The sequence below is a fragment of the Cupressus sempervirens genome, chromosome 10 (genome assembly GCF_028749045.1).
Source record: "Cupressus sempervirens isolate cs-2001-9-10 chromosome 10, ASM2874904v1, whole genome shotgun sequence".
NCBI lineage: Eukaryota > Viridiplantae > Streptophyta > Pinopsida > Cupressales > Cupressaceae > Cupressus > Cupressus sempervirens.
Window position 1 is genome coordinate 279,176,321 of NC_143127.1, and position 144,179 is coordinate 279,320,499.

Sequence of the window (144,179 nt, forward strand, 5' to 3'; positions counted from 1 at the left end):
CTCTATCAATATATAGTACACTATAAAATGATCTAATAACTTTAAGATGGTATTTATTAACAAATGAACAACATATTGCAAGTTCTCTTCTCTCCAACAATTATTTTATAAGATTTTATTGCACATTTTAGTAGACTTTACCTAGCAAATACCCCTATAGTTTTACTTTGAGATTGGCAAGGAGTTGCTAAAAAGAAAAAAGATGTAGAAAGGACTAAAGAAGATGTAAATTGAGAAAGGACTAAAGAAGCATGTAAATTGAATGATTTCTTGTCAAAGGAAGCATAGCAGTAATTCATCTTTTAACTTTTCCAAGTCAATTAATCAATTACATTTCAAAATTTAAATTAATAAGAAGAAACCAAATCAACCCCAGTAAGTCATGAAATTCAGCACTTTCACTTGGTGGGAGGCCAATCTAGAGTGACAAAATCATAAGTTTTTTAAATTATTGTCATATCTTTTATTTCTTATACATTGTATGGTATATAAAGACACAAAATCAGTAGCAATATGGAAGCAATAATCTCCCAAAACTTACTCTATGCAACCATATTCACCTATAAACAATGTCAAACTGCATGAAATAGACTTTTTGATACCAAACAACAACAACAAAATGGTAAGACATTCAGTTTTGAAATCTAATATTATTATCCAGCTACTAGCATAGCATGCCAAACATGAATTACACTTTATAATCCTCTAAACTTATAATTAACATAATCTTCCTTTGCCTTTGCATCCATCTCTAAGAACCAAATAGAACTTGTAGGTTCATGCATAAAAGTGTCATATGCCACAGGCATAGCCTCCTGGCTAAGTCTGGGGATGGCTCTCAAGGTAGCTAACATATGTGCACTATCTTTCTTAGTATCCTCTATATCAACCTTGATAGTTTATTGATTCACTCTTGTATCCAAAGAAGCGGCCATGCTTGCCTTCCTCCTCTTTGCCCTCCTTGTCATTGGTGTTGAAGGATTGTTTCTAGTGGACATAATGGATTGATTTGACTAAAGGAGATATTCATCTAAACAAGTAGTAAGGTTCACAGGCATATTCAAACCATCATCATCATCATCATCATCATCATCCATATCAAAAACCTCATCAAAAAAGTTACCATCTTCAACATCTTGTGTTGTTCTAGCTAAATTTCCTTCTGCGATGTCATTCCCCACAATGACTGCTAGATCATTAAAATAGTTGAATGGTTGCCTCCTATACACTTTTGTAGTTCTAAATTCTTTTCTCTACACATTTCCAAAATTAAATAATTAGATTTTTTTTGACATTAGTATTGAAAAAAACTTTGAGGAGTATGAAACCTTCAGAAGTTCATCCCTTACATTGTTCTTAGCATCCACACATTGAGTTATCTTGTTCTAAGAAAATCCACTTGTATTTTGCAACTCTTTCATTATTATATACCCTTTCTTCCACATTTTCAAGTTGTTTTTGTAATTTTCCTTTCCAAGGTTCAATTTCAACTCTTGGTTAAATCTCGTCTTGATAGTTGTCCATGCTTCTCTACAAAAACTTCCTTCGTCTTTCCTTCTTAGATTGACTGGCTCAAGGAGAAAATCTAGGATTTTTTTCTTCATTTCTCTAGTCCATACCAATTTTGGATTTCTAGAAGAAGTATAAGTAGGGGTAGCAATGGGGGTAGTAATGGGGGGCATATGAACCTCCTCATGTGTGCTTGTCAAAATATTTGTGAAAGACATATTTCTACAACAAGAAATTTTTACATTGCTGGACAATTTCCAATAAATAAAGGTACACAGTAAATATTGTCAATGGGAACTAAAAATATTGTACCATACTACATAGGTGAGAGATGAAACATACAAAACATGAAATATGGAACCATAGTACATCTTTGAGGAATACATCAAGAAAAATCACATGGTTTCAGTATTTCACAACCCAGTGAAGAAATTATATAACACAATAATTTGATAGAAATGGAATTGCTTAGATTTCCATGAATATTTACATTCAATGAATGCCAAAAACTACCCCATAACAAAGTGGTAAAATAACTAAAACAACTTACTTTGCTACTGAGCTACTGATGGGGAGGATCTTGAACAAGGTTCTAGCCTCAACTACAAGAACTCACTTTAGGCTTTCTCCTAGCCTCTTAGGGTATTTATCCTATACCCTACTCCAAGGGAATCTTCTCTCTATTCCCTTATTACACTAATCCTCACCAATCAACTCAAAACTCTATTTCACCATGGGGTCTCCCTAGTGCTCTCATTGCACCATTCTTGACAATTGGCTTCCAGGAGTGCATTCTTGGCTATATTGAATTCCAAGGCTTGTATTAGGTCTCATTCAATATTTTTTAGGATCACTAAGTGAATTGGAGTATTGGGTTTCCAATTGATTTGAAGATTGCATAGTTAAGAGGGCTACCAAGACTAATAACAAAATTAGGCCTCCAAAACTGATTTTTGGCTTATATCTCCTCAAACCCTTAAGAAGTGCTCAAAAAAATTTATGATTTGGATACCCTTTTGGCTCCCCTTGAAGATTTTTCAGGTCTGAAACACCCAGGTCATCTGTACAAGGGATTTCCAAAAATATGTCTATTTACAAGGGTTTCTTGTTTGTATGAACAGGAATATAGAGAGTTCTTCCTTCCACCACTCAAATGGACTCTAAATGACTGAAATCCTGGAATTAACTTCCTTCACTCACCACTCTTTCCTTCCATGAATTTTTATTGCACCCAACACCCCATTCTATGCCCCTTTCAAACACTTATTTGCTGATTTCATTGCCTAGCCGGGTATGCAAACTCGCCTAGGGCCTCTTGGAAAAAACAACAAACCTCTGCAAAACAAGACAAAAATACATATTTACATTGTTTATACAGTCTAGTACTTTATTCCAAAAGGCCATCATGGTTCCACCATTGGAATTCAAGTTATAGAGATTTCTTTGCTGATTGCTGTGTACAGACCAGCGAACTGGCAACTTTAAAAAGATTTTTCAAACTAGTAATGAAACTGATAAAAAAAACTCCTAATCTTTACCAAAGCATCTACATTCCATACACTATAAAATCACATGAAAACAGCAACCCTATCAATCCATTAAAGGTGTAGATGAAGGGTGAAATCAGAAAACTGTCATCAAAATGCTCAGTTTTCTCTTCATTCCAATGCCAAAATTCGTACAAAAGCATATGCCAACCCTCAAACTAACTTGGATTGGTCTTAAATACCTCTTACCCATGTGAATCAACAGATCCCATAGGTTTCCAACTGATTCTTGAAGCCCTTATAAAGTTTTAGCACTTTTTGTCAATGTTGTCAAGCAACTTTGCAAAGTTGCAAAGTTGCCAAGTGCAACTTTTGCACTATTGTGCATTTAATGGCTCCATGACCTCAAACATGGTTAAATGAACCTATTTCCATGTAATTACAACTTTTAACATATTTTCCATGTTTCCCATCCTCCTGGGGTCTTGGTCAGTGTTTGACCATTCTAGGCTCTAACAAGCAATTTAAGCAATTTTGCCAACATAGAAGCAACTTGCAAACTCAAACACAACAAAAACATATTTAAAAACACAACTCACACACTTGGGCCTTTATCCCATAGCCCTTATTCATGTGGTCTAGCCAAGACCACTACAAGCCAAAAATGATTTAGGAAACTTGGCATATTTCCTAGGTGCTCCTGCACCATTCTCCCCCTATGACAAAAAAAAAACTTAAGGTGGGTCAGTATTCAAGAGATCTTGACTGATACCTCTCTTTTTGAATTCATGTTCAGCTACCCATGTCGCTTCAGATTCAGGCTGGTTCTTCCATTTTACTAAATGCTCCATATAGATTACATGCCTAGTCTTCTTCTTTACTCTTGAATCTAGAACTTTTTCAGCTTGAGGCTTGGTTTGGAGAGGAATACTGATTTCTGGAATATTCTTATCTACCTCTATGATGTGTTCCTCTTCCATGACATTAGGACCCTTGTATTTAACCAAATCTTGAATGTTGAAGATGGGAGAGATGGCTAGATTGTTTGGCAACTCAATCTTGTAGGCATTTGGGCCATACTTAGCTAGAACCTTACAAGGCCCTATCCTCCTCATTTGAAGCTTGCTTGGAACACCTTTTTGAAGTCTAGCCTTGTTCAAGTGTACCATCACCAAATCTCCTACTTCAAATTGTAAATCTCTCCTCCTTTCATCTACTTTAGTCTTTAACCTTTGAGTAGCCTCTATCAAGGACTTCTTGACCTGCTCATGTACCTCTCTCATGGACTGGGCAAAATCATCTGCATGTCCACTAATCTCTTCTTGATTCTTTAATTCTCGTAGCTCACAAACTCCTCTTGGGTGATAACCATAAAAAACTTGAAAAGGGCTCTTGCCGGTAGTTCTATTTGTGCTATCATTGTAGGAAAACTCAGCTTGTGGTAGGACTTGATCCCACAATTGGCCATACTCCTTTGTTAAACACCTTAGAAGGTTTCCAAGCACCCTATTAATTACCTCAATTTGACCATCAGTTTGGGGATGGTAAGCTGAACTATGTGCCAAGTTAGTACCTAGCCTTCTCCACAAGGTCTTCCAAAAGTGCCCCATGAATTTAACATCTCTATCTGAAACTATACTGATTGGTAAGCCATGAATCCTTACAACTTCTTTGAAAAATAAGTGAGCAATATAGCTAGCATCATGAGTAGTCTTACAAGGAATAAAGTGACTCATTTTGCTAAATCTGTCCACAACTACAAACACACTATCCAAACCTGATGTTGTTCTTGGTAAGCCCACTATGAAGTCCATGCTGATGCATTCCCATGGCCTATTTGGAATGGGTAAGGGCTGGTACAATCCTGCATTTGTAGAAGTTCCCTTGGCCTTTTGACAAATCATGCATTGTTCAACATACTTCCGGATATCTCTTTGCATCCTAGGCCAATAGTAGAATCTTTCCACCAACTCCAATGTTTTGTTCAAACCAAAGTGTCCACTAAGGCTTCCATTATGCTTCTCTTGGATCAGATTTTCTCTCATTGATCCTCTAGGCACACATAATTGATTTCCCCTAAACAACAACCCATTTTGCAAAGTGTAATCAGCAAACTTGCTATGAAAATGATTGTTAAACTCTACACATACCTTGTAGGCCTCTGAGAAGTCTTCATCATCAGCATATAGGTCTTTGAAACCTTCAACTCCAATACTCTCTAACTGTATTTCTTGGATAGTAAGCAGCCTTCTACTTAATGCATCAGCTACTTTATTTATCTGCCCTTTCTTGTGCTTGATGGTGAATGTGTAGGATTGTAGGAACTCCATCCATTTGATGTGTCTTAGGCTCAACTTCTCTTGAGTGTTGATGTAACTCAATGCTTGGTTATCAATGTATACAATAAACTCTTTAGGTAAAAGGTAGTGCCTCCACTTCCTAAGTGCTTGCACCAATGCATACAATTCTAAGTCATAGGATGAGTACCTAGATTTGGATTCATTTAGCCTTTCACTAAAGAATGCTACTGGCCTTCCTTCTTGGCTTAATACAGCCCCAACAGAAATATTACTTGCATCACATTCTACAATAAACAACTTGTCAAAACTAGGTAAAACTAAAATGGGTTTAGTAGCTACCTCTTTCTTCAACCTTTCAAACCCTTCATTGGCTTCTTTGGTCCACAAGAACTTAGTTTTTAGTCCTCCCTTGATGGTGTCTAATACTGGTGCACATATCTCACTAAAACCCCTTATAAACTTCCTGTAGAATTGTGCCAAACCATGGAAACTTCTTACTGCAGCCCCTATTTTAGGTGTAGGCCAGTTTAGAATGGTTTCTATTTTACTTTCATCCATCTTCAAGTTACCTTGTGAAACTACAAAACCAAGGTAAACCAACTCTTGTTTCAAGAACTCACTTTTCTCAAGATTAATGGTCAATTTTTCTTCTTGTAACTTCTTTAAAACAATTGCCAAATGCTTCATGTGTTCTTCTTTAGTCTTGCTGAAAATGAGAATATCATCAAGATAAACCACTACAAAAATGCCTATGTAGTCCTTCAACACTTCATTCATTAGCCTCATGAATGTACTAGGTGCATTAGAGAGGCCAAATGGCATTACTAGCCATTCATAAAGTCCTTCCGTAGTTTTGAAGGCTGTTTTCCATTCATCACCCTCCTCATTCTGATTTGATGATAGCCACTCTTGAGATCTATCTTGGAGAAATACTTAGCACCCCCCAAACAATCCATTAGATCTTCTATTCTAGGAATAGGAAACCTATATCTAATTGTTATCCTATTTATGGCTCTAGAATCAGTGCACATTCTCCACTTACCTCCTTTCTTTGGTGCCAAAACAATCGGTACAACACATGGGCTAATACTCTTCCGAATGAGACCTTGGTCAAGTAGCTCTTGTACTTGTCTTGCAATTTCTTTATTCTGATCTGGAGTCATCTTGTAAGCAGCCTTGTTGGGCAATGAGGATCCAGGAACAAAGTCTATTTGATGACTAATAGATCTTTGTGGAGGGAGTGTGGCAAGTTCTCCATCACTTATGATGTCTTTGAACTGATCCAATAGTTCTTTTACCTCTCTTGGCAATGGTGTTTGTTTGACATCATCTTTCTCCTTTGGTTTCACAACTATGGCAAACCCAACTTCATTGTTCTCCTTGAAATCATGTAAGAATTCTTTTCCACTCATGAGTAGAACCGCTGATCTGTTGCTGCATCTATGCCTTCCTCAACAAGTGATTGGATTTTGTATGTCACTCCTCCTTTCTTGAATGTATACAAGTTCTTCTTCCCATGATAGACAACATCCCTATCATATTGCCATGGTCTACCCAAGAGTAGATGACAAGCATCCATGGGCAACACATCACAAAGAATTTTGTCTTGATATCCTCCAATTGAAAAATCCACCCAAACTTGTTCATTTACCAACACATTCTGCCCTTTATTCAGCCATGTGACTCTATATGGATGATCATGAGGAATCTTTGTTAGCTTGAGCTTTTGGACAGCCTCTTCAAAGATGATATTATCAGTTGATCCTGAGTCAACAATAACTTTGCAAACCTTACCAAGTATCTTGCATTTTATTCTAAAAAGTGCCCTTCTTTGTTTAGGCTCTTCTTTGCTAGGCTCCTTGATCAAAACTCTTCTAAACATCAGATTTTCTCCCTTCTCAGAATCAAGATTCACTTCTGAAGTTATATTGTTGCTGCATTCTTCTTGAACATATGTTATCTTCTTATCCCCTTGGGAAGATGATGCCTTCTCAGGACATCTATAGGCTGGATGACCAAGTTGTCCACAATGGTAACATTTCATGTTTGCAAAATGTGAACCCCTGCTGAAATTGTTTGATCTGCCTCTAGCTCCACCACCAAATCCTCTTCCTCTAGTGAAATTACCTCTTCCACTTGTTTCCCCACTTTGCTCAATCAACTTGGAGTCTCCTGTGGCCTTGGGTTCATTGCTTCTTCCCCCATAACCACCTCTATGTCCTCTAGAGTCTCTCCCTCTTCCTCTACCCCTAGAGTTAGAGTCTTGTTTCCTTCTATTCTTATCTTCCACTTTGAGTGCCAATTGAAAACACTTATGAACAGTAGTAGGAGTCCAAAGGCTGATCTCCTCTTGAATACTCCATTTCAAACCACCTAAATATCTAGCCACCTTGATGCTCTCCTCCTCTTGGACCTTGGATCTCAAGAAAAGTTTTTGAAACTCTTCAGTATAGGAGGCCACATCCAAATCTTTTTGCTTCAAGCTTTGTCTCTTCTTGTGTAGCTGGATTTCATAGTCTTCAGGCAAATAGTTATCTCTGATTTTTGCCACCATAGCTTTCCAATTAGAGATAGGTTTCTTGCCTTCTCTTTCCCTCTCTTCTTGAATGAACTTCCACCATGTTAGGGCTGGTCCCCTTAATCTTGCTTTGGCAACCTTCACCTTTTGTGCCTCTGATACGCCTTCACATTCAAAATGGTTCTCCATCCCTTCAATCCATTCCATGACCAACTCTGAATTCATCTTACCAGTAAATAGGGGTATCCCCTCAAGAGATTTTCCACCCAATGCCTTGATGGCTTTAAGGAAAGGTTCCTCTTGTAATGGAGGATCAGGTTCAGGTACATAGTCCTCTTCATTCTCTTCCTTTCCCTTTTCTTCATTAATTTCCAACTTTTCTTTCATTTTTCCAGCTGTCTCTACCACTTCATCAAGCTTATCTTTCATAGCTTCTAAGGCTTCCTCAAGGAGCCTATTTTTCTCCCTTTGTTCTGTCACTTCCTTTGCCAACTCAGCATTTGTTACCATGGTTGTTTCTCCCATTGACTCACTTCCAAAATAAGACATACACAATGTCTTGTCCCAAACCTTTCAAGGCTCTGATACCAATTTGATGGGGAGAATCTTGAACAAGGTTCTAGCCTCAACTACTAGAACTCACTTTAGGCTTTCTCCTAGCCTCTTAGGGTATTTATCCTATACCCTACTCCAAGGGAATCTTCTCTCTATTCCCTTATTACACTAATCCTCACCAATCAACTCAAAACTCTATTTCACCATGGGGTCTCCCTAGTGCTCTCATTGCACCGTTCTTGACAACTGGCTTCCAGGAGTGCATTCTTGGCTATATTGAATTCCAAGGCTTGTATTAGGTCTCATTCAATAGTTTTTAGGATCACTAAGTGAATTGGAGTATTGGGTTTCCAATTGATTTGAAGATTGCATAGTTAAGAGGGCTACCAAGACTAATAACAAATTAGGCCTCCAAAATTGATTTTTGGCTTATATCTCCTCAAACCCTTAAGAAGTGCTAAAAAAAATTTATGATTTGGATACCCTTTTGGCTCCCCTTGAAGATTTTTCAGGTCTACAACACCCAGGTCATCCGTACAAGGGATTTCCAAAAATATGTCTATTTACAAGGGTTTCTTGTTTGTATGAACAGGAATATAGAGAGTTCTTCCTTCCACCACTCAAATGGACTCTAAATGACTGAACTCCTGGAATTAACTTCCTTCACTCACCACTCTTTCCTTCCATGAATTTTTATTGCACCCAACACCCCATTCTATGCCCCTTTCAAACACTTATTTGCTGATTTCATTGCCTAGTCGGGTATGCAAACTCGCCTAGGGCCTCTTGGAAAAAACAACAAACCTCTGCAAAACAAGACAAAAATACATATTTACATTCTTTATAAAGTCTAGTACTTTATTCCAAAAGGCCATCATGGTTCCACCATTGGAATTCAAGTTATAGAGATTTCTTTGCTGATTGCTGTGTACAGACCAGCGAACTGGCAACTTTAAAAAGATTTTTCAAACTAGTAATGAAACTGATCAAAAAAACTCCTAATCTTTACCAAAGCATATACATTCCATACACTATAAAATCACATGAAAACAGCAACCCTATCAATCCATTAAAGGTGTGGATGAAGGGTGAAATCAGAAAACTGTCATCAAAATGCTCAGTTTTCTCTTCATTCCAATGCCAAAATTCGTACAAAAGCATATGCCAACCCTCAAACTAACTTGGATTGGTCTTAAATACCTCTTACCCATGTGAATCAACAGATCCCATAGGTTTCCAACTGATTCTTGAAGCCCTTATAAAGTTTTAGCACTTTTTGTCAATGTTGTCAAGCAACTTTGCAAAGTTGCAAAGTTGCCAAGTGCAACTTTTGCACTATTGTGCATTTAATGGCTCCATGACCTCAAACATGGTTAAATGAACCTATTTCCATGTAATTACAACTTTTAACATATTTTCCATGTTTCCCATCCTCTTGGGGTCTTGGTCAGTGTTTGACCATTCTAGGCTCTAACAAGCAATTTAAGCAATTTTGCCAACATAGAAGCAACTTGCAAACTCAAACACAACAAAAACCTATTTACAAACACAACTCACACACTTGGGCCTTTATCCCATAGCCCTTATTCATGTGGTCTAGCCAAGACCACTACAAGCCAAAAACGATATAGGAAACTTGGCATATTTCCTAGGTGCTCCTGCACCAGCTACCACTAACTATTCCATGGCACAGTGTACAAAAGTAAACCAATAAAACACCCAATCAAAATAATAGGCCATTGTTCAAACAAAATATTTGTATTATACTAAGGTACCTCAATGTGGGCTAGCTAGTTGCTAGTAGTTACATAAACATAACAATTTACTCACTCCCCTACCTCTAGTCTAAACTATAGTTATTCCTCACATAAAATTGCATATTTGGTGATCTTGATTTTGGGTACATGTGGCTATTGGGTGAAGTAAGAGTTCATGCTAGTCAATCGATTGAAATAAATAAGTATTTTTGCCAGATATTCTAATATGTCTGGTGTTATTTACTAGGCTGGATTTTAGTTGGCTACACTAACAAACACCCAAAATCTAGTGGGGAAGTGGGATCATCTATAGATATTGTTTCTCATTTACTCAGGTGCCAATGACAAGTACCTATATTTCTACCAAAGTTTTGTCTATAGCATAAGAGAGGATTTTGATGCATCTGACACTCCTGCTATTGTTCACAAGAAGAATGGAACATCAGATGCACTCATAGTTGCACCAAACTCTTTATAACTAGAAAATAACTCCAAATTGAAGCACTTCTCAATTGAGTTAATTTATAGCCTATCAATACTAAGATAATATAAAACACTTTCAATATTTCAACGATGATCATCATATCATTGAATTCATCACTAGTTAAGGGGAATTCGAATCATGTATTTGAAAAGAGATAGCAAAATATCATAAGAAGACAAGTTGCTAAATCTTAAGATAAATGAAATCTAGAAAGAATGTTTTATTGGTGAACAATTGAATTGGAGAGGAGAAAAAGGTACAATGTAAGCTCCATAAGATTATATGGATGTCATTGTGTTGACTTATGAAACCTTAAGATATATACCATATCTATTATTAATGCTAGTGTCAATTTTTTTTGGCCATTTGAAATAGATTCCTATGCTTCTAGAGCTTCACATTTTCAAGGGAATTGAGGAGTTGTTATTAGCTAGAATCATTTTCTTTATCAAGCATTCAACCTAAGAGGAAAGCTTAGCACCAGTGCACAAGAAAAATAGGGAATCAACTTACAAAAGAGAAAAAAGACATGAAAGTAATTGTTGAACTATTAGTAACAACCTTAGTATTATGAAGGGACAAGATTATTTAAAAAGGGGTAATGTTATCCATAGTTGTTGTAGCTGAAAAAGTGCCATAATAAATACAATTAAAGGCTAAATATTCATTCTTTAGAAAGAAATTTGGCAAGGGAAAACACATACATAAAAGGCTAATATAGTAATTTTAAAGCAAGGGAAAACACAAATGTAAAAGGCTAGAAACCTAGATATATCGGTGTTGGTAGGCATGAGGTTATGAGGTCCGGTCACAATAAAAAACTAATCTAACATGGTAGTTCATAAGAAAGGTTGCCCAATTCTTACAATCTAGATTTAAACAACATAATACATTTTATATCTTAAACAAATTCAAAATTGAACAAAAATAATAAAAATATCCTTGATATTCAATAGAAAGAATGATCTCAATAGAAAGTAATTGATTTAAATTATGGCCAAGAACTATTTATAAAACCACCAATTACACTAGTTTTTACAAGCACTATACTTTATGTGGTTTTAAAAATTGTTAAATTTAATCTATCACACGTAGACTCATTGATTCTCCTCCAACATCTCTCACTCCATGTTTTTAGGGTATTAAAAAATTATATAACTTTCTAGGATAAGTGTATACTTTGTTTTGCATTCAAAATTCAAAAAGTGGGAAAAATTAATGGAATGAAGCACTTAGGCTAGAAATTATGTTCACTAGAATCATGTAAGTACTATGACTTATTCATTTTATAAGTGTTACTTTGCTTGTATTTTTGCAATGGAGTTTTTCTTGGCTTTATCTAGATGGAACTATTTGTTGTAAATAATTTGTTCTTATGTAGGATTCACTAAAGAGTAGGATGTGGAAGCTCTTAAAAAGAAATATTCGAAAGTTTAAACCATGTAAACTTTGGCAAGGAAGCATCTTTGAAACTTGATTCATTTTATACTATGGAAAGGAATTATTATGAAAAATCCATCGCCTTGAAAGGGTAAACTTGCTTCTACTAGCCACCCTATTATGGCATAGGGGAGACTTGAGAGACAATATTTGACACCCCTGAAAGGGTTAACTTTCTACCACTAGCCACCCTATTATGGTGTGGGGGGAACTTGAGAGACAATATTTGGATTTCTAACTATAGGTAACCTTGAATGTATACCATAATTGTTGAATCACAACCTTGCCACATGTACACTCTACTCTAAAAGTATGCTAATACAAACCTTAGTCACATACTAATGAATGTCACATCTCACCATTGCACCACAAACATTTGAATACAACAATACGTACACTATTCTAATTTTGAGCTTTTTAAAGGTGATTTACAAAGTGACATGGACAAATATGATAGTCTATGAAGAATAATTTTAAGGCCGTTAGTGGTGAGATAAGAACCAAGACAAACAAAAACTTGCAAACTAATAAAAATACAATAGAAGTGATCTCCTAAAACATGGCAGGTTTATAATAGTGATCAAAATAAGAAAAACTAATGAAAAACACAATGGATTGAGATATAGACAAAAATTTAATAAATATGAATATAAAGATATTGAATTGAAACATTTCAGAAAGATGAGAACATATTAGAACAAAATGTAAGTGAAAGAAAAACATAAAGGAAATAAGAAGTGAAGAATTGAACAAATTATTGAAGGATTTTGGTAACCCAAATTAGACTTCAGAGAAAAACAAAAATACAATGGGATGACATGCTGGTAATAGTAACATCTAAAAGAAAGGCTCTAAGAGGAAGAAAAAGAGGGAAGTTTAAGGATGAGTAACTGGAATGCAAGGAATATTTTTTTTACAAATAGTTAGTCACTAAAATGAAAGAAAGAATAAGTAAAATGTTACAAGAGAACAAGTCAACTGAGTGACAAGCATTGCCAAAAGTATTGAGAATATAAGGCTATAATACCACTTGTGGTACATGCAACCATAACTAAAACCAACAATTTTAGAATTTTAAACAATGTTCTGTATATTCATATGCTATATATTTGTACAATGCTGAGGAAGAAATTGTCCTATAATTTTACAGTTATATAATTAAATACTATAGAAATTCCAATGATTTATTTCACTAATTTCTCTTAGAGATATTATTCTCCAGGATTCATGTTGGAGACAACTCTTTCATATTAATGATTTACAGATTTCCAAAACATAATTTATTGAAATATACCTCTTTGCTGAAATTACTCTGAAGTCATTGATGAAGTCATGCTAATTGGTATTGGAAAATAGTTCAATATGCATAATATAAAATTTAAAAATATAGTCAACAATTTACTTAATCCAAAAATAGTTGAATCATATGTCAGAATGAATGAACATTGTATATAAAGTGTCAATGCAGTATTCTAGCTAGTGTCAATGCGAGTAAAATAAACAACTAATGTCGAGATCTATAGTCCTCCAACACCATTTCTGCTAATTCATCTCAAAAAATCTCCAATCATCTCTATCTTTCTAAGTCATCCCAAAAGTCTCAAGAATTGGACATTTATCCCATCACGATCAACGTCCTCTTCAATTTCCACATTAGGTGGAACACTATCCTCTATCGTAATGAAATTGTGTAGTATACAACATGCTAATGTGATCTTTGTTTGAGTCATGATATTATAGGATGTTGTATGCCTCAAGATAGGAAAACATTGCTTCAAAACACCAAATGTGCACTCAATCACATTCCTAAGAGAGGAGTGTTGGTGGTTAAATAGCTCATGTGCATTGTTGATCAAATTTCTCTAAAAAACTATTTTAGGTGGTATTGTGTATATCGATAAGGGGCAAGAAATCTAGGAACATTTGGATAGCCAACATCAAATAGATAGAATTTTCCTATACAAAAGAGTAATAAGTATTATGATTGAAATAACATGAACACTATGGTTTACAATAATGACTATATAATCATTAAAAATATGATTTAATATACTAGGGGGGACTATTAGTGGATCTTCTCTTGATAGAGCTAAAGCAAGAACATGACTATCTATAGTAGAACCTTGCCAACTAGCAAGAACATATTGAAACTTGTAGTCAAAGGAACAAAATCCATTACATTTTGTGACAGGTTTCCTTTTCTATCATGATATTTTTCTTGGTGTTCCACGTCAATGGTAGCTGGTATATGGGTCCCATCAATTGCTCCAATACAATCCTAGAACACTAAATATTATAGTCAAATACATAACAATATACTCAAGCAACAAAGTACATGTCATTAGGAGATTTACCTTGAAGTACAGATCAAAATGGTCCTTCCCAAGAATTTCTAGAAGGGTAGTTGGAGAAGGGGGAAAAATTAATTACTATGGAGTGATATGATTGCCTTTAAGACCTTATGGAAGTAGCAACTCACAGTCTCTCCCGAGTGACCAACATTATGGCCAATCTTATGATTCCTTAAATTGTGGCCAAGGGTATGTAGGAACATGACTAGTTGTTTTTCCAATTACATGTTTACCATATCTTTAATGATCCCTCTCTCCCTTAGAATATTGGCAAGTTTGAAGAAAGCTCCTCTCGTTATGTGTACTTGGTCATGGAAATCCATCTCATTGGAATATATAATACATTTATAGAAAGGAAAAGAAACTCTTCTTCGCTTTCATCATTTTCTTATAGCATCTTCATAAGACGCTACTATGAATATTGCGTGGACTGTAAGCAAAATGGCAAGCACATGCAGGAGTGTGATCTTCCTAACAATGCTTCTATAAAATTCTATATCATTAAAAAGATCCATCGAACACCATATAAACACATATATAGTATTAACAAAGTGTAGTTCTATCTCGCAATAAAGAGAATCAATCAAGTTACAATAGCTACTTTTAGCTATACTTCACATCAAGAATTTATTTTGCTAGATTAAATTGGAAACATTTAGTCTGACTGGAAACATCATTTTGATATACATTTAATTGAAATGTCCACATCAAATTGGATTTTTCCATGAAATCATAACCCTAAAACCCCAATAATTCCATATCCTTAATGCATGAAATTAGAATCAAAGTGTAGTTAATTCATATCTCCTTATCAAATTGGACTTAGTCATGAAATATCTTAGCCTTGAAACCTAATATTTCTAGATCCTTCAAGCTTGAAATAGAAGTTTAAATAGGATTTAACTTAGATTTCCATATTAATAAAGATGAGGACAATGAATGAGAGGGCAAGGAAACTTTTGAAGAAAAGGGCATTTGACAAGAATAAAAGATGGACTCCATAACCTTTGTTGTAAGCTCCCTACACTAAAGTGAAAGCAACTTCTAAATAGAATATAGATATTCATCAAAGCATAAATGGTAGAGTAGTTTTAGTATCTTTTTACCCACGTTGAGCATTAGAGAACACAAAAGATGTGGCCTAGTGATAATGTAGATTGCACAACCTTTTTTGGCATCCTCTCCTCCTGAACTAAAAGGGGAGCTTTCAAGGAGGCTATGAACACCCATTGAAGCCTAAAACATATCAGTAGATACTTGGGATTTTTATGATATTATGATTTGGTATGTGAATGATTGATATGAGAAATATTTTTAAGCAATATAAAATGTATATGTATTTATCAGTATATACAATGTATACTGAGATATAAACTATCACTTACATATCTGACCATAGCTATCATACTTCAACACCTAGACATTTTACACAACAAGAGACTATCATTGTTTGAATAGAGTTTTAGGGGACTAGTTAAAAATATATATATAGTAGAGAACATCCTAACACCACTACCAAGAGAAATACCCACTAGTCTCTACTTTATTTGAGGCAGTCAGAATATTTTTCCACAACTCAAATTCATTCTCAACCATTGAATATTTTGCAACGACTCAAATTCATTCTCAAAGTGCACATTGGTATAAGAAAAAATTTCCTACAGGTGAGAGGATCATGGGACAACCTTCCACTTAAGTTTGGATTGTTCTATTAGAGTTCACAATGCATTTCCAATTTACCTGAAGTAACATTTTGATGATCTCTATTTTGGGCAAGTGAGACTAGCTACATGACATCTTTGATGTGATGTCATTGCTTCATCAAAGGAAGGTATCGAGAAAACAATGAAAGTTTCTTGATCCTTCATGTAGAAAAAGTTCCCTATCTCATAGCTAGTAGACAACCAACAAGGTTGAGACTATAGTCTCTTCAAATAGGAGTGGCAGATCCTTCTCACAGCCTTTGTGAAATAAAATAGCAAAAAAAAAAAAAGTTTCACGATCTTTTGAGTGGCACAAGTCCCCTATCTCATAGCTAGCAGGTGGCCAACAAGGTGGAGATTGTAGTCTCTTGAAATAGAAGTTTTAGATCCCTTGATCATGCAGTCTTTGTGAAATACAATAGTAATCTTGAATGCTCATATTGGAGTCTAGGGCTGACATGGATTAAAGGATAATTATTGAGCTAAGGGTCATATTAGTCAAGAGTATTAGTCAATATTAGTTCTAGCAGTCGAGACTAGTTAAAACCTGTTTGAGGGGGCAACCCAAATTAGAGGAAATAAATAGCAATTTTCCTTTGTGCTCATTGAGTTGATTAATAATTGAAGCAATTGTCAATGAAGAGGTTTGAAAAGACAATAGTCTTGATGAAAGTATCTAAACCCTTCTAATTTGAGATATAAGAGGGACCACCTACTCGTAGGAAAAATGCATTGAAGAGGCACAATCATAAGCATTCAGATAAGCCTTCAGTTTCAAATGTAAATATATTAACCAGTGACCTAGATATCTCTCTAAATAGTGTGGTGTGAGATATAATGTATTACATCCTAGCTGAGTCATTATTGAAAAAAAATTTATTGCTACTATTATATATGTTTGTATACACATTGGGGTTCTTGTTATAAGTCTGCATATGCATAATACAAAAGATGAAATGATAAAAGAATTCATCAAATCTTCCATTTTGTTATCTAGGGAAGATCTGTGCATATAAAATTAAAGCTTTCAAAACACAGAATCTTAAATGAAAGACAGAGTGGATTTACAACACTTTTTTTTTCAAAGCAGAGAATCTTTCCACTTTAAACATGCCAAATGTCTAGTAGTTAAAACAACACACATCAAATTGAAGTTTTTGAAAATGCAAAGGCATAGTACTCGATAGAAAAGAAAGTGATAGAACTATCAAGAGAAGAAAAATTGTTGAAATCATAGACAATAGCCAAAAAAGTTTTCACACTTCAAGAACCATTGAAGTCTAAATATTCAATGAAAAGCTAAAATACAAAGCCATGAAAATGCATTAAAGCTTTAACATAGAATTTTTAAGGTTTTCAAGAAAAATAGAAGCCTAGTATTATATACGTTACAACTTTCCAAATGTGAAAACAACATTCCAAATAGAAGAATCTAATACTCACCACCATTCAAAAGCCAAAACAAGAAAATTCACAAAATGGAGCTTGAAAAAAAAACTAAAATCGTAAAATCTTGATTACTATTTTTAGATAGGAAAACTATATATTTAAATGCAACAGTCTCCTAGAAAGATCGAAAAAAATACTAATCCATCTTTCAAAAAGTAATGATATAGTGAATGAAACCCTAAGGTACAATGAAGAAACATTACTTAAATAAACAAAAATGTTGTTTTAAACTTACAATATTGGAAAAAATGTTATTTGTGAAGAATATTGACTTCAAGACCCCCGCAATCTCCACAAGCAAGCCACCTGTATGTGAAACATCCCTAGTTTCAACACAAACTAACAAATCTGGGTTCTTTTAGGGTTCCTACATTGCAAGGTTCCTTAAACATGTAATGAGATAGAACCCTGCAACGAAAAATGAGAAATATGAAGATGTATATACCTGATTAAAAACTTGTTTGTCTGTGTCATACACTTGTTACTCCCACCTATTCATAAGTCAAACCTGCACCATCCACCTATAAAATGTATTTTAAACAACTAGCTTGAAAAATCATAGAAGCTTGAGTTTGAGAAAAATGAGTGGCACAATTTTCACGGACCCAATTTTTTTTTGTTTTTTAACAAAGTTAAAAAAGTGGAATAGGAATAAGTATTCCAATTCCACCTATTTATGTGGGATTGAGATACTCTTTTTTTTTGGCATAAATAGAATACGTATTCCTATTGTATTCCTAGTTGATGCACCCAAATAGAGAATTCATATATTTCAGGAATAGACAGATGCCTATTCCAGCCATATTTCTGTTGCCAAATGAGCCCTAAATGATTATCCATGTAATCACGCTAAGTCAATCACTAATAAGAGATCATAATTTAGTCCCAAAGAAAAGATGGTCTATCTATATCATTCTCTAACTAGTTTATAATCAAATCTAGCTTAAATTTTTGAAGGTTCATTTGATTTCTGGAAGATGATGGTAATTAGCTTTTTCAAAATCTGGATTTGAAAATTTTTGCGTTTGTTTCAAAATTGGCAAAATGGAATTAGCATATTGAACTTCCAATTTTGCCTCAAAACCAGGTTTTCCAACTTCCTACTAACAAGTAGGAATTAAAAATTAAAACCTGGTTACGTTTTTTAAGGAGTGTAAAAACAATAGATTGGACTAGTTTTTGAAATTTACCTTCAACTCCAAGCTTACATCTAAAAATGTGTCTTCACATGCATCTTCCGAATGAAACAAACGGTTTAAGTAAAATCCCAAAAATTGGAATGAAGATTTGCAAAACCTTGATTTGGCTAAACCAAGATTTGTAGAAATCCTGTTTTTTTCTAATTCCATGAACCAAATGAACCCAACGACTTCATAGTGCTAAATAAAGGATAATATGATTTTTTAATAAAAGATAAATAAAATTTGAAATTGTTAAGTTTATATGTTTGGGATTGGAACAGAAAAATGTATTTTATGATTATAAAACTTCTGTAGGGCGGGAGGAATATAAACAAAAAGTTTGAAAAGGGTGAAAATAAAAAGAAGGGTTCGTTTTGCCTTAGCTATGAAAGGACAGGCGGGACTATTGATCAAAGCAGAACAATAACATGCATTGCAACGAATTTATGAAATGTTGAGGTGGTGATTAACTACGGTGGACAACAACTGATACTTTAATTTTGTAAATGCATTTAAAATGGTCTGTCAAGATATATGTGAAGCGACCACAAGCAACATGCATTAATTTGATGCGACTCGGTGAAACTGTGGTGAAACTGTGGTGGGTTTTAACTAGTAACTATTGACAGCAGTGACATTTTGTAGAGAAATAGGAGATCATTTTCTACAGTAAGTCAGATGTGTAGGTTTTAGGTTTTGAATCAAACTTATAGATCTATAAGAAAACATTTTGCCTGACAACGAATTTGAATATTTAGTACCCATTCTATTTAGGTGATATTAATATAGGTGAAATATGAGGTCCTCATAAATGTTCATCTGTAACATATAAGCTACTCCTTTCCGCTACTAACTCGAACCATAAACCCTTAAAGCACGAATAAGGGAAACAGTACTACTTACTGTCCAATTATGAACTGACAAGTCCAACTGGCAGCAGCAAATGTGCAAGGAAACCGAGCGGGGCAGATATCACTCATTGGTAGCTGTGGCAAAGCTTGTCTGGGCAAGCTATAAGGTTGGGTATCTCTTCCGAAGCTTTTAATTGTTTCGTCCAAGCAGCGAAAGCCTCATCATCTCTTTCAAAGCTTCATATCTCCATCCACGTCAAGTATGGAAACCAACACCAAGAAAGCGTTGCAGTTGGTGTTACTACCATGGCTGGCCCAAGGTCACATGAGCCCCTTTATAAACCTGGCCAAGGCCCTAGCAAGCAACGGGGCCGTAAAAGTGTGGGTCGTCTCAACCCCGGTAAACACGTGCCGAATCAGAGCCCGTCTACATGATGACGGGGCTTCAATCGAACTGGTGGACTTGGCGCTCCCCTCCGTAGAAGGCCTCCCGCCTGGCATAGAATCCACAGCAGACGTAAAACCGGAATCAGCGCATCTCCTACACATGGCATTCGACCAGCTGAACAAGCCGTTGGAGTTTCTCCTGCGCCGCCTTTCACCGGACGTCGTTATCCACGACCTCCCGGTGCACTGGGCCGCCGCAGTGGGCGCCAAGCTGGGGATCCCCACGCTGGTGTTCGACGTGTACAGCCCAGCCGCCAGCAGCTACGTCCGCGGCCATGCAACAACCGGTCACAAAACGCCGCAAGACTTGACGCGACCGCCGCCGGGCTTCCCCGCCCCGTCCATCGCCTGGAGGCTGTTTGAGGCCACGGGCGTAGCGGGGCTGTTCGTGCCACGTGGCGGCGTCGCGGTGACGGATCTCATGGCCGCGGCATACAAAAACTCCAGCGGAATTCTCATCAAATCCTGCTTTCCACAGGAAGACAAGTACCTGAAGTATCTCAGAGAGGCCACCGGGAGACCTGTCATTTCGGTCGGCCCGCTGATGGTGACCGGCGGCGGCGGTGATGATGATGACGAGACGTTGAGGTAGCTGGACGAACAGGCGGCTGGTTCGGTTGTGTTTGCGTCGTTCGGGAGCGAGTCGTTTCTATCGGCGACGCAGGTGAGAGAGCTGGCGTTGGCGCTGGAGGACTCCCGGCTGCCGTTTCTTTGGTCGCTGCGGTCTCCCGAGGGGACTCCCTCGTCGAAGGGGTATTTGCCAAAGGGGTTTGAGGCGCGTACACGTGATCGTGGGCTTGTCGTGGAGGGGTGGGTGCCCCAGCTGAGCATCGTCTCACATGGGTCGGTTGGGTGTTACGTTACGCATGGCGGGTGGAGCTCCGTGATGGAGGCGTGGCTGTGTTCGGGGCTGCCGCTGGTAATGATACCGTTGAGGCATGACCAGGGGCTTAACTGCAGGCTGATCGAGGCGGAGCTGAGGGCGGGGGTGGAAGTGGTTAGGGATGAGGAGGGGGGATTTAGGAGAGAGGATGTCTGTGAGAGTATTGGGATTGTCATGGGGAAGAATGCTGCGGAGTTTCGAGACAGGGCTCGAGAGTTGCAGGGCGTCATTCGCCTTTCCAATGCTCGCCAGGGTGCGCTCATTGAGGATCTCGTCAAGTATCTGAGGACCCTAGTGGTGACGGATTCGACTGCTTGTTGAGAACTGATGGTTAGACTTTTTAGGTTTTAGATAAATTTCAGATTAATATGTTTTGTAATCTGAGTACCGTTTTAAATAAAAATAAAAGTAATATTCATAAATCTTCGAAATCTGATCACTATAATTGTAGTGCAGCTGGGAATAAAAAGGACTGCCGCCTACTACGTAAGGCCTCGTTTGGTTGCTGGAAGATGAGGGCTAAAATTGGGTTATTAGCGTTAAAATCAAGTTTTGCAGAAAAACATGAGCGTTTGGTTGGTTAAAATTATAACCTGGTTTTCAATTTCATCTTCCAATTTTGGTCAAAAATCGGAGGATGTTTCTTCCAATAAAAAGGTGGAATTTGAAATTAAAACCAAATTTTGAATTTTATGACAGTTTTTTTAATAATATTGTGGGGTCCACGATATATTCATCTTCCGTGTCAACCAAATGAACCATTGTCTTTCCAAACCACAAAACCAAGTTTTCAAAAACCTGGTTATAAGATACCCTGATTAATAGAATTTACGTGGAAATCTGTTTTATTTTGAGGATTATTTAGTTCTTTTGACAAGTTGATTTGCACAATGTAACATTTCCTATGACAACTTGATTTTCACACTATGATATGAACAGCCTTGTATTAATCGGCAATCAATGACTGAAACAATCCTTTAAATGTGCATGTAATGGTTGAAGACGTCACCCGTCCATATCTTCGATTGGTTTTAATATTTGTCATTCAATTGTCTTGGATATACGCGCTTTGGTTCTAGTGCGCACCTAGGCTTTAATGTTTTGTCATTCAATTAGTGGGAAAGAGGCGCTCTTCTCCATTTTAAAGAAGGTACAGTTAACCAATTTCCAATGATCTAAAATATCATAGATTGTTTTTTGATAATTTCAGCATTTGATCTGTAAGACTTAGGTATACCTATTTTGTAGTCTAAAACAATAACAAAATTAGGAAAAAATCACTTTGGTACTTTTTTGTCCATGTCTATGTTAGACACAAGAACTTATGTTTTTGTTTTCCTACCACTATTTCTTTTTGTGCACACATTAATGCAAAAGACTAAGGTTTGGAAAAAAAAAATTTAATAAATCAAATATGATAAGTTGTTTCCTAATTTCTGATTGGTCAAACCAAATTTCTTGGGCTTTATGTCCATTTTCGTAAATAATAAAATTGGCAAAAATATTAAATGCCATGTCGGTGGTCTCTGACTACAAAGTAAATGAGATGTGCAGATGGCAGCTGTCGGACAACAACAATGATATTGTGTGGGGTACGAAGTGATGACCAATATAATAAACAGAGGGCTCAAATGCGGGAAGCCCTTTCGTTTTGCCCTTGAAAATTTGTGATTCATCATTCATCCAGACCACGGTGTGAAAAGCCTTAATGTGAGTGTTAATAATGTTTGTGTGAGTTTTGGTGTTTCCTAAACGTATATATACATATGAGATATGCTAAAAATATTTTGGCTTATAATCTTTTATCCTTATTCCTTGTAAATAGTCAATTGCAAAAGAAGTGAGACAAACAAAATAAAAACATTGAATAATTCAATTAGCTTATTATTACCTTTAATAAAGTATGTTATTTAAAAATAAATAAATAAAATTCAATTATACTATTATATTATTTTTAAATCATTAAAATTTGTATTATAAATTGAAATGTAAGGGTAAAATAAATAAATTTAATATAAGTTAATAGTGTATTTCAAATTTTAAAAAATAATAATTAAATAGAAATAATCTTTTTTTTTTTTAAATTAGATAATTTGAACTATAACTATATCTCTGTAAAAATAATATTCATTTTACAAAGTCTAATTTTATATTTTCTTTAATACTATTTATTTTATTTATTAAATATTTATTATTTCATTACAACTATTTATTTTATCTATGTTCCACTATTTTGCCACAATATCATTATTATTTTACTATAAAAAATTATATAGATAAATACATTAAAATTGTTACTCGTTGAATCTATAAATTCAAACATTTATAGATCTAAAAAACAATATAAAACCTTTTTCATTAAAAAGAATATTATAAATTTTTATACTTACTAATAAATTAATTTTTAACTAAAAAATATATACTTTTACTTTAAACATTAAAATTTCAAAATTATTAGTCCTCAAATATTTGAACAAATTCTTTGCTTCTCATTTATTTCACATTTGTAATATTTTACTTCTACTTTAAACTAATTGCAAATTTAGTGTTTAACAAACATTAAAATAATTTTTCACCTTTCTCTTTTGACTATAGGTAGGGAGGGACTCGTGCTCGACCAGAGCTCTTTTTTTTAATGAAGATTAGTACTCTGGAAAAGTGGCTAGTAGTTGTACATAGTCCAATATTTCTAATTCATTAATTATTATTATATTATTGAATCTTTTTACATTTTTATATTATATATTAGAAATAAACAATTCTTATGTAAATAAATATATTAAATGATTCAAGTATGTATTTTTAAATATTGATTTAATTAAATAAAAGCAATCACTTTAGATGACATGGCCAAAGTTTAATGTCCTAAATAAAATTAAGATGACAAAAATGAAAGGAAGCAACAACAATTTTGTTATTGATTTAATTAAATATAGGCAATATGTTTAGATGGACCAAAATTTAAGAGCCTAAATTTAAGAGAGCAAAAATGAAACCAACCATCTTGTAGGCAAACTGTTTAGATGGCTTAAACCAAAATTTAACATCCTAAATATAATGAAGATATAGAAATTTAAAAAAAAATTGTGAAATCTTAATTTGAAGACTTTTTAGCATTGGCATCTTTATTCCTAGAATTTTGAAGCATTCATCAAAATGAAATCATGAATCTATTAGGAAAAGAAACATGAATACTTGTATATATATAGGTATATGGTGTTGGTCTACTTCCTACCAATAGTGGAGTTTGGAAGTTTCTTTTTCCCTCTCATAACACTTTGGAAACTTGTTAAAAATTGGGAATAGACCGTTTAAGCCTATTTGATGTGAAAATATATGTAGTTCTTATTACTTCATGTTTATAACAGAAATGTTATTTATATTTGTTATTTTTAATGAATGCACAATTTGATAAGTGCTATTCTAATTGTGGATGAGATTATTATTTTAATTAATATACAAAGTCTTCATTTATTAGGGAGTTTATGCTATTAGGTAGAGAGAGCTAATAGAATAAAAACCTCTTGAAGTTCACCAAGTTCCTCTCTTTTTTCTCTATAAATTCTGTGATTATTCAATAATGTATTGGTGAAATTTTTGGCTTTGAATTCTCACATGAAAAACATATTTTGATATAATTTAGCAATCCATATTACATCAATATGTAATTGAATCTATATCTCTGCCACCAAGGTATCATCCATGAATCTAATTTAGAAAGGAGAAAGTCCTCACCAACCTAATCTCTATTGTTCAACACAAGAATTGTTATAGAGCAGCCACAAAATCAAATCAAACTTAGATTCATATCTATCAATGTCATCAAACTTATACACCCTTCAAAAGCTCACCTTTATTCCTCAAATATAATCTTGCTAGGATTAACCATAGACACAAATAAAAATTACATGCAAATGTAACCAATATTAAAAAATAACAATTCATAGAGAAGATAACACAACCCACAGAGATTTAACATGGTTCACCCAATCCCTAGGCTACGTCCACCAAAACTAAGCCCAATAAATTATTATTATCTAGTTATTACAATCTGCAATCCCTTACAACTTAATACTTTTTCAAGAAGCTACAATCTCATCATACATTATGAAATCCCTAACCCTAAGCCATTTTTTACATGTTTTCTCTACATACAAAATTAGGGCTAGAATAAGTCTACCAATAGAAAAAATACCAATTGACACCTTTTGCAATAGTAAATTCATTTTTTGCTTCAAGGTCACTGCTCCTAAAAACCCTTGCAGGGATGTTGCCTCTCGAACCCACCCTATACTATGATAGAGAGTGCCCCTAGGGATCCCACAAGGGATGTTGCCCCTTGACCCCATCTTGCGGGTGTTTTCCCCAAACCCCCGTAGTAATAATATGGGGGTAAATTAAACTAAATAATGGGTAGAAAATTAACCATCCACTTTGATTAGGTTCCACATCACAAAAAATTTCGGTGGAGGAAAAATCTATGAGAGACTCAATGATTAGTCCAAAACAATTCCAAATTGCATCCTAGAAACTTGTGGATTCCTCAAAAAACCATTTCATATCTAGGAAAACAAGTATGCAATTTGGCATCCTAGAAATCTAATCGTCATGTAATTAGTGAGAACCCAATGAATGTGTGCATCCTCTACTATATTTGTAGATCATGTAACCCTAAGCTATTAGCAACACACACCCATTTTGGTCAAATTTACAATAATGTAGGGAAGATTCATTCCAAAGATATTGGAATGCATCTACATCATTCCACACAATATTTTGGTAGGAAAATTTTCTTCTCCAAGTATTTCTAAATTTTATTCTAGTAAATACCTTGTAGCACATTATAGGATGATAATATTCTATACTAATCAAACATAGAAACTATCAAAGCAAGACACAAAATTCCAACGCTAGACAAAGAGATAGCTAACCTACATGTGTGGAGGCAATACAACTTAATTAATGAGATTCAACCATTTGTGAATGTGTTGAGTTTGTATTTAGATGGAAACTAAGGACAAGGTACTTACCATCCTCTTCCATTCACTCACATGTCATTCAATATTAAAGGATTTTTACCATTATTAGCAATTGTACCTTAGTGGTAAATAATAGGTATTCTATGATTTGTAACAATATAAACTTTTCTATTTTTTCTATTTTCTGATTGACTTGTCCAAAATTTCCTAATGTTTTAATTGAGTTTGATTTGTAAATGTATTAATTTTAGGGGCCTAGAAAAGAACAACTAGTGCTGAATCCAATAATGACAATTTGCATTCTCACGGTGAAGAGTTGTCTTATTTTTAACTATTCTCACACATATGGAATGATTGAATAATAACCATAAATTTTAGATTTCATCTTCTATTTGTAAGTATTGTATACAACATTATGAGAGCCTCATTTTTCTAATCCGAACTTCATTATTTTAAATATATTTCTCATATTAAACAAAGCTAGAGATTAACAATGTTATTCTCCAATTGTGTAGCTACCAACATGTATCCTTAAATGACATTGGTAGTGTGTCCTTTGAAGATCAAATTAGATTATATTGGTCAAATTGTTCATGATCAAGAGTCTTGGTTCACTATGTTGTCTATTTTTGTATTGTTCCTTTGAATAAGTATAACAGTTTACTCATTTGTGCCTTGCACCTATACATATACAATTATGACCATTATTGTAGGTCCCCAAATCCTATACTATGATTATGTCTACAAGTGATGGAAAGACGTGTAAGGGTATGTGCACGAAGTTGTGGTGCCAAAAAGGCGACAACCTTTTTTTTTAATTCAATTTTCAATAGCGCATACGTGTTATGGCTTGTGTAACTCGAGCCATAGTGCGTACACACTTTTAAAAAAGAAAAATGTTATAAATGGGCTGCATACCTGCAGCCCATTCATTTTAACTCTTTTTTTTACCCTCTCCTCATAGCAGTGCGTACACGAATTGGAGAAAATCAAAGTTTTCACCACCCAACTTGCCAATATGCCTCCTCACCGATGAAATACAAGATCACAAGCATGCTATATGTGATCTAAATTTCATTTTGCATTGTTTGATATGTTTTTTTATATTTTTTTGTAGGTTTTTTATATTATTTTGTAGGGTTTTTACAATTTTTCTTTAGATTTTTTTATTTATTTAAATTTCAATTGATTTTTTATCAGGAAATGTCAATAATCAACCGGCAAATCCTCAAGAAGCTCAAAACCCTCAAGAAAATAAAAACCAAAACCCTCCCCAATAAGAACGAAAAATTTCACAACTTGAACCAATTGCAAGACCTCCGTCAGGCACACAAGAAAATATAATAAATGAAATAGAAAGAGGCAAAAAAGAATTAGAAGGACTCATTGGTTGGTTGAAAGAATCTGGACAAACCAATCCAATAAGGGCTCAATTGGCGTCATCCCTCGAATCCATTAAGACCTAGATAGCTTTAGTTAGTGGTCTGTTAGATGTTTGGTGGGTTAAGAGGGATGAACAAAAAAAAATTTATGCAAATAAATTGTCATATCAAGATGTTAAAAAAAAAGAAATACCAAAAGGTAGAATATGTGCATTATTTAGAAAACCCAGTGAACAAAATATTGTTAGAGAGGGTACTAAATGGTTCCCCATCCATTGGTGCATACACGATGCTATTAGAAATAATTTTTGGTATAGATGGTGGATGGTTTTTGATGCCCCTCCTTGCAACAATCACGAGGTCCCCATGTATTTTTTAAAGAAATTGTATTGTGAGTTTGTCCTTGGGGAGATCCCCAATTATTTTGATATATTAGACTCCTAGGGTAGATGTGGGGGGTCATCATTTGAGAGGCCAGGGGCACGTCATGACCCTAATGTAGTTAGGGCACTTGTGGTCAAGCCACAGGGTGAGCATGTGACTATTCCTTCAGTTGTGAAGGAACATGTAGAGGCTAGCGCTCTAGGGACCATTAATGCTTTGATGCAAACCCTCATCCATTGCATGAGTCCATTAGTTGAGGGGGAGCCTTCAATGCACCACAGTCACATGTGCACATCATGCAGATCCTTATGCACATTTGGCACTCATGCTAGAGATGATGCGGATAATGGGCTCGTCACTGATCAGTTCCTGAATGACACATTTGGCATTGACACATGGGTAAATTACAATTATAATTTACTAATTTGATCACATTTCATATGTATAGTGAATGATTAATTAATTAGCATCTATTGACATTGTTCAAAATTTAGGGTCAGAGTGTTGGCGGGCCTAGTAGCGATCCCTCGGCCCCATTTTTTTCCTTGTCCACGAGTCTAGAGGTATGTATTGATTTAATCATTTAAATTAATACATACATATATTAAGTAATCATATTAAGGATTGAAAAAAAAATTTATGCATGTGCATCAATTCTCTATAGGACCATCGACATTTACTACGGACTTGGAGCATAGACATCATATGAGCTTCATAGAGGTACATTTGTTTCATGTTAATTTAATTCATTTGATTATATTTGTTGCATGTTTCATGTTACATGTGATGTGTATTGTATGACAAGTAGCTCATGACATGGGACACTCCTCCTCATCTTCGATAGTCCGTCGATCGTGGAGTGGCTACAGCTATGGCTAGTTCACAACCATTGACTGAGGTATGAAAGAATTTTCTTTGTTTTAGTTGTTTATAATAGTTAGTATTGAAATTTCTAATGTTATTTATAAGTGATTATATTGATTCAATTGTTGTAGGGTCTTGTCACACCTGATCATCCACGAGTGTTTGAGGTGGACTCGTAGAGTGACTATATGATGGTGGCAAGAAAATAATTAATTTTGTGTGTACATATATTTGATTTCAATGTATAATAATTATTCATTCATTTATACTTTGTTTGTATCAGCTCGAGTTAGAGAAGAGCCTCAAAAAGAGGACAAGAGAGCGTGTGAGGAGGACCCCATCATCGCCACCGTCTCCTTCCACATGATGATTGAAGGCCTCTAGAGATTTGTTTCCTTCCACTCATGGGTAGGAGAAGATATAGTTGATAGACATGTACATGTATAGGCATCAATGGACATATATGTTGGATTTTATTTCAGTGGACATATTCGATATACATTTGATGTATATATGACATTTTATATTTGATGTATGACATTTATTTGATTCATGACATTATTAGACTTATAAAATTATTGGTTAATATATGATATGTTTGTTCATGTATGATGTTAAATTAGATATGTTCATGTATGACATTAAATTAGATATGTTCATGTATGACATTAAATTAGATATGTTTATGTATGACATTAAATTCAATACCTAATCAATTCGAAACTTTGGTAGAATATTGATTAAAAATAAATTTTATCACTGTTTAAGCATAAGTTTATCATTTCCAATATGTCATCATCATATGATTTATGATCTTGTTCATGTTTAAAGTTTTCCTTCTCTATCATTTTTTTATCAAGTTTAATTCAATACCTAATTAGTTTGAATTTTTGATACAATATTGATCAGCAATAAACTTTATCAGTGTTAAAATAGCTATTTTATCCCCTTACTTATGTATGAACTTGGTGTGGGGCCTTGTGTTATCTCCTATCTTAGGGGAGTGGGGTAGTAAGGTTCCATGGTTGGGTTGAAAGTCTTTTATCCATTGATTATTTTTCTAGAGTTTTTCAAGAGACTTGGATGATCTTTCTTCACACATTTCAATTTTGCATCTTTTTTTGTGTGTCACTAGATGTTGCAACATCATATTTTTGTATCATGATTATGATATAATACTTATGTATCCATTTTGTATAGAGATCATGTTGGAGGAGAAAAATGTTAGAAGTATATGAAAACATGATATATAATTATTACTTGCTCCTTGTAATATGTATATGTACACATGCTTAGTTGCAATAAAGAAGAATGGGTATATCAAGATGATTGTCCTTGGTATGCTTATGTCATTTTTATGCTATCTAATTGTAATAATGGATTCAATTATTTATAATGAAATTTTTTTCATATATTTATGATGGTTTTTACTTATGGGAACTTATGTATGTTTTTCTAGTAGTGATGTTTGGGAACCTATAAGAACTTGGTTGTTGAGTTAATATAGAATATTCATATATTTAATCAATGAGATATATCAAAATATTTAATGTTAGAAGAATTGAAAATGAAATGTATGTGCTTCAATTTTGTGTTAAAAATAGAATAAAATTTATTCCACTTTTACCTTTATTAGTTATGTGATCTCTTAGGTTCCCTGTCGAGGGGATACAAGGAAGAATTACTCTCTAGATTTCTTAGATTACTAGATGGATTTCTTGTAATATTATGGTTATTGAAATTGAGACTTGTGATTACTTTGATTCTCTAGCTGTAGATAGGCCATAAAAATTAGAAGCAAGTTAAATTTACTACTAGTCAATTTTACTTTTTAAATAACTTATATGTGTGTGTGTGCGTGCGTGTGTGTGTGTGTGTGTGTGTGTGTGTGGTGCAAGGTACTCAATGCACTCAAGGTCTTCATGAAGCATTTTCATGGGCTCTACATCATACCACCTTTCTAGGTAAAGGTGGATTTGGTGTTTAAATAGTCCCTAGAAGAGATCCTAAGCCCTGCACCTGATGCAGAGCCTCCCACTATTCCCCCAGGAATCACAACTCAACTCTGAGATTCCTTTGCACTCTTGGAATCTACCCAAGGAATCTAACTCTACTAGGGTTAAATAAGAGTTATCTAACTTGTTAATACCTTTCCACAACCATATCTATGAGGTTATAACTCATTTCTTCAGTTTGTCTTCAAAACACCCACGTTGCTACCTATGCACCTAGTGTACCCTGCTGCCTCCAACATACCAAAACCCATCCTAGGCTTCACATCATGACCCCAAAACCTTGGTTCATTTCAACACATCCTATATAACATGTTCCAACTCTTTTCAACCTCTCAACAACTCATCTCTTACACTTTCCCAATTTTGCCTATTCTAGGCTTAACTCAACTAGCCCTTGCCAGACAGTAATTCTTAGTTTTCTCCAAACTTTTTCATTGACCTTCCCAAACCCTTTAGTGTTCTATATAACCTTTATCTCCTTATAAAACATACCAAAATTTCAACTATAGTTGTTTTGGAAAGTATCTCTCAAATCTTGCTATCTCAGTTACACAACTAGGCTTAATTAGTTGCCATTTACAAAGTAAATCATATCCCCTTATTTTTTGGAACCTTAAAAACCTCAAAAAGTCTTGTAATATCACTCAAATGGAAGGATTTCAAATTTTTTTTGATCACTCTAGCATTTATGCATCCCCTTTCACCAAACCCTCACTTTTAGGGCCTTTACCCTAGGGCTTTCCCAAAAACTCATCTCCCAATCTTTCTAGATCTTGTAAATGGATCAAACATACTTAAAATCATCCCAATAGATGATATCAAACATAAAACTTATCCTTTTTTGGAGAAAACTCTTACTTCTCTACTTGGGGCAGTCACCAATGCCCATGCTCTTCACTGCCCAACCAGTCTTTAGTTCTTTCTCTCTGTCAAAACTCTTACCCTACAGACAAAATCATCATATATACATTAATTAAAATTATAGCATCCTCTCCCACAAGTTACATCTACATCACAGATAGTGGGAGGGGTAAATCCATTAATATAACCTCAAAACAGTAAAGGATTGTCATGTGATAGAGATAGACAGTGATGTAGAGCCAGAATAGGATTGTCAAGGTTTAGTTATGATTTAGAGCCTAATAGGATTCTCAAGGTTTCATTAATTCCATATGTTAGATCCGCCATCCTAGAATACCAATTGTAATGGGCACTCACATGTATATGTTCACCTCATAAATCAATCAATCTATCACCATGGAGACTGGATGTCTATGTATATGTCAGGATAGGTCAAATGGTCTAGCAAATTGTGTTATTGATAAGTAGGCTTAGATCTTTTTTCACAAGTTAATTTGTGATAGTACTAATGGAATTTAAGTGTGAAATTTTTTAGTCAATCTCATTATCCCATGTTTCATGAGTAGTGGGACACAAGAACCCATCTCTCATGAGAGTAAATAGAACACTTAGCACTCATTGGATCTAGGTGATTCTCATAGAGTTGAGGTACATAGACTTCCTAAGATGTCACCCACCATAGTACTACTCTTGCTTGAGCACACTTAACTATAAAGTTTCCTCTATGGTTAAACCCACTCTTCCTACAACACAATTTGCAAAAACTTCACCAAGTGTTGTGCCTAATGAACCATTCATTAGAATTCCCCTTAAGCTCATTGATTGATAAGTAGGAGACATTTCTACAAGAAGTTAAATTGTGATGTTGCTATCAAAATTCAATTGAGTAGTATTTGAGACAAATTCGTTGACCCATGTTTCATGAGTAGTGGTTTATATGAACTGATCTCTCATGATAATGAATAGAACACTTAGCACTCATTGAATCTAATTGATGCTTAGAGAGGTGAAGTAAAAATACTTCTTAGGAAGTCACCCATCCTAGTACTACTCCAACTCAAGTGCACTTAACTAAAAATTTTCCCCCATGGGCATATGCACCGAGTTCTAGTGCCAAAAAGGTGACAAGTGGTTTTTTTTTCCTATTTTAAATAGCGCGTGTGCACTATAGCGCGCACACACTATGGCTTGGGTAACCCGACCCATAGTGCGTACATGCTATAGTGCGTATGCGCTATTACCAAAAAAAAAAGTATATATGATGGGCTGTAGATCCACAACCCATCATTTTCATCAGTATTTTGTTCTACTCCTACAACGAGCAGTGCGTACGCAAGTTGAAAACTTAACATTTTCACCACCATTTGCCAAAATGCCTCCTCATCAATGAAATCCAAGACCACAAGCACACCCACGATGATGCCATAAGTGATATAAACCTAACTTTGCATTGTTTGATATGTTTTTCATATTGTTTTGTAGGTTTTTTATATTGTTTTGTAGGGTTTTTACAAATTTCATTTAGATTTGTTTATTTATTTGGATTTCAATTGATTTTTTATCAAGAAATGTTCATAATCAACTGAAAAATCCACAAGAACGTCAAAACCCTCAAGAACCTTAAAACCAAAAACCTCCTCAAGAAGAACAACAAATTCCACAACTTGAACCAATTGCAAGACCTCCGCCAGGCACACAAGAAAATATAATAAATGAAATAGTGAGAGGCAAAATTGAATTAGAAAGACTCATTGCTTGGTTGAAAGAATCTAGACAAACCAATCCAATGAGGGCTCAATTGGCATCATCCGTCGAATCCATTAACACCCAGATAGCCTCAATTAGTGGTCAGTTAGATATTTGGCGGGTTAAGAGGGATGAACAAAAAAGATTTTATGCAAATAAATTGTCATATGAAGATGTTAAAAAAAAAGAAATACCAAAAGGTAGTATATGTGCATTATTTAGAAAACCCGATGAGAAAAATACTATTAGAGAGGGTACTAAATGATTCCCCATCCATTGGTGCATACACGATGCTATTAGAAATAATTTTTGGGATAGATGGTGGATGGTTTTTGATGCTCCTCCTTGCAACAATCACAAGGTCCCCATGTATTTTTTGAAGAAATTTTATTGTGAGTTTGTCCTTGGGGGGATCCCCAATTATTTTGATATATTAGACTCCTAGGGTAGAGGTGGGGGGTCATCATTTGAGAGGTCGGGAGCATGTCGTGACCCTAATGTAGTTAGGGCACTTGTGGTCAAGCCATAGCATGAGCATGTGACTATTGCTTTAGTTGTGAAGGAAAATGTAGAGGCCAACACTCTAGGGACCATTAATGCTTTGATGCAAACCCTCATCCATTCCACGAGCCCATTAGTTGAGGGGGAGCCTTCTGTGCATCATGGTCACATGTGCACTTCATGCAGATCCCTATGCACATTTGGCACTCATGCTGGAGATGGTGCAGATGATGGGCTTGTCACTGATCAGTTCCTGAACGACACATTTGGCATTGACACATAGGTAAATTAAAATTATAATTTACTAATTTGGTCACATTTCATATGTATAGTGAATGATTAATTAATTAGCATCTATTGACATTTTTTCAAAATTTAGGGTTAGATTGTTGCTAGGCCTAGCAGCGATCCTCTAGGCCCATTTTTTGTCCCTTCCACAAGTCCTAAGGTATGTATCAATTTAATCATTTTAATTAATACATACATTTATTATGTAATCATATTAAGGATTGACAAAAAAAATAATGCATGTGCATCAGTTCTCCACATAACCCTCAAGCTTTACCACAGACTCGGAGCATAGACATCATACGAGCTTCACACAAGTACAGTTGTTTCATGTTAATTTAATTCATTTGATTATATTTATTTTATGGTTCATGTTAGATGTAACGTGTATTGTATGACATGCAACTCATGATTTCAGACACACCTCCTCATCTGCGAAAATTTGTTGATAGAGGAGTGGTCGTAGCTGTGGCTAGCTCACAGCCACTGACAGAGGTATGAAAGAATTTTCTTCATTTTAGTTGTTGTTTATAATAGTTAATCTCAAATTTTTTTATGTTAACCTTTGTTTATTTATTACTATAGCTTTTATGGTTTTTACACAAGCAGTATGTATGTTAGGCCTACTGATACTCTTTTAATTATGGATAGAAACCTTGTTTTTGTTTTACTAAGTGGTAAGGGGTAGTTTTGTTTAATGGTTATTTTTTGATAGTAGGTCAGTTTGTTGTTAAAGGGTCAGCCCCCTATTTTTGGCTACTTTTAATTCAAAAACTAGGAGTGAAGGTAGAAGTGGCAGTGAAAGAATTAGATAAAGAAGAACTAGGAGCACATATTGAAGTTAGAAATAGAGAAGAAGTAGGAAAATCAAATAAAGGTATGAGGACTAAGAGTAGGAGATATTGAAATAAAAAGTAAAGATAGGAATAGAAGATTAGTTTTATTCCAAGTTCATTGCAACTAGGAGTAGGACCTACAAGATGGAAGTTATATGTTTTCTATAAATAATAGTCAAGTTTAAAGATATAATTGGTGATTAGATATACTCATCTTGGTCTAGTAAAGTCATAAGTGCAGGAGAATTTGTGTTTTAAATTAATATTATTCATAGGCCAAAGTCAAATGTTGAACTTGATAATAGAACTAGGCATATCCTTATGATTCAAAGAAACTATAGTTTTTGGAATCAACACCATCAACTCTCCTTCACTATTTCTTTGGGATGAATGGAACTAGCATAACAAAATTCTACATTCTTTCATTCTCATCCTTCTCCTCCTCTCATACAAAATAAACTTGGATAAGATAACTTACTAGACTTTTGGATTCATGGCCCTTCTCTCTTCTTTTCATACTCTTATAGCTATGCTAGTGGGATAAATCATTGAGTATTTTCTTATCTTTTATTTTTGCTCTTTCTTTTCTCAAGTGACCACTTGAGCTTTTGCTATAGCTTTTTCAAAATGATGCTTGAGATTGAGACATTTTCTTGAGTGAGGTCTCTTCAACTAGTTGACTTGGAATCTTAGTAAGCTTTAGGATTTTGTTTTTCTTTTATGTATCCTTGCAAATGAATGTAATAGTTAATATTCTTGGTTTGGGAGCTTTTTTCCTTCAGCTTGGTGATATTTAATCTCCTTGTAGTTTTCCCAAAATCTTTACCTCTTTCTCTTTTTTTCTTCTACTTTATTGTGTGCATGAGGTGGACACATGCTTCCAATAAAGTGTGGACTACATGTATCATTTCAAAAAGTAAGAGCACTTATTTGGTATTAATTTTAGCCCCATTTTAATATAGATTATGGGTTCCTACATTGATTTCACACTCTCCTAACACTCATTGGACCTTCAAATTATTATTTAAGTCCTATATTGATTCATTTTCTTTAAAAACTCAAGGTACCCTTATCTATAAGTGTGCTTCTCTATTTCAACTTCAATCAAATAATTCCTTTCATTTATTGAACCTTATCTTACCATTTATGACATGTATTTTCTCTCTAAACCCAAAAATAAGTTGTTAGATCAAATTTCACACGCTCTAAATATCTTGGACCCACAATCAAAACTTGGGTTGGAATTGGTGGGTATAAGATAACTTTGGTGATATTTACTTGGGTACAATATTTTTGTTGGTGATATGTGTATTTATAAGTGATTATATTTATTGAATTGTTGTAGGGTCTCGTCACACCTGATCGTTGGCGATAAGAAAATAATTGATTTTTTGTGTACATATATTTGATTTCAACGTATAATAAATATTGATTCATATCTACTTTCTTTGTATCAATTGGAGTTGGAGAAGAGCCTCAACAAGAGGTCGAGTGAGCATGTCAGGAGGGTCCCATCATCTCCACTGTCTCCCTCAACACGACGGCAAAGGACGTCGAGAGACTCGTTTCCTTCCCCTCGTGGGAAGGAAAAGATGTAGTTGATCTAGACATGTATATATATAGGCATCAGTGGACATATTCGATACACATTTGATGTATATGACATTCTATATTTGATGTATGAAATTATTTGACTTATGACATTATTGGTTAATATATGATATGTTTGTTCATATACGACATATGATATGATATGTTTGTTCATGTTTGTTCATGTTTGTTCATGTATGACATTAAATTAGAAATGTTCGTGTATGACATTAAATTATATATGTGCATGTATGAAATTAAATTCAATACCTAATCTATTCAAAACTTTGATAGAGTATTGATTAACAATAAACTTTATCATTGTTTAAGCATAAGTTAATCATTTGCAATATGTCATCGTCATATGATTTATGATCTTGTTCATGTTTAAAGTTTTCCTTCTCTATCATTTGTTTATCAAATTTAATTCAATACCTAGTTAGTTTGAATTTTTGATACAATATTGATTGGCAATAGACTTTATCAGGCAATATTCGTGGACCTCCTAGAAATTGGTCACCTAAATGAGAACCTTGAGATTTATTAGGAACTCCATTAAAGAAATCAGTAGTTTGAAATTACTCTATCCAACAAATAGTGGTCTACAAATATTAGAGAGATAGACTTAATATTTACCAAGTGGCCATCCAATGCCAAGTGTTGTGGATGTATCTCCATTCAAAGTTCAATCACATGTTAAATAATAGACATTTTAGGAGTAAGAATAAGTTATCTAACCTTATTAACATTCTTTTGTATGAGTTCCAAGTAAGGTATCAAGAGTGCTTGAAATTCAAGACTTTGTCTTCTCATCTTGTCCATGTCTTTACTTAAATCAACCTAGATTAACTAAGGTACCTCAGTTAACTTAGAAACACTATTCTTTAAATTCTTATCAATATTTTTCAACTTTATTTAAAATATATTGTGTCAAATTTAGTACATCACATAACTATTGGAGTAGGTGGATTATCTCCTTAAGAATATTTTCTAGCTCGGTTGTAATACCACCAAGTTCAACTTGTTGAGTAGTAATGGACTCATTTAGTTTCTCCATAATCTTCTTCTCTATTCTTTTCTCTTCTAATTGTATCAAATTTTCATTAACATCAACATCAAGTGCATTTACCTATTTTACAAGTAAACTTAATTGATCAATCATTGGAGGTTTGTCATTGGCTGGTGCATCTAGAACAATTTTTAATAAGATGTCCTTTACATCTTATAATACTTGTTTGTACTTCACTTCCTATCTTTCTCTTTTGCATCTTTCCCCTTCACAATTCTCCATAATTTATCATAGCATCAGAATCCAATTTTTAATGATCATAGATTGAAAGTATGATAGCTTCATCTAATATTACCTGATCTCTTCTACTCTTTTTCATCTTTGTATTGTCTTGTAATGTGATTGATCTTGTACTTGGTGATATAATTGGTTGCACTAAAGCCATCTCCTCCTTAGATTTCTTATTTTTCTCATCAATTAAAAGTTTTTCTTACTTTACCCACTTTTTGTTGTGCAAATATTAGGCTATTTTGCTAGTGTTCCTATAAAAACATTTGAAACAACAATTTTGTTTAGTTTTGGCTATGCGTATACAACAATGTTCATTATTATTTAAGGGAATAGTGATAGTTACTAATCCATGTAACCCCAATAATGTTTCCTTTTATTCATTACAGTCCTATAATAGTTGATAATTTCTATAAGGATTTAACTAATTCTGACTTGGTTGTGCATAAGGTGCCTATTAGTAAGTCATATTTTGTGAATAAGGACTCTAAGAAGAATTTTGATCCTTTGCAAAGCTATTCTCCACATCAAACTCCCATGCCTAATTCAATTCAAGTGTCTACTTGTAAGAGATAACAAAGAAAACCTAATGCTTAAAAGATTAAGGAGAAAATTGACCTTGGTATTCAAGCTACTCGGGATAAAAATTTGATAGATAGCAAAAGGAAAAGGAGTGCAAAAGGCACTCCTTAGAAGAATGAGGGACCTTTCGTGAAATGTCAGACAAAAGATCTGCTCTCTAATCTAACTTGATGCAGGTGGTGCTGATGTAATTTTCCTTCAAAAAAAAAATTGTCTCAATAATCATATTCTTCTATAATTGTAAAGTTGACTAAGTGGAACTCATTTCATGTTCATGTTGCAGGTGCTTCAGGTGGTTCATGTATTCTTTGGAACCATAAATCTTGCACTATTATATATTTAGTCTTTTCCTAACTAGTGGCAAGTAGTTGTTACTAATTTTGGTATGTCATTCACAGTGCTCAATATATATGGCCCTACTTCTACATGTGATGATAAGACAGAACTTTTGGATTCCTATTCTTAGGCTATTTCCAGCATTGAAGATGATAAATTTATTGTGCCTGGGGATTTCAATGGCATTCTATCTCGGGATGAGAAAATTGAAGGTATATTCCATAAAATGATAAATTTTCTAATTTTGTGAATAATAATGCCCTCATTGATATCCCTCCTTCTAATGGTGCATTTACATGGACCAATAAGGGACAAGAATTTCACCAAATTACTAGAGACTTGATAGGTTTCTTATTTCTCATGATTGACTCCTTTCAAATATTAATATTAATTCAGAAATCCTCACTTTGGTTGCTTTAGATCATTTTTCCATTTCTCTATGTATTGAATCTAAGGGGAGTCCCAGTGGTAGTAAACCATTTTTTAAGTTTAAGCATATATGGTTTAGGCACTTGAATTTCTTGTCACTACTCAACCAATGTTGGGTGTCTGCTCCTTTTGTCAAGGAATCTAGAATGTATCAGCTTCACATGAAGCTTAGATATATTAAGTCAAAAAAAATTATTTGAATTTTTTTTCAAGAACAACTTTGAGGAGAAATCACTAGTGGAGAAAGAGCTAAAATAGGTTCAAGAATCTATTTTTGAAATTGAGTTTGATCAGTTGACTTATTTGAAAAAATAGAGTTGCAACTCCAATGGAAAGAACTATGTCTTCATAAAGAGATATATTAAAGAGAAAAGTCTAGGGAAATTTGGTTAAAGGATAGATATAAGACTGAATTTTTATTTCCATAATTCAGCCTATGTTAAGAAAGGTCAATAAGAAATCTTTTCTATCAAACATTGTGTCTCTGCAAGCAATTAGTTGTCAAGGACAATATCCTAAAAGAAGGGATGAGCTCTATTCAAAATTTTCTTGCTCCTCATCGTTTGCTAGACTTTGATTATACACGGGTAGAGGATATACTTTTATCACATATTCCTCATTTGATTCATGATGCAGATAATGAAAAACTTCTTCGATGCTTTACCATTGATGAAATTAAGATTGTGTTGGTCTCTCTCTCTTTTGATAAGGCCTTTCTTTTTTTAGAAAGCTTTGGATTTTATTCTCTTTGATCTTTTTCCTAGCCTTGGATGAGTCTTGAAAGAGTGGTGCAATGTTATCTCACTTTAATAACACCATCATTTCACTTATTCCTATGTCTCAAAATGCTTCTACTTTTGTTGACCTCTGTCCAATTTCATTGTGAAATATCATCTATAAAATCTTTTCCAAGGTCATTTATTTAAGGACTCAACATTTCATTCCTTTGATTGTTTCTAAATAGAAGGGGGTTTATTTTTGGAAGAGAAACTACGGATGGTACATTAGTTTTTCATGAAGTATTGCATTCCATTAAAAAAAACTTCCTTCCCTCATGTGTCATTAACCTGACTATGATGAAAGCTTATGATAGGCTTCAAAGGGATTTCTTGCACAAAGTTATGATAAAATTTGGTTTTGTTAAGAAATGATGTAAATGGAATATGTCTTTTTTAGAGGGTGCAAGATTTTTTGTAATTATCAATGGTTCAATTGGTGATCATTTTCATGCAACAAAAGACATTAAACAAGTCATTAGAGAGATGGACTTAATAGTGGTCTACAAATATTTGTTTAATAGGTTGAGGATAGGGTTTACTCAGCCACCCAGAGCTAACAGAGTAGACAGTTCGATCCCATGATGAAAGGTGAGAGAGATTTGGCAATTGGCAACTTTGTACTAGCCAACACTGTAAGTTTCAGCATCACCCGAGATGGCGTTGTAAAATGAAAAGAGAATGTGATCTTCAAAAAGTGAGAGAGCTTATTATAGGTCTCTACAACACGGTCCTGTAGGAACTAGAATCACATCCACACCTCACACGAGCTCCAAGATATGCCCCGTCAAAGATTGCAGCCCTATGGGATTTAGTTACCCTTAGGGACATTCTACTTCGACGTGCTCGAGAATGTTTGAGCACTAAAGGGGATAGGATGAGGTTGAGGATAGGGTTTACCCAACCACCTACAGCTAATGGAGTAGACAATTTGATCCCACAACGAAAGGTGAGAGAGATTTGGCAATTGGCAACTTTGTACTAGCCAACACTGTAAGTTTCAGCATCACCTGAGATGGCATTGTAAAATGAAAATAAAATGTGATCTTCAAAAAGAGAGAGGTGTTATTGTATCTGTCTGCAACACAGTCCTGTAGGAATTGGAATCCCATCCATACCTCACATGAGCTCTAAGATATGCCCCATCAAAGATCAAAGCCCTATGGGATTTAGTGACCCTTGGGGACATTCTGGTTCGGCGTGCCCAAGAATGTTAAAGCACTGAAGGGGATACGATGAGGTTGAGGATAGGGCTTAATTAGCCACCTGGAGCTAATGGAATAGACAGTTCGATCCCATGACGAAAGGTGAGAGAGATTTGGCAGTTGGCAACTTTATACTAGCCAACACTGTAAGTTTTAGCATCACCCGAGATGGTGTTGTAAAATGAAAATGAAATGTGATATCCAAACAGTGAGAGAGGTTAATTTAGGTATCTACAACATGGTCTTGTAGGAACTGGAATCACATCCATACCTCACACAAGCTCTAAGATATGCCCCATCAAAGATCGCAGCCCTGTGGCATTTAGTGACCCTTAGGGACATTCTGGTTCAACATGCCCGAGAATGTTCAAGCACTGAAGGGGATAGGATGAGGTTGAGGATAGGGTTTAGTCAACCACCTCGAGCTAACAGAGTAGACAGTTCGATCCCACGATGAAAGGTGAGAGAGATTTGGCAGTTGGTAACTTTGTACTAGCCAACACTGCAAGTTTCAGCATCACCCGAGATGGCATTGTAAAATGAAAATATAATGTGATCTCCAAAAAGAAAGAGATATTATTGTAGGCCTCTACAACACGGTCTTGTAGGAACTAGAATAGCATCCATACCTCACATGAGCTCCGAGATATGCCCTGTCAAAGATTGCATCCTTGTGGCATTTAGTGACCCTTAGGGACATTCTAGTTCGGTGTGCCTGAGAATGTTTGAGCACTAAAGTGGATAGGAGGAGATTGAGGATAGGTTTTACCTGGCCACTTGGAGCTAACAGAGTAGATAGTTCGATCCCACGATGAAAGGTGAGAGAGATTTGGCAGTTGGCAACTTTGTACTAGCCAACACTACAAGTTTCAGCATCACTCGAGATGGCATTGTAAAATGAAAATGGAATGTGATATCTAAAAAGTGAGAGAGGTTATTGTAGGTGTCTACAATACGGTCCTTTAGGAACTATAATTTCATCCATACCTCGCACAAGCTCTAAGATATGCCCTATCAAAGTTCACAGCCCTCTGGAATTTAGTGACCCTTGGGGACATTCTGGTTCGGCGTGCCCAAGAACGTTCGAGCACTGAAGCAGACAAGACAAGGTTGAGGATAGGGTTTACCCAACCACTTGGAGCTAACAGAGTAGACAGTTTGATCCCACGACCTTTTTTCCACTAAGTTGCAAATTTGAGCAACTTTTACAACTTTCAACAATGCAACTATGCACAAAAAGTGCAATTTTTACATTTTTCACTTGATTCCAATTCTCTGACTTAGAAAAGGTTTGGAAATAGTAAAACCTCAAAAGAAATAGGAATATAGACAGTTTTATGGTTATTTCCTAAAAGTTACTAAATTGTTGCAAAAGTTGCTAATGCAACTTTGCAATTTTTGCATTGACAACATTTGGGTGAATTATGTATTTTGGCCTGGAGGGTATGTAAACTGAAAGCTGTTGATGGGAACATGCTATATAAGGTAGAAAAAACCTATTAAAGCCTAAAAACATCTTAGAGTTGACTATTTGTAGGATTTTCCCATCATGACCTAGAAGGGTCACTTGGCACATTGTTACAAATTTGCTCATTTTGGGTTGTTACTTGGGTCCATCACCCTATCCTCTGCATCAGGATTGATCCTAGGTTAGGGGTGGATAGAAAAGACCTATAAAGGTATTAAATAATGTAATAAGGCTATCGAAGACTCTAAAAGATGTAAAAAGCACTAAAAGTGCAATATTTTGTAAAATTGTCAACATTGGCAATATAAGCCAAAATGGGCTTAATCAAGTCATGTAAAGGGTCCAAAGGGAGGTTTCATTTGGTTTTGAGAGTCTAAATGAGTTTAAAACCTCATTCCCACGTGTGGGAAACAAGTTTGGGTAGTCGAAATTGATTGCTCCAAAGGTGGATTTAGTGTTTTCTCTAAACAAGAGTTTCATTTTACATTGGAAGTCATCTAATATAACCAAAGTGAAGGTGTTTGAACCATTTTGGGATTCTAAAGACATTGCAAAGTAAGATTTCTAGAAAGCCCTAGGGTAAAGGGGCTAGAAAGGATGGTTTTGTAAAAGCCATTGTAAATTTGATCATGAGACCAAAAAAATAAAAGAATCCATGCATTTGAGTCATCTCTTAAGACTGTTTTGGGTCATCGGAGTTCCAAAAGTCAAGGGATTGTGAGTTGCTTTGTAAATGGCCTTAAACTAGGCCTAGTTGGCAAACTGAAATAGCTAGTTTTGAGTCTTTATAATAGTTGTTATGTACTAGGTGCATGGTGCATGGTAATCTAGCTTTCTAGTGTTGTCAGTTTTGATTGTTCTAGAAAATTAGTTTTAGTTTGGTATTGGAAATAGTTTGGAGTTGGAGGACAAATGATGGGGAGGATCTTGAACAAGGTTCTAGCCTCAACTACTAGAACTCACTCCAAGCTTTCTCCTAGCCTCTTAGGGTGTTTCTCCTATACCCTATTCCAAGGGAATCTTCTCTCTATTCCCTTATTACACTAATCCTCACCAATCAACTCAAAACTCTATTTCACCATGGGGTCTCCCTAGTGCTCTCATTGCACTGTTCTTCACAATTGGCTTCCAAGAGTGCATTCTTGGCTATATTGAATTCCAAGGCTTGTATTAGGTCTCATTCAATAGTTTTTAGGATCACTAAGTGGATTGGAGTATTGGGTTTCCAATCGATTTGTAGATTGCATAGTTAAGAGGGCTACTAGGACTAATAAAAAATTAGGCCTCCAAAACTGATTTTTGGCTTATATCTCAAACCCTTAAGAAGAACTCAAAAAAATTTATGATTTGGGTACCCTTTTGGCTCCCCTTGAAGATATTTCAGGTTTGCAACACCCAGGTCATCTGTACAAGGGACCCAGGTCATTTGTACAAGGGATTCCCAAAAATATGCCTATTTACAAGGGTTTCTTGTTTGTATGAACAGGAATATAGAGGGTTTTTCCTTCCACCACTCAAATGGACTCTAAATGACTAATCTTCTAGAATTAATTTCCTTCACTTACCACTCTTGTCTTCCATGAATTTGTATTGCACCCAACTGATAGGGAGAGAAGGGATGAATCAATCACTGATTCATGTTTCTAGTCTAACTTTGAGACTTAGGGTGTCCTCCAAGATCACCAAATGGATTTATAGGATATTTTTCAAGCAAAGATCCCCCAATCCTAAACCCTTCTCCACTAGCTTGAGAAGTTTTCACTTCTTGCTACGTGCCAGGCTACCATTCTCAATGAAGACCATTCAAAACCTTCAATCAAACTAGGTCTTCTTGAAAAATCTTACCAACCACTTGTAGTATCATGGAAGGAGTCTCACACCCTTGAAATTTACTCCTTTATCATGTCAAAATAGGTTGCTGAAGTCTTCTTCTTTACCGATTTCACCAAATTCCTCCAAAATAGAGCTACAAGGAATCAAAGGACAGCCTACTATCCTTTCTTGTTTGTTGGCCAAATGGATTGGTGGAGCACTTTCATTTCACCCAGAGAATCTCCTTTCACTCCTCTTCCAACCTCCTTCAGCACCCTGCAACAAAATTCAAAATCTTGCAATGTAAAATGCTTATTTATGCAACTCTTCCCTAACTGGGCTTGCTTTGGCTCACCTGGGGCAAGAGATTAAAAATGCTTGCCAGAATTTTGAAGGCCCTAATTTTTCCTACATATACTACATTGAGTTTACTCACTATCCCCAAAAGTCTGTAAAATTCTTACAATGGGATAGTGAGTTATCTCATTTTCTTTACAAAGTGTTGTAAACTGGACAACAAACTACCTAAAAACAAAAGATTTTTATAACTACCAAATGAAACGCTTTCAAGACAAACTTCCTAAATAAAAATTGTTTTAAATCATGCCATCTAACATTATATCAGGTAAGACACAAAAAAAAAAATGAAGGAAAACCTCAAAACTGAAAAAAAACCAATTTTTTTGCTCTCAAAATGCATGCTACAGCACTTGTTTTTTTCAAAATGACAACTTCTTCCTCACTTTAGGGTTTGGGAAGTCATTTATACTTCCTCCTAGGTCTTTTACTCCCCTCCTAATTTTTTTCATCAGCCTCTTTATGTTTTAAAGAAAAACACTCCAATTTCTAGCAAAGAGTAGCATTCTTTTCAAAAATTGTAAAATCGCAATTGAGCAACTTTTGCAATTTTTCTTGCTTACATGCCTTTTTACACTTCCAACTTGTCAAATAGGTCACCCCTTAGAAATTTTATGCTAGAGACCCTTTCCTAAGTTAGTTTCTCATCACTTAAGCTACCCATTACCCCATGGTAAGTTATACCTTGCCTTTTGGGCCATTTTGCACTCTACCTAGGACATTTTGACTTCCTACACCCCAACTACCACACTTAGGTCCAATGACCCTTATTATTATTTATAAGAGCTCTCTTGGATCATAAGACAACAAAAATAAAAGGTGAGGGACCTATGTTTCAAGGTTCCCCTACACCACCAACACCCCATTCTATGCTCCTTTCAAACACTTATTTGTTGATTTCATTGCCTAACCGGGTATGCAAACTCGCCTAGGGCCTCTTGGAAAAAAAAAACAAACCTCTGAAAAACAAGAAAAAAATACATATTTACATTTTTTATATAGTCTATTACTTGATTCCAAAAGGCCATCATGGTTCCACCATTGGAATTCAAGTTATAGAGGTTTCTTTGCTGATTGCTTTGTATAGACCAGCAAACTGGCAGCTTTAAAAAGATTTTTCAAACTAGTAAAGAAACTGATCAAAAAAACTCCTAATCTTTACCAAAGCATCTAAATTCCATACACTATCAAACCACATGAAAAAAGAAACCCTATCAATTCATTAAAGGTGTGGGTGAAGGGTGAAATCAGAAAACTGTTATCAAAATACTTAGTTTGCTCTTTATTCCAATGCCAAAATTCGTACAAAAGCATGTACCAACAATAAAAATGAATTGGATTGGTCCTAAATACCTCTTACCCATGTGAATCAATAGATCTCATAGGTTTCCAACTAATTCTTGAAGCCCTTATAAAGTTCTAGCACTTTTTGTTAATGTTGTCAAGCAACTTTGCAAACTTGCAAAGTTGCCAAGTGCAACTTTTGCACTATTGTGCATTTAATGGCTCCATGATCTCAAACATGGTTAAATGAACCCGTTTTCATGTAATTACAACTTTTAACATTTTTTCCATCTTTCTCATCCTCCTGGGGCCTTGGTCAATTTTTGACCATTCTAGGCTCTAACAAGCAATTTAAGCAATTTTGCCAACATAGAAGCAACTTGGGAACTCAAACACAACAAAACCCTATTTAAAAACACAACTCACACACTTGGGGCTTTATCACATAGCCCTTATTCATGTGGTCTAGCCAAGACCACTACAAGCCAAAAATGATTTAGGAAACTTGGCATATTTCCTAGGTGCTCCTACACCAACAAAGCTCAAAGCCAATGGGTAGAAGTCAAGAGTAGGAAGAAGAATTTCTTGACTACTAGCCCTTTTTTTAACATGGTTACTAAGAGAAAGTACAAACCTAATGTGGAAGGTAAGAATTATTGTTTGGGTAGGAAGAATAATAAAGAAATAAGAGAATTGGCAAGTAAAGTTGATATAGTAAATGGGAGACAGTTCACCATCAAGGAGAGTTGTAACAAAAGTTATAAAGGAATATCATATCATAGAATATTAGAGGATTGAATGCTCCTCATAAGAAGGATATTTTGCAGAATGTGATTTGGTAGCATAAATAGGATGTGATTTTGGTGCAAGAAACTAACATGACTAGAGATAAAGGGGAAATGCTTTCTTTCTTCAAAATGGAAATTGTTGGTTTGTAGGTGATATTTTCCTTTATAATGTGTCATGTATGTTCAAGGAAAGGTGAAGTAACCTTTTTTTGAATTTGGAAGTGGTTGGAGAAGGCACTTTGAGAAAGCCCTAGTTTTGAGGGCATAAGACTGAGGGTTTGGTAGTTAGCCTATCGAATACCCATGGCTAGGTAGATGGGTGTGAAAATATGTTGTTTTAGATCATGATAGAATATTACCATAGCCCGTATAGGGCCTTGGGTTAGAAATATTGAGAGTTTCTTTGTAAGTGAAGGGTAATTAGGCCTATTTTGTTGAATCCATAGTGTTGGATCAAATAGTTGGTCCAAAGGAACTACAAATGAGATTACTATATGTTTTCATACTCCAATAGTAGTATTTGTAACTATAATTTACTTGTATGGGGTTTCAAAGAAATTGGTGAAAATAAGGAATTACCTTATTCATAGTGATACTAAGATCAAGCCTAGATAATGTCCATGTAAGGGGTTTTGAATAAACCTATTAAAGATATGCATTTAGACTATTGGAACAACCTAATTGAGATATTTGAAGATCTTAGAAAGAGTTGGGACAAGCCAATAAATTTGGTAACCCAATTTGAACATTTGGAGGGACCCTTGTGGAGAAGGGTAGGTATTTAGTTTAATGGTTTGAATCTATTCTTGAAACAAGTCATTTGTTGAATGTTTATTACTTCTTGGGGATCTAGTTTGACTCCTTAAATAATAGGTATCAAATCTAGTAGATCTATTGAAGGGTGCAAAATTAGTTACTTCTGTTGTAGATTGTTATATTGAGAAGATGCCTCCAAAAAAAAATATAGAAGGAGATACAAGAGCTGATATAAGCTACTAAAATAATGGATAGAGAGTTGAGGAAACAAAGAGACTAAGATGCAATAAGGTAAAGAGAACTAAGACAAGTAAGCAAGTAAAATGCAACCATCTTGGAAATCTTGGAAGCTTTGGAAAGGATTCCTACGAGGGATGTGCATGAAGAACAAGAAAGTGATGCTTAAGCACTTGAGAATCCTCATGGAGAGGATGGAGGGGACTTAGATCTTGAAGAAAGAAGGATGATAAGGTTGTTGAAGATATTTCAATGTGGTAGAATAAATACAATAATTGATTTCCATGTCTATCATGGCAAGAAAGCTAGTGAAGAGGTTTTGGGGTTGATAGATTCCCAAGAGAACTACTATAATTATGGAGATATAAGTGAAGTAAAATAAGGTAAAGCTATACAAAACATAGGTAAGAGGGAAAACATTGACATGGTGGATTAGTGTAATGGAAAAGAGGTCTTGTAAGGGTGGAACAAACATAACCAAATGGTGAAGGATGTGCCTCTTCCATCAAATAATACAATCCAAAAATAGAGGATAAGGAATAAATTGAAAGAAAAGGAGATGGGTTTGATGACCTACATAGAGGAATTTCACAAGTTGAGCATAAGAGGTTTATTAGAGCATAAATATGAAAATGTTGCAAGGTATCTTAATGGGCTCATATAAAACTTGCAAAATGGGATTACCTTGATTTTTCCTAAGATGCTTAGCGATAGTTTCCAATTGGCTATAAGTGCATAAGATATGGTCAATAGGAAGAAAGAGAGAGAAGAAGGTGGTAGAGGAAATGCAAACAGAGGAAGGGGAAGAAAAACCAATAATATAGGAATAGGACAAGGAAGAAATGACAAGGGTAATGAACCTTTTTTTCTTATCAAAGAGGAGGCTATAGAGTTGGAGGAAGATTTTGTTTAGGTAGAGGAACATGGATGTTTACAGGAAGGGTAGGGAACACATCAATTAAGTGTCAATTAAATGATCAAGGTGAAAGGAAGATTAAGAAGAGGTTCAAGAAGTTAGAGCACATAGAGGTTCAGATCCTTATGTTTAACTAATTTTAGAGACTAAAGGATAAATGTTGATTTTTATAAGGGGAAAACCAAAAAAGTGAAACCAAAGCTGTTAATTTTTAGAGCACAATATAAGAGTCAAGATAAGTTGTGAATGACAAGAATTCATCTAGGTTCCAATGATATTTTAGTTTCATATGAAATGGTGAACGATTTATAGTTGGAATGGTCACCACACAATAGGCCGTATAGAGGATCACATGTAAGTAGTGATGATTTTCCTAAAAGATAGATGACTATGAGGTGACTATCCTGAATTGAATGAAATCTCTAGGAATTGATTGGAATCTAGTTCTATATGATTGTGCTCTACTTTAAACAAATGGAAGTTCTAAGCATTGTAAATATATTTCAAGTCATTAGAATGTGACTTCCTAGAAGTATGTGCTTATAACTATTTTAAACTATGTCAAACTCTTCATGAAAGCTATGACCCAAATGCATCACCATTGTGTTGAATCTTCTAATATACATCTCCATTAAAATATGTTTGCTGGTGTAAACCTGTGAGGAATAGTTGGTCCCAGTTCAGTTGTGTGTCAATATTAGGAATGTGACCAATTAATGCTACAAACCTTAGTATTGACATAATTTAACCATGTTGCGGGTTGAATTCAATTGGGTTTGGAAATAAGTTATTATTAACATGTGTATGAACTACCAGAGCAATTCTAAATATAGTAGATAATAGCCTTCCATGTTTGATATTGAGGGATAATGTATGCACATGCTATAACAAAACTAAAGGATCATATTATATGCAGATTGAAATTTCTATCATTTAAAGCATAGTAAAAAAATTATTTTAGGAATTCTATGCTCAAAACTATAGTGTACAAACAACCATTACTTCATAAATTACTTCAACTCAATCATTACATTGTACAAACAACCTCTTCATATGTCACTTGAACAAACTGATCATGTTACAATAGTATTAACCTCATGGAACACACATGGGATGAATATACATAATCAACTATTAACCCTTTCCAACACGCCAACTTTATGATAATAATGAGTCAAATTCCAACAAATTGGAATCCTTAGAGAGAACTATATCTATCACTTCCCCATTATCATTAGATCGAGACCTATTTTCCTTCTTACTTTTTGATGATTGCGATCCTCTACAATTCCAGGCATAAGATGATTAGCATACAATGGTACTTGAACAAAGAACACTAATAAATATTGAGGATGTGAATTGATAATACCATTTTGCAAATGATTTTGGCATCTCACCCTTTATCACTTGTGTGTCAACTTTATTAGCCCTCTTCTTTGGTGACGTACAAATGAAGAATTAGCACAGTAAAAAATCTAAGATAAGATTAAAAAAATGGATCCTATTAAAGAATCTAATATAAATTCAAATAATGTATCTAGATTCTAAACAAATAAAAACTAAATCTCATCACTTACACATCATAACAATACGGTCCACCTTAGTCATGTGATAGTCTTGGGGAAGAGGTTGTAACATTGTATTTGGATCCAATTGATCACTTTTTATCTCTCTCCCTCTCTCCCTATTCAATCTAATGAGCCAATTGGATCTGCTCAACATTTTAATGTCTCAAGTATCGTCATGGTCTGACTCACGAACTTTCCAAAGAATCTTCTTATGTGGTTTTCCACCATATTTTATCAAGTAGACATTTGATGCGAAAACAAGGTTTGAATAATGAAGAATCTTCCTCTTTGTTTCCCAATCCTCTAATAACCACACGTTAGGATTCTTCATAGGATATCATCTAAGCCATGTGCATGTTACAACCACTGGACCAACATGGTACTCTAAACCTTCACCATCTATAACTGAGTGATCCAATTTTTGTTTGGCTTCAATACAACGACACAAATAATAATCTGTCCCTTCTTCATTGTCTTCAGGTGCAATAACAACAAAAACATGACCTGCAGTGACAAATGTAGAAAATGCGGTCATTAATTCAAAAAATGCTTGGGTAAAAGTTATAAAGGTACATATTGAAATTACAAAGATATATACATATATATATATATATTACCAGGTTGCACTAGATCTAACAAGCTGTCAAAGTCAATAGACAAATCCATCTCTACCATTTCCAGTGCTTGTGGGAGACGATAGGTGTCAATTGGGTCCAACACCCGTATATCCCATTTGTCAACCCATTTAGTTGACTCACAGTCATCCCAATTTTCCTCTGCACATGATGGACAATAGCATGCCATTTTTCATGTGTGGATACTCCATGAACCTGCATCAGAGCTTCTAAAAGAGTGTAACTCACTAGATCCTATTAGTGTGCAACAATCCTGATATAGTGCAATGTTAGTATTCTCTATCAACCAAAAAAATCTATGAATTGTAGACTCACCTTCCTTACCTGGACCCATTGTAGCATTACACCATTGGACGATGGATTTTGCATCTATCAATATTGCTCCATCTTTGTACTTTAGTTCTTTACGAGCCAAGGCTCTTTTAATGCATGCACCTACACCATCGTGCTCTCCCTTACCATTACTAGCCTCTGTGAAATTCCACATATATTGAATTCTACACAACTTATGCATCCTGCTCAACCAATAGAACATCTATGCATTCTTGAATTGAGATGCACAATTGTTTGACCAAATAATGTGCTGACGATATGATATGCCCCTGTTAGCCAAATCTCCATAAAATAGTTGAAAACAACCATGTACGAACTCTGTAGAATTTGATCGATCATTGTTGATGTAAAAATGGTACTCCCTCAAAATCTTCCTATCATCCTCTGTACTTGTAGGTGAATGCATGAATGTTATGTGAACAAATATGGAAACCTATTGAGATGTATAATACTTTTCTTGCACCTCATTTTGTGGTTGTAGTGTGTACTCCTCTGCAGAATCTACAACTGAAACAATGGTATCAAATGGAAACATATCCTTGCACAATTTCAATTGCAAATCCAACCATCGAGCTCTATGGGTATGTCTTGCATACTCGTAAATAATCTTTTCACGAAAAATCTTCATGAACTCATACACTGGAATCTTTTCAATGACTAGATCACATCTTTTACCATGTTTCCCATCTTTTAGAGCATATTTCACTATCTTGAATTTTTCGTAATCTACTATTTCATTTTCAATTGCATGCGTACTATCCATATGTTGACAAGTTGATAAAAGTTGCAAAGAACCACAAAATAAGCACATACCATCTAAGCATGATGTCTTGTAAAATTGCTGGATGTCCCCTATTTAACATAAAATGTTGGATATGAATTCCCTTGAAGATCTTGGTGGCTCTTTTATGTCACAATCTTGCAAAACAAACTAAGAATGCAAAACTACACATATATGCCTAAAAACATCAAAATGGTTAGAAAATTCAATATGTATTCTAAAACAACAAGTTGTGCATGTGTGATTTATCTTCACATAAAAAGGTTTACCCATCTCAAAAAATCTTTGACTTATTCAAATTTGAGGATACATACCAATAAATTTTGCAAAAAATTGTGTCTGAGTTGAGTCCAAAAAATGTTTCGCATGTGGCTCGCGATTTTGGCTACCAATCCTCCTTCTTACAACATCTCTTTGATTAGGTGAAACACGTGTATTATTTTTCTAAAAATCTTCGATCAATGATTTCAAGGCTTCCCTAATTTCTTTATCCTTTCATGGTAGTCTACCACTAAATGTCCATAACTCATTTTTTGTTGGATCTTCTAATCTCTTATGCCTTAGCATGGCTCTCCTTAGGGTACCTCTACCAATTTTTAATGTTTTGCTTGTCTTTCTCATGAGTCAAGCTTTCTTCATTTGGCTACTTACTATTGTCGATGTGAGTACTCGTCTTGTGATATTACTATCTTTGGTGCATGATTTAGAACCCACTTTGTCATAAGCACTCTTTAGATTCTTTACAATATTTCTTTCATTTAAATCATCCATCGTTCTTAGCCCAAGAATCTTCATGATAGGAATAAATTTAAAATTTCTCATCATTTCAACAAATAATTGGCATTGACCTATAATATTTAATTCTTCAAAAAATAATCTCCACATACTATTAACTTTTCTTTAACAAGTACGCTTGCTAATCTTGTTAGGCATTGATTTGAAAATGTTAATATCAATATCAAACAAATATTTTGGTCTTCTAAAATGAATTCTACAAGGTGTTCTAATCTCTTCAATTCTCTCAACATTTTGAACATCAATATAAGGTTGAGTGTATTGCGTACCTTGAACCAAAGATGATGTGCCTTGGCAATAAGATGTAAAAGATTTAATATCACCTACTTGATGTGTTGATGTTGTGCTTTCAACATGACATGATGGAGTGTGTATATCGTCAGATCTACAAATCAGTGTCTCTTCTACATGAGAGGATGATATGCATTCAACATTGGAAGATGGTACTCCAACATTGGAAGATGGTGTAGTGGACGATATGACTCCAACATTGGAGGATGGTGTAGCTTCACAATTTAATTGTCTTCTTGAGCGTAACAATCTCATTCATTCTCTTTGTCTTTCTAATTCTTCCTCTTTGTTTCTTTGTACTAGTGGTTCTTGATCCTCTTCGAAAGTCAGTTCTTCATTATTGCTTTGTAATTTTCTTTGTTCACATAGTAATTTCATTTTATCTCTTCTAATTGCCAAATCTCTCTCCCTATCTTCATTTTTTTTAATCTTTGGTTTCTTCCTTGGCATGATGATGATTTCTACATGTCAAATTATTCAAACATCCGAATTACTTAAAATGTGTAAATTAAAAATTATTCAATTACATATAAAAATTATAATTATTTGAACGAATACACAATATATATCAAACGACTTGTCAAATTTCTAACCATTCTGAAATAACATTTCATTCAAATATCAATTTTCAATGAATTCACTATATATTAAATAACATGTCAAATTATAATCAAATTTGTATCTATATATTGAAAAACAATATTTAAAATTGATTGCGCTAACCTTTTCTATACAAGGAATATTCAAAAAGTCTTCAAATCACGTATCTAATGATTGAATTCGGTGTTTGCTAACTTTCAAAAGTGTTGAAATAGTATTTTCTATGTTGAAACCTGTGATTTCTGTTGGAATAACAGAGTGCATAACAGACCAAAAGCAAGAAATGGGCCCCAAGGTTGGTTTTTTACCATTTTTAGGTGATTTGAGATAGTGATTACGCACTATGTGAAATCATATCACTCCCAATCCTCCCTACTCCCCATCCTCCCTACTCTCTATCCTTCCTACTCTCTCTCCCATCCTCTCCCTCTCTTTCTTCCTACTCTCTCTCCCCTCTCCCATCCTTTACTCTCTCTCACTCTCCCTCTCCCACCACCTACTCTCTCTACCTCTCTCACCCTCTCTCCTCTCCCATCCCTGACTCTTTAGATCTCTCACACACACTCTTATCCCCCCTATCTCTCTCTCTCTCCCTCTCCTACTGCCTACTCTCTCTCCTCTCCCATCCCCTACTTTGTCTCACTTACACACATTCCCATTCCCCCTATCTCTCTCCCTCTCCCTCTCCCTCTCCCTCTCCTACTGCCTACTATCTCTCTTTCAATTTCTCTCTCTCTCTCTCTACTCTCTCTCTCTCCCATCTTGTACGAGCTCTCTCTACCACCACCTACTCACTCTCACACTCTCTCCCATTCCCTACTCTATCTCTCTTACATATACACTCCCATTCCCCCTCTCTCTCTCTCCCTCTCCCATCACCTACTTTCTCTCCCCCATCCCTTGCTCTCTCTCCTCTCCCATTCCCTACTCTCTCACACTCACACTCTCTTCCATCCCCTACTCTGTCTCTCTCACACACACACTCCCATCCCCCCCTCTCTCTCTCTCCCTCTCCCATCGCCTACTTTCTCTCCCCCATCCCTTGCTCTCTCTCTCTCCTCTCCCATCCCCTACTCTCTCACACTCACACTCTCTCCCATCCCCTACTCTGTCTCTCTCACACACACACACTCCCATCCCCCCTCTCTCTTTCCCTCTCCCACCGCCTACTTTCTCTCCCCCATCGTCATACTCTCTCTGTGCCACCCCCTACTCTCACACTCTCGCACTCTCTCCCATCCCCTACTCTCTCTCTCTCTTTCAGAGATTCACACACTCTTATCCCCCCACTCTTCTTCTCTCCCATCCCCTACTCTCTACATTTGTCACACACACTCCCATCCCCCCTATCTCTCTCCCTTTCCCTCTCCCACTCCCTCTCCTACCGCCTACCATCTCTCTCTCTCAAGTTCTCTCTCTCTCTCTCTCTCTCTCTCTCTCTCTCTCTCTCTCTCTCTCTCTCTCTCTCTCCCATCCCCTACTCTCTCTCATGCTCTCCCATCCCATAATCTCACTCTCTCTCTCTCCCATCCTGTACAAGCTCTCTTTGACACCACCTACTCTCTCTCTCACTCTCACACTCTCTCCCATCCCCTACTCTGTCTCTCTTACATGCACACTCCCATCCTCCCTCTCTCTCTCTCCTCTCCCATTCCCTACTCTCTAGATTTTTCACACACTCCCATCCCCCCTCTCTCTCCCTCTCCCACTCCCTCTTGCATCGCCTACTATCTCTCTCTCAAGTACTCTCTCTCCCTCTCTACTTTCTCTCTCCCATACCCTACTCTTACTGTCTCTCTTCCATCCCCTACTCTCTCTCACACTCTCTCCCATCCCCTACTCTCTCTCTCTCTTGCCCCCATCTCGTACAAGTTCTCTCTGCCACCTCCTACTTTCTCTCAAACTCTCACACTCTCTCTCATCCCTTACTGTATCTCTCTTATAAATAAATACACATTCTCATTCCCCCCCTCTCTCTCTCTTGCATTCCCTGTCCCACTACCTACTCTCTCCTATCCCCTACTCTATCTCTCATAAATGCTTCCATTCCACCTCTCTGTCCCTCCCACTCCCTCTCCCACCGCCTACTATCTCTCACTCTCACTCTCTCCCTCTCTCTCCCATCCCTCTGCCATTGCCTACTCTCTCTATCTCTCTCTCTCCCTTCTCTCATTCTATCTCTCTCTCTCTCTCTCTTTCACACATACACACACACCCATCCCCCCTCTCTCCTCTTCCATCCCCTACTTTTTCTCTCACTCACTCTCCCTCTCCCACTGCCTACTCTCTCTCTCTCTCTCTCTCTCTCTCTCTCTCTCTCTCTCTCTCTCTCTCTCTCTCTTTACTCTCTCTTACATTTTCACACTCTCTCATATCCCCTACTCTCTCTCTCTTTCTCTCTTACACACATTTTTATCCCCCCTTTCTCTCCCTCTTCCACTCCCTCTCCCATTACCTACTCTCTCTTTCATCCCCTACTCTCTCTCGAGATACTTTGTCTTCCCCCTCTCCCATTCCATACTCTCTCTATTTCACACCCATGCACTCCCATCCTCCTCTCTCTCACTCTTCCTCTCCCACTCCATCTCCATCGCCTACTCTCTCTCTCCCCCATCCCCTACTCTTAATCTCTCTTTCCCAACCTGTACTCTCTCTCACACTTCCTCTCTCTCCCATCCCCTACTTTCAATCTCTTTCCCCCATCCTGCACTCTCTCTCACACTTCCTCTCTCTCGCATCGTGTACTCTCTCTGCCACCCCTACTCTCTCTCCCATCCTATACTCTCTTTTCCACTCCTACTCTTTCTCACTTTCTCTCTCCCCTCTCCCATCCCCTACTTTCTCTCTATCTCTATCTCACACACACATGGCCATTCCCTTATCCCCCCCACCTAGTTCTCTTATGCAATTTAGGTCTTAATAGTGCATGCGCCCTATAGAACGCACGCGCTACTGAGAAATTATGTTTTAGATAGCGTGTGCATGCTATAGGGCACACATGCTATTGAAAGCTTATTTAAACCCAAGCCTAAGGCTTGGTTTTGCCTTGGAGAACCAACCCAAAGGTTTGGAGTTTATAAACAGGTCTGAGATGTGTTTTCCAGCAAACATACCAAAAATGATTATTTTTTCTTCTGTGCTCCCCTTCAAGATTCCTCATGGTTGGGTATCGATAAGATCAGGTTACATAGCATTATAGGTCTCTGTGTTAGCTATCTAACCATATAATTTATTTTTAATTTGAACTATTTCAAACCTTTCATCTATAATTTCTTTTGAATGTATGTTCATTTTTTTTCAAAAACCACCATGTACTAATTGGGCTATAGATTTTAGCTCATTCATTGAATTTTGCAACAACTTAGTTTTTTAGAAACTAGACTCCATTCTACACACTTTGAAAAAAAAAGTTTTGATTTTAGATTAGTTTTCAATTATTTCTAGGTGGAGCACATAGATATTTCATGTTTTTGGGATGTGTCTAGTTAAAAAATTCATTAAAAAAAATACACATTATAAAATTACTCGAAAAATCTGAGATAAACTACATAGTGTTAAGTAACTTTTGACCAAAGCGATTAAAGAATTTCAAAAAACAAATTAAAATTTTAGGGGGGGCCACACTTTGTGCTGTGTTATGTTTTTTTGGAATAAATAGTACCACTTTTTGTGGCCCCCTTTTTTGAGGACCTAAAATTAAACCATTTTGAAAAAAAATTAGTAGTTTAGAAACTAGATTCAAAGGACTACGACTTTTGTTTTTTCATATCTTAAAATTTTGAGCATAACTATCTTCAAATTATTGTTGAAGTTCAAAATTTTTAGATTTCAAGAAAAAGGTGTCCAATTATACCCCCCTTTTGGCACCACAACTTTGTGCACTTACCCCCATGGTTAAAACCACTCTTCTTACAACTCCATTTATAATAGCTTTATCGATTGTTGTACCTTATGAACCATTCATTAGTAATCCCCTTAAGCTTGCTAATTGATTAGTAACCTATATATTCCACAACATGTCAAATTGTGATATTTCTATAAAGATTCAACTATGTTGTTTTTGAGTCAAATTCATTGACCCATGTTGCATGAGTAGCAGTTTTCATGAAACCATCTCTCACGAGAATGAATAGAACACTCGGGACTCATTGGATTCCTACTTATCAATTAACACTCACCAATCCAAACAATACACTCTACCATCCCCTCAGCTCCCAGAAGTAGTAATCTGTACACCACACGCTAGTGATCATCACAACAAAAACCAAATGAATTGCAAATCCCAAATTATTCACTATTCCAAGTCTTCTACCATTCTTTATGCTCTCAAACCTTAATTCTAGGTCAGCAACAAGTTATAAACAAAACATAGTAACAATACCTGACATATTTCTCTATCACTAGCCTGCAACTAGTCTTTACTAAAACATCAGTAACTTACTCAAATCATTACATAAAGTATTGCAATTGTAGACATAAGGTCTATACTCATCTTGCAACACATATCCAAGCTCACATATCCATGAACGTTGTACACTATTTGTATTTTTCTAAACATTGACCTTAAAACTATTCATTTTGATAGGGTTTACCTGGCCACCCGAAGGTAATAGATTAGACAGTTCGATCCCACAATGAAATGTGAGAGAGATTTGGCAGTTGGCAAGTTTGTAGTGGCCAACACTACAAGTTTTAGCATCACTTGAGATGGAATCACAAAATCAAAATATAGTATGATCTCCAAAAAGTGAGAGAGGTTAGTGTAGGTCTCTGCAACACGGTCCTATAAGAATTTGAATCACATCCATACCTCGTACGGGCTCTGAGATATGCCACATAAAAGATCGCAGCTCTATGGCATTTAGTGACCCTTAGGGACATTCCAGTTTGGATTGCTTGAGAATGTTTGAGCACTAAACGGGATGACACAAGGTTGGGGATAGGGTTTACCTAGCCAGTTAGAGCTAATAGAGTAGATAGTTCAATCCCACGACAAAAGGTGATAGAGATTTGGCAGTTGGCAACTTTGTACTGGCCAACACTACAAGTTTCAACATCACCCAAGATGGCGTCAAAAAATCAAAATAGAGTATGATCTGTAAAAAGTGAGAGGTTATTGTAGGTCTCCAAAGTCCTATAGGAACTAGAATTGCATCCATACCTCGCACGAGCTCTGAGATATGCCGTGTCAAAGATCATAGCCCTATGGCATTTAGTGACCCTATGGGACATTCTGGTTCAGCATGCCCGAGAATGTTTGAGCGCTAGACAGGATGAGACAAGGTTTGGGATAGGGTTTACCCAGCCACCCAGAGCTAATGGAGTAGACAGTTCAATCCCACAATGAAAGGTGAGAGAGATTTAACAGTTGGCAACTTTGTACTGGCCAACACTACAAGTTTTAGCATCACCCAAGATGGCATCGCAAAATCAAAATAGAGTATGATCTCTAAAAAGTGAGAGAATTTAGTGTAGGTCTCTACAACATGGTCCTATAGGAACTAGAATTACATCCATACCTCACATGAGCTCTGAGATATTCCTTGTCCAAGATCACAGCTCTATGGCATTTAGTGACCCTTAGGGACGTTCCAATTTGGCATGCTCGAGAATGTTTGAGCACTGAATAGGATGAGACAAGGTTGGGGATAGGGTTTACCTAGCCACTTGGACCTAACGAAAAAGATAGTTTGGTCCCACGATGAAAGGTGACAAAGATTTGGCAGTTAGCAATTTTGTATTGGCCAACACTACAAGTTTTAGCATCACCCAAGATGGCATCGCAAGTTCAAAATGGAGTATGATCTCTACAAAGAAAGTGAGGTTATTGTAGGTCTCTATAACACGGTCCTATAGGAACTAGAATCACATCCATACCTTGCACGAGCTCTGAGATATGCCCTGTCAAAGATCACATCCCTATGGCATTTAGTGACTTTTAGGAATGTTCTGGTTCGGCGTGCCTGAGAATATTTGAGCATTGAATGGGATGAGACAAGGTTGGGGATAGGGTTTACCTAGCCATCCGAAGCTAATGGAGTAGAAAGTTTGATCTCATGATGAAAGGTGAGAGAGATTTGGCACTTGGCAACTTTGTACTAGCCAACACTACAAGTTTTAGCATCACCTGAGATGGTGTCGCAAAATCAAAATAGTGTATGATCTCCAAAAAGTGAGAGAAGTTAGTGTAGTTCTTTCCAACATGGTCTTATAGGAACTAGAATCACATCCATACCTCACATGAGCTCCGAGGTATGCCCTGTCAAAGATCGCAGCTCTATGGCATTTAGTGACCCTTACAGACGTTTCAGTTCAGCGTACCTAAGAACATTCGAGTGTTGAACGAGATGAGACAAGGTTGGAGATAGGGTTTAGCCAGCCACTCAGAGCTAATGGAGTAGATAGTTCAATCCCATGATGAAAGTTGAGAGAGATCTGGCTGTTGGCAACTTTATACTGGCCAACACTACAAGTTTCAGCATCACCCAAGATGGCATTGCAAAATCAAAATTGAGTATGATCTCTAAAAAGTGAGAGAGGTTATTGTAGTTCTCCATAGCACAGTCCTATAGGAACTAGAATCACATCCATTCCTCACACGAGCTCCAAGATATGCCCTATCAAAGATCGCAGTCCTATGGCATTTAGTGACCCTTAGGGATGTTCAGGTTTGGCGTGCCCAAGAATGTTTGAGCACTCAACAGGGTGGGATGAGATTAAGGATAGGGTTTACCCAGCCACCCAGAGCTAATGGAGTAGACAGTTGAATCCCACGATGAAAGGTGAGAGAGATTTGATATTTGGCAACTCTATACTAGCCAACACTACAAGTTTTAGCATCACCCGAGATGTCGTCGCAAAATCAAAATGTAGTACGATCTCTAAAAAGTGAGAGAGCTATTGTAGGTCTCCACAACACAGTTCTATAGGAACTAGAATCACATCCATACCTAGCACGAGCTCGCAGATATGCCCCATCAAAGATCATAGCCCTATGGCATTTAGTGACCCTTAGGGATATTCTGGTTCGGCATGCCCAAGAATGTTCAAGCGCTCAATGAGATAGGACAAGGTTGGGGATAGGGTTTACCTAGCCACCCGAAGCTAACAGAGTAGACAGTTCGATCCAACGACGAAAGGTGAGAGAGATTTGGTAGTTGGCAACTTTGTACTGGCCAACACTACAAGTTTCAGCATCACCTACGATGGCGTCACAAAATCAAAAAAAAGTATGATCTCCAAAAAGTGAGAGAGGTTAGTGTAGGTCTCTATAACATAGTCCTATAGGAACTAGAATCACATCCATACCCTGCACGAGCTCTGAGATATGCTCTGTCAAAGATCGCAGCTCTATAGCATTTAGTGACCCTTAGGGATGTTTTGGTCAGTGTGTTTGAGAACGTTCAAGCACTGAAAGAGATGAGACAAGTTTGGGGATAGATTTTACTTGGCCACCTAGAGATAATAGAGTAGACAGTTTGATCCCATGAACCTTTTTCCAATAAGTTGCAAATTTGAGCAACATTTACAACTTTCAACAATGCAACTTTGCACAAAAAGTGCAATTTTTACAATTTTCACTTGATTCCAATTCTATGACTTGGAAAAGTTTTGCAAAAGTAAAATTATTAATTTCCAAATGCTTAGCCCTTCACCAATTCCCAAACTCTAGCAAAGTTGACAGCATTTTTGCAATTTTGCTTTGACAACTTTTGCAATTTTTTGCATTTTTTGACATCTTAACTCCTAGATGCCTAAAACTTAACCTAATGACCCTAAGGACCTTTATAACCTTCTAAGAAACCCAAAAACTCCTAGGAATCCTCAATCACAAGGAAAACCTATCACAAAGACAACTAATCACTAGTTGCTCTTAAGGGCATCACAAGGCTTATTTGACACAAAACTCCAAAAATACAAACAACGACCAAGGGTGACTTCCAAATATGGAAAGGGTCTATTTAGGTCCAAACTAACATGAATCCAACATTAGATTCAAACTATGCAACTTTCATTGGCTAGTTGCTTCATAAACTCAAGACTAGGCTTGTAGCCTTGAACATGGAAAATCAAAAACATCTCCTCACAACCCAAAGAAAAGAATCACTGATTTGGATACCCTTTTTCAGTTTTATACAACATACTAAAGCGTTGGGATCTCAAGAGAAGTATGCAGCAACTAAATTTTTTAAGGCTAACTTAGGAATGTAGGCAATTAAGCATCCATTAACAAAGGAAGTACCCTACCCCTTTAGCAAAACTTCAATCTAGAAATTGGAAGATGAGGGGGATCATGTCATATGATCACATACCAATTTTCAAGCCTTGAAACCTTCTCTATAGTGAGTTATGGAAGATGTTGCTACGAATTTCTAGCATGCACATGGATCTGCGTGCCTAGGGTATCAAGTTTTTCTCTCTAGCCTCATTCTTTTGACCTAAAACCAAAAATAACATAAAATTTTTTTTCCTAACTTAGATTCCACCAAGGTTCATTAATTTCCCATGGTGGAATCTCAAGATATGAGGGAAAATAGATGAAAACCTAGTTAATGGCACAAAATGGGGACAACAGTTAGTAAAATCGGAATATCTTGAGTTGTAGAGAGAATTAGAACTTCATTCCAAGTGCAATAGAAAGAAGATTCGCAAATCTATCCAACCATACTAGATATCTATACTTATATGTGATCAACTTGACCAATGACCTAGATATCTATCTTTTGTTATGATTCAGTTCAATATTTTAGTGTTTTTTTTTATTAGTGTTGAAAATGATTATTGTTAGTGTTGATAAGTGGTTGTGATAGTTGAAGGACATCTATTTAAGGTTTCCAAAAGAGAAGAAACCCATTGTACAAATGGGTGAACAACAAGCATTGAATAAAACTCATAATTTCTGACTTTTTATCTGTTGTTTCAATATTGTATAGACTATATGGATTGGTAGGGCTAAAAGTTTTGTATATTTGGATAGAGGACTGAGTTAGTGTTCCATTGATTTTAGTTTAAAGTCTTTATCTTATCTACAACAAAAGTTACGTCATTTTTTGTAGAGGTTGGTCAAATTTACCCTAAATGTAAGGGTTTCTTCAAGATGGTCTCCTAACATACAATTCCACTGTGGGATATTAATGCCACTTTGGGTAATGCAAGTTAGGAGAGGGTACTTCAAGATGGTAGAGATTCTGAACTATAGGTATAGGTTACCTATTTTTACTAGCAAACCCTAGACTGAACATTGCTATATGTCTAGTCTAGATTTGAAGAAGAAAGAAGGTTCAGGCTTCCAACCTAATTGATTTGACCCAAGTGAAGGGTGTAGGAAGATTAATTGGATGTGAAGAAGAGTTCCAAGGGGTGGAGTTAAGTCTGTGAACCCATTTATTCATACTTCCTTTGTAACCCAGCCTAATCTAGCCAATTAGGTCTATGAGTCAAAGTGGATGTTAGTTGGTGCTAGAACAGAGTTAGAGTTTGATCTTTTGGAATCTCTAAGAGGTGATTAAAAGGTGTCTATAGAGGTGAAAAGATAGTATGTCCCTTTGCAAAGTTTGGGAGTTTAACCGAGAAAGCTAGGATTAGCCCTATTAGAAATGTCAATAACAATTATGCAAATCAGTTGTTGGGAGTTTGAGAACTTTAAAGTTGGGTGTTTTTGAGATATTAGCTCCATAGAAACCTTTTCTATTAGGAAAGTTGAGTTCTAAACCCATCTAGGGGGAGTTTTCCTTTTTAGGGCTATTAGAGAAGGGGAGTCCCTAAGAAGTTGTGATTGATCTAAGTTAATTGAGAACCCTAGTGGTGTAGGGAACCTAAGGCTCTTAGGCATGAATTCAAGGTGTTTAGTAGGTTAGAATCATTAGGAAAGAAGTTTGATCCATACTTGTAATAAAAGACTCAATTGTAAGGTACAATGGCACATTGGTGTGGTTATAAGCGAAGTGACCATTTGTAACCAAGGAGTCATAATAGGTGTGATTTTGAGTATTTTGATGTTTTAAGGATGTTTTAGGTGGATTTGAGTCATTAAGACACCTTTGGATTAAAGGTTTGTAAAAAAGTACAAAAGTGCAAGAAAGTTGCAAAATGCAAAATGTTGCTAAAGAGCAATTTTTGCAATTTTTGTTGTCAAACTAAGAAAAGGAAGTTGTACGGCCTTCCAACCATCCAAGTGGAAGTTGTAACCATTGGAAGGCACTTATTTAAGGTCTCCACACATGGGGAAGGTCATTGTATAGATAGGTGGACAACATTTGGTGAATAAAACTCATATTTTTTAATCTTTTTTGCTAGTTTTTCAATTCTGTATGGCTTGTATGGATTGGGAGTGACACAAGTTGCATAATGTTTGATAGAGGATTGAGTGAGGATTCCATTGCATCTAGTTTGAAGTGTTTATCTTATCTAGAACAAAAGTTATAGCAGATTTTGTGAAGGTTACCTGGATTTACCCTAAATCTGAGGGTTTCAGCAAGATAGCCTCCTAACTTGCAAACCCGCTGTGGGATTTCAATGGCACTTTGTGGAATGGAAATTAGGAGAGAGGTCTTTAAGATGGTAGAGTTTCAAGGTTGTAGGACTGAACATAGTCTTATGTCTAGTCTAGTTTTGAAGGAAAAAGAAGGATCAAACTCCCAAGTTGATTGATTTGACCCAAGTAAAGGGTGTAGAAGGAAAAATTAAAGGTGTAGAAGAGATCCAAGGGGTTGAACCAATCTGTGAACCCATTTATTTATGTTTTGCTTGTAACCCAACCTAAACTGGCCATTTAGGACTATGACACAAAGTGGGCATAACTTGATGTTGAGCAGAGTTTGTGATTGATCTTTTGGAATCTCTTAGGAGTGGTTAAACATTGGATGGTCCTTTGTATGGTTTGGGAGTTTGACCATTGAAACTAGGAATTGTCCTAATAAGAAGTGCTGGTAACAGTTTTTGCAATTTGATTGTTGAATGTGAGAAAGTTCAAAATTTGGGTTTTCTTATTGGTTTGAGTCTATAAAAAACCATTTCCATTAGAAAAGTTGAGTGTCAGAACCATTTAAGAAGTATTTTTCATTTTAAGCCTATTGGTGATAGGGAATCCCTAAGTGTTATGGTTGGTCCAAGTTGTTTGAGCACCCTAGGTTTGAGGGTTGGGCTTGTGAAGTGGAGTCCACTTAGAGATAGAGTCTACCTATGTTAGAGGTCCAGTGGATCAGTCATTAACCTTGGAAGAAGGCCTAGTTGTTGTTTGATGCAGAGTAAGCACAAGGAAGCACCAAACAATCAACCTTCCACCCCCCAAACCTCCAAACTCCACAAGGGTAAAGAAAAGGCTATGACTCACTTCTAGCTGGATACTACTTTGATATTACAACTTTCCAACAGGTTTACAAACCCAACTCTCCAAAGAAGACAAGAATCCAACTTCTTACTACTTCGAACAACAATGGCCTACTACCCCCCAACTTGGTAAAAGTGGGTTTATGGTGTTCCCAACCTTTCTAACACCAATGATGGCTTGAGGCAACCTTAACATGACCAAAATAAGGCAAATCACTAATTAGACCTATTGCAAACAATCTACAAAATAGAATGCAACATTTGACCTACTAGGCAATTAGGCCTCCTACTTTAGTTTTTCAGCAATAACTCAAAATGCTTCCAAAGAACTTGGACAAAAAAGTATAGTTTTAGATACCCTTTTCTAAGGATTAAAAGACTCCAAAGTTTGAAAACTTCACTCCACTCCAGCATGCCTTAACCCCAACCATGTACTCAGGCCTAATTAGCAACTTTAGGCGTGGTCTACAAGGAAATGGCCAAGAAATGGGTTCATGGAATTAATCTTCCAACTCCAGAGTGTTCTCCTAACCTAGATAAAAGTGTTATGCTAATTCACCAAGTCCTCAACTCCTTTTCTTCACATTACTCAACCAAATTGCACAAACAAGATTTAATACATGGGTAATATTAGACATAGGGCTTACTCCCATGAATCTCTATTGTAGCCTCCTATCTCAAGACCTTTAAAATATGATAATGCATTTCCCTAACTTTCTCCATACAAATTTGGAACAATTTCCAATGATGGAGTTTCAAGTTAGGACCATTTCTTTGGCGAAACCCTTGTTTTGAGGGTTTCACAGGGTAGTGACTAAGAAAAATGAATAACTTGATTATCCTAACTAATGAAAACTTAAAATCAAAACCAAAACTTCATAAATAAGTAGTGCTATCAAATTAGTACAAAATGTTTGACTTCCCAATCACTGCAGGCCATACTATATGGAAAAAACAATCAAAATAATTTAGAAATAGAAGATTTTATTGATTCTAAAGAGAAACTACATATATTTGTTCATGTTATCTCTGCCCTCGGGTGTCTAGAGCCTTTATAGGCCATTAAAAATAGGTAGAACCACCCCATGGCATTTTTAGCTGTTGGGAGTGGTTTTTTGAAAAAGTTGTCAAATTATTGCAGAAGTTGGTAATGCAACTTTTGCAATTTTTTTGCAATTTTTTCCATTTTGACAAACCTTCTTCCTAGTTCAATTCTAACCATTCCTAAATGTTATTCTAAGACTCAAAAAACCTAAAGTATCCTAACAAACATAAAATAAACCAAAATTCCACCTTTTGGACCAAATGATGCCTAGGTTCATATTAATGCCTTGGGGTCTTGTATCCATTACATGGGTGGATGGCCTTGAGGAGATTTTCTTAATCAATCCTAAGCCCTTATTACATTGAACAAAACAAACATTAGTATTAGGTGCTCTGCACCACTTTTTGGAGGTTGAAAACAAGTTAAGGTGTTGATTGGAGTTTGGAAGGCCTGTATGATAGTTCAGTTTTGGAGGACTTATTTTTGGTTCCAGAACTTGTCCTTTGAAGGTTTAACAAACTCCATAAAGGGTATCTATAATGACAATGGGTTGGGGAGGTCCTTTGGAGGGTTTTATAATTATTGCACATTTTGTCTTGGATGGGCTAGTAGCCTTAATTGCTGCATTCTCGAACAGTGCCATGAAACCCATGTTGAACATGTTGTTTGGTCTTGATTCTTGGGTCTTGCTGACATATTGAATCCCTTATTATCCTGTTCAACTTTGTTTGTAAGGATAGACCATTTTTGGAGCATTTGAGTCAAGTTTGAAGTTGCATGGATTAATGCTAAGTACTGCATTATTTGGATAGAACTATGGAACCCATGTTCAAGTTGTTGTATGGCCTTGTTCTTTTGGTTTTGTTGATATATAGAACCTCCTTTACATGCTAAAAGTCTTAATTTGTGAAGATCCACCATTTCTTGGGTATTGAATCAAGTTGCTAGGTGTCAATTTTATGGATTAGTTTTGATCCATTTGTGTTGTTGTTGTGTCAAGGTGTAGAGGTTTAGGTGTAAGACCTGTCCTATTGGGTTGATATCAACATTGTACTTAGGATTACTTAACCTCTGCAGCATTCTTAAGGACTCAAGGTTTATAGAAATGCCAATGAGTCTCAAGCCTTTACAATTGGGCTGATATCAACTTGAAACTAGTCCTAACATTCTAAAACATTATAACCTCCATCATGAGCCACGTAGGAAAGTAGCGCTATGAAGGATCACTGCAATGTCTTGTGAAATGCCTTGTATTTTCTTTGTAGAAACTATTTTTAAAGGTGATGGGTATCTTAAGAAATTTGAGAAGTTTCCTATACCTATATGCATGTTCTTCATATATTTTTGAAGTGAAGTCCAACTCCCAAAGTCTACTAATCAGTGCATGCATGTGATCTCCATGCATTCTACATTTTTAGGATAAATAAGTCAAATGCATAGTCAAGTTTAGTTTAAAACCAAAAATAGTATTTTGGAGTTTACAATACCAAAGGTTCATCATTTTAACTCCTTGCACATGTATTTGATGATATCCCTATTTGGTCCTGATCTGTTATAGTTTTTACTTCCTTAGCTCCCTTAGATTTTCTTCCACTTCCATTTGTAGGTGTGTTTACTCTTTTTTCAAGTGATCATGAGCAATTACAAGCAACATTAAGTACATAATAATAATAATAATAATGAATTATTTAATTAATGCAAGGGCGTTAAAAGAGCACATGTTTGGAGTGTAACAGAAGTAAAGGAACATACCACAGTCACATGGAAGGTGAAGAGGTGCTTAAAAGAGGGTATTCATGAGGCAATAATATATATATTTATAAGGTTATGGTGAAGTATATAAAGGTCCCACATAGCTAACTTCCCTTGATTGTTTCAACTATTTTTAATTTACTTCTTGTTGGATTACTTTTATTTTTCCATCTCTTTCTTAGAAATAATAATAATAGTTGGCATGAGTAGATTTGTAATGTGCATTATCTTTAGTGCTGAGATTGAGATCATTGTTAGAGGAATGAAGATAACTTAGAGAAAAAGAGGCATCATTTCTAGGTTCTCTTACTTGTTTTAGAATATACTAACTATGTTTCATATTGACCAACTCTAGAAAGAAACTAATTTGAAAAGAATTATTTCCTGCGACACTGCATCAATAATTTAAGAAAGGACACATGAGAGTGTCTTGTTTTCAAATTTGAACCCAAAAAACATAAGGCAATAAAAATTGTAAGAAGGAACAAAACCAAATAAATGTAATATACTTGTATGTTCTTTTTAGGGCATCTAAAGGATTGATGCCCTACTTGGTTACAAGTAAAGTACTTACCAGTGAACACACTAGGCCCTCTTCCACTAGACCTTCTTCTGCCATTGGATCTTCTGCCTCTAAATGTCCCTCTATTAGTTGACTCACTTTTAGCATTTGAACCACTAGATTCCTCTTGATTTTTATTAAAAGATAAAAGTGTGTTAGTCATAATATCATTATTGGTAACAATGTTCCAAATGCAAAGAATTATTTGTTTGAGCTTCTATCAATGATCAAGCGGCTTACTGAACATGGCTTGATGAGTCTTGGAAACTTCTCCCATTGTATCCTTGCTTTTGTCAGTTTGAACTTTTTGGTTACATGCACAAAATCATAACTTTACATCACAAAGAATTCACATTCTAACAATTTTCATGTTTTTTCATTACATTTTGATCTAAACAATAAATTTTAAACTTTCACTTATTCAAATGACTAATCTGAAAATGGGTCCTATTAAAGAATCTAATATAAATTCAAATAATGTATCTAGATTCTAAACAAATCAATACATAAAATCTATGATTTAAACTTATCTCATTACTTACACATCATAGCAATACGGTCCACCTTGGCATGTAGAAAGTCTTGGGGGAGAGGTTGAAAAATTGTATTTGGATCCAATTGATCACCCTTTCTCTCTCTCCCTCTCTCCCTATTCAATTTAATGAGCCAACTAGATCAGCTATACATTTTAATGTCTCAAGTATTGCCTCATGGTCTGACTCGCAAACTTTTCAAAGAATCTTATTATGTGGTTTTTCACCATATTTTATCAAGTGGACATTTGATGCAACAACAAGGTTTGAATAATGAAGAATCTTCCTCTCTTTTTACCAATCCTCGAATAACCACAAGTTAGAGTTCTTTATAAAATATCATCTAAGCCATGTGCCAGTTACAACCACCGCATCAACGTGGTACTCTAAACCTTCACCATCTATAACTGAGTGATCCAATTTTTGTTTGGCTTGGACACAATGACACAAATAATAATCTATCCCTTCTTCATTGTCTTCAGGTGCAATTATAGCAAAAACATGACCTACAGTGACAAATGTACAAAATGCGGTCATTAATTCAGAAAATACTTAGGTAAAAGTTATAAAGTTACATATTGAAATTAAAAAGATATGATTGGCATTGACTTGTAATATTTAATTCTTCAAAAAATAATATCCACATATGATTAACTTTTCTTTGACAAGTACACTTGCTAGTCTTGTCAGGCATTGATTTCAAAATGTTAGTATCAATATCAATCAAATATTTTGGTCTTCTAAAATGAATTCTAAAAGGTGTTATAATCTCTTCCATTCCCTCAAAATTTTGAACATCAACACAAGGTTGAGTGTATTGCATACCTTGAACCAAAGATGATGTGCCTTGGCAATAAGATGCAAGAGATGGAATATCACCTACTTGATGTGGTGATGCTGTGTCTTCAACATGACATGATGGAGTGTGTACATCATCGGATCTACAAATTAGTGTCTCTTCAACATGAAAGGATGATATGACTCCAACATTGGAAGATGGTGTAGGTTCACAATTCAATTGTCTTCTTGAGCGTAACAGTCTCATTTGTTCTCTTTGTCTTTCAAATTCTTCATGTTTGTTTCTTTGTATCGGTGGTTTTTTATCCTCTTTGAAAGTAAATTCTTCATTATTGCTTTGAAATTTTCTTTGTTCACATAGTAGTTTCATTTTATCTCTTTTAATTGCCAAATCTCTCTCCCTATCTTCATTTTTTTGGTTTTTGGTTTCTTCCTTGGCATGATAAAATTATTCAAACATCCGAATTACTTACAATGTGTAAATTACCAATTATTCAATTACATATAAAAATTATAATTATTTGAATGAATACACAATATATATCAAACAAATTGTCAAATTTCTAACCATTTCGAAATAACATTTCATTCAAACATACAAATTTTAATGAATTCACTATATATTAAAAAACATGTCAAATTATAATCAAATTTGTATCTATATCTCAACAAACAATATTTAAAATGGATTGCACTAACCTTTTCTATACAAAGAATAATAAAAAAGTCTTCAAATCATGTATCCAATGATTCAATTTGGTGTTTGCTAGCTTCAAAAAGTATTGAAATAGTGTTTTATATGTTGAAACCTATGATTTTTGTCAGAATAACAAAAAGCACAATAGACCAAATGTAGAGAATGGATGAAATGGACCCCAAAGTTTCTTTTTGACCATTTTTGGGTGTTTTCACATAGTGCGTATGCACTATAGTGTGTACGCACTATGTCAAAATACATCACTCTCTATCCTCCCTACTCCCTCTCTCCCTACTCTCTCTCTCCTCCCCCATCCCCTACTCTCTCTCTCTCTCTCCCTCTCCCATCGCCTACTCTCTCTCACTCTCCCTCTCCTACTCCCTCTCCCATCGCCTACTCTCTCTCTCTCTCTCTCTCTCTCTCAATCTCCCTCTCCCGTCGCCTACTCTCTCTCACTCTCCCTCTCCTACTCCCTCTCCCATCGCTTACTCTCTCCCATCCCCTACTCTCTCTCCCCCTCCCATCCCCTACTCTCTCTCGCCCCTCTCCCATTTCCTACTCTCTCTCTCTCTCTCTCTCTCTCTTTCTCTCTCTCTCTCTCTCTCTCCCATCCCCTACTCTGTCTCTCTTACTCTCTCACCCTCTCACCTATCCCATCCCCTACTCTTTAGATCTCTCACACACACTCCCATCCTCCCTCTCCCACTGTCTACTATCTCTCTCTCTCTCCCCCATCCCCCTAATCTCTCTCACACTCTCTCCCATCCCCTACTCTCACTCTCTCTCTCTCTCTCTCCCATCCCATTCTCTCTCTTTGCCACCTCCTACTCTCTCTCACACTCTCTCCCATCCTCTACTCTCTCTTACAAACTCCCATCCCCTGTCCTCTCTCTCCCTCTCCCACCACCTAGTCTCTCTCTCCCATCCGCTACTCTCTCTCTCCCGTCTCCCATCCCCTAAAATCTCTCTTTTATAGATACACACTCCCATCCCCCTCTCTCTCTCTCCTCCCATCCCCTATTCTCTAGATCTCTCACACACACTCCCATCCCCCCTCTCTCTCCCCCTCTCCCACTCCCTCTCCCACTGTCTTTCTATCTCTCTCTCTCAAGTTCTCTCTCTCCCACTCTACTCTCTCTCTCCCATCCCCTACTCTTACTTTCTCTCCCATCTCCAAGTCTCTCACACTCTCTCCCATCCTTTCACTCTATCTCTCCCATCCCGTACTCTCTCTCTGCCACACCCTACTCTCTCTATCACTCTCTCCCATCATTTCACTATCTCTTCCATCGCTTACTCTCTCTCTACCACCCCTATTCTCTCACTCTCTCCCATCCTTTCACTCTATCTCTCTCATCTCATACTCTCTCTGCCACCCCTACTCTCTCTCACACTCTCTCTCCCATCCCCCCCCTCTCTTCTCTCCCATCCCCTACTCTCTAGATTTGTCACACACACTCCCATTCCCCTCTCTCTATCTTCCTCTCCCTACTCTCTCTCACACTCTCTCCCTCTCTCACCACCTACTCTCTATCCTCCATCCCCTACTCTCTCTCTCTTTCACAAACACACTCTTATCCCCCCACTCTCTTCTCTCCCATCCCCTACTCTATAGATATATCACACACACTCCCATCCCCCCTATCTCTCTCCCTCTCCCTCTCCCATCCCTTTCCTACCACCTACTATCTCTCTCTCTCAAGTTCTCTCTCTCCCTCTCTACTCTCTCTCTTCCATCCCTTACTCTCACTCTCTCTCTCCCATCCCCTACTCTCTCTCACACTCTCCCATCCCCTACTCTCACTCTCTCTCTCCCATCCTATACGAGCTCTCTCTACCACCACCTACTCTCTCACACACTCTCACACTCTCTCCCATCCCCTACTTTGTCTCTCTTACACACATTCGCATTCCCCCTCTCTCTCTCCCTCTCCCACTACCTACTCTCTCTCCCCCATCCTCTACTCTCTCGCTCCCCTCTCCCATCCCCTACTCTCTCTCTTTCACATACACACACACTCCCATCCCCTACTCTCTCTCTTTCACAGACACACACTCCCATCCCCCCTCTCTCTCTCCTCTCCCATCCCCTACTCTCTAGATTTGTCACACACACTCCCATTCCTCCTCTCTCTCCCTTTCCCACTCCCTCTTACACTGCCTACTATCTCTCTCTCTCAAGTACTCTCTCTCCCTCTCTACTTTCTCTCTCCCATCCCCTACTCTAACTCCCTCTCTTCCATCCCCTACTCTCTCTCACACTCTCTCCCATCCCCTACTCGCTCTCTATCTGTCTGTCTATTTCTCTCTCTCTCTCTCTCTCTCTCTCTCTCTCCCCCATCCTGTACAAGCTCTCTCTACTACCCCCTACACTCTCTCAAACTCTCACACTCTCTCCCATCCCCTACTCTATCTCTCTTACACACATTTCCATTCTCTCTCTCTCTCACTCACACACACACACACACACACACACACACACACACACTCCCTCTCCCACCACCTACTCTCTCCCATCCCCTACTCTGTCTCTCTTGCACACTCCCATTCCCCCTCTCCCTCACTCCCACTTCCTCTCCCACTACCTACTATCTCTCTCTCTCTCTCTCTCTCTCTCTCTCTCTCTCTCTCTCTCTCTCTCTCTCTCTCTCCCTCCCTCTCTACTCTCTCTCCCATCCCCTATTCTCACTCTGTCTTTTCCATCCCTACTCTCTCTCACACTCTCACACTCTCTCCCATCCCCTACTCTCTCTATCTCTCTCTCCCCTCTCCCATTCCCTACTCTCTCTCTTTCACACACACACCCATCCCCTCTCTCTCCTCTCCCATTACCTACTTTGTCTCTCACTCACTCTCCCACCACCTACTCTCTCTCTCTCTCACTCTCACTCTCTCCATCTCTACTCTCTCTCTACTACCCCCAACTCTCTCCTATCCCCTACGCTCTCTCTCTCTCTCACACACACACATATTTCCATCACCTACTCTCTCTCCAATCCCCTACTCTCTCTCAAGCTATTGTCTCCCCCCTCTCCCATTCCCTACTCTCTCTCTTTAACACACATGCACTCCCATCCTCCTCTCTCTCACTCTCCCTCTCCCACTCTGTGTCCCAGTGCCTACTCTCTCTCCCCTATCCCTTACTCTTAATCTCTCTCTCCCACCTTGTACTCTCTCTCTGCCACCCCTACTCTCTCTCACACTTCCTCTCTCTCCCATCCCCTACTTTCAATCTCTCTCCCCCATCTCGTACACTCTCTTTGCCACCCCTACTCTCTCTCACACTTCCTCTCTCTCCCATCTCATACTCTCTCTTCCACCCCTACCCTCTCTCTCTCATCTCGTACTCTCTTTGCCACCACTACTCTTTCTCACTTCCTCTCTCCCATTGCCACCCGTACTCTTTCTCACTTCCTCTCTCTCCCATCCCCTACTTTCTCTCTCTCTCTCTCTCTCTCTCTCTCTCTCTCTCTCTCACACACACACACACATAGCCATTCCCCCCCCCCCCCATCCCTTGCTTTTTTTTGCTCTTTCTCTACATCTTCTATGCATTATTTAGGTCTCAATAGTGCATGCACACTATAGTTCGCACGTGCTATTGAGACCAAAATTTAAATACTTTGAATAACGTGTGTGTGCTATAGGGCATACATGTTATTGAAAGCTTTGCATTGAAACCGAGCCTAAGGCTTGGTTTTGCCTTGGAGATCCAACCCAAAGGTTTGGAGTTTATAAACAGGTTTGAGATGTGTTTTCTAGCAAACAATCAAAAAATGATTTATTCTTCTTGTGTGCTCTCGTTCAAGATTCCTCATGGTTGGGCATCGATAAGATCAGGTTACATGAAATTGTAGGTCTTTGTGTTAGCTATATAACCATATAATTTATTCTTACTTTGAACTATTTCAAGCCTTTCATCTATAATTTCTTTTAAATGTATGTTTATTTTTTGTCAAAAACAACCATGTACTAATTGGGCTATAGATTTTAGCTCATTCATCAAATTTTTAAATAACTTACTTTTTTAGAAACTAGACTCCATTCTACACACTTTGAAAAAAAAAAGTTTTGATTTTAGATTAGTTTTTAATTATTTCTAGGGGGAGCACACAAATATTTCACATTTTTGGGATGTGTCTAGTTAAAAAATTCATTAAAAAAAAAATACACATTATAAAATTACCCAAAAAATTTGGGATAAACTACATAGTGTTAAGTAACTTTTGACTAGAGTGACTAAAGAATTTCAAAAAAAAAGTTAAAAATTTAGGGGGGCCACACTTTGTACTGTGTTATGTTTTTTTTGGAATAAAAAGTACCACTTTTTGTGGCCCCCTTTTTTGAGGACCTAAAACTAAACGATTTTGGAAAAAAATTAGTAGATTAGAAACTAGATTCAAAGGACTACAAATTTTGTTTTTGTCATATCTTAAAATTTTGAGCATAACCATCTTCAAATTCTTGTTGAAGTTTAGAAATAGCTGATTTTAGGAAAAAGGTGTCCACTTATACCCCCCTTTTGGCACCACAACTTGGTGCGCTTACCCATAAGCAAAAACTTAGTCTAAGGTTGTGATTTTTATAAATAAAATTTATTACATAGATCAAATCTATTTTGGATAATGAAAATGAATCTAAATGTATTAACATATACATTTCTTGATAATGTTTCTCCTCATTTTAAAATCTCCACAATAAGATGTTCAAGTCTAATAAAAATGATAATAAGGAATACTAGCATACATGATAATTGGAAATAATGGCATAATCTGTAAAGGAGTCAGAGAATGCCATCTCATTTCCTATACATGTGTCTATCTAATTGATATTTTTAGGTAGACCTACAATATCTCTAGCAAGCACTCACATTCCTACTTTAGATTGCTATATCTTACAAGCTTCTAGAAGTATTACAACAGCTTGAAAGAATCATCACAAGATTAGGAAGGATTTCATGCCAATCTTATATCTCAAACTCTTGGGAATTCCAATGTATTAGTAATTCTCTTGGTAATTTCTCATGCATGGAAGTACATTTAATTGATTCAAATAAAATGAGTACCTTTATGCGCAGCAACCATTGTCATATCTTCTACCATCTTTGTATCTAGGTATCATCAATCCTACTTTTTGTTGGAGGGCTTAACTACTTGAAATTTCCTACTTACAATAACATTATTTGAAGAAGCTCTTACTCTCTTCAAGTAGAAGAGGAATATGTTCTTATATTAATAGAAAAGAAACTTTTTCTAGTAACAGTAAAATACAATTTTGTGTGGGTATTTCTTACCATGCGAGGATTGTAAATCTACTTTGTTTGGGTTCTCTAAATCTATTAAATATATAGAATTTTATCATTAGGTCTGTGTAGTTATTTAATTTTTACAAGTATAGGAAATGGTTGACAACACAAGGGAAGAGGTAATATCTAGATACTTTTGTCTTTGAACACATTTAGTTATTAAATATGTATACAATACTTATACTTAAGGATGTAGATTAGATTTTGATTATTTAATCTATATTTGATCTTTATTTAGAACCTTATTCAAATAGATCTAACTATAGAACCACACCATTTACTATAATCTTTAATTTATGGTTTACAAAAATAATTTAATTACAAGAAAATTTGTTGCATATAAAAATCATTAAAGGTGCATTACCTTGTCATTTAGTACCATCTTTAATTTTAGGTTCACAAACCATTAAATTGAAGGAAAAAATCTCTCATTTTCAAATTAAAATAGATAAAGGTACAAACTTCATATGGGAATCAAATTGAATATGGCAAATAAATTGATATTTTAAAATTTATCTCATAATATATTTTCAATTAAGGGTAAAAGTAGGTTTTGAGATGACCCAAAACCCCACGAAAGTATATTTTTATAGGGGATATAGAACCCCATCAAGACACAATCTAGCATCCTAAAAGAAACACACAATATGAAACCAACCAAATAATTAACAAGAAAAAATTGGATGCCAAGAGAAACCCAACTCTAAATGCTCTAGCACAAACTGGAACATATCTCTATAGAGTAGAGATCAAAGGGCTTTTTAGTCTCCCCAAACTATTACATAGAGAATACCTAGCTTCAATATCCATCAATCTTGTCAAATGGAGTTCCACCAAGAACATTGTAGAAGAAAACTTGATCTCCATAAAAGGGTTAGCATAAACCAAAGCCTGCATACCACAGTAATTGAAAAAATAAACAATTGCCAAAAAGGGTCCTTCAAAATTTGCAACATCCTACTAAGAAAAATGGTAAATAAAGAAAACAAGCCCAACTGAGGGCCAACTTTAAAAACCTAGGAGGTACCACTACTTTCAAAACAAGAAGCATAAGGTCCCCCTTCCTTCCACATCAACCTTGTCATATTCAAATCCACTTTAAAGGAAGTGACATTAGCAAAGAACCCATCAAAACTAAACAACCTCCAACCAAGGAACACCAAAAAAAATAGGGAGAAAGAAAAAAGGGCCAAAGCGAAGAGATTTATCTTAGAAAACCTTTGAAAAAGAAACCTCTACATCATTAGAGGGTAAAGCCCCCTCATCTAAACAACCCTGATGTAAAGAAGCTCTTGCAACACTAGGGGGTAAATCTCCCCATCTTACTGGAATGATCCCCACCAAACAAAATAGAGGCTTCCAACATCTCTCTGAACTATATGTAGAATACTCCTAAAAACCTATAATGGGACCACCAACCCAAATAAGGAATTTCCTCATATATGTGATCATTAATGAACCTACAGTGGTTGGAGGGAAAGGAGGGACTCCCCAAAACTAGTTGAGATATGAACACTCTCAAATCAAGGAAATCAACTCTTCCCATCGCCATTATATAGGAGACCACCTTTAGAGTATCAAATGATATCAAAAGAGTTTCCAACTCACATAAATAACAACTAGTTCATTAATCTCTTTTGTTGGAATCAATTATTCAATACTATATTGTCATTGATGTTTACACAAATGTCAGTGTTAATCGAGAAATATAGAGTTTTATGTATTAACATTGTATATCTTAGTATTGACCGAGTAGTTGGGTAATGAAGACATTGTAGTATTAACCAAGTAGTTAGTTAATGAAAGGTTTCCTACTTGTAGTATTGACCAAATGGTCAGGCATAGAAAAAGTTCAGTATTAACCAAGTGGTTGGGCATTAAAGAAGTCATGGTGTCAGCCGAGTGTTTAGTTCCTATGTTGACTGAGTGACAATAGATTGAATGTGTGAAATGTTTAATTAATTGAGTTTGACTATTTGAATGTTTATTGATGTTTTGAAAGGGTTTTCAAGCTAATTTCTCCTTGCTTATAATATATAAGAAAGGTCAAGTTGTTAGGATAAAATGTGTATCAAGAAAAATATAATATAGACATATATGTGAACAAAGGCAAGGCAGAGCAGGAAAGTGTACAACTTAAGCTGTAAAGAAAGATCTAATTAGGAAGGATCAAGAGGTCAAGCTAGAATAGAGATCTGAGTAGACAAAAGAAAGTTGCTTCTTTAATCAGGTTAAATTTTTGTTTCTTTCTCACCATTGTAATAGTAAATAAATCTCTTAATAGAGTTGACTTCACAGTCATTTTATAAATCCTCTAAGAAGATGACATTTCTAGATTGATGTGTTTGAAGACCTCTAACCAGCCCACTCCTAATAGGGTGAACTAAATCCTCTAACAAGGTCATACTTAATAGTCTGTTTTGTAACCTTTAACAAGGTTGGCTCCTAATAGAGCTTACTTTAGAACAATGAAACTTATTGTGACTAGTTGCAAGGTTGCTTTTACCAAATTGGGTTTCCACATTAAATCTTGGTGTCATCCATGTTCATGTTATTTACATATGCATTATATTTTTGCAACTAAGTCACTAAAAGATAAAATATATTAATACATTTTAATATTTCTTTTTTAATTGAGCATCTGTTATATTCTAGTGTTAACCGAGCTATTCAGTAATGTATGATAAGTGGAATATTGTATTGACATATAAGGGACAAGGATTTATTTTCATGGTAACTGATTCACCCCTCCCCTCTTAGTTACTCCTCTTAAATTTCTAGCAATTGGTATCGAAGCAATTAGTACTTATAGGAAAAGGTTTTACAGACCTTAGATAAAGACCATGATGTCTTATAGAACCGAGATTCCTAAACTTAACAGAGAAAACTTTTCAGCATGGTAGGAATTTATGAAGCTTCTATTAAAAATATAAGTGGAGTAACTGAGAGGGGATGGGTAAATAATTTACCACAAAAATAAATCCTAGATCCCTTAGATGTCAACACAAATCAAAGAACAAATTCTGCTAAAACTGAAAATACAATTGTGACTCGGTTAGCACTAAATCACTTGGAAAACACTAAGAATTACTATCACTTGACAATTAGTGAAATAAATGCTTCTTAAGATTTTTATTGTTATTAACCATAGTTAACTTAGTTCTGGAATCATAAAGAAAATAACATTAAAACATATGACACTAGGATTTAACGTGGAAACACAATTTGGGAAAAACCACCAACTGCAACTACTTACTATTTTTCACTCTTTTGAAGTGAGCCCTATTAAAAAGCCAACCCTATTAAAGGTTACAAAATACACTATTAGGTGTGACCCTATTAAAATATTAAATTCACCCTATTAGGAGTGGCCTTCTTAAAGGTCTTTAGAAACTGCAATCTAGAAATGCCACCTTGTTAGAGGATTTGGAAAATAATTGTTAATAGATTTGATACATTGCTATAATTATTAGAGAGTAACAATGATATAACCTAATTTCTGATGCAACTGAATCACTAATTTTAGATCTCTATTCTAGCTTGTATGTCATTATCCTCCTTGATCAGATAAAACTTTGCAGCTCAGTCAATGTAGGATACTCTGCTATCCTTCCAATTCACTTTGTTGGTTTATCCTTTTAAACCTATTCTTCTATCATTCAAACCTAAAAATTGACTTTATACTTATATTATTTACCTTGTCAAGTAGGCTTGAATACACTTTCAAATATTCAATATCCATTCCTTAAGTTAGCTAGACTTAACAATTAAATTCATCAATCTAAATATGTTGACTCAAGAAAATCCTTCTTTAGCCGACCCTACTCGATCAACACTAACTTAGAAAAGACTTTCTTCAGACTTCCTTTGTTAACTACATGAACTCTATTAACACTACATCCTGAACTAAATTCCTTTATTAACCAAATGAGCTTAGTTGACATTGACACTTTTTGTGCCAACTTCTCTTGGGTGCCTGAGAGAACTTGGCAGATACTGTCTTCCTAAAAATTTGATTCGATGTCCGAGTGAGCTCAATAGACACTATCTCTGAAATTGACTATATTTGGAATGCTTAATAGATACTGATTGGTAAAGACTTGACATTTTTTGTAACATCAACGAAGATATATAATTGAACAATTATTTTCAACAATCTCCCTCTTTGGCATTGATGACAACACATGTTATAATAAAATGAAATTTTAGAGAAAAATAAAAGTAAGGATATTATCTATAGTTTCATTATAATTCCCATCCATGAGAACTCCCTCTATCAATGTGAATTCCCTCTGTCATCAGTCTCTGATTGTAATGACTACAATATCAAACTCTCTCTCTCTCTCTCTCTCTCTCTCTCTCTCTCTCTCTCTCTCTCTCTCGCAAATTCATTCTTCCTTTTTGACAACTCTGAGATAATAAAGAATATCTCTAATATATGATAGAAAATTCTCATAAAATTTCTCTAATGAATGAAAAAAACTCTCCCTCTTTGATATCTCATGCCAAAGATAGCATTCAGTGAACTTCCATGTACCTAATGTACTGATTCATATGCAATCTACCCTTTACAATATTGCATCAACTTGACTAATCTTCAACATGCTTGGTTGATGCATCACTAAAATCTAATTAGAGAGCTTTAGATAGGGGAATGACCCCTAGCATACCTCTTAGATACAAGAATACATCCTTAGGTAATGGCTTGTTGAATATGTCTACATTCTTTTCTTTTATATTCACATATTTCAATTTGACCTCCTTATCTTGCACCAATTTTGTAAAGAAATGATACTTAATTGCAATGTTTTTGGTTTTGGTGTGCATCAAAGGATTCTTGGAAATGTTAATTGCACTGGTGTTATCACATAAAAAAACAACTAGATCCTTGACTTCTTCCTTCATACCTATCAATAATTGTTTGAACCAAATAGTATTTAAACAATTGACTATTATAGCAACATATTTTGCTTCTATTGTTGACTGACAGATATAATTCTTCTTCTTGCTTGTCCAAGATACTAGCCTCTTTTCAAGAAATAATTCTCCACCACTAGTTCTCTTTCTATCATCAATGTCTCCTGCCCAAGCAACATCAACAAATTCTTTCAATTCAAAGTTGCCTCCATTCTTATACCACAAACCATAATCTTCAACACTTTTGATACCTAATGATTGTTTTGATTACCATCATATTGCAATGTCACGTTGATCCACAAAAATATTTTTTATCATTGTCCTCCATCTTATATTGCAATGTTCTTACTCTTCTGATGTTTGGAATTACAACCTCCAAAGATTGAATGTATGTTGGGTGTTCTTCAACTATGTGGAGTAATTCTTTGAATAATAGAAATGTCTTGTTTCTAATTGTAAGGAAACTTAGGTGCGGAAACAGCTTCCTACACTAATCTCATAAGGAAAGTATGATGCAAATCCTATTAAAATCTTCTACACTTACAAATTCAATATCATGTAAGCAACAATATTGCAGCCAACCATGCATACAAAAAATAGACAGAGAAAGGAACACATAACACAAGGATTTTCTGGTGGGGAAAAACCTTTCGATAACACAACCCCACCCCTTCAAAACCTGCAAAATGTATTATCTTCAACAAAATGTTACAATACACTTACAATGCAAGCTCAACATCAACAACAAAAGACACCAGTAGCTACTCACAATACCAACAATACACCTTTTTTTTTGCATCGCATCTCTTCACAACCCTAAAAATGCTTATAACACACACTTCACTTTAGGGCTACTCCCAAAAGGTAAATTGTATTAGGGTTTTACCATTCTCCGAGAAAATAGGAACCCCAATTGGGGTAGAGTGTACAGTACTAAAATATCTTAGTTGCCACATGTCTTCACCTGTCATTGAATCTTCCTAACATAGCTCTTATGTGTCATAAGAATCCATCATAACCATTTTAGTCATGATCTCCTTACACACAATTCAAGATATTGACACATAAACATTATTTACAAGAAATACAATTTGCAAAACAAATAATAAGAATAGGAATTATACAAGGTTGAGACACCTTATTCCTAAAATTCTCCCACTTGTCGAACACCTTGTAAGAGAAACAGGAACATAATAGGAACTAACCACTATAGGCCGAAAGGCCCATAGACTCTGAACACCATCTGAACTTCTCAGTGCCCACTGGTTTCGTTAATGCATCTGCAACATTCTTCACAGTATCTACCCTTTCCAAATTTACCTTTCCATCTTCCACCATATCTCTCACAAAGTGATATTGCACATCAATGTGCTTCATTCTGGCATGGAAAGTTGGATTCTTTGTAAGGCAAATAGCACTCTAACTATCACACCAAATAGTAATATGTTCTACATCAACACCAACATCAGAACACAATCTCTTAAGCCAAATGGCTTCCTTAAAAGCATGAGTAACAACCATGTACTCAACTTCTGTAGTGGACAAAGCAACCACAAGTTGTCACTTGCTCATCCAACTGATGGCACCACCAAACATAGTGAACACATAAGCACTGGTGGATCTCTTGCGATCAATATCATCTACCCAATCTAAATCCACAAACCCATGAATACAAACTAAATGCGGAGATCCAAAAGAGTTACCATGATAACATATGGAGTAATCTAATGTACCCCTCAAATATCTAAATACTCGCTTAACTGCATCCCAATGTATCCATCCAGGATTAGCCATAAGTCGACTCAAGACTCCCACTGCTTGGGCAATGTCTGGTCTAGTATAGACCATAGCATACATAAGACTGCCAACTGCCCTAGCATAAGGTACTCTACTCATGTCCTCCACCTCACTAGGAGATTTTGGACAATCATCTACAGATAACTTTGTTCCCACAGGAATAGGAACATATAGTGGTCTACAATCTGTCATGCTGAACCCATCCAACACAGACTTCACATACTTACTCTAACTCAACCAAATTTTTCTGTTAGACATGTTTCTACTGATTTCCATACCCAAGATGTACCTAGCTGCCCCAAGATCTTTCATCTCAAACTGTGCTAACAACTGAGATTTAAAATCAGAAATCATACCCTTACCCTTCCCAAACAACAACATATCATCAACATATAATGCAACAATAAGAAGGCGATCATTTTCAATTCTAAAATAAACACAATGATCTGATTTCGATCTTACAAATCCAATTGACAACACAAAGGCATCAAACTTAAGGTACCACATCCTAGGAGATTGCTTCAAACCATATAGAGATTTCTTTAATCTACAAACTAAGGATTCTTTACCTTTAACAATGTAGTGCTCATGCTGTGACATATAATCTCTTCCTCCAAATCACCATGAAGGAAAGTTGTCTTCACATCCATCTGTTCTATCTCTAAATCATATGATGCAACAAGAGATAACAGAAATCTAATGGATGTCAACTTTGCAACAGGAGAGAATATTTCACCATAATCTATTCCCTCTACCTCTGAATACCCCTTTGCAACCAATCTAGCTTTGTACCTTTCAACACTTCCATCTGCACAGAATTTCTTCTTGAACACCCATTTACAGCCAATAGATTTTATCCCTTTAGGTAAAGGTACAAGGTCCCATGTTTTGTTTTTCTCTAAAGAAGCCATCTCATCATCCATAGCCTCAATCTAGGAACTTGCATCTTCCATGCCCAAAGCCTGTTTCACAGATCTAGGCTCATCAGTGTTAGTAATCAAAGAAAAAGCACAACTGGAATCTAACATAGAATAACCAAAACTTTTTGGTTGCTTTCTTTCTCTCGTGGATCTCCTCAAGGGCTGAGGTTGAGGTTGTTCTTCCTCTTCTTCTGAACTATCAGAGCTGCAAGAGCTCTCCTCATCATTATACCCAACATGGTCTCTTTGTTCAGTCTTCTCAGGGGTAGGAGGCAACTGAACAACATCTTTTTCCTTTTCCTTTTCATCTAGTTGTAGCACACTAGGAGAAGATGTTAGCTCTCTAAAAATAACATTTCTATTATACAACACCTTACTAGTCACAGGATCCCAAAGCTTGTATCCTTTCACACCAGCACTGTACCCAATGAAAATACATTTAACAGCTTTGTTTTCCAACTTAGATCTTTTCTCCATTAGAACATGTGCATAAGCTTCACAACCAAAAACATGAAGATGTCTAATTGAAGGCTTCTTACCAGACCACACCTCCATGGGTGTCTTACCAAGAAGGGTTGATGTAGGAGATCTGTTAACCAGATAGCAAGCAATGGCCACAGCTTCGGCCCAAAACCTTTGTTCTAAACTATCTCCACTAAGCATACTCCTAGCCTTCTCCATCAGTGTCCTATTCATTCTCTCTGCAACTCCATTTTTTTTTGGGGTATACGGAGTTGTCTTATGACTCTCGATACCTTGTTCTTTACAGAACTGTTCAAACTCTGCTGAGCAAAACTCACCACCATTGTCAGTTCTCACACACTTAATCTTCTTACTAGAATGATTCTCTACAAGGGCTTTAAATTCCTTGAATTGACTAAAGACTTGTGTCTTACTTTTAAGGAAATAAATCCATGTCCTTCTACTATAATAATCTATGAAAGATACAAAAAATACAGACTTGGAGATTGAAGGAACTTTTACAGGACCAAATACATAAGAATGAATAAGATCCAAAACATTAGAAGATTTGTGAGAACTAGAGTAAAAATGAACATGATTTTGTTTACCATATACACAGTGTTCACAGAAGTCGAACTCAAGATTGCAATCATTTAACCCTTCAACGAGATATTTATTTTTCAGGGTTCTGAGACCCTTCTCACCAATGTGGCCAAATCTCATATGCCATAACATTGTCTTTTTTGCAGGAAGCTTTCCTTCCAAAGTGTTTGCACCCTTAGGTACACTTGTTGCACTACCATCAGAACCACTAACCACAGTCTTCTTTACTGCTCATTCAGATGGTGGGGATGAAGTGATAGCTTCTCTCTTCTTTGAAACAGAAGAGCTATTAAACTGAGAAATGTATGCATCAAGCTGAAACAAAGTACCTCTCCTAGTACCCTTAGCAAGCACCATAGATCCTCTCATCATCTTACATCCATCTTTAGAAAAAACAACTTGCACACCTACATCATTCAGTATACTTACAGATAATAGGTTTCGTGCCAAACTTGGAATGTGCATAACTCCATTGATTCCCTTTACTCGTCCATCAGGAAATTTGATAGTGACCCTTCTATGTCCAACTATCTTTAGGTGAGAATCATCACCCAAGTACACCTTTCCACCATCGAACTCTTCATATCTTGAGAACCAGTTTCGATGAGAGGTCATATGAAAAGATGCACTCGAGTCAACCAACTACACATCATCAGATGCATGGGCTGCCAAAGCTACGATGAATGCATCGCCATCTTCTTGAGATTTTTCAGAACCAGAATCTAAGGCTTTCTTCTTCTTCTTAGGCTCTTTACAGTCTTTACGGAAGTGCCCAGTCTTATTACAGTTTCAACATTTTGCCTTGGACTTATTGGAAGTGTTTGACTTCCCACGGGATTTGGATCTACCCTTATTGTCAGACTTATTGTCATTTTTCTTCCCTCTTTCCATGGATCTCCCACGAACAGCAAGGGCTTCTTTTTCTGAAACGGAAGCCTTTATCCGCATCTCCTCTAATAGTAGCAAAGACACCACATCATCCATTCTGAAGGTGACTAATGTACTTCCAAGAGCCATCACAAGATGGTCCCATGAATCCGGTAAAGAACACAACAGTGTGTAGCAATGATCCTCCTCCTCTAACTTGACACCAGCTAATGTCAACTATGTAGCCAACAAATTAAATGCATTTAAAATGATCCATTAAGGATCCACCTTCCTCCATTTGCAGAGAATACAACTTCTTCCTCAGGAACAACTTGTTCACCAAAGATTTGGCCTGATACATGGCCCCAAGTCTCTCCCACAAACTATATGCAGTTTTCTCATCTAGAACATTCAGAAGGACTGCATCAGTTAAACAGAGTCTTATGAGACCCTTAGCTTTATGGTCTTTGATATCCCAATCTACTTGAGCTATAGTTGCTGGTCTTGTAGCACTTGTAGTCGCTTCCCATAGGTCACGATCTTCCAACATGTCTTCCATCTTGAGTTTCCACAACTTGAAATTAGTGCCATTAAATTTCTCCACCTCCATTCTTCCATATGATGAACTCGCCATCTCAATATGAAAATAAGATTCAAGATGCTCTGCACAAGACTCCCACTCAACTTGAGATTAGCTCAAAAAACCCTACCCAACAACTAGAATCAAAATTTGATCAAGCTCTGATACCACTTGTAAGGAAATTCAGGTGCGGAAACAGCTTCCTACACTAATCTCATAAGGAAAGTATGATGCAAATCCTATTAAAATCTTCTAAACTTAAAAATTCAATATCATGTAAACAACAATATTGAAACCAATCATGCATACATAAAATAGACAGAGAAAGGAACACATAACACAAGGATTTTCCAATGGGGAAAAACCTTTCGGTAAAACAACCCCACCCCTTCAGAACCTGCACAATGTATTATCTTCAACAAAATGTTACAATACACTTGCAGTGCAAGCTCAACATCAACAATAGAAGACACCAGTAGCTACTCGCAGTACCAACAATACACCTTTTTTTTTTGTATCACATCTCTTCACAACCCTAAAAATGCTTATAACACGCACTTCACTTTAGGGCTACTCCCAAAAGGTAAACCGTATTAGGGTTTTACCATTCTTCGAGAAAATAGGAACCCCAATTAGGGTAGAGTGTACAGTACTAAAATATCTTAGTTGCCACATGTCTTCACCTATCATTGAATCTTCCTAACATAGCTCTTACATGTCATAGGAATCTGTCATAACCATTTTAGTCATGATCTCCTTACACACAATTCAAGATGTTGACATATCAACATTATTTGCAAGAAATACAATTTACAAAACAAATAATAAGAATAGGAATTATACAAGGTTGAGACACCTTATTCCTAACACTAATGAGGATGTATCAATAATATGGAAAGACAGAGATGATAAAAAATTTAGGGATAAGAAGGCTTTACCTAATATCATCAAAGATATGAATCTTAGAAAACACTAATGAAAATGTTATGGCTATTAGTAAACTATTTATGAAGGATGATGGAAATGATTTGAAGAACTGGAATTTTCTCATATTTAAAAAATCTTTGAGAAAGGGAAGAGAAACTTATTTTTGGATTGCTCCCCATGTTGGATGGATAAAGGCTAACTTTGATGGAGTGGTGAAAGGAAATCCAAGAAATATTGGATGTGGGGAAATTCTAAGAAATGAAGGAGGTGGATCTATAGTGACTATTGCTATGTCTTTAGGCATTCAATCTAGCCATTTGGTAGAAGTGATGATCTCTTTGTAGGTGATTACCTTAGCCAAAGAAATATGATGCAACAATGTTTTGTTAGTTGGGGACTCTCTAAACATTGTCAATAATATCAATGGTATTTATAAGGCTTCCATGTCTATCAACCATATCATTGAAAAAGTTAAAATGGTATTCCTTAACTTTTTGTTAAATTTAAAATATTACATGACTACTGTGAAACAAATAAAATAGTCAGATAAAAGCACAAACTTGTGTCACCCTTTTACAAAGGAAAGTGACAAAACAAGTATAAATATTCAACTTCAATGACATAAAACTAGTATTATTAATTAGAATTTGAAAATAAAGTAAACTAATAATTTTTTTAGAAATGGATAAGCTTAGGATTATTATTTTTAATGATTATTTGGAATGAGAATTGATGATTTTTCCTACTTTTTAAGGATAATTTTTTAATTGCTAAAAAATGGTGAAAATGAGTGGTCTAATTCCCACCAAAAAACTATATGGAAATAAATCTTGTTCCATTTGCTCTGAGATTATGTTATAGATGACATATATAACTAGATCAATAAAATTTAAAAAGGATTTTAACTTATGTTTTCTCTTTTATAACAATTCAAATTTGAACTCACCCAAAATCGATAGTTTTCATCTCCCACCATATTTTTTAAAACAAATTTATTCTAACCAAAAGAAAAATTATACATTTTGGAAGACAACACTCTCCTTTGCAATGTTATTTTCTTTTTAGATTTTTTTTTATAGGATTTAGTATTTTTTTCTTTCTCAAAATCAATATCTTCTCAAGTGTTAAAATACATACTTGTAGTATTTCTTAATAACAATATACTATAGCTAAGTATTTAACACTATAAACTCTATATGAGAATATTATTAACTTTGAGCTCTATACAATGGTTTTTATGTTTTATTAAAAGAATATCACTAAAAAGACTAAGAATTATTGAAACATTTGTTTTCTAAAATAATTTAATTTCTTTAGTAATTGGACACAAAGTAGCACAAAACACGCATTTAATAGGCATCTCTAATTGGCATAATGTGAGAATATGTATAACTTAGCTAGAATTAATTTATCTAGATCATATGTTTGAACAAAATTGATTTTTAGATAGAAATAATCAAATTTAGTAATTGTGATAAGTCAGTCTGAAAGGTGACACAACTTTGTACTTTTAGCTAATAGATCTAGTTGCTAATTATAGTACTAAATGCAATCATAATGCAAAATGGGACGATACTTTTGAGATGAGAGATGAATTAATTGATTTCATTAATTATGATAAGTGCACCCTTAGATCAAGGGACATTTTGTTAAATGATCGATAAGACTTTTGGTACTATCTTTCATCATTTCTTGAGCTTCTCAAGTATGTTAGCATGGATTTTAAAATCTATTATATTACCATTGGACACTTTCTAAGTAGCCATATGGGCTCTTATTTTTAGAAATTTATACATTAATCAGTGCTTAATCGCATTCTAGGTTAGAACTACAATATTTCCTTTTGAACTTTGTCATTACTTGCTCTGATTTGTCTTTGGTAAGATGGGAGAATACTAAATAGACTATTAAAGATATTTATGCACAAACCTTAAGATAGTTGGTACCTACCTTGATAGTTGTTGAGGTGAACAAGTCATTGTAGGATAATGAGAATGAGATGACACTAAAATTCAATACTTGTTTAGTTCTAATGAAGGACATAAAATATGTAGTGAACAATGCTACAAAAACATGGAGAAATGTGTATCATCTTCACAAGCCAAGTGAGCAACCTATGGAAATAAAAGATGATGATGATGACAGTGACAAGGATGTAGAAGATGATGAAGAATCAACCCAATTTGTCATAGTTTATTATCAAGAACTCATGAAGGACCATGAAGAAGATAAAGAGGAAGAAGCTACCAAGGAAGCAAAGCAAGATGATGAGGAGACTGACCCAGTTAAGATAGTTGCAGTAGTCATTGCCTCACTTCCTCACTCTCTAGCTAAACCAATATCCACGTCAAGCTTGGAGAAAACTTCAACAAGTTTGATTGTGACAACAACAGATACATCAAATGTCCAATAACTCTTGGCTCCCTCATAGCTCAGTACATCATTGATAGAAGTGACCAACACTTCATCTACCGAGTTGTAGCCTCCCTCTTCTTCAGCTACCAAGTTAACATCATCAGTAATAGATGCAACATCTTCTACAATTTTGTGTTCTTTTAGCAGTAAGCACTACAATTTTGGATTCTACAAATTTTTCTACTCCAGTAAGTACTTCAATTTTGGACTCTTCAAGCATACCTATTAATATTCCATGAGTTGGTACAATATTAATTTTCACTGCAAGTCCTACTATTTCAAATATTGTTTCCATCTTGGATACAAAGGCATTACGTACAAGGACAGTTGAACCTAAGGGTCAACCGAGTACAAAATTTTTGAGTAAAGGAAAAGAGATAGAGGATGACATAGATTTAGATGAGGAGATAGAAATTCCCAAATGGGATATTCATAATCTTTCTACAAACCAAATGCATGAGTTTGGTGAAATCCTTCAGAAGAAGGCAAGGCATTAGAAACTAAGAGAAGAAAGAGATAGATAATACAAAATTATAGATGATGCTAAGAATATTTTGTCTGAGGCTATAGGTATTGAGGTTGACACTTCTCAACCAATTTTGTTACAATTTGTAGAGGCAATCCAAAAGTTTAATGTGGACACTAGTGGTCAAGATAAGTTAATTGAGAAAGCAGAAAAGAAGTTTGATAATAAACTACTTGAGCACATTGCTAAGCAAATTGTTATCCATCAAGTTGAGCTTTCCTCAATTTTGACCAATCTTGAAACCTCTTGCACCAATGTGACATCACTTTTTGGAAAGTTGTGTGATGTTATTGGGTTCACAAAGGAGATAAGGAGAAAACTAACAAAGATTGACGAGGATCTGAAAGCCAATGCATAATAGTTGCAACTTGACCCTAGTTCAAGCTCTGCATATCATATGAAGATCATATTTTTGTCAAACATGTAGGAAAAGTTGTTGAGAGAAGAAGCAAGGATCTGGTCTACATTGATAGATATTCAAAATATGATCCTTCCTATCATGGATTCACATTCTGATTTGCTATCTCATTTTGGTGTCTCCGTGTAGATATGTTTTGAATAAATCTTTGGCATTATTGTCAAAAAGGGGGAGAGACTATGTTTAGAGAGACACTATGTATATTGTATGGGGGAGAGTCATGCTAAGGGAGAAAATGTATATAGCAAAAGAGAAGTTGTAGATATGTTTTATAGGATATTGTATATACTTACAAAGACAAATTTTGAAAAATCTCAAAAATAGTATATCCTACCGAGTTAGTATCACATTGTGATGTATATAAGTTTTGGCTGATAAGTGTTTTCGTCACTAATGCCAAAGGGGTAGATTGTTGACATATCAGTCAAGTTTTTTATTAGTGACACACACTTATTTATATTTTGAATGGCTACTGAGCTCATTGAACAATCTACAATGTTTGCCACATAATTTAGTAGCCACTGAGCATTAAAGTTTCTACCAAGTCTTATAGACTAATTCAGTCGTTACCAAGTGAATTTAGTTAGTGTGAAGTCTAGTAGTTCAACCCAAGCACTTCAATGATTACCGAGCATTGCAGTTTCTATCGAGCTCACAATTCATGAAATGTGAAGCTAGTGTTAATCGAGCTGAATGATGATTAGTGTTTACTGAGTGTTGTCATGGTAAACAACTAATTCAACTTATGTTGAGTTACAGAGTATCTACCGAGTCACCAGTGTAGACCAAGGTCAAGACTACTTTGAAGTGATCAGTATGGACCGAGCTTCTACTTTTACCGAGTGCATGACAATGCCAAGTAAAGACATTAGAAGCCGAGTATCAAAACTTCACCAAATTAGTCTTTAGAACCTGAGTATCTGCATATGGGACGACTTTGTAATATTGGTGTTAACTTGTACAATGGATGACTTTGTAATTATGTAAAATGGATTGGTTTATATGTGTTGCCCCACTTTTCACCCTGTATCCATTTTGCAAAAGTGGAAGTTTTGTGTCCTAGTTTGGTCTAAGTATGTCTAGGTCTAGTTTTTCCCCTTAGGTGAAAAGAGTCTCCATTAGATTTTTCATCTTTCCCTTCTCCAACATTTCATGGCTGGATGGGTTTTCCTTAATAACGTGAGTTTATGGGTAGATTAGTACCTAATTCAATGGAGATTTTTGCAATTCAAAAAGTTATTTACAAAGATAGACTTGTTCGTGGCTTATTATGCTTTTCCCATGAGAAAATGAAGCTTGCAAAAAAATGGACATTGCCTTCTCCTTGGCCGACTTTCAACCCATGAAGGCAATTTCCCATAGAGGTTAATGAATGAGGTTTACAGGTCGAGGTAAGAAGGTAATGAGTTGTTATATGAAAAATACCTATTTTCATTACAGTATTTTTTCTTTTGAAGCATTTGGGATTCATTATGATGCTCAAAATCATCTTAAGTGGAAAACCCAAAAATGACTTCTCCTCAGTGGGCTTTTGACCCATGAAGTCTATTTTTTGCCAAAGGCAATTATGAAGGAAAGAAACAAGGAAGTGGGTCCCTCTTTGACTTACATAGTCCTTTCAATTTTTTCCAAACCCAAAGGAAATATTAACTCAAATGGTAAATTGTAAATAAAGCTTGGGTGGAAGAACGTAAATCGTCTTCTCCTCAACAAGTTTTTAATGCATTAGAGCAATTTTCCGCATTCATGAAGAAATCAACTTTTTAAGTAGATTGGGCTCATGAATTACACACAAGACCTCTTAAAATGATGATAGAAACAATCTAACCATAGTTGGAAAGGTATATTGAGAAAAATCCATCTGGATGGATATTTCTTTACAGAGTACTCTATTCTTAATTCTCTGAAACTGGATGAAAAATAGGAAGGTAAGTATGAAATAAAGGAAAGTTACTATTGGGCCAATAGAAATAGTGAAAAGACATTGAAACATCTATTAGAAGCTCTTGCATTTACTAATTCAATAGATTTATCTTTTAATTCATTCGTGTGGTGTGGATCCTAAAGATTAATGGATGAATTAGGATTCCTATATAAAGGAAAACATAACAATTTTTCAAACCACCATTTTTTCTTGAACTGTTATGATGTTAAATTACACAACACTTTCAAATATTTTGTGTTGCAAATTCAATTCCCTTTCCTAATATAAATTCAAATTTTCAATCTACTTCATCCTCTAATAAAATGGCAACCAGATTTGTGGGGATCGATGGACTACATAGAATCAAGTCTACATTGGAGAGTTTCACAAATACCTCACTCCACTTTTATGATATGCAAGATTTCCAAAGGAGGCTAAGGTTGGAGCCAATTCATCCTATAACAAAGAAGCTCTGAGGAAGTGGACTAGTGGAGGTAGCTAGTTTCCCAGTGATGGTCCAAGCTCTAGACCTAATCTATGAATGCATAAATCACTACAATCTAGATAACAGAAAAATTATGCTACCTAATCATATAGTTCTAATCTCCATTGATAGGAAAACTATGGTGAATTGCCTCCAAGTCCCAGAACAAGAGGAGTTTTCAGAATTGACAATAGCAAGAACAATCTTTGAGTTCTCTATGAAGAAGATGGTGTGGAGAAAAGAAATTATGCGATCTTGGTACTGATCTCTAGCCTAAGATTTTATTTGGTATTGATCTCAAGCCTAAGATTGTAGACATTTTGGTTCTCCTACACATATTGAAAGGTGAGGTAGAGGCTCTTAATTTTTTTGAACAGTATTTCCTTTTGGTACAAGTCATTTGTTTAGATACATAGTAGATTGATTTGGCCCATGAGGTAAGTGAGAATCTCTCCAGAGTTCTCAATGCCACAAAATTTTATAACACCTTTTATATGTCTTCATTTTTTATTTATATGCTAGCATCTCTATAGTTATGGCTAGGTCTTCCAAGAATATAAAATTTTCCTAATGATGTGAAATGTTATGAGTTCTATTCATGTTTGCAATTGTAGAATAGTTATGCAAAATATGTCAAAGTTAATGACACATTTACAATGAGAATTTGCAGGAAACTCCAAAGATGCTCAGAGAGGAGGTTCAGCCCAAAGGCAATGGGAGCTATTAATCAATTTGGGAACTATTTTATCTAGTTCTCATCTTTCTCATATTTGCATTTTGTAGCTTTCAATGGATTCCCCTTGAAGCTACCTAGGTATCCAAGCAACATGATTATGTTGATAGAGACCATCGGCAGGTGGTTCAGGTGAATGTACTAAGCAGAAGCTTGAAGAAGAAAGGGTATGAATTCCCTATGAAAGTTGGAGCTTACAGTTACGAGTCCTACTTTGATGCAAAGAATATGCTTAAAGCATTTGAGATGAAATACAAATTGGAGGCGTATAAGGTCGTGGGACCTATGTTTGATCTGAATGGATATGCAAGGGATGTGTTGTAGGTTGGGAGTGTGATCAAATACATTACCACTATTGAAGACTATTGGGCAGATTATAAAGATGAATTTGAAAGCCATGATCATGCTTTTGCTAGGCTCACAGTGGAGCAAATTAAGACATATGGTATCAATTTCAATGTTGAAGGATTGGAGGATGATGGACAAAATATGTAAAGTAATACATATTTGACTAAAATAAGGAGCACTCCCATCAATCTGGAGTCTTATGGGGACGTGGAGGAAGATTTAGATGTTATGATGGCCTAAATCATCAAGAAGACTGGGAAGTGGGTCGAATGGATAGCCAAAAGAAGTTAGAGTAAAAGCATGACCACTCAAGCTTCTCTGACAACTGCTACTCCCTCTTTCTCCCATAGTGCCACACCAAGCATAACACTAGCTACCTATCAAGGACTAGCTCAACCTTTGGGAGGAGGTGATCAACATCTAGATAAGAGTGTTCCAATAACTAAGACTTGTCATGATGGCTCCCTACCATTTATTGGAACCCAAACTAGTGCTGAAGAGAAGAAGGTAGAGGAGCTAAAGGATAGTGCTACCACTCTAGTTCCATCTCCTCATACCACTCTAGTTCTATCTCCTCACGCTTATTTGGTTCCATCCCCTCATGTTACTCTAGTTCCTTCTCCTCATCATAGCCTCGTTCTGCTATTAAGTGTTACACTTCTGCAACCAAGTGGCTCACCAATATAGATAGTAGATTTGGGAGATTGAAAAAGTAGTAGTAGTGAATCTATAGAGTCTGATGAGGTGGTGAAGAAAACTCAAGAGGTAGAGAAAGGCCATAGCTCTTCCAAACTCATCTCTAAGGATTTGAAGAATCCCTTCTCTTCAACTGCAATGACAGTCACTCTAGCTAAGAAGAAATTTTTTAGTATAGAATTACTTGGGATGGTCTCTAAAGTGATAGGAACTAATTCTTGGTTGGAGGATACTCTTTGAAAGAAAGAGGAAAAGGAAAGATGAAAGTGCTCCAGCCAAGGATACTGTATCCCTTGAAGTTCATTCTAGATCTGCATTAACCAAGGTAAAGAAGTAGAAAACTTTGTCTATACTTGGGCAAGATCCATAAACAGGGAACCTAACAATGGAGATAGCCAAACCCAACAAAGGAGGAAGAATTGAAGACATATATTCCAATGACTTTACTTTGCACTCGATGGACCTTGGAGAGGCCAAACATGACACAAAGGTTGGCTTGTGGAAGTCAACCAATGAAGTGATTGAGGGACAATTAGAAAGTTTGAAGTTGTCAAAGACTAGAATGAAGGTGGAGATAGAAGAATTGAATAGGTTCATCAAATAGTTGGTTACTTCATTGGAAACTATCTCCAGAGTATTAGTAACCAAGAATCCTACTGCTGCTAAGGCTCAGGCACTCATTTCTCAACTTCAGAAAGATAGGTACTTTGTTCAAATCAGTAAGGAATGGATTGGAAAGATCGAATTAGAAGGAGTTGTTATTATAGAACAAATTTCCAATGTTATCCTAAGATTGGAAATAGACAAGGATAACATCTTATCAAATAGTAATACTCTGGCTGAAGAAAGGACAAAGTGCAATGATTGTATCTCTCTTCTGAAGATGATCATCCAGATGAAGGAAAAGGAAGCTATTGAAGCAAAAATATTGACAAAGCGAAATGAACCTCTATTTGAGTGGCTTCAAAGCATGTAGTTCAAGTTAGAAATGATCCTATTGGAAAAAAAGGGACTCAAATAAATAAAGGATAAAGCAAAGAAGACCCAAGATAGAGGATTTGACCTCATGAAGGGGCTACATACTGATTCAAAAACTAATGACCAAGGAAAAGCACTCATTGGGATAGATGTAATGAAGGAGAACTTCTCCAAATTTTTGGATAGTCTATTTGGTGTGTCTTCTAGTAGTCAAAACAGAGTTGCAAAACTCCAGACCCTCAGTGAATGCATACATGTGGCTGCGAAGGTGCTACCAAATCAATTGAATGCTATGAAGGATATGACCAAGGAACATTCCAAATGGCTCTTGAGATACACCAACATACATGTGCCCAAGCACAAAGAGCTAATCCCAATCATAGTTGCTACTAAGGCATATAGAGAAAAAGAAAAACAGGGGAAGAAGTCTTGAAGTGACTCACATTTTGCCCCTTTTTCGCTTTCTTGTGTAACTGTTGTAATATGAAAAACTAGTGTCTTTCCATTTGTCATTTTTGAGGAGATGAACTGATTGAACTTCTATTGTAACAGTCATCTCAAAATTCTATATGTATGAAATTGAAAGATTAATAAAAGGTGTTAATTTTTGGTGTGAAGTACTTGATGTTGCAGAGACAATTGAATGGTATTTTGTATCAACTATTTTTTGTTCCATTTCTATTAATTGTAGTTTTATGCTTTCTCTTTTGTCTGGATTGGAACAAGGAAGGAACAAAGTTTCACTCCCCTATTTTAGAGCAGTGAATGGATATGATAGGTAGTGTCATTGCATGTTCAAAGAAAAATTCCTTAAGAAATTTTCCCTTTAACTAACTGTAGTTCAGATTGAAATTAACTAAGTTCAGTATTAGTTATTATGTTGTTAAGCTTTGTGAATTCATAAGATGTGTGGGTTCATGAACTTAATCAAATCTTTAGAAATCCTTATTTGCCTGAGCTAGATCATGTTTAGGTTTGGCTTGGTTTTACCTCTTCTTTTCTTGGGTCAACAACATACCCCATGCTAGCTTTAGGAATAAAACATAATTCATCACAAATCTATCATAGGGAGCTGTACCTATCAATTCAAAGAAAAGCCAGTCTACCCATAAGTGGCTTTTCAACTATTTGTAACTAGATATTGTTCCAAATTTTGGTATTCAAGGGTCATAATAAAAAAGAACAAAATCTATTTACCAAGAATATTTAATATATTGTATCATATTCGAGTGTGTGGAATACATGAACACAAGTGTGTAAGAATGTGAATGTGAACAAGCAATAGATAAATAGTGTATTGTAAGGCCATATCAGTAAAGGAGCAACAAAGACATATCCATCATAGAAAAGTGATTAGCACTTCAAGGAATCTCTATCAGCAATTTAGTTGTAAGTCAGAGATCTATTATTTCATCCTAACAAGTGAACCAGTCTAAATCCTTTAACAAGGTAGACTTAATAGTCTTTCTTAAATCTCTTTATCGAGTGCATACTTCATTGTGTGTTTGTAAAACCTATAACAAGGTGGACCTAGCAGTCCTAGTTGTGACTAACAGGGTAGATCATCATAAGTGGTTAATGTAAGCATTAATAGGTAAACTTTATGCTCAGTATTGAAGTTTTTTGTGCATCATCCCTCCCCCCCCCCCAATTTTAGTTTCTATTTGGAAGGTTTCTAGGTCACCAAATCAATGTGTTCAAGTGTTATGAATGTCATATGTTTTTAGTTTCTTATGCATGAAATTTGATCAGATATGATGAACTAAATGATAATTGGTAGATTGCTATTAAATGTTGAAATAGATAAAGTTTTTAGAGATTACTAATTCACCCCTCCCCTCTTAGTAACCTAGCATAGTCTTGAATATTTCCAGCACGAGATAGTTTAGCAAAGAGAAAAGGCAGACAAGTTAAAGCTCATAGAGTCAAGATGTAGATAGTAACTCATTCAGAAGAAATTCATGTCTATTGATGTTCATTCTAAATGTAAAAGAAAAAATTAGTAAGATATATACATCAACTTTTCTTCAACATGTTGATTATAGTAGTATATAAAGAAAATACTATTGACGAGTATATGCAGATCTTAGCATATGTTAGTTTATAGTCAGCTGAGAATTCCTCTAGCTAATAGATGAAATGTAAAACAAATGAGTATATTAGAGTGAAAATTATAGTGAAGTGCACAATCGATAGATTGTTCAGTATAGAAAAGTAAAGGGATCTTGAGCTTACACTTTTTGGAGTCTTTTCAACTAAAATTATGTCACTATCCAATGCATGTGAAAATGTACCATGTATCTTGAAATGTTGCATAAGGTAGAAAACTGATGACATGTTTTGTCTGTAGTTCTCAAATGGTATCAATCCTACTTCTGGGATATGTTCTTTTAATAGCTTTCCATGCATAGTACATTCAACAGTTTCACATTGTAGAAAAGGTTCATGTGCAAATGTGGTTACCCTTGCACATTGTAAACGTTGGAAAGAGTTGGCAATAGATGGTTGGGAAGCTATTGTAGGTTGGTGGCAGATAGTGTAATGTTCATAGTTGATAGGGTTGTAGATGAGCATTTTTAGATTTTAGTATGTTAGAAACCTGCAAATTAAATCAACATACCATTAGGAAAAAGGTCAACATATTGTAGTGTATTATCGAGAGAAACTATCATACATGAAATAAGCTTAAATAGTGCATTCTAAGTATAAAATTAAACCATACTAATAGGTAGATGCTTTTTCCTTCCCTAATAACTAAGTGGTATTGTGTTGGCTTTAGTTGCAAAATATTATTATTATTATTTAAGAAATATCACCCCATCAATCTATATTTACCTATCTATTCAGAAATAATCTTTTTATTGTGTCTTCTTTCATTCCATCTTGCTCCCTTTGTCACTTAGCAACAAGTTTCACCAATTTTAAGATATATATCTTTAGGCATTCATTATTGTGCATTAGATTTAAATCAAAGATATAAATTATTATATATATTTTAAATTTAATACTAATATATTACCATATTATTATAGAACCTTTGACAAATTCATTCATAACAATATGGATATGGGACATAGCAATATTAATAAGAATCCTAGTTTGGGTAATACTACAAAGATGCTTTTGCTTATCCATGATGTCATCCCCAATGATGTCAAAACTATGAAAAAAAATCATGGAGAGATTAGATTATTGGAAGAGACTATTGGTAAGGTGTATGAAGAGATCAACTTTGTTGTTATTAAGAGAGTGATAATGTACAATAACATAGTTAATGGTCTATAAAACATGAATGAAAAGGTGTAGGCCATAAAAGGTTTGAAAAATAGGAAATTTAAGTTTTTTCTTTTCTTTTATGGAGGATAAGGTTAAAAGTGTTGGTGCGGATCAACATGATATTGGCTTGAAGCTAATTCTCAGTCCACCAACTAGAACTCACAACTATGATAAAGGTAAGACTAAACAAGGACACATAGTTCATGATGTTTTGAACATTAACAAAGGAGTTATTCACAAAAATGTAGAGGCTAAAAAATGCTAACAAATCTTCAGTAGTCCTGTGGACCATCTTTGGTCTCTTTTGATATACTTTTTAATTTTTTGGTTGGCCAATTGTTAATCTATGTGTGGCTTTTTTTTTTTATGGCAATTTTTTTTCCTAAAGAGTTTTCAAGGTCCCTTTAAAACTTGTTTTACTCTAATAACAAGTATTTTTAAAATTTGATATATTCCCATCGTCTATAATGTTCAAACAATTTACTACGTTTTATCCAAAAATCCCATAGTAAGAAAAATATGTACTATATGCATATATATAGTTAATCATCTACTTGATTTCCTGTCGATATTATTAATGATACAATAAATGAATTGACTTTCTCTACATATTCTAGCCTCTTTTTAATAGAAATTTAATCTATCTTAATTTTGATTAATTTGTTCTACCTGACTCTTTTCTTTTTTCCCACATTTGTGTTTGGATAGATTCTCAATTGTTTCAAACAATCACCTTAAACTTTTGGAAAATAAATATTCAAATATCATTTGTATTCAATTGCTCCATTCTTTACTATTCACAACCATAGATCTGAACAAAGAACTGGTCCATTAATTTTCATATTAAAAATCTTTTCCAAAATTTTATTTTATTAAAGTTAATTAAATATAACTAACAAATAGTTGTTATTATTAAGATATTAAATATTTATATCTTATTATAGACTAAAATTAAATATAACATTAAATAGATCAATTTTAAAGATAGATAATAGACTATTTTTTAATTACATCATCTTCACTTTGTTTAAAAAATTTGTATTTGATTAGATGGATAAGAATAACATCAGAGATATTGCGACAATGTAGATAAATTGATAGATATATAAGTGAATAGATGTGTGCATGAAAATATGTGTGTACCTTATTCAAACTGAATCATTTATTAAAATCATAACATTTATTAAAAAAATAACATTAGATAAATGATAAATTTAAAATTAATAAATAAAAATGATTATAAAATATAAAATTATTGTTCATATTATTTAATTCTATTTGAAATATGGAAAAAGCTAGACACATTGAATGTAATAACATTTCCATTATATACACAAAGTAATAAGGCTATGTTGTAACAAATTATTATTTGTTTTGAACATGTTTCCAATGTGCTATGAGAGGGAAACAAAAACTTGCAAACTCCAGTAAAGTGGAATTACTATAACATCATAGTTGTATGTATACATATTTATTTTCCTAACAGATTCATCAATTTCATTTTGATGGATGCTTTAGAATTCTAGGAATAAGGATGCCAACACTAATGAGTCATTATGTTTAAGATTTCATAAAATTGTTGTTTCTTTCATTTCTCACGTCTTAATTTTATGTAGGATGTTAAATTTTAGTTTTGTCATGTAAACAGGTTCCCCATAAAATTGATGATTTCATTTTTACCATCTTAAATTCAGGTTGGTAAATTTTAGTCCTGTTATGTAAACAGGATGTCTATATTTAAATCAATATTTTTAAAAATTACATGAGAATCATTTCATATTTTTATTTACATAAGAATTATTTAATGTTAATATATAGAATAAAAGTGTAGAAAGATTGAATACTATAATAATAATAATAATAAATTAATGAGTTAGAAATATTGAATTCTGTACAACTACAAGCCTCTCTCCCACTTAAAACGATGATAAAGCAATTGAATGACAAAGAAGGAGGCAGAAGCAAGACAATTGAATGGTATATATTAAAACCAAGGCACGCTCACAAGCAAGAAATGAATGGGCGAGATAGTTTTTCTCTGAGTCAAGAGGTGTTTTCCAAGTCTAAGTGTTACCACATCTACCATCGAGTGATGTCTTTACTTGTAGGCCGGCAGTTGGACTTGTCAGTTCACAATTGGACAGTAGAACTGTATCAGTTATTCATTAAAGTAGTTAGCAATGACATTTTGATGTGCAATAGGTATCCCAAAGATATATTAAAGGTAGATATATCAAGTCTTTTTATGTATGTCTTTTATTCTTGCTATCTAATTTATGTCTATGCAACATATACATGGAAGTATGCCTACCTTCCCTTCGACACCTCTCGATCCAATCATTAACTTAAATGCATCTTTTAATTGGTAGAGTCTCCATGTTATTAATTATTGTTAAACAAGCGTAATAAATACAATTCTTGAATGGTTGACCTAAATTTCAAATATAAAAAAATGACTTGGCGAGGACACGTGTCTCATTGCATAACTCACTTCGCTAAATATTTCTCTTCCGAATACAATTCCCCAAAAAACTATTGATGTGCAAAGAATTCCAGACTCTAGAATGAAACATGATACCGAAAGGTCACAACCATAATCACATAAAGAAACACAATGTAATTAATTATGGAGAAAAATGTCCACATTGCTCCACAACATAAGAAAATTAAAAGTTATATTTTCCTCTGAAAAAATCGTTGTTACTAATAGCCAATACTATGCCTAATAACTATAGAGAACAATAATAGCAAAGTGAGATTATAGGTTGGTACAAAAACTTCCTACTTATTCTTAACTTTATGTTGATAAATGTGAGACTTTGTGGAGAGATCATACTAGGATGAGTATTTAGTGTGTTTTAGTGTTTTTAAGTCAATTATAATAGGTTATGATGTCCAAGGCAATTGTGTCATAGAAATTTGCAGATAATGCTATAGATTAGAGCTATAGTTATATATAATTTTCCTCAACAAGCCCTGAACCTTTTCTCATTGTATTAAATTCACCATCTATTTATTTGCTTTAGTCGCAAAATACTACAAATAATCCTTCATCTTATATGTTATATGTAATGATGATAAGGAGTTAGTGCCCATGTACAAAGTGAGAGGACTAAAAAAGTCACAATTGAAAATGCACAACTATTGAAATTGAAACATCGGTCAAAGACTTCATAAATGATAGTCAGTAGTCAGTTGGTGAGAAAGCATTCAAAGAAGGAATTCAATTCTATTTTTCTCCAAGTCATCTTTGATATGATAGATGTAGGGTGTATATGGCCTCATCATTATAAATGTAACATCTAAAAATTAAGAGTTATTTTCACATATTATAAATAATTATTAATAGTTAGTTTCCAACTAGTATGTCAGTTTTTATTCTAAACTTTTGTCCCAATGAATTTACAAATTGCCTATCCTAAAGTATTTGTCTCATATAACTAAACATTAGTTCTTCAAGTTTATATGAGATCTTTTTTGGCCTATGGAAGATTGTCAACATTGTGTCAAATAGTGTATGTGCCTAGTCTATGATTCCACATTTTGGTAGAAACCAACCCACTAGTTTGACATATGTAGAGAGAGTGGATCCCTTTAGCTCATTTTTAAAAACATTTATCTTCAATAGAGCTATGTAATTTATTTTTCCTTACCAATCCACTTTTTTTTCTTTATAAAGAATTTCATTTGGCATTTTTTATGTGAAATAGTGTGTTGATGATGACATGTTGCTTGACATGGATTCAACAACAAGCTTGGTATCTTCTAATTAGAAAATTGATTCTATGGTTTCAACTTTGTCTTATGTAAACATCCTTGCTAGTGTTCATTTGTATACAAGGTGTCTCTCTTTTTATTTTTATACTCTAGTTTTGTAGCTAAATTGTACTAGTAGTGAGGGGGTTGAGTATGACTATTTTTTAGAAGCTTAAATTAGGGATTTTAATTATTCCTCTTGAATTAAATGCATTATTTGTGGGCCATTCCTGGATGAAAGAGTGAAATCTAAGTGATTGAAATTTACTTATGGTCATTTGAACAAATAAATACTTAAAATTTTAATCAGAATTCCATGAAATCTAAGGGGTACAAAACTTAACCTTTGTGGTCATACGAACAATTAAATACCACTTTAAGCTACCAAAATTTACATATGTTATCATACAAACAAATATATATCATTTTTTATTTAAACAAATCAAGAAAATAAATCCAAAATCTAATTGCTTATTCCAACAAGCCAAAAGCAAAGTAGTCTTGTTCTCCTATGGATTACTTAAAAACATTGAAAAGTTTGTGGAGTTAAGGTTTCTCTGCTCCCACATTGTTCTATGATACCAACATATTGGAAGATAATGATTTTCCTGGAGTGATAGGGCAGTTGTACAATCTTAGCTTGTTGTGCATGGGATTGAAGAAGCTCCAAACACGATTTTTTGCCAGAGCTGAGGATGCTTTTTGAGTTTTTTTTCATAAGAATTCCTCAAAAAATAGTCTAGGACTATTTTTGCTAAGGTCAAAAATTTAATTAAAATAAAATCACTAACTCTCTCCTCTAAAAATTTGACCAACACTATAGTAATCGGACTTGTTGATTGCAAAAATCTTGTGGTCATTGATTTGAGCTATAAATTTCTAGTTTTCCATCCCTTTTGAAATCAAATCAATAGTTTTCTTTGCCTAGGTTAACTTCCTTTGAAAATTATTGTCATTTTTCAATAGAATATCAATCGTACAATAAGTAAAAAAAAATGAAAGTTTGAATTTTGCAGAGTTTTGAATTAGTTAAGGTGATCAAACATGAGAGTTTTTTTATTCCAAAAATAATAAAGTAAAAAATTAATTAATTAATATTTATTTAGAATAAAAATACCCAAAAATATGTGTACTACTTATATCTAGAATATTATTAAAAAGTATTATCATTTGATTTTGGTTAAGGTGGTCAGACATATGTCTACTTCTTATTTTTGTTCTGAAATTTTTGTAATATTGCATTAAAATTCAAAATTTTGACCAATCAATTTTTATTTTTTTGAGATAAGTCCTAGTAGTTTAGAAACTAGATTCAATTTTCTAGAGATTCTTTTCTATCAACTTTTTGATATAAAGTTAATAACAAGTAGAAAATTGCACATCAAGTTGACATAACCCTAATTTTCCAATTTTTTATTGCCACTTAAGAGCATAGTTTGGTTGACCATGATCCTACACATACCCATAACAAAAATCAATCAAATAAAAGGTTAAGTGTTATCTCCATCCAAGAAACTACAAAAACCAATAATAAGGAAAGCTGACATTACCAGTTTTCTTTCTACTTGGACACTCGGACTAGAAATTGAAGTGGTAACCAGAGCTAAGTCCAAACTAGTGGCCTCATTTGACAAATCTAAAGCACTATTTAAATTTCCATTTGAAGCAATGTTTGCAATTTGAAGGAGCTCCAATGTCAAAATACCCTTAACAAAAATACATCGGTATGTTTAATTTAATATGAACCATACGAACAACTTACCTGTAGGAGGAACAATAGAAAGGGCTAGTGCATTCCTTCCTTCACATGCTGGAGGATCAAGGATAGTGTTATCCAAGTCCTATATGCTAGACACTAAAAAGAGTTATTTAATAGTTACTTAAGCATTCTTTAGACCTACAAATCGCATAAACCCATTATATGAACTAACATTAGGTTAAAATATACAATCCAAGTTTCCTTATGGTATATACCATCCTCTTCCTATATAAGTTCTTTATTGTAATGAAATTTATTACAAGGACAAAATAATCTAGTGCCCAATACCATAGTTCCCAAGATTTACCAAAAGGTCAGGCATTGCATGTTGTACAGGTGGAGCCTCCTTGTTAACAGGTTTAGATGGAGGTGGGCAGGGGGTGGGGGTGGGGGTGATGCAATGGAACCAAGTAGTGAGAATGGACAAGATTCCTAGAATCCTCTTCACTGAAGGTTAAGGAACAATGAGCGCCCTTGTTAAGCCAATCAGCTCCAAAATACCTATCACAAGTGCTTGTTAAGATGGTAATAGTTATCATAGCCCAACCACTCCTAGGAATCCCCAATCACAAGGAAAACCTATCACAAAGACAACTAATCACTAGTTGCTCTTAAGGGCATCACAAGGCTTATTTGACACAAAAAATCCCAAACACAAATAAGGACTAGGGGTGACTTCAAGGCATGTAAAGGGTCTATTTAGGTCCAAACTAACATGAATCCAACATTAGATTCAACCTATGCAACTTTCATTGGCTAGTTGCTTCACAAACTCAAGACTAGGCTTGTAGCCTTGAACATGGAAAATCACAAACATCTCCTCACAACCCAAAGAAAAGAATCATTGATTTGGATACCCTTTTGGGGTTAATACAATATACTAAAACATTAGGATCTCAAACATTGGGATCTCAAGAGAAGTATGCAACAATTGAGTTTTTAAAGGCTCACTTAGGAATGTAGGCAATTAAGCCTCCATTAACAAAGGAAGTACCATATTCCTTGAGCAAAACTTCAATCCTAAAATTGGAACATGAGGGGGATCATGTAAGATGATTACACACCAATTTTCAAGCCTTGAAACCTTCTCTGTAGCGAGTTATGGGAGATGTTTCTACTAATCTCTAGCATGCACATAGATCTTGCATGCATAGGGCATCAAGTTTCTCTCTCCATCCTACATATTTTGACCTAAAACCAAAAGGAACATAAAATACATTGCCCTAACTTGGATTCCACCCAAGGCCATTAATTTCCCATGGTGGAATCTCATAATATGGGAGAGAATATATGAAACCCAAGGTAATAGCACAAAATGGGGACAATAGTTAGTAAAATGGGAATATCTTGAGTTGTAGAGAAAATTAGAACCTCATTCCAAGTGCAACAGAAATATGATTCACCAACATATCCAGCCATATCATATATCTATACTTATATGTCACAGGGTGTCCGTACAACATGTTTTAGCAGTAGATTTTATAGGAAAATTTCATAGTTTTATTGATTTGAAGGCAAAATTACATATCTTTGCCTACCACCCACCTAAAAGGGCTACAAATGTAGCCCTTCCTAATGGTTATAATAACTATTTGAACCATATATAACTATTGGGGTTGAATTTACAACATTTAGCAAAGAGTTGCTAAAAAGTTGCATGAAAACTTTTAGCAACTTTGCAATTATAGTGCATTTTTGCCTAAGTTAACCAAATTGGTTTCTAACTAATCCAATATGGAGAAAAACAAGTTGAAACATGAAAAAGTAATCTATCCTAAGATTATATGCTATTTGACACCTTTGACCATAGTTGACCAAGGGCTTATAGTACACCAATCTTGGAACTAGGTCTCACAAATGGGTCCAATGAAATAGCCAATATTCCTAAACAATCCTAAGGATTCACAAGACTTAAAAATTAGTCTTTCCATTACATTTCATGAACATTTATTGTGGTGCTCCTGCACTGGGGGGTGATGGTGATAGTGATGGTGATGGTGATTATTCTAACAGTTCTATGACTTAACATACAACTAATATGGAGAATATTGTATACTTTTCTATTTCATATCAGCAGAGCATACAAATCAAACATAAATTATCATGTCAAGAATTTGTCACAGCAGGGTCACAAGAAGGCATTAATGGTCCAAATCAAATAGTGTACCATCTTTACACATTTGAACATGCTTCAAAATAAAAGATCAAATACTTGCATCAAGAAGTTGAATTATTTAAATGGACCATGAAAAGCTACAACAGAAAGATAAGGAAGCATTTGCTAATTTGATTATTAATGCTGAAATGTTGCACTATTCTCTGTTTCGCAAGGCAACCGCAACAGCTACATATATATAAAAGGAGGTACATCTTTTCATAAGCAGCATGTATGGAAAACCATAGTAATGCAAGGACATACCTTGAAAGTATTTGGATGAAGTATTACAGAGCATAACAATTTTACAAAAAAAATGGACCATATCTTCTCAAATTATACATACAAATACAAAGTACATGATACTTGTTAAACCTTCAAAAAACAGTGGACTCAAAGTCAAAGTCACTATACAATTACAGTTAAGACTCCATTGAATTCATTGGACATGTAAAGATTTTAATGCAAGAAGAGCTGATACCCAATCAGTTATAACCATGAGAAGTTAAAATCAAAAGTTTATATACAAAAACTGTCAGCCGAGAAGGGGTAGTGACAGATCACAAAAGCAGCATCACTTAGAAACCTCATCAGCGCAAAAGTGGTACGTAATCACAGTTAACAACAAGTTGCATATTTCAGCATCACCAATACAATGAGAGTGTTGAAGCGAATTGGATGTTTAATATTTGCAAGTTTCAAAGGCTATAAATAAAATTGAGCACAGGCTAGATAAAAACATCAGATCAAAGCCGGAATAATGAAAGATGCATAGAGAATATCATATTTAACAGGCAGTTATGCATCATTCCAGTCATTACAAAAGTTGAAGGCAAGCATCTACTAAAGAGAATTGATCTATTACCCAGCATGCAGATACCCAGCACAGCTACATCGGTCGTCTCCAGCATGATAGAGCGCAATCCATTTTCAAAGTTTCCAGCATGTTAATGGAAATAATATTGTAACAGTGAGATGATTGTTCTAAATGACACGTAGCCTATCATTAAAAGAGTATATTAAAAATGAATCTCATATCATGTGTGGAAAAAGTAGTTGCAGCATTACAAAGAAAGTCCACAAGGACAAAATATTTAAAGAGACCCATGTTTTCATGGAAGTTTGGTTAGAGAAAACGATGCTACAGATTGAATCAGTTGACAGACCCTCATTGCCAGATTCGCATAGCACATAGATAAACTAAAAAGCTCCAAAGGTGGAATGCGCAGCTGAGTGACATTAATATTATTTACTTTAGAGTGATTTAGTTTAAATTTATTTGCTACATAAATGCAAAGATACGTTTGTTTTAATTTTTTTTTAAAGATTTAATCTATTTGATTTAATATTGCTTTTTTAAAAAAAAATTTGGTTGTAATGATAATTAATTTCAGTTTTGGAAAATCCATTTTGATGACATCATAAGTTTCTCCCATGCAGCCATTGTAGATTACAACTCTTGGCATGGTAATTGCTTAAATTTTTTTCAGAAACTGAAATCTAAACTACATGGTTTTCAATTAGGCTTGAACAAGGAGATATTGTACTTATAACACAAGGAGTTTTGTTTCTCTATTATTGATCAAATTTTTATTTCCTTCCTTATCTTGCATCTACTTTTTTTCAGTACTCTCTAAGGAATGATAATCTACAGGTTTGTTTCAAAGGGAATACTTGATTAGTTTGTGTACCATTAGATGAGCAAGAAAGGATGCTTCTAGTAGTATAATTTTTTTGTGTGGGTGAGGAATACATACTTCCATTTCATTAAAAAAAATTGTATTTTTCTTGTAACCATTAATTGATGATAAGTTCTAACGATAATATTCAACTTGGTGCACCTATGTGATTGATTTTTCATCATTGAAATAATATTTTTTGTCATAGGGGTCTATGAAAGATGTTATAGCTTTAGTAGCTCTATGGCTAACTTGCATGGAAATAGTAGTACTCTCTTCTATGATCAGCTTAGGTGGTTTAGTCAAACTTTATTTAACATAAGTTTATTAGTGTCTTGTAAAACATTTGCTATCTATTGAGGAGTTATCTACTCAATAAACCACAATTTTAGATTTACAAATTCTAGAACTAGATAATTGTTACTGCTTCTCAGTTTGAGTCTAGATTATCTACTAATGGATTTTGTGAACATTATTATAGAAAGCTTTGCATACAAGGTTTGTAATGTTCATAGAGAGGATTGGTTCCATTGTTGGTAAAGATAAATTATTTATTGGTTTAGTGACAAAATCCTCTCAAATCACAATGTCACACATGAGCAATCAGATTTACATAACAAAAAACCTTATTGTAGAATTTGGTTGGTATAACTTGGAGGTGGCTTGGAGGTAGTGCCACACAATTACTTTTTCCATTCTTATGTGAATGTGCTAAAGGGGGCCTAAATATCCTAAATGGATGATGGTGAATTCTATTATTGATGCTTTGTTTTTAGGTGCATTGAAATACAATATTTCAATTATATTCTACCCACCAAATCTTTGGGTTACCTGTGAAGAAGAAGTAGATAAAATTGAGGAACCATTCTTATGTGCTTTAATAATGTTGTTGATAGTGTTGTTCAAGGATTGTAGCATCTAGAACAGTAGAGATGCTTCAAGAGTACTACAATATCATATCTTGAAGGAGTTTTTGAGCACATATACTAATACTTATGTAAAACTTTGACCTCATACATTAAATTTCCTTATTCTAGTAGTGTGGAAGAGAATTGTGGAGTTGGAGAATTGCAACAAAGTTTTTCCCATGGCTGGAAAGGATGAAAGCAACATTGAATAGGTTGTATGCCAGTGGTTAGAGAGAGCTATTTCTATACAACATATCATTTCATGCCAGAAGGGTCAATCAGGTAAATATAAACATCTCCATATAAAAAAACTTTGATTTTTTTGTGGTTCCATTTATGAAATTAGGGCCTATTAGTGATTTTTGAAAATTGCAGCTATAACTATTTTTCATAATCGTATCAAGCTTATATTTTGTATTATCTTAATTATCAATGTGTTTGTCTTGTAGATGTGGAAGATTGGGTAAACATGGCAGTGTCTTGATTTCCAGTCCATCGTGTGGGAGGAGTGTCTACGCTAACCACAATATCTTTGGCTAACATAAGTAACGAGAAAAGAAAATTTCGTTTGGGTTTGTTTCAAAAGCAAGCTCATAAAACTATATCTAAATATCATACACATATAGTTGAGCATCAAGATTCATTGGAAACATCATTAGATGTAGTTACTTACTGGGAACCAACCATAGAATTATGCCTAACTAAATTAATGGTAGTTTCTATGTATTACTGGCAAAAATTTAGAGATGATGATTGTGCATTTGTGCTTGCTTAGCTACAAAGTGGCTAGATGTAGTCATTAGCTTGATGGAAGATTTGGTAGAGGGTGTTAATGATGTCATGAAGACAATTGATCCTCATACCAATTTAGAAATTGATGGTACACTAAAAAGTATAGAAAATGTGGTTCAAATTTCAAAGATTAGTTCTATGGAACTTACTCAAATGGTTGTCTTCATTTTCTCTCTATTTGGTGGACTTCACAATTTAGATGGAGAAGGATTGAACTCCTCAAATCTCATAAATTGGAGAAAATCATAAGTACAAGCATTTTAAAATATACTTCATATGTTCTTTGCAACAAGCATAGCTGAGTCAATCACATCAAGTTCTTTTGTGGGAAAGAAAGATGGAGCCATTACATAGAATTATCACGTTAATCTTACACTCATTTTTGGGAATGTGTAGCCAATGGTGTGATTGATGTTCCATCTTGAGCGAAGGAAGTAGCAGTTCATGCAACTGAGTTGTGGGGGCTAAGTAAAGGAACGATAAGTGCTCTATATGATATTCTTTTTTTAGTTGATCTTATTCAAACTTTGCAATTGGTAGCATATCATTTTCTTTCAAGTGATTCAATTGAACCACTTGAAGTAACAAAAGGAGTTCTCAGTGCCCAGTTAGGAAAAACATCATAAAAAATGAAGAGGCTAGTTAAATTACACACATGCATTCATCATTAGATGAATCCTCTTGAATTAGAGAGGAGCTTTCTTGTGTCCTTGGGATATCTTCGACTGATCTTCTTGGTAGTAATTTTACTCAGCTTATTGGGGTAATATGGCACACTATTTTCTCACCAAATTAATGAAACTTCAACTATAGGGATGGTTTTATATACATTGAGACTCCTTTGTTTTAAGAAAAGAAATAGAGTTGTAGCCCATGTATCTTATGTGTTTTATATTTATGTAGGTACAATACGTATTGGCACAGTCATTATTTACGACTTGTCTTCAAGGTGTACCTTCATTATCACAAGCAAGAGAATATATAGTACAATATGCACAAGATTAAGGAAGTATTTCAACATTGTTAGATTGCCTATTTTAACACATACCAACTAAGAAAATCTCACCATCTAGCTCAAAGAAATATATTGTAACAACAATTAAGGAAAATGGTCCTGCATCTACACCAAAATGCTTTGTTGCTATAAGTTCTTTATATTTTTCTATGGAGGCATTATGGATAATTGATATAGATAAGATGACTACTCTTGCTAGTGCATTTTATGGATTGATGCTTCATATTCTACCTGCATATGTCTGTGATTGGATTATCAATTTACGGGATCACCTTGCAACAAGTTTTATTGAAGCTTTCACTAGAACATCGTGCAATCATCAACTACTTGATGATGAGTTCTCCAAGGTGTGCTTATTTACTTGGATAGTTAAATAATCTAGATGAAATATGTAGAGGCATCTAAATTCAATATCTAAGTATTGATGACAAGTTCTCCAAGGTGTGCTTATTTACTTGGATAGTTAAATAATCTAGATGAAATATGTAGAGGCATCTAAGTTCAATATCTAAGTATTGATGACGAGTTCTCCAAGGTGTGCTTATTTACTTGGATAGTTAAATAATCTAGATAAAATATGTAGAGGCATCTATATTCAATATCTAAGTATTTTGGTCTACACAGGTAATGATTTGTGGCCCTTAAATTTTGATCTTGGATCGAGTTAATATGTATTTGAAGAGCTTATTTAGGTATTATTACAAGTTTGAAATATTGAGAACCTCCAAGTTTGTGTACTCATGCATATGAAATTAGAAAAATTGAAAATAATTGTAAAATGGGGTAAAGATATAATCTTTGTAATGGGGACCTGGTTTAATATCACTAAGGTTGTTCTGATAAATTTGGAAAAGAACTTGTTAATAAAATTTCCTATGAATGTTTTTTATCAGACTGGGAGTCATTGGTAATAAATTCAAATTTACTACCTTAAGTCTTTGGTCTTACAAACAATTATTATACTCTACAAAAGAGACAATAATACATGGGGGGGACTACTACCCTTCATCAAAGGAATAAGTCATAGCATTGATGTGATAACCATTATCACTCTTCTAAGAAAATTTATTCTAACTAAAATTGAAGGTCTACAATATCATTCCTATGACCAAAAAATAAATGTTAGGATAGAATTAATAGCAAAAGGAGGATAATTTGGTCCTTGTACATAGCTAGACACTTCATTTGTTAATGTGCATATATGATTTTATGGCTTTTGTGATGAATTTTTGACTAAGTTGTGTAAACTTTCATTCTTGTGTTGGCATGGAGTTTAAGCAGCTTGTCATTTGAGCTTGTTGCACATTTGGAGGCATTTGAACATTTTTCCTTGGTCAATTGCTTCATGCTTGGTGTAGATATGAATGATGTGATATTATATTCAGGCGAGTAGCATATGGAAAGTTGACTTCACCACGAGGTGGCTACATTGGAAGAAAATGCATGGGGTTTAAGTGTCAATAGTTTAGTCTAGAAAAGACATTTAACTTATTTTAGCATGGTATTTTTTATATTCATTCCAAGCTCCAACACATAGCCTATAAATAATCTCCAGGCATTTGAAGCATTTTGTGTAGTCTAGCCTATATCAAGCAACAAGCTTTTAAATTTAGAGAATCATAAACTCATTTAGAGGATATGTGTACGTATTAAAAGCATATTCTAGAATTGAAAATCCATTGCTCAAGCTCATCAAATAGATTGGCTTCCCATAGCTGATTAATAAGGTCTGAAATACCACCAAATAAATATATTTATTCTGCTTAAAAGAGGAATGAAACTAGTTCTTTTATTGTTCATTTGAAGATAAATCTAAATATGATTTCCATTTTAAAAGAAATAATCAAAGACACATTACAAGAAGAAAGATCTTAAACATGCAAATATTTGTGATATTTCTATCAAGAGGTTACCCATTCCAATACTACCTAGCTTGTATGATAGTTATTGAAGTTTTGGCAATAACTCCATCAAATGTTGGAGATTGTAGAATATTCTAGAAGTAGTGTGCATGTTATATCAAAGCTTGGAGAATGCTTCCAGTTACGCATAAATTTTAGTTGGACATGTTAACAGGAAATTGGATTTTGTGAAAAGGGAATGAGCAGGCATAGTGGGAGATGAAATGATCTAAATGTTTTCAAATTTCAGACAAAAGGGTGGTGATGAATAGAGAAAGCACAAGATCATGCACAAACTATGAATCATTGTCACTGCACTGTAATAGTTTAACATAATGCTTCAAGACAAGACATTTCATAGTATGTAATCCTTGAAAGAATTGTAGAAAATTATTTGGAAAGAATATTGTAAGACTTTATCAATACCCTCTCTAGTGTAACAAAGGATGAGCTTTGTAAAATAGAAAACATGCATAAAAAGTGGAAAATATGACCAAGGCATGCACCTTTCTCGATAAGTCACCTTGAAGAAACGTTATCCTAAGAAGTACCTCTAAAAGTGTAAGCTAGTCAAGCTATTGATATGTATCAAGGAGCCCAATGGTATATCAAATAATTTCCATATCAAATATGACATGCAAATTTAAGGGAAAAATTAAGTTGATTGAGAACATGTTAGTTATTTAACAAAATGATAAACATGAGAGTGCCAACTATAACAATACCAAATTACACAACCATTTCTAGTTTCATCTTGCCTATGCAAATTTAGAAGCTTTATAAAATCATATGTGTATGCCCATCAAAACATATCAAGAGGGTGTTTATCATATTTTATTAATACAAGTATGTTGACTACATGTCACTTTGGACAAAGGTCATACACTTCATTCACGTTTGAACCTTACAAATAAGATACAAATGAAAATATACATAACTATTTCTTTTTGGTGGCTATCAACCGATGCACGAATGCCAAATACAGAGCAATCAAATGGCTCAAAAATAGTTTTGAATACACTACTCTATTCCCATGTACTAAATTTTAGGTGAGTTAAAACTATGGAAAGAGGCTTAACTAGTTTGGAAGAAGTTGTACACTTTAAAATGTTGTTTATATTTGTTAGGATCAGATATATATCTAAAATAAAGCACAAATAGCATAAGGAACAACTTGAATAGATTTCAAAGAATAATTAATGACAACACCTTATGTCAATCTTGCAAAGTGGTTGGTCCTTTGCCAGCTTGATCATAGAACTAATAGATAATTTTTAGTAGCCACTAATTGAACAAGAGGTAACACATACAACACCACAAGATATGATGCATTCTTCCTATTGTTTATCATCCAACAACTCATCAAGTGCACCTCTTATTTTTTGAACTGTAGTGTGATATGTATCCAGGTGTTCTGTAAGAAAATCAAAATAGTTATAGGCCATAGGTGTAGTCTTTATGCTGGAGTTCTTAAAAATACACAAAAAAGTTGTTATGCACACTCCATTGATTAAAAAGAACAAAAAGTTGATAAAATCTTGCATAAGGATTCTGTAAGATTATTTTCAACATTTGCAATGGTTGCTGCCCTGCCATGATTTTCAAATGGTAAGGGCACTAATTGAAGCTTCTTGTTCTTTCTCAAGCCCCATGAAGAGAATTTCAACCAATTATTTAACATCTTTCTTCAATGTATCAAAGCAGTTAATCTTTTTGACATCCAATTTTTTTTCAAGAGCTCTAGAGTTACATATAATTGATCTACATACTTATAAATGATCATCATTTATAGAGATTTGGACTAGAAACTAGTCCCATGGGGTGAATTCAATTCCAACTATCAACCCATCCTCTATCAAGGGATGAAAGAATGACTCCTTAATATATCTTACATGTATCAAGTCTGCATTAATAAACCATCACAATCGTCATGATTTTAAGCATTTGAATTTCAATTTATAATAGCTATTGAAGCACTATAATATAATTTTTGCATGGACCCCTTTAATATAATAGATGTCTGCAATATTTTATTCATTTTGTGAACTTGACCTTACTAAGTTTGACATTGCAAGTTCTATGTAACCTCATTACCAAATTATGCTATTGTTGAAAGATTTTTGTGAAGTGTTTCCAAACTCGTATAATAGGGAAAAGCTTTGTGATTTACCAATCTTTTGGCCCCAATTCCTATACTGCATGTTAATTTATAAATGTGATGGAAAATCAATGAAAATAATTTAGAGCCTCTTTGCATAACCGACAATCTTTGTAATCTATGAGATGGCATTTGGCTAAGGCATTTCATTGAATAATATTGAAGCCTATTCCAAAACACCATACCCTGTATACCTTAAAATTATAGCATTCCTCAAGATCATGTTTATGCAAGACAATATGTCAAGTAGTTTGTGTGCCTTGTTTTAGCATCCCTTATTTCCCTTGCTACTCTCAAAATACAAAATCTTGTAACAAACACCCAAAAAATGTGCAAAAACCCAACAATTTCCATTGTCTCTAATCTTTAAAAAAGAAGTGAAAGTTTGTATAATTAAACTTAAATGAATGAAGGAACTAACCTAATATTTAATTGATATGTAGTAGCACCAAGACAAAAGGTGGAGACACTAGCATACAATGCAAAGTGAAGCTTACAGAGAAGGCGCAAAAATATAGGGATAAATTTTCCCTTACCCTCCTACCCTATGTGTGAAGGGGTTTCTCTCCTCTACAAACAACATAGTTTTGAAAAATATGATGCAAAATCAATCCCAAATTTTGTTTGCTTCTAGCAAAATGAAGGTTTCTAGGCCAAATCGAACCACATCATGGTGATAACATGATTTTTTTGTGGCAAGGAATTTCTTAGCTAATATCTTAATGGCCTAATGAAAAGTTATTTTTTATTCTAACATTGAAAATCAAAGGTGATTTTTCCCTCTAATATTTACTAAATCAAATAGTTTTCATCCATCAATATGAGTGCTAGAAATAGGTTTTTGGTAAGGGTTTCAATGTAGAATAATTCATAATACTAAATGAGAATGTCTAACTCTTTGTATTATCAAAAGTAATTATAGATACATGAGATCCTCTGTAATGACTTGAATTTATGCAAGGACTATGAATAATAGTTTCTTATAATTTGAACAATGTTTTTCATGAGCTTAAGATACATCTAGAGTCATTAGAACTTATAATCTATCCAGAAATGAAATTTTTGGATACATCGGGAGATAGGTAGGAGAGAATATATAAAATCTTTATAGTTTCATAGTTTGTGAGTTAAGATGCCTCCTGAACCTTGTCACTATTAGTTATCAAGGATTTTGAGTGTCCATTAAGTCGTTGTCTAAGGTATGCAAATAGAGGGAAGCTTGAATTTACTTTTGATGAAATAAGATAGTCAAGAAATGTGGAAATTGATATTTATGGACTACTCATACCTTATATAAAATTAAGTGTGTGCTTGAAGCTCCAGTTTTAATGTGATGTTCTTGATAGCTGGCAATTATGTTCTTCTAAATGCCACTACTTTTGAACCAAATTTGGACTATTACAGGTTAGTAGTGCAAATTCTACTCTATTATTACATTTTCTACATTGTAACTTCCATCTAGTTTATTTGAAAACTTCAAGCCTCATTAAAAAACTAAGATCCAAAACTATTAAAATTATCATCTACACAAAACATAACAAAAGCTTAAAGCTTTTAATTTTTTATTTTTTTTATGATTCACTATTCTTTGTTGTCATTGTATAATGGGAAAGACTATCCTTTACACTAATTTCTAATTTTACAGGACCAACATATTTGTGTTCATATACTCATTATGCCAAGAATGATGGAAGTATGATATATTTTTTTTATTTTTAGGTTAGCTTTAGCGAGAATATATGATCTATTTTTTTTCACTTTCAAACATCTAAGAAATTCTATAAATATGCTAGTTTAATTTCCTTTAGTGCTTAGGATGATAAAAGTAAAATTTTCAAGACCAAGGACAACAGATATAGACCTTTAAAGGCCAGGAACTATTAAGCTACCATCACTATTACACTAATGTGCAAGGTGAATTATACATTTATGGATTTTGTGGGTTCATTTAGCACACATGAGACAATTTCTTGAATCCTAGAAAGTTGGTTAGACTCAGTCAGCAATTGTTTGTAGATTGTGATCATGAGGTATATTTCTCTTGTAAAGTAGTTGATATTTTCAAAATTTTATCTTAAAAATAAACTATGATAGTTAATTTAGATTTTCCCTTTGGAATTGGCATTGTGATCCTTCAGAGCTAGATGACTTTGACTCAGGTTGCAATTGTGGGCCTATGTCAACTGCCAATGAGTATGCCTTGAAAGTGGGTGGACTACAAAAAGAAAAAGACTATCCATACACTAGAGTTAATGAGATGTCCAAGTTTGACAAAATCAAAGTTGTAGCCAAGGTTGTGGACTTTGTTGTCTCAATTGATGAAGATCAAACTAATGGTGTAAATAAGTATTCACTATTTACACTTACTTAAGTTTACTTACGTTAATGCATTATTTTATTATTTATTAGTTAGCACTCTAATTATGCACATGGTGTCTACAACATAGAAGTTAGCACTTTATTTGAGCACAAGGTGTCTACAACATCTCTATACATGAGACGTCTTGTCATACTTGTACTCTCATTGATGCATGTATATTCATGCACAATGGAGGACGTGTGCTTAGTTGTCATGCTTATCTCCTAGTTCTTTCTAGAATTGTTCTAGATGCATCTTAGAGGCCTTTATATATAGGCTCTCCTAGGACTCTATATGTACATTCTTGAGATAATTCATTCTCATATTGATCATACTCTTTTGGTCTACTATTGTGCTTGTGCTTGAGTTCCTTGATCTTGGGTGATTTTTCTATAAGGAATTTTTTTACATGGTATCAAAGCTTGGGGAGATTCTCTTCACACAGCCATTCAAGACTATTCTTTCTTCAGCACCTTGACCCAGATCCAGAGTATCTGTAGACATTGGGAGCATCTAGAGCCAAAGCAGACCTTGCCATTGCATCTGGAATGTCGATTCGGTGGATTGACTATAAATTTTCCTATGTTGGGCAATAGTTTTTTTACAAACTGGAAACCCAAAGGCCTGATTTGTGAAATTGGTATGATCATTTTAGATGTGTACATTTAATTTTTAGATCTACATTTTTCTTCATCTGCATCTCTACAATTTTTTTCTGATCTGCATTATTTTTTGGAAATTTTTTGGCCATCAAGCTAGTAGGAGGGATTTTTGTAGGTGAAGATTGAAGCTTCTTGTGCGAATAAGATATTTGCATCACATTTAGAAGGTCAAAAAACCCCCAAATCAAAAAAAAATTCATCAAAATCAGAAATCTAAGGTGAAATCTAGAGTCGTTTTATTTTTGGAGGTGCGATGATAGCGATTCAGGAAAAATAATTACTGTCGCGATTTTCAAACATCAATATCTCCCACACATGGACTCCTTTTAGCGAGCAATTTTTTTTGCTTTTGGGTAGAATTTCATGATCTACACATTGGTGTAGGTTGTTTGAGATCTCTATTCCTGAAATTTTCTACAAATTGCAAATCCCAATTTTTGCCAATTCAAATGCTTGGTACAGGCTCATTTGGACTCCAAATCAAGTTCCATTTTTGTGAAAGTGCATTTTTTTGTCTACTTTTCAGATCCGCAATCACATTATAAGTTCTATGGACAGAAATACTACTTTCAAAAATAGGCCCTATTGGCATGTGGTTATCGCACTAAGTGCCATATCATATATTAGGGGGGGGTTGATTGATTAATTTTGCATTTTGGGGGGTGTATACATACATTGATCCAATGGAGAAATTTTGTTTCACATGTCCTCATGGAGTTAGACCCATGTTGACCAAAAGGAACTATCAGAAATTGAGTGCTTTAATCATTGATCCTCTAAGAAGAGAGCACAAGGACGTATTTCATTATTTATGTTCCAACGAACTGATCTTCTTCCCCTCAACAACCACTTGTTGCAAGACTTTTAGATATATATTACAACTTTCCAAATGTGAAAACAACATTCCAAATAGAAGAATCTAATACTCACCAAAATTCACAAGCCAAAACAAGAAAATTCAAAAAATGGAGCTTGAAAAAAAACCAAAGTCGAAAAAGCTCAATTACTATTTCTAGACAAGCAAACTATTTATTTATGTGAAAGGCTACTAGAAAGACCAAAAAAATATTAATTTGTCTTTCAAATAGTAATGATACAATGAACGAAACCCTAAGGTAGAATGAAGAAATGTTACTTAAATAAACAAAAATGTTGTTTTAAACTTACACTATTGGAATAAAAGGTTGTTGTGAAGAATATTGACTTCAAAACCCTCACAAGCTCCACAAGCAAGCCACCTATATGTGAAACATCCCTAGTTTCAACACAGAGTAACAAATTTGAGTTTTTTAAGGGTTCCTACGTCGTAGGGTTCCTCAACCAAACAATGAAATAGAACCCTGCAATGAAAAATGAGAAATATGAAGATATATATACTTGATTAAAAATTTATTCCTCTATTTCATACACTTCTTACTCCCACCTGCTCAGAAGTTGAACCTGCATTGTTCATCTGTAAAATGTATGTTAGACAACTAGCTTGAGAAATCATGGAAGCAATCATGGAAGCTTGAGTGCCAATATTGAGGAAAATAAGGGGCACAATCACAGACCTAATTTTTTTATTTTTTTAACAAAGTAAAAAAGTGGAATAGGAATAAGTATTCAAATTGCACCTATTTAGGTGGAATTGAGATACTCATTTTTTTGGCATAAATGGAATATGTATTCCTATTGTATGCCTATTCCTAATTCTTAGTTGTTGCATTTAAATGGAGAATTCAAAGATTTCAAGAATATATAGTTGCCTATTCTAGCTGTATTCCCATTGCCAAATGGGCCCTAAATGAATATCCATGTAATCACGCTAAGACAATCACTAAGTTAAGAGATCATAGTTTAGTCCCAAAAAAAATGCAAAAAGATGGTCTGTGCATTTCGTTCTCTAACTAGTCTACCCCAAGTTTTAGTATTTTTATCCCTCGTCTTAATTTGGCCATTGCTCTGAGAAGGTCACCATTATAATATGATTTTTTTAATAAAGGATAAATAAAATTTGAAATTGTTAAGTTTATATGTTTGTGATTGAATGTTTTTTTTTCTATTAGAAATATGATTCGCTTATTATAAGGCTTGAGTTGAAAGTATTAAATAGTCAATGTTGATTTATTTTTATAAATCTAATTTCTTCCTTATTATGTGATGTTTAAGGATGGCCCAGAAAGAAATAGAAGAAAGTTATGGAGATAGATTTTTTAAAATAGAAAGATGTATTTTATGATTATAAAACTTCTATAGGGCGAATTGCACTAAACAAGCTGAGTGTTGCTCATTTCAGGAGGAATATAAACAAGAGCTCTGATTGAGCTAGAGTCCCTGCCTTTCAAAAATGAAAAGAATTCAAATATGCCAACTTACTTTGCTAATCAAGATGGATTCAATTTTTAAGTGTGTAAGGTCAAGGTTTTATTGAATCTAATTTGAATACACAACCCTCTTATATTATAAATGGATACAAGAGTTGAGTGTTAATAAGTTCTTCCATTTTCATCTCAAAAAATTTTAAAATTTAAAATTATTTAAAATTATAATATTAAAATTTATAAAGTCTTTCAAAATTGAAGAAACTACATTTTTTTGATGAACATAAAAAATAATATGATTGCATTTTAATATAATTTGATTTTAATTGTTAAATGTTTTTGAAATTATAATATAATACATAATCTAAAAAAGAAAATTAAAAATTAAAATAGAGAACAATATTTTACTAATGAAAAATCTTATATCTTGCCAATATTTTTTTTTGTAAAATTGAAAAAATTATTTTGAAATTAAGGATTAAATGAATATACACTGAAAGCAAACAAAAATAGTATTATATGATTGAAATAAAATTTAAATTTTATGTGATGATGAATAGTCTCTCAATTTCAATTTATTTTTTTAGTAGTTAGAATTTAAATCTTTTTATTATTTGTTATATTACAAATTTTAAAAGATATAATTTTACAATTATCTTAAATGATAATACAAAAAAAAAATATTAGTTATTATTTATCATATGCTTTAATATATTTTGAAATAATATTTTAAATATTTGTATTGGTTTATTAAATAAAAATAAAAAATATTTTCAAAACATTAAGTTTCCACTTCTCTTTTGTCTTTTTAGATCCTAATTGTAATGGAATATAGAACCAACAAATTAAATAAAAATTGAATATGTACAATTAATAGAATTGAAAATTTAACATGAATGTTTAATAAATAAAATATATTTTTAATAACTTTTATATAAATTAAGTATTTTGTAACAATTAATATATTTTAAAATTATTAAATACAAATATTGAGATTGGGGTGACTCAAACTCTTGGTTCTAAGGCCATCAAATTATCGACATTCTAAAAATTGAGTCTCCAACAAAAAGCAATAAAAGATCTCAGAATGGAAGAAGAGCTACTCCGTTCAGCTACAAAAACTTAAAGCATGAATAAGTGAAATAGTACTACTGTCCAATTATGAACTGACAACAGAAAATGTGCAGGGAAGTCGAGAGGCGTAGATATCACTCACTGGTAGTGTGGCAAAGCTATATAAGGTGGTGTATTCTATGCCTCCCGCATAGACTTCCCCTCCCCGTCCATCGATGACACCGGCTACGGTGCAACATATTTGCACCGAGCCGGGCAAGTTTACTCCTGCTGCCCGCACTGTGATGTCCCATGCTGACAGTACAGTCAGATCTGTCAGCCAGTAATTGCCCTGCAAAATATTGGTAATTTGGTATTTTATGCACTATCATTTAAAAGTTCAATGAAAAAATGACTAAGTGTTTCCTTCCTGTGCATGATGGAATTCGTGCCTGTATAGCCATTGCCCAAAATATTTTTATTGGCTTAAGATATATACTTTGCTTTCATAAATTTAGATTTATGTGTAAAAATTATGGATAATATTGTTTTTTTTAAATATTTAGAATCATTTCTAAAGAAAAAAAATATTAAAAGATTTAAAAATAATTATTATTCTTTTAGAAATAATTAATTTTTTTTTAAATGATAATAAATTTTTTTATTGAAAATTTATTTATAAGTATTATTTCAGTATTGTTTAGTTAATAAAAATAGATAATGTAAAATTAGTATTTAAATGATGCATTATAAAATTGTGAATCAAATTATTATTGAATAGAAATTAAACAAAGTAATTATAAAACATTTAAAAATTAATTTTGTTTTAAGATTCTGTTATACTAATATTTTTAATTATGATTTAAACATAATTTCTTCTTTCATATAGAGTGCACATCAAAATAAAAAGAACTAATTCTTGTAAGAATTTTTATTGAATTCACAATCAAAACCAATTTTTGCATGAATATGTACAAAACTCATATTCAAATCAAAATCCACTTTTTGTGTGAATTAAGAATTTTTATTGAATTCACAATCAAACAAAGCTCATATTCAAATCAAAATCCACTTTTTGTGTGAATTTATATTTTAGTTTGCTACATTTCATTTGTTTATAGTAAAGGCGAGCCAAAAATTACTTATAGAAGAAATGCAAGTTGAAAGGTGCTACAATGTGACAATAATATGGTCATAGAATGTAAAAAACTAAACCTAATCTAAATTGTTAAAAAAGAGATTAAAATATTATTTTAATAATATTTTGTTGGAGCATTCATGTATCTTTCCTTTAAATTTTTGTTTTAAGTTATAATTTAGAAAAAAAAAAAATTAGTTTTCATAAATCTTAAGATTTTTGTTTTATTTATAAAGTTCTAAAGATTTTTTTTTGGTTATTTCCATGTTTTAATTATTTTTAAGCTTTAATTTGATGTCAACCATTTTACAAAATGCTATAATATAAAGATTAAAAATAAATTTAATTTTACTTTTTCATTTAAGTCTTGTTTTAATTCTAAAGTGTCTAATATATATATATATATATATATATATATAATTTATAATATTATTCATAGCATTTTAAATAATTTTCTCTTTATGCTTACAATTATGGATACATAAGGTTTAAAGTTCAAGAGTTATAGTTAAAGAGTTAATTATAATTAGGGTTATAATTTTGATTCACTTCAAGTGAGTGTTAAGGTATTTACAAAAAATTATAATAAAAAATACAAAAGAAATTCTAAATTGTAATATATAATTAGACTTAATTTAGTGTTCACACATTTATCTTTTATATTATGTCCTTCGTTAATGGTATAGTCAGTTAGATAATTCTCGCCATGCAAAATTGTTGTCAGTGAAATAACTCATGCAGTGATAAAGGATATTAATACTATACCTTTTTTTTTAAAACCAAATCTTTTCTTATATTTTGTTTAGATCAATGAAGGACATATAGTGATCCTTTCACTAATAAGTTCTTAGATCGTATTTAACTTTATTATTATATCATATTAAAATAATTAATATTTAAAATATTAATCAATTAGATATATTAAATATTATGCAATATAAATTTTCATACTAGTCAAAATTATTAGAGCCACGATGACTTGATTCCTAGTGGACTATTTTGTGACCAAGGGCTCATTGATATAACCTTGTGTTTTGTTGGTGCGATCCTCTTTAATAATATTGAACTTGTTGCATCTATGTTTAATGAGAATAAATAGAAAAAAATTAATAAAATATGTAATATCAATAATATAATTATTTTAATATATAAAAACTTGAATAAAATTTGAATCATTAAATGTAAGTATTAACATAGAAATTTTGTATAAATCAATAATTAAAACTAGCAATTGCACCTTTAGTAAGGTGCAATAGGTAAGCCCAAGAGATATTGAAGGAAATAGACTAGGTGTATTTTTTATACATAATCTTAGTTCAAATTATAAAGACAACCCTAACTCATTATCCTAATCTTAGTCATTTAAAAATCCCTAACTTTAATCACAAGCTTCTTAATGTAACCTCAATCCTTACCTTAACACTAACTCTAATCAAAATCAACACCCTAATTATAATACTGTTGTCACTTAGGTTTGCACCCTTGCCCAAGGCCTATGCGCGAGGACAACCTAGTGAAACATGGAAACAACCTCCAAGCTATGGGACTTGAACTGTGAGGTTGAGTCTCCAGAGAAGGCCAGCTTCCTCTTACTGTCAGGGCGCACCTATCTATTCTCAGAAGGGAAAGGGAGAAAGAGAGCACTAAAGCAAATCTACCTAGTCTAATCTAAGGCGGTGATGCACCAAAACAGAGTGTTCAAACTCATTTCTGCCCATATATGCACTACAGAACTAGGGTAACATCCAAAGTCACACACTCATTTAGACTTATATCGATCAACAACCACATAAAAATTAGGAGACCAACTGAATAACACTAGGAATAGAAGATTTCACTTGTATATTATTAAATAGGCCAAAGATAGATACAGTATGCAGACCACTGATCTCAACAATACATCAATGAGAGGCAAAACGATACACATACACGTTGATGGCTGAAAGAGACGATACAAGATGCTTATCTAGCTCAGAGACAAAGGGATTTTTTACACTGCAAGTCTGCAAGCAATAGCAGAGAAAATTAGGAAGAGTCGACCATAAGAACAGATCACCAAATTGCCTTTATAGATTAGGCATAACTGAAGATTTTTGCATTACATTCACTTGTCACCTACTGGCATTAACTTTCAATCCTGAGAATCCAATCAAAGATCTAATTGAACATGGCCTGCATAGCAAGAAATCTGATATCCCTCTGAGAAAGAGCCTGGAGAAGATAGAATGACGCCACAACATTCTCTGACGTGGTAGATGGATCGACTGGATGGATGGAGTGTCTTCCTGCGCTTGGCATTCATTCTGAGTTGGTGGCAATTAATCACACCATCAGATTGTGGCAAAACTCAGATTTCTCATCATTCATGATTCATGCACCCATCAGAATCGATTAGTCAAACAGGCTTGACGAGCCAACTGGGCCATGCAGGCCAATCACACCTTCGATCTCGCCACCCTGGCAGTCTCTTACGTTTGACTGGGGCACTTACCACCCTTTCCGTGCGACTAGGCCCATCCTATTTGGCACCACCTCAGCGACGCATTCTGGCAAGACTTGACCCCACCGACACATGGCGAAAGGGTGCCAAGTCGCTATGCTAAAAACCCTGCAGCTTTGCCATGGTGAGATGGCACCTGCCGCCGATCCATTTCCAATCTGACAGTCACAAAACTTGACCTCCCGCGACCCTCCTTCTCTATTGATTCGTCGGGCCCGCTGATACATGGCGTCTCCTCGTTGGTCTGTTGGTTACTTAAATCTAACTACGCCGGCGACATGAAATGTGGCCCCGCCAAGACACGTGGCGCACGGGCGCTATGTCGCCGATGTTAACTCCCAAGCAGTTCTCGATAGCGAGACAGCGCCAGTCGTAGATCCCTACGGATCCAACGATCGTGAAGACTTGCCATTCATTTTGAGACTACTAGGCCCGCTGTACGCTATGCACTGACTTATACACATGGCACTTCCCTATTTGTTTCGACCAAACATCAGCTGGCAACCCAAGACCTGATCCGCAGAGCGACCACGTGTCAGCTAGGCGCCATGTCGCTATGCAAAAATCGAGACCAAATTCCCATAGCGCCATAGCGCCTAGCTGACAGCGTGCCCTAAGATTTACGCGTGTCCCCATCCGCTTCGCTATCTTGACGTCGGGCTAACAAATTGCGCTGCAGAGTACCGACGGGACCCATCTGCCTGATCCTTCCTCACCACGGTGAACTTTTCGTTTGGGCGCTATGTCGCCATCAAAAAATGCATTGGTTTTTCGTTGGCGCCATGGCGCCTCACCATTCTTTGAAACCTTCAGGCCGTGAAACTTTTTTGCTCGCCGCCGTGAAGCTTCTGACCTGTCGTACTCTTCGATCTACGACCAGACCCATCCCACTCAGCGCCATGTCTGCAATTGCACCGCACTCTGGATGACACCTAGCTATCCTTGGTGAGACCTGGTCCTGTCGATCCACGTGGCAGATGGTCGCTATGTCGCCATGATAAAATTTGTGCATCTCTGCCATAGCGAGATGGCACCATCCATTGATGCGACCCAATCTGATGATTGTGAGGACTCGTCGTACCTCGTGCTTTCGCCCTCCATGTCGATACACCTGGCATCACCTTGAGACATGGCCCCACCTGACACGTGTCACCAGGGCATGATGTCGCTGTCATAACCCTTGCGCAACTCCTTTATAGCGTGATGGCGCTTAGCATTGATCTGAGCTGATCCAATGGTGGTGATCATAAATCTCGACTGTGTTAGCCGTGCCGACAGAAACTCCAACCTGGCACACCTGGTTCCTTCTAATTTGTCACCATGACACCTGATTTTGCCGGTCGTTGGAACTCGGCGCCATGAATATTTTCGCTAGGCGCTATGTCGCTATGGGGATTTTCCGACCGATATGCGATAGTGACATAGCGCCAAGGACATCAAAGAACTTTTCTAACCCATTGAACACCGGACCCACCCCTACAATGTGTTGACAGGGCGTCATTGCACTATCATAAATATCGTGCATTTCCTTTATAGCACGATGGCGCCAACCGTCGATATTGCTTAGATCTGACGGCCAGAAACTCGCAGGTCGTAATACTAATCTGAGACTAACCATTGCATGAGCCACGCATTCAAAATTTAAATCCTTGGCGGTAAAACCAGAGGTAACACTTCTGGCGACTCGCAGGGGGCATGAGCCTGCTCAATGCATGACCAGTGCCTAAGAATGATCCATTGGGCCATGGAGTCGAAAAAGAGGACCTTGGAGGTACAGAACTGAGAGCTGCAAGAAACCCTAACCCTTAATGAGTAAATCAAAACATTAAAAACCCTTGAACTCTGGCTCTGTCTCTGTGACTTGAAAATAAAAACAGGACCTCCTCAGCAACCTGAGACTTGTCAAAACTTCGGGAACTGGCGACTCAAGAAGTGAGCCATGTGCACACACACTTATTGCAAAACAGGAACAAACAGGAAGCAACTAGACTAACTATGTACATGGATTCACAACCTTTTTAGAAACAGGGCTTCAGATGGATCCCATTGACTAGAATGGGCAGAATTTCACCATTTGGCCTGCTTAGCTGGAATACATTGGCCTGTTTGCAACTGGAGATCAGATAGGGGCCACTCGATAGTGGATCAAATTTGGAGTGCCTTCCTAGTTTTTCTCTGTCTGAGTCCCACTTGAGAACTAAATCTCCTTCTCTGAAGATTCTGGCCCTTGCCTTTTTATCAAAACTCTTCATCTGCTACTGGTGTATCTCCAGGGTTTGCATAGCTTTGTTTCTCTTTTCTTCCAATTCAATCAACTCTGCCATTCTTACTGACATGGAACTATTTTCAACCAATTCCAGCTAATGAGCCAACTCCAAGGATGGGAATTCCAACGAGATTGGAAGTCTGGCCTCCCTACCATATACCAGCACAAAAGGTGAATTCCCAATAGATCTCTTGGATGTTATCCTATCAGCCCACAGAGAAGTCCTTAATTTTTTATGCCAGACCCTCTGATTGTCTTCTATCGTTCTCCTTATGATTCTGATCAGATTCTTATTGGAGGATTCAGCCAAACCATTACCTTGAGGATAGTAATTTGATGATGTGCTCAGATAGATATTGTGACTCATTGCCCATGCACAAATCTGGGTTCCAACAAAAGATTTGGCATTGTCTGAGATGATAGTAGAAGGAGCACCAAACCTAGATACAATTCCATCAAAGAATTCAACAACTAATGGCTTTGTAGCATCCTTCACGGCAATTGCTTCTATCCACCTAGTGAAATAATTGGTAGTAGCCAAGATCCATTTATGACCTACACTAGATGGAGGATTAATGGGGCCTATAAAATCCAACCCCCACTGGGTGAAGGGTTGATCCACCTGAATAGGATGAAGAGGAAGAGCTGCAAGTCTCTGTTTGCCTGAGAAAAAAGCACATTTCTCACATTTTCTCACATACCTATAACAATCATGGAACAATGATGGCCAATAATATCCAGCCCTCATGATCTTCATGGCGGTTGTTCTTGCAGAGAAGTGGCCACCATCAGGGCCATCATGAAGTTCTTTAATCACCCTCTCAACCTGATCCTCTTCAATACATCTCAACAGGGTCCCATTAAAATCCCTCCTGAATAGGATATCATCAATCACAACATAGGGAATGGACTGCAGCCTATATTGTCTTCTTTTAGCTTTGTCCAATCCCTAGGGGTATCCATTCCCTGATAAAAAGTTCCTCATGTCATCCATCCAGCTCTTTGGGGCATTAACATTTCTTTCCTCCTGCTGCTCTGCAATTACCATAGCAATCCCTTCATCTGAATCCTGACTTGATAACATTTCTTTGCACAATCCTCTCCCTCTTACCAATTTGGTAATCTGAATATCAACATCATATTCCATTACCCTAGTGATCCGTCCAGCTCTCTTTGCATTGATGTCCTTGCTTAACAGGAAGTCTTTTACACTCGCATGGGGCACCAACAAATGGATCCTATTGTGGGATAAGAGGTGTCTAAATTTCTTCAAGGCTCTAATGACTGCAAGGGCTTGCTTCTCAACAAAGCTATACTTATCTTCATAGTCCTTGAGTCCTTCACTAAAGAAGGCTATGGGCTACTCCTCATTCTTGTCATTTGTCTAAGTCAAGACAGCAGAAATACTTGACTCGCCACCTAAAGTGTAGAAGATGAAATCTTTCTCAAAATTTGGGTTCATGAGAGTGGGGGCTGAGGCTATGGCTGCCTTGATTTCTTCAAAACTCTCCTTCCCCTCCTTGGTCCATGAGAAGACCATATCTTTCCTAAGCATGGTTGTAAGGGGTTTCACCATGATGGCAAGATTAGGAATAAACCTTCTTAAAAAATTTATCCTACCAAGGAAACTTTGCAGCCCCCTCTTGTGTTTAGGGAGAGGAAGGCCAAGTATTGCTTTTGTTCTTTCTAGATCAATGGTCAATCCATCCTTAGATACAATGTGTCCTAGTAATTTTCCTTGGCTTGTAGCAAAGACACACTTGGCTGGGTTGAGGGAAACCCCAAACTCTCTACATCTTAGAAATACCTGTTTCAAATGCTCAAGATGATCTTCTACATTCTTGGAATATACAGTTATATCATCAAGGTATACTAAGACAAACTTGTCAATTAATCTTTTGAAAGCCACCTCCATTGCCTTTTGGAATGTGGCACCTGAATTTGTTAGTCCAAATCGCATCTTGCAATAAGAATAGGTGCCCCATTTAGTAGTAAATGTTGTCTTATATCTATCAGATTCTTTATAACCGGAAAATCCATCAAGAAAAGAGAACCTCCTTGACCCACTGACCTTGGACAGAATTTGCTCCATAGAAGGGAGAGGATGGTGATCTTTAAGGGAAGCCTGATTAAGATCCCTAAAGTCCACACACAATCGGATTTCTCCATTCTTCTTCCTTATAGGGACAAGGTTAGCTACCCATGATGAGTGTTTGATAGGAAAAATTATGTTAGCCTCAATCAACTTGGATAGTTCCTTCCTCATTAAGGGTTCAATCTTGAGATTCACTGGCCTCTATTTTTGCCTTACTGGTTTGACCCTATCAACTAAATCTATGGTATTCTAAAACAAACTAGGGTCAAACCCCTTTAAGTCATCATATGTCCAAGCAAACACATCATTAAATTCTTGACATAGATGAATGAAATTTTCTTGCTCCACTTCAGAACATACCTTCCCCATGTTAAGAGATTTTCCATCAGCAATAGTAACTGGGGCATGATCATCCTTTTTTGCAGCTAGATTCATTCCTTTGCCTCTTGTTTGATCATCAAGATTAAAGACACTCTCCAAGGTAATGAGACCCTTGGGCAACTTGTTGGAACTAAGGTGAATGATCTGATCACCATACTGATCTTGTAGTCTTGACTGATTTCTTTCTAAAAATTCTGCTTCATTCTGCAACAAACTCACAATCTGCTCATCAGACTCAAACACTTGCCAATGAGTATTATTATCAGGAACAACAGGCCTTACTACCACCTTTATTTGTTGCTTCTTCTCTTCCTCAAGATTCCCTGGCACATCATAAGATGCACCCACTGCTGCAAGTCTATCAGCATATTTGTTTTCTTTCCTAGGAATGCTCTGGATATTAAATGCTTGGAAACCCTCGAGAAAATCCCAAACTCTATGTTTGTAAGACTTGAGCAGGCCATTTTTAGTGATATTCTGATTTCTCACTTGGTTCACTACCAACTCACTGTCTCCATATACTTTCAAGGCTTGAATTCCCCTCTTTTGGGCAAGTAGGAGACCTTGGATCAAAGATTCATACTCGACCACATTATTGGTACAACTAAATTGGAGCCTAAAAGAGAAGTAGTATCTTATTTGTGCAGGAGAGATCAACATAACACCGGCCCCTGATCCATTTCTATTCCTTGAGCCATCAAAGTACATACTCCATATTCCACTTATGTCATCATTAACTCCAACAAGATCAGGAACTTCAGCCCCCTTCTCTATTATGCAATATGTACTAAGGCTTGTCTCAAGAGTTTCCGACATAGGCTCAAATTGACATGTATTTGCCCACTCATCTAAGAAGAAATCAAGAATCTCTGCTATGGAGGTGGCAGGCTCATTTACTATGTCATTTCCATCCATCTCTAGAATAGGGCAATTCATATTAATGAAGTTGGGTGTGTAGGGTTCAGTGTGATGAAGTGCTTGAGGTTCTTCTCTAATTGAAGCATTGGCCCCATATCTGGTCTTAAATGACATATAAGACCAATCAGCAGATATGAATCCACCTATTTGGGTAGTGAAGTCTCTTGAAAGACAGATGGCAAAATAGGGCTTGACTTCAGCAACAGATATGTCTTGAATCACAGTACAACCAGGGCATGCATGTAGGACCATTTCCACATTCCTAAGGATGCCTACGGTTTTGACAGTACCCCCATCTAGTTGTAACACATCCCTAATAATGGGCTCATATTTCATTCCTAAAGCATCAGCAACACACCTAGGCATTACTGAGCTACTAGCCCCCAAATCTATCATGCAATTATGGACTAACTTGCCCCCTATAATCATAGAAACATAGAATGGAGGAGGTCTAACCTTTTTATTTGTATCCACATCACCTGCTGGTTGTACTAAACTAGTGTCACTCTCCATGATAGATGACTGATCTTTGGGTTCAATCTTCTCCAATTCTTCCTGTAGCATCTTTTTCTGCATTGGTATGGTGGCAACAGCATCCCACATGGAAATGCTTAAATTGGTTTTCTTCATTTGCTCTACCACACTCAAGGGTTCATTAGGAATTTTGGCGGAAACTTTGGGAGCTATACCCATGAGAGGCTGAGATGGAGCAACATAGGGATCACTTGCATCCTCCTTTCTTGGACCTTGCCTTTGCTTTTGTGAAGTGTTTGTCTGCTCACTTGCTGTTTGTATATGAGGCATAAGACTTGAAGTTGAGGCCTACTTAGGAGAAAGGGGGGCAGTATGTTCCATAGCTCTCTTCTTGCTTTTTGTGTTATGAGCAACGGAATCCTGGTTTACATTACAATGCTCCTCCATCTGGTGATTCATAAAAGAGCAATCACCCTGCCTCTGAATATATGAGGCCTCCTTGGGATGATCTTCCTTGTATGATTGCTTTACTACGGACTCCTAGATAGTTAGGGCCAAATAAGATTCTGCCTTCTGACATAGGCAATAGGTGGGTAAAAGCACAAACCTGTGTCACCTTTTATAAAGAAAAGTGATATCAGAATGTGACAGTTCAACATTAATGACAAAAAAAATGGTATTTGCATTTAAAATATGAAGATGATATAAACTAATGAAATGTGTAAAATTGTATGAATTTTATGCCTATAATTTTTATTTATTTTTTGACTAAGAATTTATTCATTTTATTTTATTTTGAAGTCTCTTTTTTAAGTGTAAAAAATATAGGATGTAGTTCTCGTCAAACAAGTATGTGCAAATCATCTTTTTTTGTTATGATTTGAAAATATTTTATAGATGACATGTATAGCTAGTGCACAAAAAAAGAAATAATTATTTTTGATGTATATTTTCTTTGTTATAAGTACTCAAGTTCGACCTTGTCAGAATCCAACACTTTTTTCCTCCCGTCAAAACTTCCCTATCAAATCTATACCTTCTTGAAAAAAAATTATATATTCATGAAGAGAATTCTCTCCTCTAGTGATAAATATTTTATTTTTATTTTTTTGATATGATTTACTATTTTTTTTCATTTTTTGAGAGAGCATCTTCTGAAATGTTGAAATATCGACTTATAATATTTTTAGATTATAACATATTATAACTAATCAAAACACTCAAAAATTTATATAATGATGATATTGAATTTGAAATCTATAAAAAGGTATTTTTAGTTTTTTTTTTTAAATTGAGTTTTGATAGAGAAATGAGATTTGACCAAAACAGGTTTTTGTATCACAAACGGTGACATAGATCTATGCTTTTACCCAGGTATAAGAATAGTTACATGAAGGACAGAAGTCTTGATCTTGGGCTAAGTTATTTTGAGGAACTAAAGCTCTGTTCTGATTTGAGCTTGAAGCAACAGCATGACTATTTTGCCTATTCTGATCAAAAGAGCTATTCCAATGATTAGGAGGCCTATCACCACTTGGAGCCTGATGTTGTAATTGGGGGGGCTTGCCACTTTGGGCTTGCTGCCTTTCTAAGGCCACCACCTTCTTACTCATTTTTTGTATTAGAGAAAAACTATCCTCTAATCTCTTCCCTTGGTCCTTCAACTCCTTCCCTTGCTCTTGCAATTTTTTATCCAGAGTCCTCTCTCTTTTGTTTGTATTCAGCACTAGACCTTGGAGCATTTCCTTGAGTTCATCTATTCCGTTTGAGGATGTGGAAGCTTGGGGAACTGGAGTAAGGGCTTGTGATGTAGAAATTGTAGGAAGGGGGGCTATTGCTGGTTGGTGGTTGGGAACATCAGGAAAGAAAGGCATAGGAGGCCTTGGAGCCAACTTTCCTCCTTGTATTAGGATGTTCTCAGCTTTTATAGCTATCTCATAAACATTCGGTAATGTATCTCCTCCCATAGTTTGGATTGTAGTGGCAATGTCACTGTTGAAAGCTCTAAGGTAATGCAAGAAGGCATTACCAGGGGTAGGTTTCACTATAGTAGGTATTCTATCCCATGTCTTTTGGAATTTGTAATTAAAATCAGTCATACATTCATGGGGGGCTCTTTTTATTGTAGTCAGCTGCTCTAGTAGTGACAAATGGTCACTCTTATCCTCAAAATGTTTGCATAATCCTGCTCCTAGTCCATCCCAATCAGTTATGGAACCATGAGCTAAGCCTCTATACCACTGTAATGCTTTTCCTTTTAAGGATGAGGCTAGAAGTCTGACAGCAACATCATCTTCTATAATACCATGAATATTGCAGACATTCGCTACCTCTTGGATATGCTCTAAAGGGGAAATAGAAGTTTCACCAGTAAAATCAGGTGTACTTTTTAGTGCAGATACTGGTATATCATGTCTTTGGGCTAACAACAAAGGACTTCCACCATCAAAGCTGGCAAAAGCATGAACTCTTGGCTGTGCCATATAAACAAGTGTTCTATTGATGAGTGTTGATGGCAATCTAGGCTGAGTTCGAACAGTAGGGGGAGTAGAGACAGATCTTACAGGTATATCAACTATTATTCTACCCCTAACTGGTGATAATGAAGTTCTAGTCCTTCTTCTCCTAGGATTTGAAAGAGAAAGCTCTTGATATTGAAATTTACCTCTAGAAGATGCCCTTGTTTCAGTCCTGGGCATGAATCACTGCAAACTTGGTCTGGAACCAGACTTTTTTGATGTTTAGAGTCGCCAAGTACTTGAAGAATCAGCCTGTTGAAGGCTTGAAAACTGAAGCCAGCACTACTTCTTCAGCATTCATCTCTAGAATTCTTTCTTCTTGACACCAATAGACTTGAAATCTTCTGACATGAGTCCCACCGGGTGTGCCAAAAATTGTTGTCACTTAGGTTTGCACCCTTGTCCAAGGCCTATGCCCGAGGACAACCTAGTGAAACATTGAAACAAACTCCAAGCTGTGGGACATGAACTGCGAGGTTGAGTCTCCGGAGAAGGCCGGCTTCCTCTTACTGTCAGGGCACACCTATCTATTCTCAGAAGGGAAAGGGAGAAAGATAGCACTAAAGCAAATCTACCTAGTCTAATCTAAGGCAGTGATGCACCAAAATAAAGTGTTCAAACTCATTTCTGCCCATTTATGCACTACAGAACTAGGGTAACATCCAAAGTCACACACTCATTCAGACTTATATCGATCAACAACCACATACAGATCAGGAGACCAACTGAATAACACCAGGAACAGAAGATTTCACTTGTATATTATTCAATAGGCCAAAGATAGATACAGTATGCAGACCACTGATCTCAACAATACATCAATGAGAGGCAAAATGATACACATACATGTTGATGGCTGAAAGAGACAATACAGGATGCTTATCTAGCTCAGAGACAAAGGGATTTTTTACATTGCAAGTCTGCAAGCAGTAGCAGAGAAAATCAGGAAGAGTCGACCATAAGAACAGATCACCAAATTGCCTTTATAGATTAGGCATAACTGAAGATTTATGCATTACATTCACTTCTCACCTACTGGCATTAACTTTCCATCCTAAGAATCCAATCAAAGATCTGATTGAACATGGCTTGCATACCAAGAAATCCGATATCCCTATGAGAAAGAGCCTGGAGAAGACAGAACGGTGCCACAACATTCCCTGACATGGTAGATGGATCGACTGGATGGATGGAGTGTCTTCCTGCGCTTGGCATTCATTCCGAGTTGGTGGCAATTAATCACACCATCAGATTGTGGCAAAACTGAGATTTATCATCATTCATGATTCGTGCACCCATCAGAATCGATCGGTCAAACAGGCTCGATGAGCCAACTGGGCCATGCAGGCCAATCACACCTTCGATCTCGCCACCCTGGCAGTCTCTTACGTTTGACTGGGGCGCTTACCACCCTTTCCGTGCGACTGGGCCCATCCTATTTGGCACCACCTCAGTGATGCATCCTAGCGAGACTTGAACCCACCGACAAGTGGCGAAAGGGCACCAAGTCACTATGCTAAAAACCCTGCAGCTTCGCCATGGCGAGATGGCGCCTGCCGCCAATCCATTTCCAATCCGACGGTCACAAAACTTGACCTCCCGCGACCCTCCTTCTTTATTGATTCGTCGGGCCCATTGATACATGGTGTCTCCTCGTTGGTCTATTGGTTACTTAAATCTAATTGTGCCGACGGCATGAAATGTGGCCTCGCCAGGACACGTGGCGCACGGGCGCTATGTCGCCGATGTTAACTCCTAGGCAATTCTCAATAGCGAGACAGCGCTAGTCGTAGATCCCTGCAGATCCAACGATCGTGAAGACTCGCCATTTGTTCTGAGACTACTAGGCCCGTTGTACGCTGTGCACTGACATATACACATGGCACTTCCCTTTTTGTTTCGATGAAACATCAGCTGGCAACCCAAGACCTAATCCGCAGAGCGACCACGTGTCAGCTAGGCGCCATGTCGCTATACAAAAATCGAGACCAAATTCCCATAGCGCCATAGCGCCCAGCTAACAGCGTGCCCTAAGATTTATACGTGTCCCCATCCGCTTCGCTATCCTGATGTCGGGCTCACAAATTGCGCTGTAGAGTACCGACGGGACCCATCTGCTTGATCCTCCCTTGCCATGGTAAACTTTCCGTTTGGGCGCTATGTCGCCATCAAAAAATGCATTGGTTTTCCATTGGTGCCATGGTGCCTCACCATTTTTTGAAACCTCCAGGCCGTGAAACTTGTTTGCCCGCTGCTGTGAAGCTTCTAACCTGCCGTACTCTACAGTTTGCGACCAGACCCATCCTACTCGGCGCCATGTCTGCAACTGCACCCCACTCTAGATGACACCTGGCTATCCTTGGTGAGACCTGGTCCTGTCGATCCACGTGGCGGATGGTCGCTATGTCGCCATGATAAAATCCATGCATCTCTGCCATAGCGAGATGGCGCCATCCATTGATGCGACCCAATCCGACGATCGTGAGGACTCGTCGTACCTCGTGCTTTCGCCCTCCATGTCGATACACCTGGCATCGCATTGAGACACGGCCCCACCTGACACATGTCACCAGGGCGCGATGTTGCTATCATAACCCTTGCGCAACTCCTTTATAGCGAGATGGCACTTACCGTTGATCTGAGCTAATCCAATGGTGGTGATCATAAATCCTGACTGTGTTAGCCGTGCCGACAGAAACTTCGACCTGGCACACGTGGTTCCTTCTGATTTGTCACCATGACACCTGATTCTGCCAATCGTTGGAACTCGCCACCGTGAATATTTCTGCTGGGCACTATGTCGCTATGGGGATTTTCTAGCCGATATGCGATAGCAACATAGTGCCAAGGACATCAAAGAACTTTTCTGACCCATCGAACGCCAGACCCACCCCTGCAACGTGTCGACAGGGCGGCATCGCACTATCATAAATATCGTGCATTTCCTTTATAGCGCGATGACACCAACCATCGGTACTGCTTAGATCTGACGGCCAGAAACTCGCGGGTCGTAATACTAATCTGAGACTAACCGTTGCACGAGCCACGCATTCAAAATTTAAATCCTTGGCGGTAAAACCAGAGGTAACAAATATTAATTATGATTAACCCTTTCATTATGACTTTTAAACCTTAATCTACTCATAATTCCAACTGTGAAATAAATAAATATCTAATTTTAAATATTATTTATAATAGAAAAGATAAATGTATGAACACTAAATTAAGTCTAATTATATAATGCAATTTAGAATGTTTTCTCTATTTATTATAACATTTTGTAAACACCTTAACAATCGCTTGAATTGAATCAAAATTATAACCCTAATTATAACTAACCCTTTAACTATAACTCTTGAACTTTAAACCATATGTATCTATAATTGTAACCATAAAGAAAAAATTATTTAAAATGCTCTGAATAATATTAAAATTTATATATATATATATAGAAGACTTAAATGTAAAATTTAAATTTAAATATTTTTTAAGCTTTATATTATAGCATTTTGTAAAATGGTTGCAAAATGGTTGACATCAAATTAAAGCTTAAAAATAATTAAATTGGTTTTGATTGTGAATTCAATAAAAATTCTTACAAGAATTAGTTATTTTTATTTTTAAATTTTGATGTGCACTCTATATAAAAGAATTTTTTTGTTTAAATCATAATTAAAAATATTAGTATAACATAATCTTAAAATTAAATTTATTTTTTAGTCTTTTATAATTACTTGATTTAATTTTTATTCAATAATAATTCAATTCACAATCTTATAATGCATATTTAAATACTAATTTTACATTACTTATTTTAATTAACTAAATAATTATGAAATAATACTTATATTTAAGTTTTCAATAAAAAAAATTATTATCATTTTAAGAATTATTTAATTATTTCTAAAAGATAATAATTATTTTTAAATCTTTTAATATTTTTTATTTTAAAACTATCTAATTTTTTTTTAAAATTTTATAGACATGAATCTAAATATTTAAATAAAAAAATATTATGCAATAATTTTTATGCACATTAAACTAAAACTAGGAAAACAAATACACATCTTAAGCCAATAAAAATATTTTGCAGGCAATACCTATTTGGCTGACAACATCTGACTGTACTCTCAGCATAGGACATCATAGTGCGGGCAGCAAGCATGTATACTTGCTCGGCTTGGTGCAAATATGTTCCACCGTAGCCGGTGTCGTCCATCGCCTGGCAGCTGTTCGATGCCAAGGGGGTAGCGGGTCTGTTTGTTCCACGTGGCAGCATTGCAATGACGGATCTCATGGCCGCGGCGTACAAGAGCTCCAACAGAAATCTCATCAAATCCTTCTTCCAAGAGGAAGACAAGTACCTGTAGTATCTCAGAGAGGCCACCGGGTGACCTATCGTTTTCGTCAACCCGCTGATGGTGACCAGCAGCGGTGGTGACGAGGATGACAAACAGGTGGCTGGTTCCGTTGTGTTTCCGTTGTTCGGGAGGAGTGTTTCTAATTTTATATTTTCTTTACAATTATTCATTTTATTTATTAAATATTTATTATTTCATTACAATTATTTATTTTTTCTATGTACCATTATTTTACCACGATATCATTATTATTTTACTATCAAAATTTTACTATAAAAAATTATATAGATAAATACATTAAAACTGTTACCCGTTGAATCTATAAATTCAAACATTTATAAATCTAAAAAATAATATAAAAGCTTTTACATTAAAAAAGAATATTATAAATTTTTATACTTTCTAATAAATTAATTTTTAACTAAACAAAATATACTTTTACTTTAAACATTAAAATTTCAAAATTATTACTCCTCAAATATTTGAACCAATTCTTCGCTTCTCATTTATTTCACATTTGTAATATTTTACTTCTACTTTAAACTAATTGCAAATCTAGTGTTTAACAAACATTAAAATAATTTTTCACCTTGCTCTTTTGACTATAGGCAAGGAGGGACTCGTGCTTGACCAGAGCTCTTTTTTTTAATGGAGATTAGTACTCTGGAAAAGTGGCTAGTAGTTGTACATAGTCCAATATTTCTAATTCATTAATTATTAAATTATTATTGAATCTTTCTACATTTTTATATTATATACTAGAAATAAACAATTCTTATGTAAATAAATATATTAAATGATTCTTATGTATTTTTAAACATTGATTTAATTAAATAAAAGTAGTCACTTTAGATGACATGGCCAAAGTTTAATGTCCTAAATAAAACTAAAATGACAAAAACGAAAGGAAAGAACAACAATTTTGTTATTGATTTAATTAAATAGAGGCAATCTATTTAGATGGACCAACATTTAAGAGCCTAAATTTAAGAGAGCAAAAATGAAACCAACCATCTTGTAGGCAACCTGTTTAGATGGCTAAAACCAAAATTTAACATCCTAAATATAATTAAGATTATAGAAAATAAACAAAAAAAATTTTGAAATCTTAATTTGAAGACTTTTTAGCATTGACATCTTTATTCCTAGAATTTTGAAGCATTCGTCAAAGTGAAATCATGAATCTATTAGGAAAAGAAACATGAATACATGTACATATAGATATATGGTGGTGGTCTACTTCCTACCAATAGTGGAGTTTGGAAGTTTCTTTTCCCCTCTCATAACACTTTGGAAACTTGTTAAAAACTAAGAATAGACTATTTAAGCCTATTTGATGTGAAAATATTTGTAGTTCTTATTACTTCATGTTTATAACAGAAATGTTATTCATATTTGTTATTTTTAATGAATGCACAATTTGATAATTGCTATTCTAGTTGTGGATGAGAGTATTATTTTAATTAATATACAAAGTCTTCATTTATTAGTGACTTTATGCTATTAGGTAGAGAGAGCTAATAGAATAAAAACCTCTTGAACTTCACCAAGTTCCTCTTTTTTTTCTCTATAAACTTTGTGATTATTCAATAATGTATTGGTGAAACTTTTGGCTTTGAATTCTCACATGGAAAACATATCTTGATATAATTTAGCAATCCATATTACATCAATATGTAATTGAATCTATATCTCTGCCACCGAGGTATCATCCACGAATCTAATTTAGAAAGGAGAAAGTCCTCACCACCTTAATCTCTATTGAACACAAGAATTGTTATAGAGAAGCCACAAAATCAAATCAAACTTAGATTCCTATCTATGAATGTCATCACACTTACACACCCTTGAAAAGCTCACCTTTATTCCTCAAATATAATTTTGCTAGGATTAACCACAGACACAAAAAAAATTACATGCAAATGTAACCAATATTAAAAAAATAACAATTCATAGAGAAGAGAACACAACACACAGAGATTTAACATGGTTCACCCAATCCCTAGGCTACGTCCACCAAAACTAAGTCCAATAAATTATTATTATCCAATTATTACAATCTGCAACCCCTTAAAGCTTAATACTTTTGCAAGAAGCTACAATCTCATCATACATTATGAAATCCCTAACACTAAGCCATTTTTTACATGTTTTCTCTGCATACAAAATTAGGGCTACAATAAGTCTACCAATAGAAAAAATACTAGTTGATGCCTTTTACAATAGTAAATTCATTTTTTTCTTCAGGGTCACTACCTCTAAAAACCCTTGTGGGGGTGTTGCCTCTCGAACCCACGCTATACTATGATAGGGAGCGCACTTGGGATGCTACCCTAGGGTCCCACAAGGGGCACTGGCCCTTGACCCCATCTTGGGGGTGTTGCCTCCAAACCCTCATAGTAATAATATGGGGGCTAATTACACTAAATAATGGGTAGAAAGTTAACCTTCCACTCTGATTAGGCTCCACATCACAACAAATCTTGGTGGGGGAAAAATCTATAAGAGACTCAATGATTAGTCCCAAACAATTCCAAATTGCATCTTACAAACTTGTGGATTCCTCAAAAAACCCTTTCATATCTAGGAAAGCAAGTATTCAATTTGGCATCCCAGAAATCTAATCGTCATGTAATTAGTGAGAACCCAATGAAGTTGTGCATGCTTTACTATATTTTAGATCATGTAACCCAAAGCTATTAGCAACAGACACCCATTTTTGTCAAATTTATAATAATGTAGTGAAGATTCATTCCAAAGATATTGGAATGCATCTACACCATTCCACACAATATTTTGGTAGGAAATTTTTCTTCTCCAAGTATTTCTAAATTTTATTCTAGTAAATACCTTGTAGCACATTATAGGATGATAAAATTTTATACCAATCAAACATAGAAACTATCAAAGCAAGACACAAAATTCCAATGCCACACAAAGAGATAGCTAACCTACATGTGTGGAGGCAATACAACTTAATTAATGAGATTCAACCATTTGTGAATGTGTTGAGTTTGTATTTAGTTGGAACCTAAGGACAAGGTACTTACCAACCTCTCTTCCATTCACTCACAAGTCATTCAGTATTAAAGGCTTTTTACTATAATTAGCAATTGTACCTTAATGGTAAATAATAGGTATTCTATGATTTCTAACAATATAAACTTTACTTTTTTTTCTACTTTCTAATTGACTTGTCCAAAATATCCTAATATTTTAATTGAGTTTGGTTTGTAAATGTATTAATTTTAGGGTCCTAGAAAAGAACAACTAGTATTGAATCCAATAATGACAATTTGCATTCTCACAGTGAAAATTTATCTTATTTTTTACTATTCTCACACATATGGAATGATTGAATAATAGCCATAAATTTTAGATTTCATCTTCTATGTTTAAGTATTACAACATTATGAGAGCCTCATTTTTCTAATCCCAACTTCATTATTTTAAATATATTTCTCATATTAAACAAATCTGAAGATTAACAATGTTATTCTCCAATTGTGTAGCTACCAACATGTATCCTTACATGACATTGGTAATGTGTCCTTTGAGGATCAAATTAGATTATATTGGCAAAATTGTTCATGATCAAGAGTCTTGGTTCACTATGTTGCCTATTTTTGTATTGTTCCTTTGAATAAGTATAACAATTTACTCATTTGTGCCTTGCACCTATACATATACAGTTACGACCATTATTCTAGTTCCCCAAATCCTATACTATGATTCTCTCTACAAGTGATGGAAAGACATGCAAGAGAAAACTCAATCTAAGGTTGTGATTTATATATATATAATTTATTTCATAGATCAAATCCATTTTGGATAATGAAAATGAGTCTAAATGTATTAACATATAAATTTTGTGATAATGTTTCTCCTCATTTTAAAATCTCCACAATAAGATGTTCAAGTCCAATAAAAATGATAATAAGAAATACTATCATACATGATAATTGGAAATAATGGCATAATCTGTAAAGGAGTCAGAGAATGCCATCTCATTTCCTATACCTGTGTCTATTTAATTAATATTTTTTAGGTAGACCTACAATATCTCTGGCAAGCACTCACATTCTTACTTTAGAGTGCTATATCTTACAAGCTTCTAGAAGTATTACAATAGGTTGAAAGAATCATCACAAGATTAGGAAGGATTTCATGCCAATCTTATATCTCAAACTCTTGGGAATTCCAATGTCTTAGTAATTCTCTTGGTAATTTTTCATTCATGGCAGTACATTTAATTGATTCAAATAAAATGAGTACCTTTATGCATAGCAACCATTGTCATATCTTCTACCATCTTTGTATCTAGGTATCATCAATCCTACTTTTTTTTGGAGGGCTTAACTACTTGAAATTTCCTACTTACAATAACATTATTTGAAGAAGCTCTTACTCTCTTCAAGTAGAAGAGGAATATGTTCTTATATTAATAGGAAAGAAACTTTTTCTAGTAACAGTAAAATACAATTTTGTGTGGGTATTTCTTACCATGTGAGGATTGTAAGTCTACTTTGTTTGGGTTCTCTAAATCTATTAAATATATAGAATTTTATCATTAGATCTGTGTAGTTGTTCAATTTTTACAAATATAGGAAATGGTTGAAACCACAAATGGAAGAGGTAATATCTAGATACTTTTGTCTTTGAACACAATTAGTTATTAAATATGTATACAATACTTATACTTAAGGATATAGATTAAATTTTGATTTTTTAATCTATATTTGATCTTTATTTAGAACCTTATTCGAATAGATCTAATTATAGAACCACACCATTTACTATAATCTTTAATTTAGGGTTTACAAAAATAATTTAATTACAAGAAAATTTTCCGCACATAAAAATCATTAAAGGTGCATTACCTTGTCATTTAGTACCATCTTTAATTTTAGGTACACAAACCATTAAATTGAAGAAAAAAAATCTCTCATTTTCAAATAAAAATAGATAAAGGTACAAACTTCATATGGGAATCAATTTGAATATGGCAAATAAATTGATATTTTAAAATTTATCTCATAATATGTTTCAATTAAGGGTAAAAGTAGGTTTTGAGATGACCCAAAACCCCATGAAAGTATATTTTTATAGGGGATATAAAACCCCATCAAGACACAATCTAGCATCCTAAAAGACACACACAATATGAAACCAACCAAATAATTAAAAAGAAAAAAATGGATGCCGAGAGAAACCCAACTTTAAATGCTCTAACACAAATTGGAACCAAACTCTATAGAGTAGAGATCAAAGGGCATTTTAGTCTCCCCAAACTATTATATAGAGAATACCTAGCTTCAAGATCCATCAATCTTGTCAAATGGAGTTCCACCAAGAGCATCTTAGAAGAAAACTTGATCTCCATCGAAGGGTTACCATAACCCAAAGCCTACATGCTGCAGTAATTGAAAAAAAAAACAACTACCCCAAAGGGTCCTTGAAAATTTGCAATATCCTACTAAGAAAAATGGTAAATAAAGAAAACAAGCCCAACTAAGGGACAACTTTAAAATCCTAGGAGGTACCAGTACTTCCAAAACAAGAAGCATAAGGTCCCTCTTCCTTCCACATCAACCTTGTCATATTCATATCCACTTGAAAGGAAGTAACATTAGAAAAGGACCCATCAAAACTAAACAACCTCTAACCAAGGAACACCAAAAAAATTAGGGAAAAAGAAAAAAGGGCCAAAGCAAAGAGATTTATCTTAGAACACCTCTGTATAAGAAACCTCTACATCATTAGAGGGTAAAGCCCCCTCATCTAAACAACCCTAATGTAAAGAAGCTCTTGCAGCACTAGGGGGTAAATCTCTCCATCTTACTGGAATGATCCCCACCAAACAAAATAGAGGCTTCCAACATCCCTCTGAACTATATGTAGAATACTCCCAAAAACCTACAATGGGACCACCAACCCAAATTAGGAATTTCCTCATATATGTGATCTTTAATGAACCTACAGTGGCTAGAGGGAAAGGAGGGACTCCCCAAAACTAGTTGAGATATAAACACCTTCAAATCAAGGAAATCAACTCTTCTCATCACCATTATATAGGAAACCAAATTTAGAGTATCAAATGATATCACAAGAGTTTCCAACTCATAGAAATAATAACCAGTTCATTAATCTCTTTTGCTGGAATCAATTATTCAATACTATATTGTCATTGATGTTTACACAAATGTCACTATTAATCGAAAAATATAGAGTTTGAATTATTAACCTTGTATATCTTAGTATTCACCGAGCAGTCGGGTAATGAAGACTTTCTAGTATTAACCAAGTAGATAGTTAATGAAAGGTTTCCTACTTGCAGTATTGATCGAATGGTCAGGCATAGAAAAAGCTCAATATTAACCAAGTGGTTGGGCATTGAAGAAGTCATAGTGTTAGCTCAGTGTTCAGTTCCAATGTCGATTGAGTGACAATAGATTGAATGTGTGAAATGTTTATTTAATTGAGTTTGACTATTTGAATGTTTATTGATATTTTGAAAGGGTTCTCAAGC

At 35.1% G+C, this 144,179-nt stretch overlaps 3 pseudogenes; all 3 read left to right on the forward strand.

Moving 5' to 3' along the window:
- Positions 1 to 19,847: 19,847 nt before the first annotated feature.
- Positions 19,848 to 21,236, forward strand: LOC149533733 (anthocyanidin-3-O-glucoside rhamnosyltransferase-like; annotated as a pseudogene).
- A 47-nt stretch (positions 21,237 to 21,283) lies between these two features.
- On the forward strand, positions 21,284 to 110,939 carry LOC149533734 (E3 ubiquitin-protein ligase listerin-like; annotated as a pseudogene).
- A 26,768-nt stretch (positions 110,940 to 137,707) lies between these two features.
- Positions 137,708 to 144,179, forward strand: part of LOC149533735 (E3 ubiquitin-protein ligase listerin-like) — a 90,722-nt pseudogene continuing 84,250 nt past the window's right edge.